The sequence below is a fragment of the Podarcis muralis genome, chromosome 12 (genome assembly GCF_964188315.1).
Source record: "Podarcis muralis chromosome 12, rPodMur119.hap1.1, whole genome shotgun sequence".
In the NCBI taxonomy this organism is placed as follows: Eukaryota; Metazoa; Chordata; class Lepidosauria; order Squamata; family Lacertidae; genus Podarcis; species Podarcis muralis.
The window spans coordinates 625,936-739,300 of record NC_135666.1 but is presented as its reverse complement, the minus strand read 5'-3'; the positions used below and the strand labels follow the sequence as shown (position 1 = coordinate 739,300).

General features: G+C 53.9%; 5 protein-coding genes across 25 annotated transcripts; 3 read left to right on the top strand and 2 right to left on the bottom strand.

Moving 5' to 3' along the window:
- The first annotated feature begins 303 nt into the window (after positions 1 to 303).
- NOS3 (nitric oxide synthase 3) lies at positions 304 to 34,206 on the top strand. 2 transcript variants are annotated; one of them, XM_028751420.2, is made up of 27 exons: positions 304 to 889; positions 1,582 to 1,784; positions 3,305 to 3,419; positions 4,606 to 4,751; positions 9,207 to 9,369; positions 9,714 to 9,805; positions 9,952 to 10,093; positions 11,590 to 11,663; positions 11,886 to 12,060; positions 15,682 to 15,783; positions 16,553 to 16,747; positions 17,800 to 17,873; positions 18,721 to 18,865; positions 20,206 to 20,310; positions 21,656 to 21,723; positions 23,486 to 23,602; positions 24,787 to 24,961; positions 26,402 to 26,528; positions 27,583 to 27,661; positions 27,864 to 28,048; positions 29,152 to 29,321; positions 30,290 to 30,500; positions 30,706 to 30,793; positions 31,919 to 32,040; positions 32,127 to 32,275; positions 33,364 to 33,558; positions 33,855 to 34,206. In XM_028751420.2, the coding sequence occupies exons 1-27, from the start codon at positions 812 to 814 to the stop codon at positions 33,984 to 33,986; spliced, it is 3,627 nt and encodes a 1,208-aa protein (XP_028607253.2). In that variant the 5' UTR covers positions 304 to 811; the 3' UTR covers positions 33,987 to 34,206. The 2 variants fall into 2 exon arrangements, with proteins under 2 accessions (XP_028607253.2, XP_028607252.2); XM_028751419.2 differs by having other exon boundaries at positions 670 to 889; positions 11,524 to 11,663.
- A 583-nt stretch (positions 34,207 to 34,789) lies between these two features.
- On the bottom strand, positions 34,790 to 48,301 carry LOC114607851 (autophagy-related protein 9A). Of its 3 annotated transcripts, none has more exons than XM_028751422.2 (15): positions 48,068 to 48,301; positions 44,844 to 44,995; positions 44,705 to 44,748; positions 44,329 to 44,393; positions 43,541 to 43,714; positions 42,694 to 42,835; positions 40,839 to 41,587; positions 39,866 to 40,019; positions 39,023 to 39,202; positions 37,787 to 38,035; positions 37,508 to 37,704; positions 36,967 to 37,069; positions 36,660 to 36,726; positions 35,960 to 36,125; positions 34,790 to 35,202 (listed from the first exon to the last, which is right to left on the bottom strand). In XM_028751422.2, the coding sequence occupies exons 2-14, from the start codon at positions 44,959 to 44,961 to the stop codon at positions 36,001 to 36,003; spliced, it is 2,367 nt and encodes a 788-aa protein (XP_028607255.2). In that variant the 5' UTR covers positions 44,962 to 44,995; positions 48,068 to 48,301; the 3' UTR covers positions 34,790 to 35,202; positions 35,960 to 36,000. The 3 variants fall into 3 exon arrangements, with proteins under 3 accessions (XP_028607255.2, XP_028607257.2, XP_028607256.2); XM_028751424.2 differs by having other exon boundaries at positions 48,072 to 48,301; XM_028751423.2 differs by lacking the exon at positions 48,068 to 48,301 and adding an exon at positions 47,444 to 47,981.
- Positions 48,302 to 48,390: 89 nt separating this feature from the next.
- ABCB8 (ATP binding cassette subfamily B member 8) lies at positions 48,391 to 59,353 on the top strand. Of its 3 annotated transcripts, XM_028751426.2 has the most exons (16): positions 48,392 to 48,627; positions 49,738 to 50,044; positions 50,334 to 50,483; positions 51,182 to 51,276; positions 51,416 to 51,521; positions 51,706 to 51,867; positions 52,401 to 52,486; positions 52,751 to 52,848; positions 53,163 to 53,268; positions 53,384 to 53,417; positions 53,641 to 53,777; positions 54,519 to 54,613; positions 55,211 to 55,344; positions 56,223 to 56,370; positions 58,101 to 58,351; positions 59,013 to 59,353. In XM_028751426.2, the coding sequence occupies exons 1-16, from the start codon at positions 48,488 to 48,490 to the stop codon at positions 59,091 to 59,093; spliced, it is 2,130 nt and encodes a 709-aa protein (XP_028607259.2). In that variant the 5' UTR covers positions 48,392 to 48,487; the 3' UTR covers positions 59,094 to 59,353. The 3 variants fall into 3 exon arrangements, with proteins under 3 accessions (XP_028607261.2, XP_028607259.2, XP_028607260.2); XM_028751427.2 differs by lacking the exon at positions 50,334 to 50,483; XM_028751428.2 differs by lacking the exons at positions 53,384 to 53,417; positions 53,641 to 53,777 and having other exon boundaries at positions 48,391 to 48,627.
- A 3,030-nt stretch (positions 59,354 to 62,383) lies between these two features.
- On the top strand, positions 62,384 to 85,345 carry LOC114607153 (uncharacterized). Of its 16 annotated transcripts, XM_077916586.1 has the most exons (13): positions 62,623 to 62,732; positions 63,593 to 63,691; positions 64,632 to 64,746; positions 69,217 to 69,363; positions 69,546 to 69,593; positions 74,679 to 74,888; positions 76,293 to 76,441; positions 77,572 to 77,692; positions 78,452 to 78,568; positions 79,662 to 79,817; positions 80,826 to 81,258; positions 82,183 to 83,054; positions 83,533 to 85,345. In XM_077916586.1, the coding sequence occupies exons 3-13, from the start codon at positions 64,680 to 64,682 to the stop codon at positions 84,735 to 84,737; spliced, it is 3,525 nt and encodes a 1,174-aa protein (XP_077772712.1). In that variant the 5' UTR covers positions 62,623 to 62,732; positions 63,593 to 63,691; positions 64,632 to 64,679; the 3' UTR covers positions 84,738 to 85,345. The 16 variants fall into 16 exon arrangements, with proteins under 16 accessions (XP_077772708.1, XP_077772710.1, XP_077772713.1 ...); XM_077916585.1 differs by lacking the exon at positions 63,593 to 63,691 and having other exon boundaries at positions 62,606 to 62,732; XM_077916578.1 differs by lacking the exons at positions 62,623 to 62,732; positions 63,593 to 63,691 and adding an exon at positions 62,748 to 63,366 and having other exon boundaries at positions 79,719 to 79,817.
- A 1,996-nt stretch (positions 85,346 to 87,341) lies between these two features.
- Positions 87,342 to 89,451, bottom strand: MRPS12 (mitochondrial ribosomal protein S12). Its single transcript, XM_028750076.2, has 2 exons — positions 89,117 to 89,451; positions 87,342 to 88,524 (listed from the first exon to the last, which is right to left on the bottom strand). The coding sequence occupies exons 1-2, from the start codon at positions 89,163 to 89,165 to the stop codon at positions 88,124 to 88,126; spliced, it is 450 nt and encodes a 149-aa protein (XP_028605909.2). The 5' UTR covers positions 89,166 to 89,451; the 3' UTR covers positions 87,342 to 88,123.
- Positions 89,452 to 113,365: the final 23,914 nt, after the last annotated feature.

The following is a 113,365-nucleotide window of genomic DNA, read 5'->3' as shown; positions in this document are numbered from 1 at the left end:
CTCCCTCCTTCCTTCCCTGCATGTTGCCTCCAGTGCTCCATATGTGGTTCCTCCCAAGACTGAGGAAGGAAATGGGAGCAGAAAGCAAAGGTGTGGCTTCCTGTCTCCAACACTCTGGGAGAACAACAGGCGGCTTGATCTGGCCAGGCCAAGGGCAGTGGGGCTGGAGAGGGGGCTTCCAAGATGCAGACACCCCCCCCCCACTATCCTGCAAGCCCCACACTCTGGCCCTCAGCTCTGATGGTTCCTTGAGGCAAACACCATCTCTCCCTTGGGCTTTTTTGGATCCGAGAATAGTGGAGCTGGAAGGAACCAAGGGGTCATCTGGCCCAACCCCTGCAATGCAGGGATCGCAGCTGGAGAAAATGAAGCGACTTGTCCAGGAGGACATGATGGATGGGCAAATAATCGTGCCTGGCACAGAGAAAGTGGGCAAGGAGAAGTCTTTCTCCCGTCTCCTGATGGCAGAGCTTGTGAACTTGCCATGAAGCTGAAGGTCAGGTGACTCAGGACAGACAAAAGCCCATAGTTGGAACGGCGGAACTCCCTCCCGCAGGAAGCAGGGACGGCTCTCTTCCTGGAAGCCCCCTCCCTTCTCAGAGGTGCTGGTCCAGGAACTGGGGGCTGACTCAGAGGCACCCGGCTGCAGGATGTGCCCTCCCAGTCCTTGCAGCACCACAATCTTCATCTTGATCATTCAAGATTCCCTCTCGCTGAACCTTTTCAGTAAAAATGCAGAGGAAATAGATGGTGGTGAGGCTGGCCTGGATGGAAGAGGAGTGAGCCTCAGGACTTGCAGGGGCTGGACTGGATGGCCCTTGGGGTCCCCTCCAACCCGACCATCCTACGGTTCCTCCTTGTTGAGGTCCAGAGGCCTCCACTGGGCAAGGTCAGTGCATGGACAGAGGCTGCCTGGCGCCCCCCTGGATGCTTCTCTGGGCTTCAGGAGGAGGAGGAGGACCTGGCCCTTGGCATTGCCAGGATGGGGCTCAGATTTCCCAGTGGGAAACGAAAGGCAGGGCCCCTCTTCAGGGCCCAGGGGTTCCCTTTGCAGGTCACAACCTGCCTTTATTCCTGAACGGCTCTGGGAGCTGTGTTCGGATCAGAGAGTTGTAGGTAACCCAGAGGTCATCTAGCCCAACCCCATAGCCCCTCTTCAGGGCAGCCCTACCACAAAGCAGTCACGTTTGGGGGTGAAACCCAGAGGAGGCCCTTGACCTCCCGTCTTCATCTGCATTTTTTTTACCAAAAATTGCACCTCCAGAATCCCTGACAGGTGGCCATTCTGAGCTCCAGTTTGGGGTGGGGGGCTGAGAGGGTGAGACCCCCTTTGCTCCCGTCCCCCAGTCTGCCACCTGCTTTCTTCTCTCTCCCTCCAACTGGCCTCGCAGCTTGGCATCCTGGCTCTTTGGGGAGCGGGGGTGCTAAATGTGTGTCACTCTCTCCCCACTTTTGGAGGGAGCTCGGCCCCACAGCCAACACCCCAAGGCCCCCCCCCTTGTCCCGGCTTCGTCCGTCTGGGCGGATGGGGAAGGCGAGGCCATAATCCCACTCCCCCCCCCCCGCTGTTCCCTTTCTCAGCAGGCAGGAAGAAAAGGGAGTTCCTGGCACCAGCGACACGTTGCTCCAGAGAGAGCCACTCTCTGCCAGGACCTGGTCCGCAGTGCCATGGGGAACTTGCCGGGGGCCCTTTCCCCCTCCCAGACCCACTTCTGGAGTCTTGACCTCTGCTCCAGGCACCGGGCGTCCATCGCGGAAGAAAGCGTCCCCACCAAGAAGTGCAGGTGATAGCAGAAGGGGCCTCAGCCGAGAGCCCAGAGGGCTGGGGCGGGGGGACTTTGGGAGCCACATTTGCGTGTGGGAGAGGTGAGGACCTGCAGGGAGTCCAGAAGGACTGTTGGGGGTTGAGGAAGTTGGGGACATCCAGCCTGGACAGGAGAAGGTGGGTGGGGGATTGCAGAGCCGTGTTTAAATATCTGGAGACCAAGCCTTGCAAGGAACGGTTGCGGGAGTTGGGTTTGTTTAGCTGGCAGAAGAGAAGATCGAGGGATGACCTAGAATCATAGGCTCATCAGGTGGCTGAGTTGGAAGGGACCCTGAGAGTCACCTCATCCAACCCCCTGAGATGCAGGAATCTCAGCCAATGCCATCAATATCCAGGGTTGTTGGACAGCGGAACAGACTCCCTCCGAAGGTGGTGGCCTCTCCTTCCTGGGAGCTTCTTAAGCAGAGCTTGGCTGGCCATCCATCAGGGATGCTTGAGCTGAGATTCCTGCATTGCAGGGGGTGGACTGGATGACCCCTGGGGTCCCTTCTCTGATTCTATGAACCTCTGCTTAAAAGCCCCACCACCTTCTTACTGTCAGAATGCTCTTCCTGACGTTGAGTCGGAATCTCTTTGCTTGTGACTTGGAGCCATGGGTTTGGGTCCTTCTCTCCAGAAAACGAGCTTGCTCCCTCTTCCATGTCAAGGCCCTTGAGATATTTGAAGACGGCTCTCGGGTCTCCTCTCGGTCTTCAGATATGTGAAGGGCTCTCATGCAGAAGATGCAGCAAGCTTTCTTTCTCCTGCTCCAGAAGAGAGGAGCCGGACGGATGGATTGAAGCAGCAAGGAAGGAAAATCTGAGTCAACGTTCATGTTGCCGGACAATTAGGAAGGGTTTTCTGAGGGTTTGGGTTGTCTGACAGTGACATGGACTCCCTTGAATGATGGTTGGCTCTTCTTTACGGGAGGCTTTTAAAGAGAGGTTGGCTGGCCATCGATCGGCCTGGGATTCTTTCTCTGGGAATCCTCCGTTGCAGGGGGCTGGGTCCCCTTCCAAACACACAATTCCAGGATTCTATGGACTTTGCTGGGGTCAAGCCAGATGGGATCCCTTGGAGGAAGAGGAGGTGTCCTCAGTTCCTCTGCTGGCATCGGAAGGACTCCCTGGGTGGGCACAAGGTTTTCCTCTGGAGGGGGCCTGGCCTAGGTGTCCTTTGTGACCCCCCCTCCTTTCCCTGCCGTTGCTCTGGGCCCCCAAGTCAACCATTCTCCCCACCCCCAGACCGGACTGCCTTGCCCCCTGTCCCAGCATTGGGGTCCCTCCCTGACTCTCCCTTTTTTCTGGGGACCTGGGTTTGGGGGCATCATCTCAGGGTTGGTTTGCAGATTGGCGGGGGGGGGGGGTCATGTCTTCCCCTGCTTTTGAGGTTGACCTGCCTGGAATGCTTTAGTTGGGGTTCCCTCCTTGCAGGGGGTTGGGCTAGATGACCCCTGGGGGTCCCTCCCAGCTCTTCAGTTCTGTGATTCTCTGGTTCCAGCTGCCCAGTTGTCCACCCAGCTGAGCGCCCCGCCGAACCCCCCAAGTACACCCGGCTGAAGAACTGGCAGACGGGCTCCATCCTGTATGACACTCTCAATGCCCAGACCTTGCAGGTGAGGCCTCTGAGGTGGGGGGGCGAGGGGGGGGCTCCCCTCCCTTGGGTATCTCAGTCAGCCAGCCAGAAGGCTGCTTGGGCAGCTGATGCTGCTCACCTCTCTGCCCCTGGGGCAAATCCCCCCCCCCCCAGCCAGAATCCCGAGGAAGTGAGTCAACATGTTGTCACCTTCTGTGTGTTCTCCACCCTCTTCCAAATATAGGTAAGAACAGGGCTGGCCCAAGACATCAGCGGGGGGGGGGGGGGGGGGGAGAGAGAGAGAGAGAGAGAGAGAGAGAGAGAGAGAGAGAGAGAAGGAGGAAACCGATCCGGCCTCCTCAGCCACAGTGGGCGATGCAGTCTGTCCAGGCCGGATCAGCTGCCCCCCAGGATCCTGCCCCTTCACCTTGCCTTGTGGGTGGGCCAGCCCTGCCTCAGAGCAGAAGGAGAGCCTGCCGGATGAGGCCCAAGGGAGCCCCTCTAGCCCAGCTTCCCTTTCACACAGGTGAACCAGAAGCCCCCATGCGGCATCCCAGCCCCAGAGCCACTCTCTCCCCTCTGGGGTTTCCAGCACCAGGGGTGCAGAAGCATGGCCGCCTCCGGCAGAGCTCACCCCTGGGGGCTCCTTGCCATTGGTAGCCCCCCCCCTCCATACATTTCTCTGATCCTCTTTTGAAGTGGGCGGCCATCCTGCCTCCTGGGGAAGGGAGTTCCATAGTTTAACTTAAGGACTTTCTTGGGTCTCTCCTGAACCTTCCAGCCCTGGGCTTCCTTGCATGTCCACAGGTTCCAGTCTTTTGAGAGAGGAGGAAAGCTCTTTTCATCCCACTTTCTCTAGGCCAGGCATAATTTTACAAACTTCTTCCTGGGGGAATCACTCCATCCCCCTGACCATCTGGGCTGCTTTTCCCCCACATTGTTTCCAACTCTTCCGTGTCCTTTTGGCACAGAAGGTGACCAGATGTTCTGGAGCTCCCAGGCCCCATATAATCCCAGACCAACTGGGCTGATGAAAGCCCCCCCCCCCACATTTGGGGCTCCAGGGGTTCCCCTGGCTGGCTTCAGGGGCCAACCAGTCCTGTGTCAGTGGGGAGGGGAGAAGCTGGCCAGGAGATGGATGTTGCGGCTGGGAAGGGGAGCCTCCTGGTGGGGCTGGGGAGTGAAGAGCCTTCGCCGCTGCAGCCCCTACCCCTCTTTCTCTGCAGAATGTGCCGTGCAATGAGAGGCGCTGCCTGGGCTCCGTCATGTTCCCCAAGCAGATGTGTGCTGCTTCGGAGGGCCCCCGCCCCACGGAAGAGCTCCTGCCCCTGGCGCGGGACTTCATTAACCTCTACTACCACTCCATGAAACGGTGAGTCTCTGGGAGCCTTGCTCAGCCCCATCTCTGGCGGGTGGGGGCAGTGGGTGCCATGGCGAAGCTGCACCCAGACCAGGCTCTTGAGGCTCCCTTCAGTCAATGTGGGGCCTGGCCCACATCCTAGCCTCCTCCTGGGGGGCTCCTGCCTCCCCCAAGCCACCTTGCCTGGAATGGCAATCTGCTGGCCCCTTACAGAATCCAGACATTGTTCTCCAAGCCTGGCATTTCTGTGTTCTGTTATCCCTTTTCCCTACTTTGGACCTGACTTGGGGTGAGTTTTGTACGTTCCTGTGAAATACAATTGCAGCATTGCCTGGTTTGGAGCTTGCAGGGTGCGGTTAAAGCTTTTCAGGACTCGTGCCCCATTAGTTAGCAGCTTCCTGTTTTTTTCAGCCACAAAGGAGATTTGTTTTTTTAGTTAGTAGATTCCTGTTTGCAGCTTTCATTGCTTCCCGTTTAGCATGGTAAAAGGGGCAGAAGTTGCAAGGTGGAAGCTTTTAACGAACATTGCCGGAGATTTTTTGCTGAACAGGACTTAGTTCTGCATGTAGGAGGGTCTTGGTCGTGGGCAGGGTGCCGCTGGATTATATCAAGTGCAATATGGCATCGTGGTTGTGATTCCACTTACAGCCAATTGCGGGGAAGAGTCGTAAACAAAATCTGCCCTTTTCCCCTTATGGGGTATCCAAGAGCCCATATAGAGGCCTGAATTGCAACTCATTGCCAAACTTAATTGCAACTCATTACCAAACTTAAAACCATGGAGAGACCTGGTCTGAACAAAGACATTGGATTCTTATCTCATTATACATGACAAAGCCATTTTTCACCTTCTCACCCCTTGCTTTTTCCTGTAAGACCTATTGCAGTCGTTAAGAGTCGTCAACAGGCTCATCACAGCTATCTGCCAATCACCCATTCCCACCACCCCATAGGCGCCGACTCCATGGGGCCTGAGGGGGCCCGAGCCATTTTTCACCTTCTCACCCCTTGCTCTTTCCTGTAAGACCTATTGCAGTCGTTAAGAGTCGTCAACAGGCTCATCACAGCTATCTGCCAATCACCCATTCCCACCACCCTTCTGAGTAATACCCCTCCCCACCTTCTCACTATATAGAAGGATCTGACAACTTCTGTTTCAGTGTATCTGAAGAAGTGTGCATGCACACGAAAGCTCATACCAAGAACTAACTTAGTTGGTCTTTAAGGTGCTACTGGAAGGAATTTTGTTTTGTTTTGACTATGGCAGACCAACACGGCTACCTATCTGTAACCTTAAGACAGGATTTGTGAAGGGAAAGACAATAGGGTGGCTTTTCCATTTTCCTTTGACCTTGCAGAGAAAACATTTGCTCAGTTTGGGACAGTTTGGGAATCAAAATGGTTCCAGGTCGGTCTTCCTGTGCTGATCTATGTACATGTTTGGCTGGTACACTTAGGAACATTTAACATATATCTAAGACCTCAAAATTCCTATCACAGAAGCAATCTAAGGGACGTGATGTGGGAGCAGCCCAGATTCCCTTGCAGAGTCCACTCCTGATGATCCACCCCCAGCCATAAGCCTCCTCTGCCATGGCTTCCCCCAGGTGGTTCAACCCGCCCCCCCCCAGCTCTCACGAAGGCTGATCTGTGGGAACATGGAGTCCCCAATGCCTGCGCCCCACACTCTTCCCCTCCCACCTGCTTCTAAATGTCACAGTCTAGTCAGAGATTTCCACCCGTCCTAAGATAACAACTGTGCATGATGGCTTATCTATGATGAAAGAGGTGTGAGTCAATAGTCCCTGAGCCTGGACGAAGTGCTGCGTCCCAAGGTTGGCACCCCTTGGATTTCTTTGCGGGGGGGGGGGGGATCCCTGCAGCTCCTTCCTCACCAGTTGCAATGTGCAGAAGGCAGGGCTCTCTCGCCATCTCCTAAGAAGGCTTCCTCCCCCCAGCAGCTTTCCTCCCCTTACTCCTGAGTAGCCCCCTTTGTGACGCAGGGAGACAAGCCTGGGAGGGGGCGGGGGCACCCCTTCTGGGCCCCAGGGAGCTGCTCTTTGCCTTCACTCCTTTGTTCTCTGCAGGACTCCTGACTTGGGTGGATGTTATCTGAGGGCTTTTCCTCTCTGAGCTGTTTCTTCCTGTCCCCCCCCCAAGCCTCTGATGTCAGGAGCAAACTTTTCTCTAGCCTGCTGCCCCCCCCCCTTGCAAAAACATTCAGATGACTCCTAAAACCTTTATCTTGCCTGCAGAATGGAAAGCTGTGCGCTTGTCTTTTGCGGCAGAGCAAACCCTGTTCCCATTTGTCTGGCAGCAGAATCTGTCCCACCCCCACCCCGCTTCGACCTTGTCCGCCTGGTTCGGCTGCTTGGGAATTTCCACCCTCAAAAAGAGATCCAGCTTTTGGAGGATGGAAGAAAATGAGCGTCAGGAGAGCCTGGTGCCTAATGGGGGGGGGGGCAGCCCAGATTGTGCTTCAACTGGTTCCTAGCCAGATGCCCCCCCCCGAGGTCAAGAGCGCCATCTCCCCCTTTGGGTCCCCCAGCAATTTGCCTCTCCAGGTGGGGCTGATCCTGGAGGCCATAAATAGCCCCCACGGGGAGGGGCCCTGATGGGCTCAGAGACAGGCATGTTTCTGGGTACCAGCTGCTGGAAAGTGCAGGAGGGGACGAATCCTGGCTGCGAGCTTCCTGGGTGGCCTCGGTGCAAGGAGGATGCTGGACTAGGTGGGCTCTGTTAAGGGGAAATAGAACTCAGGGTTCCCCAAGGGTTCCCCAACTTTGCCAGGACCTGCTCCTGCGGGTTCCAATCGGTCCGCTTCAAGCAAGAGACATCCGCCAGGTTAGCAAAGCCAAAGAGCAGCAATGTAGCCTGATTGTTGCAAGAAGGTTCCAACTCCCCAGCAGGCAAAGAAGGAGAACCCAAAACAAAAGCTTACATCCACTTTCAAAAGTTTCCAGAGTTTCCCATCATACATGTCACAAAGCACCGCAGAAATGTCAGAGGAGGAGGTTTGGGGACAGGCAGAGATCTGTGTCCCAGCCGTGTCCCCTGTCCCTCCGTCTTTCACCTTCCAGAGAAAGTGTTTCCGTTCCCTTTGCTCTCTGGGTTCAGTTGCCCCATCTATTCCTGCTGCAGCTGGTGAACCTCCGCCTGGGATGGAGGTCCCTGCATGTAGTGTGGGGGGGATATTGCCCCGTCTGCTGGTCAGGAGGGGGGTCCTGAGGACGGGCTCTTCTTCCCCAGGTCTTCTTCCCTGTGCAATCTCTTAATCGCCTTTGGAACCAAAGAAAGCCATCTGTTTGGCTATTTTGGTGAATTTCTGTTTTTCAGGTAATGGGGTTTACTTGCCTTATTCTGGTAAGATGGCTGTAGGCATTAGTTCCTGGGGGGTTGAATGGGTGGAGTGTGTGTGTGTGTGTATGCGCACACCCACACCCACACTTTGTTTCAAGTCTCTGTAATGCTTCTGATGTGCTGGTTGGGGACCCCCCCTGTGCCCGTAAGAGGCCCCCTTTGGCCTGATCCAGGATGTTCTCTGGATGTTTTCAGGCTCTAGCACCATGGCAGAGCCCCTGCCCTGCATGCAGAAGGACCCGGGTTCAATTCCTGCTGGCAGAGTCTGCAGGCAGGGCTGAGGGAGACTCCTTGCTTGAAACCCAGGAGAGAGCCATTGTGCCACCCCCTCCATCATTTGGGGGGCCCTTTTCTGAACCTTTTCCAACTCTCCAATAACCTTTTTGAGATGAGGTGACCAGAACCAGACCCAGTGCTCCAGGTGCGGTGGCACCATAGATTTGGATATTTATTTATTTATTTATTTATTTATTTATTTATTTATTTATTTATTTGTGCATTGATGGCATTGGCCTGATGCAGGGAGTTCCAAAGGATATCAGTGATGCTACACTAGAAGGTGGTCCCCAGTCCTGCCACTCACCCCCTGGCCCAGGGCGGGGCCTGGGGGGCTCTATAAAGGGGTCCGTTTTGTTTTGTTTTTGTTTTGTTGTTTAAAGTGCTGCTATTTTTTACCTATGCCATTTTAAACTGTGATATTAATGCTGTGATTTATGTGGAAATTGTTTCCCATTTGGTTGTGTATTTTTTTGATGTGGTTTATTTATTGTTTATGACTTTTGTAATTATGTAAATCTTGTCATGCTGTAAGCCGCCTTGAGCATTGTTTTTACCTGTGGAAAGGTGGCACACAAATAAAAAATGATGAATGGTTGTGTTCTTACAGATGCGGAATGGGCATCACAAACTGCTGGTAGTGGTGCCAGTTCTGCCCCTTGAAGTGGTGGTGGGGGGGTGCATGTGGGGCAGGATGATCTCGGTTCTCACCTGAGTTGGGGTGCCGTGGGAAGAGCGGGCTGTGGGGCAGGTGGGGAGGCAGAAGGAGCCCCTGGAGCTGCCCTGCCTGCTGCCCCACCTGAGCCCCTCCCCCACTCCATTTCTCCGCAGCTCCGAGTCCCAGGCCCACCTGCAGCGCCTCCAGGAGGTGGAGCAGCAGATTGCGGAGACAGGGACCTACCAGCTGCTGCAGGCAGAGCTGATCTTTGGGGCCAAGCACGCCTGGCGCAACGCCTCCCGCTGCCTGGGCCGGATCCAGTGGAACAAGCTGCAGGTGCGTCCGGGGGGGGGGGGCAGCGGAAGCAGCAGGGAGCCCTGAGCTAGGCTGGCCCTTCCCGGGGGGGGGGGAGCTTCTCTTGCATAGCCTTCAAACTTCTGCCCCCCAGCCCTGGTCATTTTGGGTGCTTGGGGAGTCAGGTCCCCTCAGCATCTTCTGTGCTCCTTTCTGGGATCCAGATGTGCTGCTCTTTCGGCCCCATGCAGATGTTTGGGCCTTTGGTATCTTGGCAGGAGGAGGCAAGATTGTAACCCTTGCCCGCCCCCCCCCAGCATCCGGCCTTTGCTGCCCATCTTCCTGGCACCTGACCCTTTGACCTTCCTTGTTCTCTTCCCCTCCAGGTGTTTGATGCCCGAGATTGTGCCAGCGCCCAGGAGATGTTCACCTCCCTCTGCACCCACATCAACTATGCCACCAACCGCGGAAACCTCCGGTGAGGGACCCCTTTTGCTTCCCTCCGCGCTGCCCGGTGCCTAGGGGACTCAGCCTTTGCGGGGGGGGGGGGGGCCTGCTGCCATTTCCCCTCCCTGGCAGGTGATGCTGCCAGTTTGAGCTGAGCGCTCTGCTTTTCTCCTGCAGTTCAGCCATCACCATCTTCCCAAACCGGATAGCCGGCCGGGGCGACTTCCGCGTCTGGAACCAGCAGCTGATCCGCTACGCAGGCTACGCGCAGCCGGACGGCACCATCCTGGGAGACCCTGCCAACGTGGATTTCACGGAGGTGAGAAGTGGCTGTGGCATCTCCTCTTCCACCCCCAACCAGGACCATTCATGGCTCCTACCATTTGAGCCTCCATTCACAATAGTCACCTGTTTGTTTTGTAATAATATATATTGCCTGATCGAGAGGCTGCAGTCAGTGCAGGATGCTGCAGTGCGATTGCTGACGGGAGCGAGGCCTCGGTGCCCCATCGCCCCTTTGCTGCTCAGAGATCTGTGCCAGTTGCCCCTTTGCAGGCTGAGTCCAAGGCATTGCTAAGCATCTATCTAAAGCAGAGCTTTCCAAACTCTGTCGCGACACGTTTGTGCGTTGGCTGCAGTGTGTAGCTGTGCTGCGCAACATGTGTCCTCTTATAGGGGTTAGTTTAACCTCAGGTTTGCTAGTAAAACTGAATTACTGTCGCGAAATGATGCATGTCTCAAAAGTGCGTCACCAACATGAAAAGTTTGGAAAGCTCTGATCTAGAGCCTGTAACAACTTGGAACCAGTTTACCTGTGAGATGCCTGAGCCTGTATGTGCCACTTGATTGGCAAAACTGCCACTGTTACCTGTTCCGCAGTTGTAAGAACTCAGTATTTTATTGTGGCAGCAGCTGCACTTTGGAACTCCCTGCCTCTTGATACCAAGCAGACGCCTTCCCAGTACGCTTTTTGCACCTGCCAAAAACATTTTTGTTTTGACAAGTCTGTGTAATTGTGCAGCAATAAAATTGCTAGCACATCTGCAAAGCTAATCCGGGTCCGGTCTGGTTTCAACTTGCATGGGGGACCACATGCTGAGATTCCTGCCTTGCAGGGGGTGGAGCTAGATGACCCTCAGGGTCCCTTCCAGCTTTATGATTATGTCATTTAGAAAATTGATGTGAATTTTAATCTGCCTTGTGCATTTTCTTTTAACTTTTTGATGGCCTTAAATGATCGTTGCTGATTTTTCTTAGTGACAATTTTAATGTTTAATCTTTTTTGCAAATCGCTTTGAGGTTTTCTCTTTACAATCTTTACAATCAAGCAGTGCATAAATTTTATGCAATAAAGCAACAGAATTATTAAAGTATGTTGCCCAACTGCCCGTCTGGGTGCTTTCTGCACCCCTCCAAAAGCCAATCTGCCCTTCCCTCTGACTCTGAGTGGATGCTGGATATGGGGAGCAGCCCCCCAAGGAGGCTCTGTGACCCCCAACCTTCAGGAAAAACAAAAAGGGGGTCCTGGAGGTGCCTCTGAGGTTTCCCACAGCCTCCCCCTCCTGCTGCTCCAGCTGCGGCCCATTGAGGACCCGGCCACACAAAACCCTTGCTTGGCTTTGCTGCAGCAGTGGCCGAAGGCTGCCCCTCTCCCCTGGGATTTCCTGCCCCCCATGGACGGCTCTCTCTGTCGGTTTCCAGGTGGGCTCAGGGGGTCTCTTGCCTACCAGTCTCTCCCCCCCCCCCCAGGTCTGCGTTCAGTATGGCTGGCGGCCCCCCAGGGGGCGCTTTGACATCCTCCCCCTGCTGCTTCAGGCGCCCGATGAGGACCCCGAAATCTTTCCCCTGCCAGGGGAGCTGGTCCTGGAGGTCCCCATCTGCCACCCCACGTGAGTGCCAGGAAAGGGGGTGGCACTGGGTGTGGGGAGGGGGGGACGTGGGGGGGGAGTGATGGCAGCGCTCTTGCCGATTGCAACGGTTGTCCCCAAAGGCTGCCAAGGACTTTCATGGAATCATGTAGAGTTGGGGGAAAACCCCAGGGGTCATCTAGTCCAACCCCGGCAAGGCAGGAATTGCAGCTCCCCCTTCTGACACCTGCCTTCCTCTTCCAGGCTCAAGTGGTTCAAGGATCTGGGCCTCCGCTGGTACGCCCTCCCTGCGGTGGCGAACATGCTCCTGGAGATCGGGGGCCTGGAGTTCCCGGCGGCCCCCTTCAGCGGCTGGTATGTCGGCTGTGAGATCGGCATGAGGAACTTCTGTGACTCCCAGCGCTACAACCTCCTGCAGGTAGGGGTCGTCTGGGGGGAGGCCCCCCCGCCCTGGCCCCCTTCCTCCCCTCTGCTCCCCCGCCCATGACTGATACAGAACAGAAGAAGAGTCAACTGGCCCATCTGTCCCCCCCCCCCAATTTTTTTTATTGATTTTCACATTTATAAACAAACATAAATCCTAACTATAATTATTCCACTATTATTAACATTGTTAGGTGACTTCCTCGAGACCCCTTGGCTGAGTTATCAGTGTAACAGTTTTCCAAAACTAATTTCTCATAAAATTTACTTAGTCAATTAACATCTTTCTTTCTTACCATATTAACTTTAAACATATTATTCTATAAAATCACATATTTAAATCCTAAGCCAATCTGGTATTTGCAAGTATTTCTATTTAAGTTATCTTAACATATTTAGCTAAACAGTCTTTGAATTTCATCCATTCCTCCTGGTACTCCTCCTCCTTCTGGTCACAGACTCTTCCGGTCAGGTCGGCCAGCTCCCAAAAGTCCATCATCTTCATCTTCATCATTCTCCACTGTTGGCACTTCTTGTGCTTTCCAATTTTTGGCTAACAAAATCCTAGCACCAGCTGTGGCATACAAAAACAATCTAACGTCTTTCTTGGGCAATTCCAAACCTATTATTCCAACAAGAAAGGCCTCTGGATTCTTAATAAATGTATATTTCAACATTTTTTCCAATTCATTATAAATCTTCTCCCAGAAGTCTTTCACCTTGGGGCATGTCCACCACATATGATAAAAGGTACCTTCTTTTTCTTTACATTTCCAACATAAATTATCACTATTGTGATAAATCTTTGCTAATTTTACAGGAGTTAAGTACCATCTGTACATCATTTTCATAATATTTTCCTTTAACACCGTACATCTGGCCCAGCATGCTGTTCTCACAGGGGCCAAATACCCATAGGAACCTAGGAATCTAGATAAAAAGGTAAAGGGACCCCTGACCATTAGGTCCAGTCATGACCAACTCTGGGGTTGCAGTGCTCATCTCGCTTTATTGGCCAAGGGAGCCGGCGTGCAGCTTCCGGGTCATGTGGCTAGCATGACTAAGCCACTTCTGGCAAACCAGAGCAGCGCACGGAAACGCCGTTTACCTTCCCGCCAGAGCGGTACCTATTTATCTACTTGCACTTTGACGTGCTTTTGAACTGCTAGGTTGGCAGGAGCAGGGACTGAGGAACGGGAGCTCACCCCGTTGCGGGGATTCGAACCACTGACCTTCTGATTGGCGAGTCCTAGGCTCTGTGGTTTAACCCACAGTGCCACCTGTGTCCCTCGGAATCTAGATAGACTGCCCCTGGTGCTGGAGGTTTCACTCATAGCAAGAGACCTGCCTGGAGCAGGCCAATGGCTCATCTGTTGCAGCATCCTGTTCTCACAGTAGCCAACCTGATGCCTCAGCGGGAAACGCGCAGGCCGGATCCGAGCCCAATTCTCCCCCCCCCTGCAGTTCCAGAAGCATTGCTGTCTCCGACTGTGGAGGGCAGGGCAGGGCCCCCATTGCCACGAGCCCCTGGTAGGTCTTATTAGGCAGGTGAGGGAATATGCTGACTGTATTTTATCCCTCTGGAGTCCCGCAGGTGTGGGTTGAGACAAGGAGACAACGTGGCTGCAAATACAGAGCTTTTCATAGAATCATAGAATCATAGAATCATAGAATCATAGAGTTGGAAGAGACCACAGGGGCCATCGAGTCCAACCCCCTGCCAAGCAGGAAACACCATCAGAGCACTCCTGACATATGGTTGTCAAGCCTCTGCTTAAAGACCTCCAAAGAAGGAGACTCCACCACACTCCTTGGCAGCAAATTCCACTGTCAAACAGCTCTTACTGTCAGGAAGTTCTTCCTAATGTTTAGGTGGAATCTTCTTTCTTGTAGTTTGGATCCATTGCTCCGTGTCCGCTTCTCTGGAGCAGCAGAAAACAGCCTTTCTCCCTCCTCTATGTGACATCCTTTTATATATTTGTACATGGCTATCACATCACCCCTTAACCTCCTCTTCTCCAGGCTAAACATGCCCAGCTCCCTTAGCCGTTCCTCATAAGGCATCATTTCCACGCCTTTGACCATTTTGGTTGCCCTCCTCTGGACACGTTCCAGTTTGTCAGTGTCCTTCTTGAACTGTGGTGCCCAGAACTGGACACAGTACTCCAGGTGAGGTCTGACCAGAGCAGAATACAGTGGCACTATTACTTCCCTTGATCTAGATGCTATACTCCTATTGATGAGGCCCAGAATTGCATTGGCTTTTTTAGCTGCCGCGTCACATTGTTGGCTCATGTCAAGTTTGTGGTCAACCAAGACTCCTAGATCCTTTTCACATGTACTGCTCTCAAGCCAGGTGTCCCCCATCTTGTATTTGTGCCTCTCATTTTTTTTGCCCAAGTGCAATACTTTACATTTCTCCCTGTTAAAATTCATCTTGTTTGTTTTGGCCCAGTTCTCTAATCTGTCAAGGTCGTTTTGAAGTGTGATCCTGTCCTCTGGGGTGTTAGCCACCCCTCCCAGTTTGGTGTCATCTGCAAATTTGATCAGGATGCCCTTGAGTCCATCATCCAAGTCGTTGATAAAGATGTTGAATAAGACCGGGCCCAAGACAGAACCCTGTGGCACCCCACTAGTCACTCTTCTCCAGGATGAAGAGGAACCATTGATGAGCACCCTTTGGGTTCGGTCAGTCAGCCAGTTACAAATCCACTGAATGGTAGCATAGTCAGACCGCATTTTACCAGCTTCTTTACAAGAATATCATGGGGCACCTTGTCAAATGCCTTGCTGAAATCAAGGTAGACTACATCCACTGTGTTCCCTTCATCTACCAGGCTTGTAATTCTGTCAAAAAACGAGATCAGGTTAGTCTGACATGACTTATTTTTCAGAAATCCATGCTGACTATTGGTGACCACAGCATTCCTTTCTAGGTGCTCACAGACTGTTTGCTTAATGATCTGCTCCAGAATCTTCCCTGGTATTGATGTCAGACTGACTGGGCGGTAATTATTTGGGTCCTCTCTTTTCCCCTTTTTGAAAATAGGGACAACATTTGCCCTCCTCCAGTCTGCGGGGACTTCGCCTGTTCTCCAGGAATTCTCAAAGATGACTGCCAGTGGTTCTGAAATCACATCTGCCAGTTCTTTTGGAGACTCTCCCACGAGAGAAAGGCCTCTCAGCAGAGTGTAAATCTTAAGCACAGGAAATAAGCGTTAGGCTGATCTCCCCCTTTAGTTTTCCTGTTTATCAAAGAAACAGGCTACAGACTGAGAAATAAGTTTAAAACATATAGTTTAATCCAGCATTTGTGCGGCAACAGCAGTAAAAAGTAATGCAGGTAGAATACTTGACTTTGCAGCAAAAAGAAAGCGAGTAGAAGAGGAACTACTTCTTCCCTCCCAGGAGAGGAGGGGAAGTGACATCACACAGAGCCTTCTCTACCAATTATGTTTCTATTGTCTGAGCCAGCCTATCAGCAATTCAGCTCTATGGTCTTAACCCCTTCAGCTGCTAACTAGCAAGAATATGCCTTGTGAGATTGGATGGCGCGTCTTCCACGCAGGCAGCCTAAAGGTCCTGCCCCCCCCCCAACCAAAATGTGTCTTTGCAGGAGGTGGCTGAGCAGATGGGGCTGGACACCCAGACGACCTCCTCCCTCTGGAAGGACAAGGCGGCCGTGGAGATGAATGTGGCCATTTTGCACAGTTTCCAGGTGATGGATTTGGGGGGGAGACAAGGGAGTGAGGCGCAGGTGGGGAGGGGAGGAGTAGGAAGAGAGCTTGCTGGGAATTCACCCCCCACCAGCCCCCTTCCTGGGTAAGAGCATAGGACTAGATGACTCTTGGGGTCTCTTGCAGCTCTATAAATTCTGTGATTTAATGATTCTGCGATGAGCTTCCTGGGATCCCCGCAAGTTCTGGTGCCGGGGGAGAAAACCTTTCCTCTCTCCACTTTCTTCATGACAGGCATCCTTTTACAAGCATCTACTTTGTCGCCTATTTCTTCCTTTTTCTCTATACAAAAATATCCCAAACGCTGCCCCCTTAGAGGATTTTCTCCAGAGACGGAGGATTCCCTGGGCTTTGGGCCTTTTTGGGGGGGAGAGGGCGGACCTTCCTGAGAGTGGCGGCTGCCTCTTGAACTAGTGTGGATTGAGCTCCCCCCTGGGGTGGGTCCCCAGGTCCCCACAGCCAGGAGGTGGAGAAACACGGAGGAAGGAAGCCGCCTTCAGCTACTCTTCCCTCCCGGGCGCCAGGCAGTGGGGGTGCAGAATGGGAGCGTTGGAAGGGGACCCCCAAGGGCCATCTAGTCCAACCCCTGCAATGCAGGAATCGTAACCCGCCCCCCGCAGCCCTACCAGGAGATGCTGGTGCTGCCCCCACCAGGGACTGGACCCGGGACCCTTTCTCGTGAGGCTTCTGGGTGACAGGGGGCTGGGGTAGGGCTTCCCCGCCTTGCCCTGACCTTGCCTCTTCCTGCAGCTGGCCAAGGTGACCATCGTGGACCACCACGCCATCGCCGACTCCTTCATGAAGCACCTGGAGAACGAGCAGCGCCTGCGCGGGGGCTGCCCCTCCGACTGGGTCTGGCTGGTGCCCCCCATCTCTGGCAGCCTCTCCCCCGTCTTCCACCAAGAGCTGGTCAACTACCAGCTCTCTCCTCTCTTCCGGTACCAGGTGAGACCCCCCTCACCCCCCCCGGGGCTCCAGAAGAGGCTGCCCAGTGGGGAGGTGCTGCCTGCCCTCTGCGTGGCAAAGGGGTGCAGAGAGGAGGTGTTTGTGCCCAGGAGCGCCTCCTACAGGCATCTCCATGATGTCATGGGCACAGAAATGCCAGCTCACCTCTCCCCCCCCCCCCACATTTAACCAGGATCCTTGCCCTTTTTAGGGGGGAGATCTGTTGTTGGTAACCATTAATGTCTAACTGAACCATCCGTTTTGCAATATATACATTTTTGCATAAAGTTCTTTAGCATTTCATTTTAGTTTTTATGTAAAATAGAGAGAATATTTATAACAACAGTTAGAAATTGAAAGATGGAAAACAAAATGATAAAGGAGAATAGCAAGGTCCAAGTAAAGGATGTCAGCGTGATCCAAATATCGAGTCGAGTTCCAGATTCGCCAGGCTGGCGACAAGGTTGCCTTTATATGCCCTAAAAGGAATGCCAAATCCTATAAAATCAAGAAAAAAAATCACAATAGATGCTAGGAGAGGATATATTTATTAGATATATCCTTCCTTCCCTTTGCAACTTAAAAGGAACGTTATTGTGGGTTTTCTGTACAGACACACAAATAGATATAGATGCGCTAAGCCCACAACTCATGCACATTTTACTTGTTCACATTCAACTTTGTGCACGTGGCAAAATAAAACAAAACGGGGGCCAGGCTTCCAGGAAAAAATACTTTGGCAATTCTGCCTGCCGTTGCACCCGATGTGTTTTCACCAAATGCAATTTTGGCTTTAGACACAATCCCCAGAACAGAAGCTGCGTAAGTTGCGCGCATACTGTACGTATAGGAAGGCATTATATATAGAAAGAATGCAAGGCTGTTGTCACCCTGCAGTTTGCTTGGCTGCCACTGGGGGCGCTGCTAGCTGCAGTGTTACAATGGACTCCTGAGAGCTGCTTTGCGAAATAACCTTTTTTTCTGGGGTGGGGGGAGGCGTTTCAAGGCTTGTGACCCCGTCCCGCTTCCTCATTCCCATGCTGTTCCCACAGAGCGACCCCTGGAAAACCTACATCCCCAAAGGCACCACTGTCACCCGAAAGAAGACCTTCAAGGAGATTGCCAAGTAGGTCCTTGCGGGGGAAGGAATTGGGTCGCATCTTGGAGAGGGGGGGTACAGGGAGTGGGTCATTCCATCAGCACAAAGGGCTCTCAGCCGTGCCAAGGAATAAGAATGGTAGAGTGGCAAGGGAGCCCCAAGGGTCATCTAGCCCAACCCCCTGCAATGTGGGAAGCACTGTTTCTTGAGAGCTCTGAGGCAGGACTAGGGTGGGGGTGGGCGGCAGCTTGGGGGGGGCACACAATTCCAAGCCCTCCTCTGAAGAAACAGGGGCAGGAACTTGCTTCTAGCACCTCCTCAGAAATCTTCCTGGATGCTTTGAATGCTCAGAGCATGAGCAGAGTGCAGCATGGCTCTGGAAGAGGCCATCCCTGGCCCAGGTGCCTTTGGACATGCTCAGGGGCCAGATACCTCTCAGCAGCAGCGACTGGGCCCTCCGACGAATAGCGCAAATAAGTACAAGCCAGGAGGGCGATGAGCCATTGAGGGCTGTGGCTCAGGGGGCAGGACATCTGCTTGGCATGCAGAAGGTCCCAGGTTTGATCCCTGCTGGCATCTCCAGGTCACTGGGAAATACTCCCCTGCTCAAATCCTGGAGAGCCTCTGCTGTCAGTCACTGCAGGCAGACTGGTCTTGTATTTTCATACCGTGAACCCCCTGAGATCTGGGGATGAAGCCTGGGACACAAATTTAATAGAATACTCCAATCAATTAATAGTGTGTTCTGCTTGGCTCTGCATCCCCAACGGCCTGTCCAGGCTTGGGCAGAGTTGGCCCTGGGGAAGGTGCCCCTGCCTGGGGAAAGTGGGCTGGGCTGAGTCCTCCTGTCCTGCTCTCCCCCCCCCTCCTGCAGAGCGGTCAAGATCTCAGCCAAGTTGATGGGCCACGTGATGGCCAAGCGGGTCAAGGCCACGATCCTGTACGCCTCCGAGACGGGGAAGTCGCAGGCCTACGCCCTGAAGCTGAAGCAGCTCTTCAAGGGCTCCTTTGCCCCCCAGGTGGGCCCAGGTGGGGGTCAGCAGTTGGGGTGGGTGCTCACTGCCCCTTTCCCTCCTGATGCCCACAGAGCACATGAAGCGAGGCGATGCTCCCTCCCCCAAGGTGGCAAGGAGTTCCCCAGGCGAAGTGTGCCAGCAGTGGCGCGTTTCTTGCCCCGTGTTTGGCAAGGCTCATGGTGGAACTGGAGGGTGTGTCTTGTGTTTGTGTGGTGTGAGGCACGTCCGGCTCTCTGCTCTTTCCATTGAAGGCAATAATTCACTTTGGGTGGGGGGGGGTCAAGGTCAACCTTAAGAACCTAAGAAGAGTCTTGCTGGATCAGGCAGTGGCCCCCCTGGTGCAGCCTCCTGGTCTCAGTGGCCAGATACCCCGAGAACCTAGGAATCGAGACAGACTGCCTCTGGTGCTGGAGGTTTCACCCTGGAGGGTCCAGAAGAAGAGAAGAGCCCGGCCAAAGGGTCCCCACCTGGTGCAGCATCCTGTTCTCCCAGGGGCCCCAAAGTGAACCCCCCAAGCAGGATCAAGCCCTGGAGCAGGACTTTGGGAATATGACTCAACATTTGGTGCCCCCAGCTGAAGATTTCTTATTTCCGCAGTAATTCCTCCTGGTACAGTTTCTTTTTATGGAACTTCCCAGTGGGGGCCTGTACAAATATAGATTGATTTATGTTATGTACTGAAGTTCTCACTTCAGCAGGGGGATACTGTAGATAGTTATGCAAATGAAGGATCGAAAGTGACACTCAGTGATTCGGCTCAGAGGGTGGCCGCATCTGGCTGTGCTCTGATGTCCATCGATCCCACCTTCCTCGCCAGTGTTAAGTTGTGGGTGAACATATCAGACGACACAGCGATTCTTCAAACAGCTCTTGTTTATTCACAGGCCAGGGCAGAACTGAACTGAAGAGCTCAGTCAGCCTGCTTATATAGAGCTCCAGAACAACGTAACTGTAGCAACTTTCTAAAACTATCCAATCACTGAACGTCACTTTCGATCCTTCATTTGCAACCAGCTAAAGATTTCTTATTTCCACAGTAATTCCTCCTGGTACAGTTTCTTTTTATGGAACTTCCCAGTGGGTACCTGTACAAATATAGATTGATTTCTTATTTATTCTTATTATTTCATGCCCCTCTGCTCAGTGCTCTGTGTGCAGCAGCCCCCCCCCCCCCCAATCCGGCCCTGTTCCCAGCAATTGGCTCCAGATGCAGCAGGCAGAGCAGAGCCCTCCTGGCTCCAGGTCTCCAGCGAGCTCACAAGCTGCCCCTTGGGGGGCAACAGAGGGTGGAAGCATTTGAGGGCCCCCCTCACCCTCCTGACCCCCCCGGCGCTTCCCGGCAGGTGGTCTGCATGGACGAATACGACGTCGTTTCCCTGGAGCACGAGACCCTCGTCCTGGTGGTGACCAGCACCTTTGGCAACGGAGACCCCCCCGAGAATGGCGAGGTGACGCTGGCTTCTCCCCCTTTCCCCCGAGACTCCCAAGTGGGGCTGAGAGTCCAAAGCTCTTCCCTGGGGGGGGGCACCCTCCCTCCACCTGGCACCCCTGGCATGTACTGGAACCCAAATCCAGATCCGTTGGGTGGTGGGTTGGGCTGTCACCTATCAGGGATTCTCTCACTGCAATTCCTGCATGGGGGGGGGGGGGTGCTGAAAGTGTGAACGATCACCAGACTTCGAAAAGCTGGTGTCTCCGGATAAAATGCCTTTGTTCTGTTGAATAAATAAAACTAAGTGGTTTTAATTGGATTTTGAATAGACGTGCAATTAATTGTGCCTCTTCTGAATTTTATCATGCTGTTCTGCAAAGCGCTGCTCTGATTAAGTCTTTTTTGTAGGGCGGGGGGGGGGGGCGCACTGGGGATTTGCTGAGGACCTGGGATAGCTCCATCTGTGGAGCCGCAGACTCTTCATCTCAGGGTCACGCGTTTGAGTCCCCCATTGAGGCAAAAGACTCCTGCATTGCAGGGGTTGGACTGGATGACCTTCAGGGTCCCTTCCAACTCTAGGGGTGGGTGGTGGCCTCCCAAACATTGGGGTCCCACTCAGTGCTGGGCTGACTTAGGTCTGGTCTGCTCCCCCTGAAGTGATTTGACATTAAAGGCATGTATACAAAAGCAATTTCAAATGCAGAACATACAGGCTGAGATAAAAATCTCCATTTAGAATCATAGATTTGGCCGGGATCCCCAAAGGTCCTCTAGTCCAACGCGCTGTGATGCAGGAAGCAGAGCTTGAAAAATCCCTGATCGATGGGCACTCAGCCTCTGCTGAACCCCCCCCCCCCCCCGTGAGATTTTGAAAAGGCAGTGGAAATGGTGCCTTCATGGCCCTCTTCAGGCCTGGAGCTGATGGACGCCCTTCTCAGTGGGTTGTGGGAGGGGGGAATTGGGTTTGTGGTTGTTTTTACTACACCGTTTGTGGTCATTTATGGTGTGAACTGCCCTGGGAGCTATACAAATGTAGTAGTAGTAGTAGTAGTAGTAGTAGTAGTAGTAGTAGTAGTAGCAGCAGCAACAACAACGACAATAATAGATGAGCTGGCCCTTCTCAGATTGGCTCTCTCATGAGCAGAGACTGGAATTTGTGGCACAATTATTGTACTTCTGAACATCTGCTCAACTGTTCTCCTTTTCACCACCGTCGCACCTCCCCTATCTGAGCAGAATTGAGCCCTGGCCTTGAGACCTTCGAGTTTGGGCGGTATATCAATTCAGTCAATGATAAAGACCATCTGCTTGGATTGGGTCCTCACTTGCTTGCCTCCCTGCCTCTCTCTCTCCCCCCGCAGAGATTTGCCCGCGCCTTGATGGAGATGTCCTGCCCTTACCTTGCAGACTCCGAGCCTGAACTACAAAAGTAAGTCCTACCCAGAGGAAGCTCCGCTTTCCTCCTTTGCCTCTTCCTCTCCTGCGGATCCAGACCCTCCTCCCCACAACCTCGCTCTGCCTGTTTCCTCTCTTGCAGTTTATTTAGAGGAAGCAACTTGGGGGCGGTTGTGACTTTGCAGGCGCACTCCGAGTCTCGGAGGTTACAGTGGCAGGTTGGCAAAGGGTGCCTCTGCCCGTCTTGTGGATCTGCCAGGATTTGGCTGCCCTCTCCGCCCGGCAAGAGAGTCGAAGGGTCTTCCAGACTTTCAGGCTTTGCTCCCAGCCTGTGGGTGTCTCTTTCCTTTAAGCTGAAAGCTGCTGGTTTGACCTCCCTCCTCCCCACCCACGACCTCAACTGGGTCTCTTTCTGCCTGGAGGAAAGGGCACCCCTTCCTTTGATGCCTGCCCTCATTAGTGTCATAATCTACGGAGCTAATTAACTTTGCTGCCCACGGGGGAAGCGGCTCTGATTGGCGCCTGGACCCGGGTACGGGATGAGGCCGGTGCATCAAGCTGCCAGGGAACATCGCAGATGAAAGGCACTTTGGCCTCACCCTGCCCCCCCCCCAAACACAGAGCTGGTCCCAGGTCCTGACTTGCCACCAGCTGAAAGCACCTCTTGGCCCCACGGAAGGGCTGGGACCCCCCAAGCCAGAGTGATCTCTCTCCCTGGATGCATAAGAAGAGCCTGCAGGATCAGGCCAGGGGAGGCCCATCTAGTCCACCATCCTCTTCTCCCGGTGATGAGGAGGCAAGAATGACACCTCTCAGTTTTGACGCCTCCCTGGAAAGAAAAGGAGAGCAGTGCTTAGGGGGCCCATTGTCTTGCCCAATGCAAGGTGGCTCTTTTAAAATTAGATTCAGAAGCAATACAAACACAAGTGAGAAGATTGAAGATTTTATTCTAAACAGCAAGCATTATCTACATTACCAAGCAACACGTTGATCTGCCCCTGGGAAGCCCCTGAGAAGCGGCAAAGTGACCTTCAGGCAGTCTCCAGTTCTCTGCACGACCCTCTGGCCATGAGTTCACGCACAAGCTTCTCAGAACTATGCCCCCAAACCATCTGATTTATAGATAGCTAACTGGTTAGCCTCCGTGCCTTGCCCGACTAGCTGGTGCAGATTATTCTTTAGCTATCCCCCTCTTCCAATACTGCACATTCCTCCAAACAGTGTCTAACACTCTGCATCATCACTTCCTTCCAGCAAATTCAAGGCTGTTCTCAGCCACCAAAGAGCAGAACAAGAGATAGAGAGGGGAAGGAAACAGAGGCAGGAAGAGATGACCGTGCTAGATCACTATTTCCTCAAAGTACAGTGGACCCTCTGGATACGGATTTAATTTGTTCTGGGGGTCCGTGTGCACCCCGAAAAATCCGTAACCAGAGGTGCCACTTATGTGCACGTGAGCTGCGTGCAGAGTGCTTTGCGCATGTACAAGCAGCGAAACCCAGAAAAATACTTCTGGGTTTGCTGCTTTCGCAGCCCAAAAATTATCTCAGAGAGATCCACTGTACAAATATATTCCGGAAAAGATTGCCCATACACCCATCTAGTCAGAGAATCATCGGATGGTCCACTCGATGTCCCCAAAGGAAACCTGCGAGCAGGACCCGAGTGCGAGAGCAGCCCCTCTCCTCCCAGGGTTTCCAGCAACTGGGCTTCAGAATTGGAGGCAGACCAGGTGGGGGCTGGGGGGGGCAGCTGGTGGTGGAGCTTGCTGCCCCTTCTCCTCTCTCTCCCTGCAGGAGCTACAAGATGCGCTTCAACAGCATCTCTCAATCCGACGCGTCAGTAGCTGCGTGGAAGACCAAGAGGAGGGCGTCCAGCAACACAGACAGCGCAGGCGCCCTGGGGACCCTCCGGTAAGGTGCCCAGGAAGGAGGGAGTGTCGGATCCTGCTTCCTCGAAGAGCAGAGCCCTGCAGGCAGGGATCCTGCTTCTGGGGCAGGACGCACAGAGGAAGGGAGCTTCTACGGAGGCCCTTAGGGTGCAGCAGCCATGCCTTGCCCAAGCCCCCACCGGCCATCTCCCTGCACCTTCACCGGGGCAGCAGCCCAGCAATGGCACAAATGCCCAGCTGGGCAACAGAACCTCCTTGTTGGTGGGAGCCATTGCAAAGGCCAGGCTCTTCCTTGGCAAAACCTGCATTTTCCTCCTCCTTGGCAGAAGCCAAGCCATCTTCTCCCCCCCCCCCCCGCCCACCTTGTCCCTCCCCAGCCCTTGAGGTGCAGATGTACCAAATGCCTCTGACCCTCTAGCCAGGCTGGCCAGAAGCCCCCTCCTTCCCTTGCCCTCTGAGCTGAAGCCCAGCCCCACTTCTCAGGGCAGCGCCTGGCCTTGGGCGACATTTTGCGCTGAAATGCCGGGAAGCTGAGTGACAAAAGGACTTCGCAGCCGCAGGAGGGCTGGTGCTGAGCTGAGCACAGGGAAATCGATATTGTCGTGACCGGCTTTTAATGGGCCGAGTTCAGGAGGTCCAGACCAATCTTTAATTCAATACGGGCCATATTAAAATTTAACAGTTGTTTTGTTTTATTGGACTATTCTTTCCCCTAAGCTCTTGGGACAGAGCAAGTTTATTGGCTGTTCCTTAGTGGGAAGAGGAGCCAGATTAATGAAAATTGGAAAGAAAAAGGCCGTGTGGGTTTTGTAACTGAGCGAGATTGGGCCAAAAGGCTGCCAGGGGAGCCCAGCCCATTCGGAAGAACTTTCTTGCAGTAAAAGCTGCTGGGTGGTGGGATGGGCTCCCTTGGAAGGCAGAGGGCTGTCCTTCACTGGAGAAGATTCTTAAGCAGAGATTGATCTTGAACTGTGGTTCCTGCATTGCAGGGGCTGGACTAGATGAGCCTTGGGGGTCCCTTCCACCTCTACCTTCTAGGATTCTGGGACTTGCTTAGCAGAGTCCGGCTGAGCTGCAGACTCCTTCTGGCTGGCCTTGGAGGTGCCCAGCTGGCAAAGGGCCTCTTGACTCCTGAGGGAGGGGGCAGAGCCTGGCCCCCACCCCGCCCCCCTCTCACCCTGCCTGTCTCCTCCCCCTCCTTTCCAGGTTTGCCGTCTTTGGGCTGGGCTCCCGCGCCTACCTGCACTTCTGTGCCTTTGCCCATGCTGTGGACACGCGCCTGGAGGAGCTGGGGGGCGAGCGGATCCTGCCCATGGGCGAGGGGGACGAGCTCTGCGGCCAGGAGGAGTCCTTCCGCACCTGGGCCATGGACGTCTTCAAGGTGGCCGCCCTGCAAGGGGGGTGTTGTGTGTATTGGGGGGGGGCGCTTTGGGAGTCAAGATCAACAATTGATCTGCAAGGTAGAGGGGTGTGTGTGTGTGAGAGAGAGAGAGAGAGAGAGAGAGAGAGAGAGAGAGAGAGAGAGCTTGACATATGAAATAGGAGGTTCCCAAGCAAGACAGGAAGCAGATTTTCCTCCTCTGGAGTAAGCTTCTTGAGGCTCCAAAGGAGTCATTTATTTATTTATTTCAAAACTTTGAAACAAAATATAATTTATTATTTATACCCCACCCATCTGGCTGGGTTTCCCCAGCCACTCTGTGCAGCTTCCAAGAAAATATTAAAAGCACAATAAAACATCAAACATTAAAAGCTTCCCTAAACAGGGCTGCCTTCAGATGTCTTCTAAAAGTCAGATAGTTGTTTGTTTCCTTAACATCTGGAGGGAGGGCGTTCCATAGGCAGGGTGCCACTACCGAGAAGGCCCTCTGCCTGGTTCCCTGTAACCTCACTTCTCACACTAAAATATAAAGCACTAAAAGAGATTAAAATCAGCATCTGGAAAGGTTAGTCTAAACAAGACCATATTTAAATAAATTCCTTGGCTGGTCAGTGCAGCCCAAGAGCAGCAAGATTGTCGTGATCATTTAACAGGCCAGCTTTATTCTTTGGGTCTCCAGCCGGCTGCCCTTCCATGTTGCCCCACAGACAAATCCGGGAGGTGGGGGCTCTGGGGGCTCCTTGCCAAGACGGCTGAGCTCTGTCTCTCCAGTCGGAGGCAGCAGGGCTTCTGAAGGGCAGTTGCTGGAAAGCACAGGAGGGCAGAGTTGCTCTTGGGTTCGAATCCTGCTTGCAGGTTTCCCACCTGTTTGGCCACTGAGGGAAGAGGGGGCTGGACCAGGTGGGCCATGGGCCTGATCCAGCCCCCCCAGGGATGTTCTCATGTCCTGCGCCACAATCCCTTTTTGCTGTGGGTGTGGATGGACAGGGAGGGAGGAGGGTGCCTCTTTGGGGATTGCTGGAAAGCACTGACCTTTTGGATATATTGAGTTGCTAGAGATGCCCCCTCCCCCTTTTGCAAGCCCCTCCCCTCTCAGATCCTCCTTGGAGGGGCTGGTGCAGGTTGAATGGATGCTGAGCTTTGCTGGTCTGGAGTGTGGGGTGCTGGTGCCACCTGGTGGTCAGCTGGGGAATGGCACCGCTTGCTTGCTCAGGGGTCTCCCTTGGCAGGGGGGGGAAGCCCCTGTCCCTCCATGTTGAGCAGAGGGAGAAGGTGCCCCATCCCTGCCAGCCCCACAGCAATGTTCCTCTTCCCCACCTTCCCAAGTGGGCAGCTGTGTCCTGCATCCCTTGGGGTCCCTCCCAGCCCCACATCCTGCACCCACCCAAGAGTCCCCAGAGAGCGAGTCCTCCCTCCCTCCTGACCCTCGTCTCCCCACAGGCCGCCTGTGACACTTTCTGCGTGGACTCCCAGGTGGTTGGCACAGAGGTCTTCAACAGCCCTTGTCACTGGAAGCGCAGTCGCTTCCGCCTGGCGGTTCACCCGGCGGCCCTGGACCTGCTGCCAGGTACGTGTCGGGCGGTGGATCATGGCCTTCTGCTGCGCCCAGCGGATGCCCTCCTGCTGGTGCTCTGCCCAGGGACCAGCCCTGCCCTCGCTTACCCCAAAGATTGTGCATCTTCCCCTCCACTGACCCTTGTGGAAGCAGAATGCTGGGTCTGCAAGGATCTGTGCCTGAGACATATCTGCACCTCGTAGGTCACCCCTTAGTGTAAAAAAAAAAAAAAACTCAGCAGGAAAGTGGCAGAAAAGGGGGCACGAGTGTGGCATGTGGGAGGTTTTTGACCAGCAACGCAGTTTTCCCAGCAGATCTAATTTTGGGGGGCATCTTGCTAACCAGAGTGTGATGAGATGACTTGCACATCCCCATCAAAGCTGTGAAGCCTTGTATGCAAGCAGAACGCCCTGGCGGGGGGCATCAGAAGAGCTTAGCTGGGGAGGGGGCTCTTCTCCAAGGCAATTGCCTTGAAGCAAAGGCCTGGCTTTTCTTCCACACCCCAGAGGAGCCCCCTTACCTTGGGCTCTGCCACCCTCCCCCAATGCCAGGGGGGACATTGATAATATGCCAGCCTAAGTGAGGACAAAGCTTGGCGCCACTTGCGAAATGTTTCTTATTTTCACAATAATTGCTTCTGGTACAGTAGCTTTCTCATGGATCTCCTCATTGGGTACCCATATAAATTAAAGTGGTGGTTGTTGCTATTATTATTATTTTGCACTCCCTTGGCTCAACACCCTGTGGTGCTGCCTGTGCCCCCACCCCAAGAGTCCTGAGGGCCCCTCCAGTCAGTGCTTAATGCCTCCAAGGAGAGGTGTGGGGCTGACAGGAGCCACAAGCCCAGAAACCCCCTGAGGAGGTGGGACAAGTTGTTCCATCACGTGGGGCAGGCTGGCACATCCTCAGAGGCCCCACTTTCAGGTTTCTTTGCATGGGCTCCCACATTTTACTTCCTTGTCCCCCACGGAGACCTTTCTCACTGCTCCACTGCCAAATTTGGAAAAGCAAAGCTTGAAACATCTCCCTGCCTCCACCTCGAACCTTTGGCTTTCTCCCCCTTCAGGCCTGACCCTAGTCCACAAGCGCAATGTCGTTCCGTCCCACATCCTCTCCGTCAAGAACCTGCAGAGCCCAGAATCCAGGTGAGAGTCAAACCAGGACGGTTGGCGCTCATCCCAATTCGGCGGGCGCTTCTCCCTCTTGCAGCCCCCAGCCAAGGGGGCCTGATTTCCGCCAGAATTTGGGGTTGGGGGTTCCTGGCTGCCTTGTGCATAGGCCACTGCCTTCCTGCCGCACACCGCCCCCCCCAGGGGCTGACCGCTCTTCTCCTTTCCCCCATTGCAGCCGCTCCACCATCCTGGTGCAGCTGCAGACAGGGGACCAGCCAGAGCTGTCCTACCAGCCGGGGGACCACGTGGGCATCTTCCCCGCCAACAACGCGGAGCTGGTGGATGCCATCCTGCAGCGAGTGGAGGACCCGCCCCCTGCCAACGAGGCCGTCACCGTGGAAACCTTGGAGGCGGGAGAGAGTGAGTGGCCACCTGTGCCAAGACGGGCCTGGCCGATGCCGAATGGGGAAGCCCTCCAGGCCAGGCCCAGCCGTGGGGTGGGCGTTGTGGGGCAAAGAAGGGCCCAGACCAGGGTGCTGCCTTTCCAGTGGAGGACAGAGGTGCCTGGCGTGCTCTGGTCCATGGGGTCACGAAGAGTCGGACACGACTAAACAACAACAACAACTTTTTATACTGCAGTTGCTCTGCTTTATTTCTGACTATGTTTTCACTGAGTTTACACACACACACACACACACACACACACACACACGGAAGATTGAGAATTAAATCTGTCAATTAAGATTTAAACCTCCTGTTCCACATGTGTGGGAGAAATACGAGAGTAAACAGGCTGTGAAGCCCTTTTGGCAAAGAAAAAACACTTAGGTGCTTTGCAGTTTACTGGAAGCTAGGAATTAGTCAAATACACCTTTTTGTCCCTGTTTATTTGTGGTCTGCTGACCTTTCCCCTCTTTGTCCCCATTGCTAAAAGCGAAGCACACATTTTTGTAAGATAAACGAAAAGGTTTACTTACATTTCAACGCAGGCAGCAAATGCATCCCACGCCTCTGCCCACCTTCCAGCTTGTCAGTGTCCTTCTTAAACTGTGGGGCCCAGAGCTGGACACGGGACCCCAGGCTGGCCACTGTGGACTAGTTGGGCCCTTGGCCTGATCCTGCAGGCTCTCCTTATGGTTTTTAGAAGTGCCTAGATGAGCCACCAGTAAGGACTGATACTTTGTCAATGCTGCAGCTCCTCTTTGCAGACAAATGCTTGGGTGGCTGCAGTGAGCAAAGTGGATCGATCTCCTTGAGGGGTCCTGCGGGAGGATTGCTGGTTCATCCCCCTCCCCCTCCTGGCACAAACCTTTCTCTGCTGTTGGATGCCCACCTGTCCTGGATATTTTCTCTGTGATTCCTGCCTTGCAGGGGGTTTGCCTAGATGACCTTTGGGGGTCCCTTCCAACTCAACCATTCTCCCATCCGGTGGTGGTGAAGCCTGACTAAAAGCCTTTTGAGCTGCTTGGCAGCTGGAAATTCCTGCAGCTGCTGAGTCTCCCCCTCCTGCTTCTCCTCCTCAGGCCCAAAGCGCTTGTGGGTCCCCAGCCCCCGCCTGCCCCCCTGCACGCTGCGCCAGGCGCTCACCTTCTTCCTGGACCTCACGACGCCCCCCAGCGCCCAACTGCTCCAGATCCTGTCCACACTGGCAGAAGACCCAGCCGAGAGGGAGAAGCTGAAGCGGCTGGGAGAGGTAGGGGCTGGGGGAGAGCGGGTAGAAATAGATATTCTTCCCTCCCATCACAGGGCCTTGAAGCTGGGGGGCGGGGGCGAGTTGTGCGTTATGGACCCCTTTATCTCTAACACACACACAGAGCCCCCCCCCTGCTTAGCTCGCCTCCTGTGTCTCAGATGCGCCAGCCTGCGGAACTCCCTCCCACCTGAGATTAGACACCCTCCCCATGACTAAGACTTTCTTGTTCCTGCGGGTGTCTTAATCTACCGTATTTTTCACTCTATAAGACGCACCAGACGACAAGACGCACCTAGTTTTATGAAAGGAGGAAAACAAGAAAAAAAATATTCTGAATCTCAGAAGCCAGAACAGCAAGAGGGACCTGGCTTCTGGGATAGCCGCGCAAAGCCTCTTCAGGGCAGCAGGATGAAGGCTCCCCCTGCCCTCAAGAGGCTTCGCACAGCGAAGGAAGGAAGGCTCCCCCAAGAGCTGCGCTCCCTTTAAAGAGCACGCGGAGTGTGTGTGCTGCTCTAGGGGGCTTTTCCCCGAGGAGAAAAGCCCCCAAGAGCCGCACACATGCTTCACGCGGCTCTTTAAAGGGAGTGCTGAGCAGAGCCTCCCGCCTGCATTCACTCTATAAGATGCAAAAAGTTTCCCCTTACTTTTTAGGAGGGGAAAAGTGTGTCTTATAGAGCGAAAAATACGGTATTTCATTTCCACCCCACCTATTCCTACAAGGAGCTCAAGGGGGCAGACGGGGCTGTTCTCCCCATCCTCACTTCCTCCCCACCGCAACCCTGAGAGGGAGGCAGAGGCTGGCCTAAGGTCACCCAGGGAGCTTCACGGCTGAGCGGGGCGGGGGTGGGATTTGAACCTGGTCTCTCCCAGGCCTGACACTCTAACCACTAAGCGCCACTGCCTCTCCCTGCCCTCCTTGGGCTTGGGGCGGGGCTCCTCCTTTTCCACCTGTTCTCTTGCCCCCGCAGGACTCCCTCCTGTACGAGGAGTGGAAGTGGTTCCGCTGCCCCACCCTGGAGGAGGTGCTGGAGGAGTTCCCCTCGGTGCCGCTGCCGCCCTCGCTGCTCCTCACCCAGCTGCCCCTCCTCAAGCCACGCTACTACTCCCTCAGCTCAGCGCCCAGCGCCCACCCGGGGCAGATGCACCTCACCGTGGCCGTCCTCAACTACCACAGCCAGAGTGAGTTTCTTGGGGGGGGGTTGGGCTAGATGGCCCTTGGGGTCCCTTCCAACTTTACAATCTTGTGATTCTAAGGGGACAGTCGGTCGCAGGGGTGACCTTGGCCGCCTGGGGAGGGGGAAGGCAGTCTCATTGGGGAGGGGGAGAAGAACCTCCCAGGCCGCCTCTCATTTTGCTCCCCGCTCTCCCCCGCTCTGCTCCACAGACGGCAAGGGCCCCCTTCACTTCGGCGTCTGTTCCACGTGGCTGTCAAAGCTGGCGCCTGGCGAGATGGTGCCGGTTTTCGTCCGAGGGTAAGGGGTCTGGGGGGGGGGTTGGGCTTGGACCTTGAAGGAGCAGCTCTAGCCAAAGGTTCCCTCTGGCCTTAGCAAGGCGTCCCAGAGGAAGGGAGCCAAACTCCCCACCTGCTTTCCCAGAGAAAGAGCCACACGCGGTTGAGCCGCCAGAAAAGAATGTCTCTCCTGCTCTCGTGGACGTCCCACAAAGCTCATGTTGGAAGGAAGCACTTCTTCACATGTTACACCCACAACACAGTGTTGGACTGTGGAACTCCCTCCCCCAACCTTTCTCCTCCTCCTCCTCCTCCATGAATTTTTCCAATCCTCTACCTGCCCGCGAACTGTCTCTCCAGAGTGGTGCATGCTCTGGTTATCTCCCGCTTGGACTACTGCAATGCACTCTACGTGGGGCTACCTTTGAAGGTGACCCGGAAACTACAACTAATCCAGAATGCGGCAGCCAGACTGGTGACTGGGAGCGGCTGCTGAGACCACATAACACATAACACTGGTCTTGAAAGGCCTACACTGGCTCCCAGTACGTTTCCGAGCACAAGTCAGTGTTGGTGCTGACCTGGAAAGCCCTAAATGGCCTCCGTCCAGTATATCTGAAGGAGCGTCTCCACCTCCATCATTCTGCCTGGACACTGAGGTCCAGCGTCGAGGGCCTTCTGGCGGTTCCCTTGCTGCGAGAAGCCAAGTTACAGGCAGAGGGTCTTCTCGGTAGTGGCACCCGCCCCATGGAATGCCCTCCCACCAGATGTCAAAGAGAAAAATAACCACCAAACTTTTAGAAGACATCTGAAAGCAGCCCTGTTTAGGGAAGCTTTTAATGTTTAATAGGTTATTGTATTTTAGTGTTAGGTTGGAAGCCGCCGAGTGGCTGGGGAAACCCAGCCAGATGGGTGGGGTATAAATAATAAATTATTATTATTATTATTATTATTATTATTATTATTATTATTATTGCCACCCAGGTGGGTGGTTGTTGCTGCCTCCTGTGGCAGGGAGTTCCGCAGTCTGTGTTGCATGAAAAAGCCCTTCCTTTTTGCCTGGGCTGAATCTTGCAGTGTTCAGCTTCCGGGCTCCCCTCCTGTCACCCGCCAGGCAAGTGACTCTTGGTGTCTCTGCCCCACACAGCGCCCCCAACTTCCAGCTGCCCCAGGACCCCGCAGCCCCCTGCATCCTGGTGGGGCCTGGCACTGGCATCGCCCCCTTCCGGAGCTTCTGGCAGCAGCGGCTGCACGGCCTGGAGGCCGAAGGTGGGTCAGGCGGGCCGGGGAGGCTTTGGGCTGGGGGCGGCCGGCCTTTGCCTCTCCCAGCCCTGACCCCCTCCTGCCCCACACAGGGCTCCCCCCGGGCGAGATGACGCTGGTCTTTGGCTGCCGCAGCTCCCGCTACGACCACATCTACAAGGAGGAGGTGCAGGAGGCGCAGCAGAAAGGGGTCCTCAGCCGCGTCCTCACCTGCTTCTCCCGCGACCCAGATTACCCCAAGGTAAGAATATGGGAATTGGGGGGGGGGGAGCCTCCTGGTCCAGCAGCCTCTTCTCACACTGCAAGAGCAGCCCTGTCCTCCTGGGAGAGGCCTCCTCAACCTCAGCCCTCCAGATGTTTCTGGCCTACAACTCCCATGATCCCTAGCTAGCAGGACCAGCGGTCAGGGATGATGGGAACTGTAGTCTCAAAACATCTGTCCTGGGGCTTCAGAAACATGGCTGCCTCTCCTCTTTCAGAGGCATCCCTGCTTCCTGTGGAGGGAAGGACTTCCCTTTACCTGCCCTGAATCTTCCAACCTGCAGCTTCACTGGAGGTCTACTAGTTTTAGCATAAGAGATGGAGAAAAAACCCCTTCTGCTTTCTCCAGGCTCTGCATAATTTTATAGCCTCTCTCCTGTGGGAGGGAGTTCCACAGTTCAACTCCTCCTCCTCCGCCCTCCAGTCTGTTCTGGGCCAGGAGGGCCAAGGAGGCCTCCACAAAACAAGGCTGGCGGCCAACGGGGACCCCTTCCGATCTGCTTTAAGGGCAAGAAAGGAGATTCCTGCAAAACACGAGGAAGACCTTTCTGGCAGTCAGAGCTGTTGGACAGAGGAACGGTTTCCCTCGGGAGATTTTTAAGCAGAGGTTGGAGGGCCACCTGTTGGGGATTCTTGAGCTGTGATCCCTGCCTTGCCAGGGGCGGGACCGCTAGATGATCCCTTGGGATCCCTTCCAACTCTACAGTTCTATCATTCTCAGGCTGTTCTGTGTCAGGAAGGCTCAGGGCAGCCTTTGTAAAACCAGGCTGGCCAAGGAGGCCACTGCAGTTCCAGCGCTGCCCCCCCCCCCCCCGTGAGCAGAGGAAATAATAAAATGGGGGGCTCCGGGTGGGCAGATGGCAGCCACCCCTATCCAGCCTTTCCAGGCAGACATGGGGGTGGGGGTGGGGGGGGGGACAGAAGGTGATTCATGCCTGTGCTTTGGCAGCCCTGATCCCAATCCCCAAGGAGCAGCCGCAATTCCTCAGCAAAGAGGGAGTGGCGCTCTGCTTATGCTCAGAGGAGCACTATTACGAGGGACGGGCCTGGTTTTCGCTCTTCCTGCAGACATACGTTCAGGACCTGCTGCGCCTGGAGCTGGCCAGCTACGTCCACGAGGTCCTTTGCCAGAGGGGGGGCCACATGTACGTCTGTGGGGACGTCACCATGGCAACGGGGGTCCTGCAGACCGTCCAACAGATCCTGGCCAAGGAGGGCGGCATGACGCTGGCAGAGGCCGGGGACAAGATCAGCGAACTTCAGGTGAGGGAGGAAGGGAAGCAGCCCCCCAGTCAGACCCCAGTGCTGGAGGCAAAGCGCAGGCCGGCAGCCCTCAGATGCCCAGGGCAGGGTCTTACGGGGGGTGGCCCCCTTGGGTCACAGCAAATGCATCAGCACCACCAAATTGTGGGGCACCTTGAAACAGTCGGCAGCTGCCCTCCTTCCCTGCAGCGCTGGGGGCTGGACCAATGACCATTGGGGGTCCCGTCCAATGAAGTGCCCGGGGGGGGGTGTGCGTCTGCATGTGTAGCATCTGACGCTGCCTCTTTCTCTCCCAGGACCAGAACCGCTACCACGAGGACATCTTTGGCCTGACCTTCCGCACGCAAGAGGTGGCCTCGCTCATCCGCAGCCAGTCCATCTCCCAGCAGAAGCGCCAGTCCTTGCTCAGCCTCAGCCCGTCCCTCTGAGACCCTCCCAGCGCCAGATCTTGCCATTAGAAGCCTTTCCCCCCTGCGCACTCCTTTCTCCAAAGAGGGGAGGGTCTTAGAAGAGCAGCTCTCCCCTCTGATGGGGAATGCAGAGCCCAGCCAGCCTGGCCAGGAGCCCCCCAACAGCCTCTCCTCCTCCTCCTCCTCCTCCTCCAGGAATTGGTCCTTTTCCAAGGGCATCCCTGCCTCCAGGGAGTTCCGCCGTCAAGTCCTTCCATTTATCGCTCCTGAATCTTCTGCCTTTCGGCCAGTTTTTAAAACAGAGCGCCAAGAGCATTTTTTGAACTGCGAGGGATGTAGGATGGCAGAAGCAGACAAGGTATCCAAACTCCTGTGCCCAGGACAGCCTGAAAGCCAGGCTCTTTCTTCCTAAAATAATTGTACCCAACTGTGGAAAATAAAGGCACCACCTGGCAGCGTCCGCAGAATGTAAGAATAGAAAAGCTTCTTAGCAAGAGAAGCCTTAGGCCAGAGGGGAAAGGGCATCGCAGGGTTGGACTAGATGACACTTAGGGGTCCCTTTCAACTCAACAGTTCTATGAAAGGGGACTCAGCCCTTATTTCCCTTGCCCTATACGCCAGGAACGTGCCCTGACATCACAGCTTGACACAGCCAATCGGAGCCAGCTATCTGCCACCTTCCCTGAAGAGCCTCTTGGGGCTTTCAAGGGGGAGGGAAGCAGCCCCCCCAATCCCACGGCCCCTCCTTCAAATCCCCCCCGTTGCCCCAGAGGAGGAGAAAGGATTCTGCCACCTACAGGAAGGGAATCTCTCTTGTTAGCCACATCTGTAAACATTTATTTGTCCCCAAAGGGTCCTGAGCTGGAGCCCCCTGCCCCCGGGGGCGGCTTTGCAAGGGTGGGGGGCACAGCACAGGTCATATAGCAGCAGAAGAAGGCAGGGAGGGGGGGGCATTTGGCTCCAGCCATCCTCTCATCGACCTCAGGAACCCTATAGCTCTATGAGTAGCACCGGGCAGGGCCTGATCCGGCCCATAGCTTATTCACCCCCGCGGAGGGCACACACCCAAAGCCAGGAAAGGGGGGGGGTCCCCTCCTCCCGTCAGAGTCCACGGCCAGCCAAGGGGGGGCACCAGGCGCGTTCCCACTCCTGCGCTGCTCCTCTTCTGGCTGGCCACGCTCCGGGAGGTGGGGGGAGAGGAGGAGTCCAGCAAGTCACCGCCGGCAGCCATCACCTGGAGGGGCAAAACAGGCAGGGTTAGGAGGTTGGGGGGCTGGACCCCAGGTACCAAACCCTCATGCAAGGCACGTAGGATGGGCCATGGGGTCAGGCCCATCTCGTCCAGGCTCCTGCAGCCACAGGGGCCAGCCAGAGCCATCCTGGCTCCTCCTCTCTCCTCAGCTGTGAGAGCTCCACTGGCCGAGCACAAAAGAGACTCTGAACCTCAGGGTCACGGGCAAAAGAGTCCAGGCCCTGCAGGGGGTTGGGCTAGATGACCCTCGCGGCCCCTTCCAGCTCTGCCACTCTAGGATTCTATGCTGATTCCTCCAGGATTTATCTGATTCCTCTTTAACGCCACCCAAGTCGGTGGCCATGACTCCCCAGGGAAGGAAATGTGTCTGAACAAAGCCAGCCTCCCGGAGCTGCTGACCCTCTCTGCAGACACACAGAAAAAATGAAAAAAAAGCAAGGCGACTCCCCCCCACCATTTACTGTCCCCACCCCAGGCCTTCGCATCTCTAGCCCATCTCTCCATCCAAAATTGCTCAGAGCAGGACCCCGGGAAGGAAGCAGCCTTGATTCCAGGAATCCTTGCCTGGTGCTGCCACCCTCCCCTAACCCTGACCCCGAGGGAATGTTGGGGGGGGGTGCAGGGAAAGGCAAGGAGGCCTTGGGGCGTGGGGCTGAGCTCTGCAAGTCCCCCTTGAGGTCAGGTGAAGCCCCACGGAGGGAGGCTGTGGGTCAGAGAGCAGGAGGGGAAGGAGACTCACGTCAAGAGGAGGGTGGGCGATGGGAAGGGCGATGGCGGCTGCTAGCTCTTCTCCCTCTGCTGCTGCTGTGCCTGAGACGACGCTTCCTCCTCCTCCTCTTCTTCCTCTTTCCAGCCCCCAAGGGTTAGATCCTGGCTGCGCACATGCGAAGAGGGCCTGGGGGAAGCTGCAGGGCAGAGAAGGAAGTGAGCGGGGAACCCACATGAGATTGTATTAAATCAGGGCAGTTCACAACATAAGACTACAATATAGGAAAAGCAACGTCTTTCTGCCTCTTCCTCGAATGAATATTGCACTCCAGGAGCCCCAGAGACAGTTTTGTACTGGCAGGCAAGCGACCCCCCTAACCCCCGCCTGGGGCAGGGAAAGGCAAGCAGAGGCCAGACAGCCCTTCAAGTGGGGTGGGCCATTGGGAGCCAGCCCCCAGACCTGCTTCAGCCCCCAGGGGCTCTCAAATCGGCCATGGCTGCTTTGCCAAGGAAACAGCTCTCGCCCTGGAGCAGACCAAGCCTCCTCCACGCTGGGCAACCTGTTCTTTCCAGCCCCCACTAAGGGCCCCCCCAGAGGCATCGCCTGGCTCTGCAGCCAGGAGCATCATCAGGGAGGAATCCTGGGGGAAGCGCCCCCAGGGAAGACACCCCCAGAAGGGAAGGAAGCCCCGGCAGAGTTGCGCTTCCAGTGCCCCAGAGGGGAGGCTCACCTGCCTGCGCCAAGGGCTGCGAGGGCGAGCGTGGCGACGTCTGGTGCTGCTGCTGCTGCTGGTGAAGCTGGAGGAGAGAGGGAAGTCAGGAGGGCGCCACAGCCTGTGAGGGTAGGTGTACTGGATCCCTGGGGGATCTCACCCAGGACCAAGCCCCCTCCGCCAGGGAGACCCCGGAATGCTCTGGCCCCGCCCCACCACCCAGGAGACAGAGGAAGCACAGCGCTGGAAGGGATCTCCAGGGGCCATCTAGTCCAACCCCTGCCGTGTAGGAAGAGAGTGCTGCTCCCCCCCCCCAACCACTCACCTCATGCATGTAAATGGCGTGCAGACTCATCTCGGCCGAGGCAAACTCAGAGAGCAGCACTGAGCGGCTGAGGGGCCCTGGGCGCGTCTCCGGTGGGGCAACACTGGAGGGCACAGAAAGGCAGGGAGCCATTGGCACACTGGCTGCAAGAAGCCGGGATTGGGCAGGGGGCAGCCCCCCACCCTCCTCCACCAGCCCCTCTGCAGCCCAGGCCACAGGGCCCTCCCCACCAAGACCAGGCGGCTCCTTTCCGGACGGCAGAAGGAACTGCTTTGGAGAGAAAACAGAAAAGGACAGGGAGAGGAAAAGAAGCAGGAGAAAAGGAAAAGAGAAATGGGAAACTCAGCGGGCCCCCCAAGGATGAAATCAAGAGACAGGTGGACAGAGAATGGGGTGGGGAACAGCAGGGGCCCAATGGAGCCCCCCACCGGCTCCCTCCTTCCCTATCTGGGAGTCAAAGCACCGGGGCCAAGCAGTCCTGGGCCTGACCTGCCATCCTTGCGCCCGGGCCCCAGACCAGCCAGGTCTCCCCTCTGCCTACCTGTCTCCGGGGAGGGTGCTGTCGCTCTGGTAGACGGCGTTCTCGCCCCGCCGGGGCAGCTGCGAGCAGGAGAGGGAGGCCAGGATGCTGGCGGCTGCACCGGCTGCGCTGCCCAGCTGCCCAAAGCGCCGCCTCTCTGCCTGGGACGCCAGGCCCCCACTTCCCGCTGCCAGGACACTGGCCAGGAGGGCCTCCGGCTGCAGGGAGGGAGAGGCGGTTAGAGGGGAAAGGGGGCTCAGGACCCCAGAGATGGCTCCCTCCCCCGTCCCCAGGACTCACCACGGTGGAGGGTCCCTCGTCCGACAGGAAGGAGGCGCCCAGGGGGGCCTCAGCCAGGAGGCGCTGGGCAGGGGGCGCGAGGGCCGCATCCTGCTGCACCTTCTCCTTGAGGTGCCCGATGAAGAGGGAGCTCTCGGGGGGAGGCTGCCAGCGCGGGTTGGTGATGGCGAAGTGGACCAGGGAGAGCTCCGTCTTGCCGTTCTCTGCCTGCTGGTAGACGGAGGCCTCTGTCCGGCCCTGGGACAGCCACTGGGGGGTTGGGGGGGGGGAGAAAGCAAGTCAGGGAGGCCGTGGGCGCAGGGAAGACTCAGGGGGGGCACGCAGGGAAGGGGGCGGCTGGGGGATTCAGGAGCAAGAAAAGGAAGGACCTTCTCCCACAGGAGGCAGGGGGGCACCAACCTGTGTAGACCAAAGGCTACCAGCCACTTTGGCCAGGCTCTGCCCTCCACGGCTGGAGGCAGCAAATATTTCCGGATCCCAGTTGCTGGAAACGGCAAGAATGGGAGGGGGCTCGTGGGCCTCCAGCTCAGTATGGTCTGACTCTGAGTGGCAGCAGGGTGAGTGTGCCCCAGGGGAGGGGGCATCTGCTCTAACCACTGAGCCATGCACCCTCCAAGGGGAAGAAGAATGGGCCCAAGAGAGGGGAATGGGAGTCCTGCAGAACTGGGGGCTTGGCTGCAGCAGAGAAGCCCGGGAGTCCTCTGCTTGGCCCTGGGCATGTCACACTCCCAGCCTCAGTCTTTCTGCCTGTAAAATGGGGCTGCTGTGTGAGACAAGGATTGCCAGGGGGTATCTTGTTATTTATTGCATTTACCTCCCCCCTTTTTCTCCAAGGAGCCTGAGGGGGCACACATGGTCCCCCCTCCCCCGGCTTAAACAACCCTGCGAAGGAGGTGAGGCTGAGAGGCAGGGACTGGCCCAAGGTCACCCAGTGAGCTCCATGGCCAAGTGGGGATTGGAACCCTGGGCTCTCTCAGGTGCTAGCTTGGTGCTCTAACCACTATGCCACACTGCCTCTCATTGGGGGGGGGGGGGGCTCCATCCAACCCCCTGCAGCACTTCAGAATAATTCCACCCAGAAACAAGAAACTGAAATGCCTGTGCCCAAATTGGCCACACTGCCTGGATGCAGGGAAGGCACAGGGTCACACGGCTGCTGGCAAACAGGCCTTAGTGCTTGAAATCTCTCCCCCCCCCCCCGTGAGGATTGCCACCTCCAGCTCCCCCCCCCCATACCTGTGGGTTGCCATGGTTGCGGATGTCTAGCTGGGCGAAGGAGCAGATGTCCCCGACCCCCACCACCTCCACCGAGAAGTTGCGGAAGAAGTCGATGATGTCCAGGGCTTTGGCGCGAAGGGCAAAGATGAGCAGGAAGGGGGTCACAATGGGGCTCAGCAGCTCCTCCAGGATGAAGACCTGGGGGCACGGGGGGGGGGTCAGCACCAGAGGTCTCCCCTCCCCAAAACCCACCCTGCCATGCGGGATGAGAGGGAGCAGAGGAGCTGCGCTAGGGGGCTCCATCCCAGGAGAGCTAAGAAGCTGCCCCGTCCCTCTTCCTAATTGCGCAATGCCTTCTTCCCACTGTAAGCCTGCGGGCAGCACAGCCTCTCACCCTTGCTGGGCACCCAGAGAGGCTCCCAGGCAACTCTGGAACTCCCTGCCGGGGGACGCCAGACAGACTCCCTCCTCTCTGGCCGTCCTCTGACAGCTGAGACCTCCTGGTTCCAACGGGACTTTGGGAAAGGAGTGGCGCTGGCATCTCTCTATTGCTGAGGCCTGTGCTCTTAGCACACCTTTTAAATCTTAGTTTTCATTATATTAAATTATATTTTAACAACTGCCTTTGGCTTTATGCTTCTCTCTAACGTTTTTGCCTTTATCTAATGTCTTTCGCTTTCGCTATCTGTGTAAGTCGCCTTGAGTCCTTGACTATGAAAAAGACACAATATAAAGAAATATTAAGAGCAGCTACTGATTGACTGCATGTCAGCTGCTCTGAGCGCCTTTCTGGGTGAACAGCAGGCTACAAATCCTCCAGAATTTAAAGACCTCCTGCCCCCCCCCCCCCGGCCCACTCACCGCCTTGTACTGGAAGAGCTGGGCCAGCTCCTCCCGCGTCTCCGCCTTGTGGGCATTGCCCTGCCAGTGGTCAGGCATGTAGTGAATGTGCGCCAGGACGCACTGGAGCAGCTGCTCTGGGCACCACACCAGGTGCTCGTCCGGGATGAAGGACCTGCGGGAGGGGGAGGGGGTCTCGTCAGCACCCAGGAAGACCGGCCCAAACATTGGGGACATCAAGAGGGGGGTGCCCCACAGGGGAAGATGTCCAGCACCTGGCGAAAGGAGCCTTCCCGCACCCCTCCATGACTTAATCCAACACTTCGCCACCAGGATTTGCTGTCTGGGTGGATGTGTGGTGGAAGGTGGAGGTTTGAAGGCAATCTGCCAGGAGGCTGAGCCGGATGACACTTGAGGGTCCCTTCTGACTCAACCATTCCACAAAATCCTGTTACCCACTGAAAATATGGGGTTGCGCTCACCTAAACAGACCCACTGAAGTGAACAGATGTCACTGTGGCCCATCCATTTCAATGGGTCTATTCTGAATAAAACTTAGCCAACTACAACCCCTGAAATACCACCCATGTGCTCAACGCAAGAAGAACCTGGGATCTGGCGAGGGATCAGTGCCAGGCGCCCCATTCCGCAGGGCAGAGGAGGCCAAACTGGAGAGAGGCCTGTCTGCTGGAGACCTCCAGCCCAGCAATTTCACGCTGGAGATCCTCCCTGGAGCTGGCCTTGGTTAGGACTCCCCAGGGGTAGCAGGCCTATTACGGGGCTGGGCTTTAATCTCAGGGCAGAAATCACAGCTGAAGCCTCGCTGGGGTTTCCCTTTGAAGCCCAGCCCACACCCGAGAACTCGAGGGGCTCAAACCCCCAGCCTGGCCAAAGGCCACAGGGAGCAGGGGAACGGGAGGTGGAGGGCCGCATCAGGTGGGTCTTCTGGCCCTGGCTCTCTGGAGGGCCACATGCGCCCGCCCTCCTGACCCACCTGGCGATGGTGACGATGACCCCCAGGAGGGTGATGGCGGTGAGGATGTGCTGCACGGTGAGGACGTCCTCGTCGTAGACGGTGAGGGCGATGAGGACGGCCAGGAGGGAGCCGGCGAAGAAGCAGACGTTCCTGGCCAGCAGGGCCAGCAGGGGGCTGGCAAAGGAGTTCATGTACTTGGAGGCGGGCTTGTAGCCGCGGCTCAGGCGCGCCTGCAGCTCGTGGTCCAGCTCGTTGAAGTGGCGCAGGTAGAGGCGGCCGAAGAGGGACCAGCGGCGGGCGCCCAGGCTGCCCGGCTCCCTCTTGAGCACCTCCGTGTAGCTGAAGAAGGCGTACAGCACCTGCCACACCAGGATGAAGGGGCAGAGCAGCAGGTTGGCCAGGCCCAGCAGCACCATGCCTCGCCCCAGGCGCCGCGCCAGCTCCAGCCGGGCCCCCGCCCGCTTGTACTGGGGCTGCAGGCTCCACTTGCCCTGGAAGAGGGAGCCCGGCCCCCAGAAGAAGAGCAGCTCCAGGTTGTACTTGAGGCCCTGCGTCAGGAAGACGGCCTCGCCCAGCAGGGGCAGGCGGAAGCGCACGGGCAGCAGCGCCTTGTTCACCATGGCCACCAGGTAGTTCTTGAAGCGCAGGACGCGGTGGTGGATGTCCAGCTCGCTCAGCTCCCGCTTGTGGACGCACATCGGCTGCTCCCGCTGCAGAGAGATCAGCCGCGCCTGCACCTCCTGCCAGCTGCAGTTGCACAGCTCGTCCTGCGGGGAGCGCAAGAGAGGGGGTGAGGGACACGCTTTGGGGGGGGGGGGAGGAAGAGGACCCCCAGCCCCCAGGCTCTCTGTCCCTGGAGACATATATGCTTTCATATATTCTTTTCAGGACCCAGCAGGACACAAATATTTTTATAAGCAGACATGAATGGATGGATGACTAGACCTCCCTACAGGCACTCCAGCTTGCTAAAGTGGGGCTTAGGAAGTCATCGCTCCTGCTCAGCTCAGAATTAAACAGGCAGCCGCCACAGGATCAGGCCCCCCTGCTTCACATCTGATTCACAAAGGATCTCTGCTTAAGGCCACAGAGGCCACTTAGTCCAACCTCCCTCCCTCAAGGGAGAGCCAAAAATGACATTCACCGCCCCCCCCCCCCCCAAGATCAGCCTACAGAATGAAATCCAGAAGCTGGGAGCCAAAGTTTTGCAGCTCCTGAGGACCCTCCCCAAAGTCAGGCCACTGTCCCTGGGGGAGGCGAACCCCAACCTGCTCACTGGGTCTCTGACCATCAGGACCCAAAGAGGGAGAGAGGGGGGGAACCCTCCTTCACCCCTCAAGTCCTGCCTCCGACTCCTTATTCCACCGACAACATTGCCCCTACGGCAGCAAAGAAACACAGACAGACACTCAAGCACCAGGTGCTTAGGAGCTGTGCCCCTCACAGGAACGGCCCTGCTCAGTCAGGCAGGAGGGCAGACACCCCCCCCACACACACACACCTTAAGGATTCGGCTATTATTTGGAAGACAGGGACTGTCCCCTTTTGCTATTGGCAGAAATGCAGGCATCCCTTGTTGCAATGAAATTCTCCTTAAGCCGCGGGGCCCAGACATGCAGGAGCGATCTGGGGGGTGGGATGTCAGCAGCCTCTGGGAGCAGCCCAAGGAGGCGTCAGAGGAGAGGTAAAGGAGAGGGGGGCTCAGCAGACCACCGGCTGCCTCCTGAGGAACAAGGGGGGTCCTTGCTGCACCCAACGCCCCCTCTGTGCTGGGAGGTTTTTAATGTTAGAGGCTGCTTGCTGGCTGAGGGTGGCCTATAAATAACAAAGTTCTTATTTTTCTTCTTGCTCACTCACTCACTCACTCACTCACCGAGGGGATCTTGAGGGCCTTGGTGTAGAAGGTGCGGATCTCCCAGTAGCCCAAGAGGCTGCAGAGGACTTTCACCAGGCGGTAGACCCAGAAGGTGGCAGCCATCACCAGCAGGAAGATGATCCAGCCGCTGGAACGGATCCTGAGGGAGGGGAGGGGGGGACACCAGGGCCCAATCAGCCTGGCCAGGGCAGAGTCAGCCGAGGACAATGGGAGGGAGACCCCAAGCAGGACCCGGGTGCGAGACCAACACTCTCTCCTGCAGGCACTGGCAGCAGCATCCTCTGAGGTCCAGGCTGGGGAAAGTCTTAAGGCTGTTGGGGAGGGACTCCTCCCTCCGAGGGACCTTGGCTGGGTTGCACTAGGTCGCTCCAGATTCATCAACCTGGATTAACTCTGACCCTTTCCTAAGGGGTGTGTGTGTGTGTGTGTGTACATATGTACATACAGGTACATAGAACCATAAAGTTGGAAGGGACCCCCAAGGGCCATCTAGTCCAACCCCCTAGAACGCAAGGGCAGCTGTGTATCTAACTACATATCATAAAAACAAAAAACCCTCAAAGCAGCTGACAAAAAGATAAAATAATAAAACCCAGGAAAGCACACAACATGCAAGAGTTAAATCATTAAAACTCACACCACCTTGTCTAAACAGGAACGTTTTCAGCAGGTGCCAAAAGGAACACTGCGAAGGCGTTTGCCTGGAGTCAAGAGGCAGGGAGTTCCACAGCATCTATCTAACTGGACCTCTCCCCCCCCCCCCCGGCTGCGAAGGAGGTTTGTGGCTCCCGAGGGCCGACCCCTTCCCCGCAGGAGGGTCTCTTCTCTCCCCCCCCCCACTCACCTCTGGGCGCACTGCTGCGTGGGCAGGATGGCATCAGGCAGCGTCACCTTGTTCCTCTCGGGGAGGGCGCCCCCTCCGGGGTGAGTGTGATTGACAGGCCGGTTGGCAAAGAGCACGTCGTACTCCACGCAGCAGAACAGGAAGGTGGTGAAGGTGACCACAAACAGGAACTGCCTGGGGGGAGAGGAGCCAAGTGGGGTCAGGAGAGCCCCCTCTGCCCAGGCCCACCCTCAGCCTGCAGGACTCTCAGGGCGCATCTGGCCCAACCTGCCTGCAAAGCAATGTGTTCCCTGGTGGGACCCTTTGCAGCCGCCGTGGGGGCTCCCTCCCACCCCCTGCCCTGCCCAACAGGGAAGGAAGATCCGGAGGAGACCCCTGGGCCTCCCCAGTGTGGACGGAGAAAGGCACCTCCATGCTCCCTGCAGCCTGGAGACCAGAAGACCGAGAGGGAATATGGGGGCTCCCTCCAAATAGCTGAAGGCCGCTGTGGGGAAGATGATCAGGCCTCTTTCCTGGTGGGCTCTCCTTCCGGGGAGGTTTTCAAGCAGAGCTTGGATGGGAATCTTAAGCCACAAGTCCTGCATTGCAGGGGGCTGGACCAGATGACCCTGGGGGACCCCTCCCCACTCTATGAAGACCGGTCCCAGAGCGAAGAGAGAGGAGGGGGGCAGGTGCTCCCCACTCAGGAGCAGCCCTGCCCCAAATGCCCACCAGCTCCCTCCTCCTCCTCCCCCCAGGGCCCAGCAATGAAGGGGGTGCAGAAGGAGGGGGGAGTTTTGGGCACTCACACCAGCTCAAAGACGTCCGAGAGCATCATGCAGGCAAAGCCGTTCTTTTGGTGGAAATGGTAGATGTGCAGGGTCTGTTAAGGAAAACCACTCTGCTACGCCTTGCCTTGAAGACCCCCCCCCCCGCAGCCACCTGGAAAAGAGGGCGGCCAGCACATAGCACCCCCTTCCCCTGGGATTCCAGATGCCTTCTGGGGCCGCTGAGCCCCACATGCTCCTCCAGCCCCACACGGGGAGGGAAATGCGCTTTGCTCATGCTCAGAGGTGCTCCCTAGCTGCTGGGAAGTCCTTGTAGCATATTCATGCCAACTCTGGCCCAGCAGCTCTGCGGAGCGGCCTTCCTGAGCGAAAGATGCCCAAGAAGCAGGAAGGATATTTTGGTGAAGAAGTTGTCCAAGTTCTTGATGTGATGCCAGGAATCTGCAAAGGAGGAAAGAGTGAGAAGGGGGCTTGGCTGAAAGGACCCCCCCCCCCGCCGGCTGCCCTCTGCCCTCCCAGGGCCTGGGGAGGGGTACCTTTCAGCCCCTCTGTGACGTGCACCAGCAGCTCCTTCTCATCCTCGGGGGGAGAGTCTTCCTCTTCGTAGTCCGGGAGGCGATGATAATCGCCATAGTGGCTCCCACTGACCTCCATGGGGTTTGCTGAGCTGCCCGGCTCCCGTCAGACCCTGATTGGGACACAGGGAGAAGGGGGCAGATTATCACTACTGTTGCACTTCTATCCCACTTTTCCCCCTCCAAGGAGCTCCGGGTCACGTGCAGAGTTCTCTGCCTCCCCATTTCATCCAGGAGGTTAGGCTGAGAGGCAGCGACCGGCCTCCTGAGTCACAAGCGCAGGCTCTCTGATACAAGGCCATCTCCAGGACACTTGGGGAGGGGCAGCCCCCCATTCCAGCCGGGGGTCGCCAGGGACCACTCTCCACTAGCCAGGATTGGGGCTGTGGTCAGGGAGAGTGGGGAGACTTGGCTGAAGGGGGCAGGGGGTCCCAGGAGGGGAAACTGGGTGCTGACCAGTTGGTGGATTTTGGGAAGAGGAACAAGGAAGTTTTTAGGTAACCATCAGTAGAAGGCAGGGGGGAGACTTTTGGGCCCGTTTCTCCTCCTCTCCCTCATTTTGTTTGTATGCCACTTTTCCATAGTTAAAGCAACGTGCCAAGATTTACAGAATCACAAACATTACAAAAGTTATAAATGAGTAAAACACATCAAAAAGTACACAACCAAATTGAAACAATTTCCACATAAATCAAAATAAGATCTAAAAATGCAGATACAAAACTTCAAAGAACCATCGAGCAGTAGAGGTGGAAGGGACCCTAGTTGGACCAGGGTCATCTAGTCCAACCCCCTACAATGCAGGAATCTCCACCAAAGCAGCCATGCCAAGGAAGGAGAATGCAGTGCCTTCCTCTGCCTAGCAGCTCCTACTGTGGCTCTGGATGGTAAGGAAAGGGGGGAAACCTGAGAAGTGGGGGTGAAACAGCCAAGAGGGAGAAAGGAGCAGATCCAGCGGAAACAAGGGAGCAGGTCTCCCCAAGAACGAGGCCCCCGGCTGCCTGGGCTTCAGAAAAAAGAGTCCCGGGGAAGGAGGGTTTTTCCAGCTGACAGGCTGGCCGGGAAAGAGAGAGAAGGGTTTCTTTACTTCCCGTCCTTCAGCCCAAGGTCCCAGGGTTGCAACGTTAATAGACAATATTGAAAACAGTTCAACAACTTGCCACCAGAGAGATACGGTGGATCCTAAATCTATACACTTCAAGTGTCCAAGGTCAGGGTGAAAGAGGTGCGTCTCAGCATCCTCCAGAAGCTGTAGAGTGGGAAGGAGTCCTGCAGCTCAGGGGCTGCCACAGAGAAGACCCTTTCCTGGGGCACCTGCTACCCTGAGGCTCTTAAGGCAGAAGAACAACCAACCAGGCCCCCTCTTCTGATCTCAGTGCTCAAGAGGGTCCGTAGGGCGTTGGGGCCTGGGCTGGCTGAATCGCTGTCCTTGTTCGGCCAGGCTGGGAGTTTGGCAAGGGACAGGGATGAGCAAGCCGGGCAGAGAGGCGGTCTCTTGGGCAGCCTGCTAAGGGGAGAAGCATCTCTCCTATTCTCACACGGGGCTTGAACATTAACAAAGAAAACAAGGACAGTAAACCATGTCTGCTGAGGGTTTGAGAAACAGGTCCTGGCTGTAACTTGATCTCTTGGGCTCCGCTGGGCCTGGCATTCCCTTGTTTACTTTTTGCAAAAGACAAGAGAAAGGAGGCAAGGAATTTCCCTGGGTCTGCCCTGTGCTGTGATGGGAGTCCTTCTTCACAACTCCAGGCCAATATCTAGCTTTCCTTCTCAGGCAGAGGCTTCCCTGGGCAAAACCTGGCTCTCTCCTTTTATGGCATTTCCAAACAAGCACTGCTGAGTGCGCTCCGCTTGCCAGGGCCTGGATCCAGCCCTCCCTGAGGAAGACCCGTTCCCTCTCACACACTACACACCCGGTCACCTGCAGAGGCCAGGAATGCCCTGGATCCTGTCCACCTGCCTTGCTCCATTTCCTGCCACTCGCTGAGTCACTTCCCAGCCATCCCAAGGCCGCCCTCTGACAACCTGGCGCCTTCCAGCTGCTTTGTGCTACAACTCCCACCAGCCCCAGTCGGCACACCTGGGCTGCTCCAGGTGAAGCTCCAGCAGGGCAGGTGCCCCCCTGCCCCCCCCCCCCCGGACAAAGGAGGGAGAAGAGAGAGCTCAGCTTCATGCTTAGGACAGAGCAAGCAGCTCAAGCAGAGATAAACACAAGTGTGTGTCCCCCACGCCGCACCCCCAAGAGACTCTGCTGGCCCCCTCCTCCAGGAGCACCCCTCCCACCCCTCAGGAAGCCCCCTTGGGCCAGGACAGACTCTTGGGCCCCAGGCCCAGCCCTGCCTGCTCCAAGCTGCCACAAGATTGTACTGGCTGGGTCAGAGTTGCCACCCAAAGCATCTCGGGGGCATCAGATTGAAGAATGCCGAGTTCTGGCTCCTGTCCCCCCCTCTGCCCCCCCCAGCCAAGAGAGCTCCACCTCACCCTCACCCCCCGTTACTGGCACGAAAGTGACAGCCGTCCCCCCCTCTCCGGGCTCCCTGCTTCCCCCCCCCTGCCTTTACCGCTGCCCAAGAGAGATCTGCTGGGGGGATCCGCCAGTGTTGATGTCCGGCAGGCAAACCAGCCCTTTTCCTGCTGGCCTCGCAAGAGCCCTGAGTCACCCAGGAGACACTCCGGGCAGAGGGAGGACCGGATCCCGGGAAGGCGGAGAGGCTCGGGACCAGGGAGGAGAAGAGCAGGCGGGACCAGGATTCGGCCCAAAGGGGGCAGAGAGGGTGGTGGGCTCTCCTCTGGACTGGGGATGGGCTTCTCCCCTATCCCCCCATATGGAGGCAGGCAGGGCGGGGGGGGGGGGGAGTCACCAGGCGAGCTAAAAATACCCAGGGCAGCAAATTCATAAACAACCCAGGACGGTGTAAACATGCTGTGCAGCTGGCAGGAGGCCACCCGGGTGAGTCTGAAGGAAGCGGGGGGGGGGGGAGTGAGTCCCTGGCAGGCCCTCTGCAGCCCCACCCACTAGGCCTCACAGCCCCTCCATGGCAAGGTGCCCTCCTGGGGAAGGCAGGACCAGAGGCTCTCTTGGCCCAGGAGCCCCCCCCCCAGGCCACGCTCCGCTCCCAGGACCCCCTGGAGGCCCCGGCCGGCCTGCTCGCCTGCCTCCCCTCCGGGCTGGAGAGGGGCCTGACCTGCCTTCCTGGGGCCTTCTCCGCCCTAGGGCTCCGCGGCGGCGGCGGGGGCTCCTCCCGGGCCGGGCTGCTCCGCTGCTGGTGCTGCTGCCATCTCTGCCTGGGGCCCCAGGCGGCTCTTCCGGGGGCTCCGCGGGAGGGGAGCCGGGGCCGCGCCAGACTGGCCAAGGCGGCGGGGGGCGGGCATGGCTCTCTCGCCCTCGCTTCTCGGGCAGGAGGCGGGGACTGCTCCTGGCTCCGCCCCCCCCGGCGCCAGCCCCGCCCACGGCCTCTCTCTCTCTCTCTCTCTCTCTCTCTCTCTCGCTCTCTCTCTCGCGCGCGGGGCATTGTGGGCCGGCGTCGTTGGCGGCGGTTCCAAGATGGCGGCCGCAGTGGGGCTCCTGTGAGGAGAGGGCGGACAGGGACGCGCCGGCTCCCGCCATGTTGGCGCGGCTGCTGCTGCTGCAGCTCCCGCGGCCGGGGCGGCTCCCCGGGGCCCGCGGCGGCGCGTCCTTCTGCTGCTGGCGGGCCCCGGGGCGGGCGGCCCAGAGAGGGCTCTGCCGGGCCTTGCTCGTTGCCAGGTAACCGTCGCCCGCGCGGGGCAGGCCGGGAGCGCTGAGCCGGAGCCGCCTGGGGGGGGGGCTGGGTGCCTTCCTCCGGCGCCGGCGAGTGAAGTACGCTGCCTGCCCGGGGAGCCCGGCTGCCCCCCCCCCCGGGGACCGAGGGCGTCCGGCCCGTGGGGGGGGGGCGGGGAGACAGCAAGCGGCCCCCCTCCGCCAAGCAGCCCCGCAGTCCCCGGCCAAGCGCCCTGGCAGAGCCCTCCCCCTTCCCCACTAGCTCCTCCCAGAGGCCCTGGGCAGGTGCAAGAGCTATTCACAGTTTCAGACGTGCAAAAACATTGAAAAGAGAATTGCAATGAATAACACGAAGCTAAAGAGATCAAAACACACCAACACTCCTCTTCTTTCAGATAGGCTTCCTGAAAAAGCCTGGCGGAATAGAAAGATACTTGTCCCCTGGTTGAATATTTAGCCTTTGCTTCCATCTAAGACCTCAGGGTGGCAAATGGAGGAGGGCTTCCCATCTGGCGTCTTCCTGGCCAGGGCCCGTCTAGGCCTAACGAAGCCATCCTGGTCCAGGTGCAGGCTCCCAAAGCAGAGAAAAGGACATGCCACAGACAGGCTTCGGCAGAGAAACTTGTTTCCTGAGCAAAGACAATCTGGTTCAGCAGGAGGCTTTTTCTGTGAGATTGGCTTCCTGCTGAATGGACCTGCAGCTGCTGTCACTTCCAGTTAACAAATGAGAGGCAGAAAGAAGCTGCACTGAGGCTGAATAAGGGGGTTGCATCCGGGGTTCCTACATCCAGCCCAAAGGCCTTTGTGAACCAGTCTGACTTTCCCTGCCCTTGTAGTCCCCGGTTTGGGATGGAGAGCAATGGTCTTGCCAGGGATTCCCTAAGTGTCCTGGGGTGAGTTGTGCCAATGACCCCTCAGCTTCATTTTCTCAATTAATAACAATAACTTGTGGAGTGATTAGGATTACATTTTTTCTGATCTGTATGGCATTCAGGGGATCGTACGGTCTTTGGAAGCAAACTGCTCTTGTCAGTCAAAAGCCCTACCTAGCAGTGTCTTCTTCATCCACTGACCTGAACTGAGATGATTGGCTTTCTTTTCTTCCTCTCCTCGCAGGTACTCGGGCAGCCATGCCAGGTTCTCATTCTGCCTGCGGGCTCCCAACCGCTTGGCCAAGCCATTCCCAGCCATGCTGCTGCTCTTGCCCCGCAGCCTCCTCCCACTGGGCCGGGTGGCTGCCTTCTTGGCAGGGCCAGCCTTGTTGGGCCTGGGGGCGGGCTTCAGGCGGGCCTTCTGCCAGGAGGTCCAAAGGATTGAGGTGGTGTGTGTCCCCCCACCTGTGGAGAAGGAGCCAGACTTTAACTGGGCCATATTCTGGAAGTTCCTGCGCCCACAGCTGCTGGCACTGATCGCAGCAGTCTTGGTGAGAGCCCCTTCCTCTTCTCCCATTGATGGGGGGGGGCAGTTGTGTCCTGTGCAAATGATGGGGAAGGTGTGCACACGTGCCCAGACCAACAAGCACACCTGTGCAAAGGCTGACAAAGTCAGAAGGAAACGAAGCCCAAAGAAAGGTGTGTCATGTGGGAAGGAGCAGAAAACCCCAGCCTGACAGTTTGGACTAGAGGGTGAAATAACCACAGGCACAAATTGTGTAGTGTGACATTTCTGAGTCCAGCTGCCTTTCCTCACCTTGCTTACCCCCCTGCCTTCAGTTTGCCTTGGGAGCTGCAATGCTCAACATCCAGATCCCACTGCTGTTGGGCAAGATGGTGAATGTGGTAGCACAGCACATGCGTGTGGCCGATTATCTCCGTGTGGCGCGTCGACCTGCCTTGCGCCTGTTGAGCGTCTATGGCCTCCAGGTGGGTGCTAGAGAGGATCTTTCTGGGAAGCGGCTGTTTGGCCCCAAGCTCAAGTGCAGTTGGGGTCCTCAGGGTGGATTTGTGTGGGGAGGAGATGAGGGGACTGATGTGCATATAAACAACCAGGAGTCTTGTGGCACCTTAGAGACTAGCACATTGTGCATAGGTTTTCATGGACTCAAGCCCTCTTCTTCACATGCATGAAGCAAAATCCTAGCAGGTATTTAAGGGATAAATTATAAGGTAAGAGCTGAGTGACAGTGAGATGCAAAAGGTGCAGGTAGTGATAATTAGAACTTAGATGTATGTTAATTTTGACTTGGCAAGTCAAAGGGCAGAGAACCATCCAGGGTAAAGAGGTGTGTCTTCCGCATTTGCCAGAAGCTGTATGATGAAGGTACCAGACACACCTCTGTGGGAACGTAGTTTCACAGTTTAGGGGCTGTCACAAAGAAGGCCTTCTCCCCCTTGCCAGCCCCCTCAATCCTTGTGAGGGTGGGGGATCCCTCTCTGGATCTCTGCACCCAGAAGGGTCAGTAGGGAAGTCGGCTGTCTTTCAGATAATTGGGGCCTGAGTCGTTTAGCTCTTTAAACACTAACAGCTAATTAACAGCTATAGTGTGTTAAAATCATTTGTCTTGGTTTTGCACTCCAGTGATGTTGTGCATCTCATCCCACCCCCTTCTTCAATTTTTCAGGGGTTGATGACCTTTGGGTATATCCTGCTTCTCTCCTGGATTGGGGAGAAGGTGGCCAATAGGATGCGCAAGCAGCTTTTTTCTTCCTTCCTCAGGTAACTGGCCTGGGGGTGGGGGAAGGGTTGCTGGGGGTGCTGAAAGAGAGAGAGAGAAGGGTGGAACTTGAGATGCATCCAGGGGCTTGTGCTCTTCAAAATAAGAGAAGTGGAGTGACTTGCCGCCCTCTTCCCTAAGGCAGGAGGTGGCCTTCTTTGATGCCAACCAGACGGGGCAGCTGGTGAATCGCCTGACCACGGACATCCAGGAGTTCAAGTCCTCCTTCAAGCTTGTCATCTCTCAGGTGTGGAGACTGGGCTGGTTCAAAGCTGGGCCTGGATTTCCCGGGGCGGGGTTGGGGGGGGGACTTGAACAGTGCATGAGATGTTCTCCGTGGGGAGGTGAGTGTGATGTGGGTCCGAGAGCTCTTTCCTTAATGGCATGTTTCTCTCTTCTTCTCCCCCCCGCCCCCCCCCCCCACTCCTTAGGGCTTGCGCAGCCTCACCCAGACTGTGGGCTGCTTTGTGACTCTCTACTTGATCTCGCCCAAGCTGACGGGAATGCTGGTGGTGGTGATGCCCATTTTGGTGGGGGCCGGAGCCTACATTGGTGGCTCTCTGCGCAGGCTTTCACGCAAAGCCCAAGAACAGGTAAGAGAGGCTCTGCCAGTGTGCAGTGTGGGTACTGAAGCCCCACCCAGGCCATTGAAAACCCCCGCAAGTCCCCCCCCCCCAATACTTTCTGGTCTGTGACTGAGCTCCTTTATTCTCCATCACGACTTTCTAGAATTCTGCTTTATGTCGTTGCTTCTTTTTTGCTGGATTCAGCCAATTATTCTAGGTGAATGAGCTGCTTTTGTGTGCTGTCCGCCCCCACCCTTCTACCAACCTCAGAGTGGCAGACTGGAGCTATGGCGGTTATTTGCAAACGAGAGAGTTCTGATGTCCCCATGTCAGCAAATCACCCTGCCTGCCCCACATTGTCACGGGTTCTTTTCTGGAGTAGCTTCTGCCTTTCCCTCCCTCCCTCCCATTTTTAAAATACATTCCTTTGTAAAGTGTCTTTTCCTTACAGTGCATCTGACTGGAACTGATCCCCGGAGTTAGCCAAGCCAGGAGCCTCCAGGGTTGCTCCTGGAGCTTGCTGACCCCCACAGTGACTTCTGCTTCTTTCTTGACTGCAGGTGGCCAAGGCCACAGCAGTGGCCAATGAGGCTTTGGGCAACGTCCGGACGGTGCGGGCCTTCGCCATGGAACCCAAAGAGCTCCAGTGAGTCCCTCCTCTCCTGGACTGGAAGGGGCCGGCTTCCTCAAAATCCCTGAGGGGAACCCAATATGTTGGTGGTCCTCCCTACTCCCACCCCAAGGTGGGGAATGCAGATCAGCTAGTTGCTCCCTTTCCTTCTGTGTGAGAGCCCTGAGTGGGGCATATAGCCATCCCATAACTTGGAGGTCCTCTTCTGCTGGCACTCTGCAGGTCTTCCGGTCTTCTCCCGAAACTGCTGGCCTGAGCTGCTTTCTCTGTCCCTTGCAGGCAGTATGGAGCAGAAGTGGACCAAGCTAGTCACCTCAACATGAAGCTGGGGCTGGGCATTGCCTTCTTCCAGGGGCTCTCCAACGTGGCCCTGAACTGTGAGTGGTGCTTGGGGGGGGCACTGATGAATCTTTGGGCTGTGACTTCATTGTGACACTGCGGTTCTCTCCGTTGCTCTGCCCTTTCTGGGACAGCATGGTGGTTGCTGGAGCAAATGCACTTTAAACCTCATATGTTCTGAGCAGTTGCCCACTCGATAAAAATGCACTCTCTCCCCCCTTTTTATAAGTTTCCCTAACACAGCTTTTGCTAACCTGGTGCCCTCCAAAATATCTGGAGAGCACCAAGTGGGCAAAGGCTGCCTGAACCGCCCCACCACCTCCACCTGCTGCCATCTTGTTTTCTACCCCAGGTATTGTGCTAGGTACCATCTTCGTAGGCGGCACCCTCCTGGCTGGGGAAGAGATGACACCGGGCGACCTCATGTCCTTCTTGGTGTCCTCGCAGACTGTGCAAAGGTAAGGCCCTAGCAGGCCTCCCATGTGCCCCAGTGGCTGGTCAGAGACTCCCCATCCCCCCCTGCCATGTGTTCCGTCCTTTGCCCTGACAAATTCCCTAATTATGTTCCTCTAGGTCCCTGGCCAGCATGTCCATCCTGTTTGGGCAGGTACGTGGGGGGAGGCTGCAGGGTGTGGAGGGCATACGGGGGCCTCCCCCTTCCCCACAATAACTGGACACAAGCTAAAATGCACCCAAGCTTTGTGAAAGGTGGTGGAGTAGTTCATGTGGATGTGGCCAAAGCCGCCATGCTCCTGGCAGCTGAGCATGGAGGGGACTGGGTTCCCCAAGAAACCTTCTCCTCACAACCTGTGGCTGTTGTTCTCCTCCAGGTGGTGCGGGGGATGAGCGCTGGGGCCCGCGTGTTTGAATACATGACTTTTCCACCAGAGACCGCAGTCTGTGAGAAAGAGCAGCTTGCCTGCAGCATGCTGAGCGGGCGCATTGAGTTCCATGATGTCTCCTTCAGGTGAGACCCGGCTGTAGGAGGTGGGTCAGCAGACCTCTCAGGAACGGATGTGCTCTTGTGCACAGGGCTGGAAAAAGACAGCACCAAATCTATAGTACACAGACAGACTTGTTTTTCACTTGTCATTCCAGGCATTTTGTTTATTTTGTAAAAGCTCAGTGGTTGGAGGCAGATGCTTCTGAATCCCAGGTGCTGGAAGCCACAGGAGGGGAGAGGTCTTGCTTGAGTGTTCCTCACACGCCTCTGGTTGGCCACTGAGAGAACAGCATGCTGGAATAGATGGGCCCCCTTTGGCCTGATTCCTCAGACTCCTCCTAGTCACTCAGAAAATCCCTTCTGAAGCTTAGCAGGCATTCTTCAGATGTTATCAGGCTTACCTCTGCAGCCACACAAGCAAGCAACTTGCTAATATTTTTCATTGAGCAAAAGATTCTCAGGGAGCAAACTCCTTTGCCAGATATGAGGCACTGCAGTGGGGAGATGTGATCATCTGCTCCTGCCATATGCTCAGCCCTTCCTGTGCACAGCCCCCCCCCCCTTCTGCTCTCCTTTCTCCTGGCTCCACCACCTCAAGGGTCCTGCTCGCTTGCCCTGGTGAAGCCTCCCTACTCTGGGATTGGCTCCTGCGCCAACCCTTCCCTCATCTCTTGGTGTCCTTGAATGCCAGTGGGATCAGCCAGTCTCTGGGCTAGCCATAGGGCTGGTCCACCTCAAGGCCTGATCTCTTTCTTCTGTTCCCAGCTATCCCACCCGGCTAGGCGCCAAGGTCCTGCAAAACTTTTCCCTCACCATCCCTGCTAACAAGACAGTGGCTATTGTGGGGCCGTCTGGAGGAGGTAAGAGTCTCTCTCTTTTCCCTCAGCAGGACCAGGTCAGCAAAGGCTTGACCACGTTTTGACTTCCCCGCCTGCTGGAGTGGTAGAGTGTGTCTGTGTCTCTTGGTCTCCTCCCGAGATCTCGATCAGTGAGCTCTTAATATCGTTTAAGATGGAACTAGCCATTTGGTCACACAATCATCACGCCTCCTTTCCGAAGTGCCTCTAAGGCTCCTTTCCGGTTGTCAATCCTTTTGTGAGATGCTTCCTCCTCCCACATTACCCACCTTTGATTTGCTCATTGGATTGTTCCTTTGCTAAACTCCACACTTGGTTGAATTTCACATTCCCAGATGGGTCCATCTCTGCCCTGTGTTTTATGAAAACTTGACAAGTCGTTCACCATGTGCTGTTTCATTTGAGTAATGGCCAAACACCTCGCTAACCTCTTCTGCTAATCCTGACTGAATAGTGCCAGATCCTGGTCTCATAGCAGCCTTCCTATTCCTGCCCTCAAGTGCCATCTGGCAACCAAAGTGCCAGCAAAGCTGTGTGTGTGGCGACGCTCTGCATGGCCTGGGGAAGGAGCATTTGGTGACTTCTCTCTCTTCTGCCCAGGGAAGTCTACTGTGGCAGCCCTTTTGGAGCGGTTCTATGAGCCCACGGAGGGCGCAATCTTTCTGGATGGCCGTGATATCTGCACTCTTGATCCCACCTGGCTCCGTGGGGAAATCATTGGCTTCATTAACCAGGTGAGAAATGTGGGTGGAGTGGAGGTGCTGGTGGCTGAAGAGTGGAGTGGAGTAGGGAAATCGCCTGCAGAAGACTGAAAGCAGTGGAGTATTTTCCTAAGATGAAAAAAGAGGGCAAACAGAAGGGGATGCTGCATGCCGTCACAGATCACGGGGAGAGAGGAAGTAGCTTTCTTTTTCCCAAACCACTAGAACAGTGAACCTGATTACCAGAGAACCATAAGAAAGAGATTCTTTCTTCAAGTGGCATGCAATTAACGTATGGAATACAGTGTCACTAGCTGGTGTGATGGCCATCAACCTAGATTTTTTTTTTTTAAGGGTTGGTTTCTTTTTCAGAGGATAGGTTTTTATTTGACTGTTGATTGTGATAGCTGAAGATTTATTTATTCATTGCATTTCAGAATTTATAGGCATTCAGAGAATACCAGGATGCAGAAACTGAATATAAAACATAGTATAGATAATAAAAGCAGTATTAACAACAAGGACTGAAAGCTGTGGGGCTGCTGTGGGAATGGGACCTCCCTGCTCAGCAGCAGCTACCAGCATGTGGTGGGGCTGGCTGCCTCTGCTGCTCAGTCTGCTTAGGGGCTCTCTGGACCAACTGGTGGTCATGGGAGACATGGGAGTAGCTGGCCACATCCACCACCAGCCCCCTGCAGCAAGGCAGTACTGGTGGTCTTAAAGAAGATGTCTTGGGCTGGAGTAAGAACATGAATGATCTCACTGGAAGAACTTCTAGGGAGAGGTAGGAGGTGCTGGTGTTTTTGCTGAGGTGACAGCAGCAGCAGTTGTGGGAGACGTTTTCCTTGGGCTCAAGCTTCTCCCTGCGTCTTGAGGCCTCACTCCTCCTCCTTCTCCTCTTGCTGCCCCAGGAGCCTGTGCTGTTCAGCACAAGCATAATGGAGAACATCCGCTTCGGCAAGCCTTGCGCATCGGATGCCGAGATCTACGCTGCTGCTCGCCTCGCCAATGCGGATGAATTCATCCGCAGCTTCCCAGACGGCTACAACACTGTTGTGGGTGAGTCAGAGCAAGGGGTGGGGTGGGCGGCAGGCTGGGTAACATGGCTGCGACTAGAGGTGGGGTGTTAGACAAATCTCTCCCTGCCTTCCCACAGCAGAGGTGTTAAGCTAACGGTTTTCTCAGGCCTGGTCGTTGTCCTCTTCAGATCACCACACAAACGCTTCTTGTTCTTTTATAACTTTTTATTGCGTATTAACAAAACAAGCTTATAAACGGTTCTTAACTCTTCTTCCTCAGCGTCACTTCTTTCAGATACCTTCTGAGCTCTGCTTCTCCGTGACCAGCCACCCTCAAAATGGCGAAGGTGCCCTTCCCTTCGCTTTCCCGCTCTTATTCCTACCCTCCTGGCTAGAGCTGGCTTGTATCTCCCCTCCTCCGAATCTGAGCTAGAACTGAACCCTGGCCTTTCCTGGGAACAGCCGGTCCCTCCCTGTTATTCCTCTTGTTCTCTTCTGTTAGATTCACTGCTCTCCTTCCCCCCTTGGGGAATGCTTTCTCCCTCTGGGAAACTGGAACCTTCTAACTCTTCCCTGACAGGTTTGTGGTAGGAACCTACTATAATTAGGAAAAGGGGAGTCTGTGACCACTTAATCCGCACTCAAAGGAGCTAAGTAAGGATTAGACACTCTCAGAACAAAACTAGAACTTTTATTGGTTTACACTCAGTAAGGTTCTAGCTTTGTGGCTACTTTTCTGAAAGGCACAACACTTGGTTTCAAACAAACGCTCTTTACAAATATATTTAAGATCTTCCATAATTTCATGCTGCAAATCTGTCACTGGACAGTTAAATTATTTGTAGGATGGCCATTGTCTTACATTACCTGGAAAAGACTCCTTGCCCCTTCTGGAATCCTAACCTTCCCCTTGGTAGAGGGAACCTTCTCTGCCCACAGACAATCCCTATCTGTATCTGAGAGCCCATTCACTCTGACAGACAGACCTTTCTGAGTCTATTCAAATAGCCAGAGACACCTTTCCACCCAGACAGACAGAAAGTCCCTCTCTCTAATCCCAGGTCCCTGTCTAACCCACAGGCAGTTCCTGTCTGGCTCTTAAACTGATGGCATTTTTAAAAAATTCTACTCTCCCTGATTGACGGATCTACTTGCCAGCTTCCGCCATAGGGTGGGCATCAAGGTTTTGAGAAAATGTTTGTGGAGTGGGGCAAGAGTCCTGATTTGGATCTTCTTAAACCTGGCAACCTCTCCTGGTTGTTCCACAGACTCCGACTCCTCCTCTTCCTTCTTGCATCTTTTTTTCTGAATTCAGGCTGCAGTTCCCCTCCAGCCTCGGCACAAGGCAGATTTTTGTGTTCTTTATTCCTTTAAAAAAAAAAAAAAGTTCAGCTAAATGACTGGTTCCTGCTCTAACTGGGTTCACGAACACCTCTAGAAGACGAGGTAGAGGTATTGGAAGTGGCATCCTCGGGGCAACACATTCTGGGGCTATTTTGTGGCAATTATTTTCATCTCCGTAGACTTCTGGCTGCCAGATTTGCTGTCACTTGGTGCCAGATTCAGGCCTTGGCCACGAGGTTTTCCCATGATGCTGCAACCTCCTGTGGGATGGAAAGGGGCACCTCTGCATGCCCCATCCCTGTCCTGTGCCGTGCCAACTCCAGGGGAGTGGGCTGTGGAGAGGGAAACAGGGGGGCCACGTCAAGAGGACACGCTTGGTTGGCTTCCCCTTCATCTCTCCCCTCTGCGTTCTCTCTCCCTTCCCAGGTGAGCGTGGGGTGACCTTGTCTGGCGGGCAGAAGCAGCGAGTGGCCATTGCCCGGGCCCTCATCAAGAACCCCAAAGTGCTGATCTTGGATGAGGCCACGAGCGCCCTGGATGCGGAGTCGGAGCACGTGGTGCAAGAAGCCCTGGACCGGGCAGTGGCCGGCCGCACCGTGCTGGTCATTGCCCATCGTCTCAGCACGGTGAAGGATGCAGACCTCATTGTGGTGCTGTCAAAGGGTCACGTGGCTGAGGTGAGGCGGCAGGGGAGGAAGGCGGCAGGCAGCCTTGGCTTGGGGCCTCTCCCAGCTTGGGAAAGAACAAAGGGACAAAGCGGGCAGGCTGCTAGTGAGGACTGGATTTGGGGGCACTTTGTGGATTTCCGCATCCTTGGGCCCCAGACCAATGCAGCTGGGCATTCCTAAACCCAGACCTGCAGATCTTTCTGAAGTTTGCTGTACCAAGGCAGCACCTATTGGGAGTGGAAACTGATTGAGCCCTAAAGAAATAGAATAAAATTTGCTAATAAATTATAGAACAGCAATTTCATGCTGTTCATCCCGGTTCATTTATAGAAACATTTATAGACCACTTTTCTGCCTGAAGGCATTTTACAGCAATTTAAATATTACTACAATTAAATAGGTGAGGATTAAAACAAGTCATAATGTAACAGAGGCAGAACAGGCAAGATTAAAATGCACTAAATGCTTGGTGTAACAAAACTCTCTTGACTTCCATGCTAGAGGCCTTGATAGAAGGGGCCAATCTAAGCTCCTCTTATTCTTTGTGGGAGAATGGTGCTTGTGTCGTATTGACTGGTAGGCTCTATGCAGCTCTTGGCACTTCTGTTGCCTTTGGGGGACTGGAAAGTGCTGCTCTTTTTTCCTGATCTCCCTGTTTCTCTCCTTCCAGTCCGGGACACACACGGATCTACTACGGAAGGGTGGCATCTATGCAGAGTTGATCCGGCGCCAAACCAAAGATGGAGTCTGAAGCGGGAAAGCTTGTTTTGTTGCCCTCGAGGAAGTATTACTGCCTGATCTGCCCCCATTTCACTCAGGAGCTTATTGGGATTCTGATGCAGTCCCAGAATTGGTTTGCAGGGGTGCAGAGGGCCAAGCCAGGAGCCTGTTGCCCTGGAATCTGCCTAGTGTTATAAAATACCCTCCCCCAACTCTGCCTGAGTTCCAGCACTGAACAGAGCTTTATGTAATTTAAACTTGTTTTTCAAATACAGTATTTTTGCATTTGGATAGTGTGTCTGAAGTGTTTTTAACTGCCTCAAAACTTTGGCTTTATGAGGCCTCGTCCTGCCTCCAAGCGCTGATTCAGGACGAGGAGGCATCCAGGCCCCTGGTCAGCCGCTCTTCATGCTTTCCTGCAGCTGCTGGGTTGCAGCATTTGGGACTTTTTAGCTTAGAGAACAAGCGAGTGAGAAGGGACGTGGTAGAAGTTGATAAAATTTTGCACGGCATGGAGAATGGATCAATGTTCCCCCCTCTCTCATTGCACTAGAACCTGTGGGCATGCCGTGGAGCTGAATTTTGGGAAATTCAGGAAATATAAGAAAGTCCTTCTTCACACAGCACATACTTAAACTATGGAACTCGTTCCTCCAGGAGGCAGTGGTGGCCTCCAACTTGGGTGGCTTTGGGCAAATTCATGCCCATTTGAAGGCTCCTGGCCAGGATGGCTCTGCTCTGCCTCCACAGTCAGGCAGCTATGGAAACCCCAGGAGGGGAGAGGGTCTGGGGCTCCTGTTCAGCTCGCTGGTTTCCCACAGGCACCCAGTTGGCCACTGGGAGAAGAGGCTATTGGACAAGAGGGGCCATTGCCCTGATCTGGCAGGCTATTCTCCCGTTCTTGTGTCAACGAGCACACGAGATCACAAGAGAAGGATGGCAGCTGTGGGAAGACCCCCATTCCTGGTGCGGGTTGAAGAAACTCCTAACAATGGCTCCTCTTGGTGGTGTCCATCCAGGAAGGCGGCAAGCGCTTGGGAGGCAGATGTCCTGCTCCGGAGGGAGACTTTCCCTGAGACCGGCTCGGAAGCCTTTCTGGCCTCTGTCTTCTTGTGGGAAGGGGCTCCAGAGGCCTCTGTGTCCAGCCGGGACGGGCGGTGTTCTAAACAAAAATTGCCCTTTTCTCTTATGGGGTATCCAAGAGCCCATATAGAGTCCTTACATTAGGTTCCCTATTGGTAGGAGAAAATAACAGAGGCCAAGCAGAGAATATTGAGAAGCAAAGCAGCTCGTAAGCCTGATCTTTATTAAAGCTGTTGCAACAGGGTGCTCCTCTCACACACAGGAAAGGAGGAGGAACCCAGAACAATGGTGCGCAAGGCCTTATATGGACTTTTGAAATTGCCACCCTGTAGATCAAGACCACCCCCAGAAGCATCATACATACATCACAGAAAAGGCGGGTCTAAAACAGAAATTTGAATGTTTTTCTTCTGTCATTGTTTATCTCCTGTCTGGCAGGTTACTTGGTGGGATTGCCTGGGAAGCCTGGCCAGTCTTTTGTAATGATAAATACTTATTTTCTGGGCCAGGACACAGGCTCACACCCTATTCATATCTTAAATGTGCTCTTCAGACAGGATTTGTGAGGAAAGAGACAATGGGGAGGTTTCCCACTTTGACCTTGCAGGGAAAACATTTGCTCAGCTTGGGAATCAAAATGGTTCCAGGTTGGTCTTCCTGTGCTGATCTATGTACGTGCTTGGTTGGTACACTTATGAACATTATTATTGTTGTTGTTTAGTCGTGTCTGCCTCTTCGTGACCCCCTGGACCAGAGCACGCCAGGCCCTCCTGTCTTCCACTGCCTCCCGCAGGTTGGTCAAACTCATGCTGGTAGCTTCGAGAACACTGTCCAACTATCTCGTCCTCTGTCGTCCCCTTCTCCTTGTGCCCTCCTTCTTTCCCAACATCAGGGTCTTTTCCAGGGAGTCTTCTCTTCTCATGAGGTGGCCAAAGTCTTGGAGCCTCAGCTTCAGGATCTGTCCTTCCAGTGAGCACTCAGGGCTGATTTCCTTCAGAATGGAGAGGTTGGATCTTCTTGCAGTCCATGGGGCTCTCAAGAGTCTCCTCCAGCACCATAATTCAAAAGCATCCATTCTTCGGCGATCAGCCTTCTTGATGGTCCAGCTCTCACTTCCATACATCACTACTGGGAAAACCATGGCTTTAACTATACGGGCCTTTGTTGCCAAGGCGATGTCTCTGCTTTTTAAGATGCTGTCTAGGTTTGTCATTGCTTTTCTCCCAAGAAGCAGGCATCTTTTAATTTCATGGCTGCTGTCACCATCTGCAGTGATCATGGAGCCCAAGAAAGTAAAATCTCTCACTGCCTCCGTTTCTTCCCCTTCTATTTGCCAGGAGGTGATGGGACCAGTGGCCATGATCTTCGTTTTTTTGATGTTGAGCTTCAGACCATATTTTGCGCTCTCCTCTTTCACCCTCATTAAAAGATTCTTTAATTCCTCCTCACTTTCTGCCATCAAGGTTGTGTCATCTGCATATCTGAGGTTGTTGGTATTTCTTCCGGCAATCTTAATTCCAGCTTGGGATTCATCCAGCCCAGCCTTTCGCATGATGAATTCTGCATATAAGTTAAATAAGCAGGGAGACAAAATGCAGCCTTGTCGTACTCCTTTCCCAATTTTGAACCAATCAGTTGTTCCATATCCAGTTCTAACTGTAGCTTCTTGTCCTACATAGAGATTTCTCAGGAGACAGATGAGGTGATCAGGCACTCCCATTTCTTTAAGAACTTGCCATAATTTGCTGTTGTCGACACAGTCAAAGGCTTTTGCATAGTCAATGAAGCAGAAGTAGATGTCTTTCTGGAACTCTCTAGCTTTCTCCATAATCCAGCGCATGTTTGCAATTTGGTCTCTGGTTCCTCTGCCTCTTCTAAATCCAGCTTGCACTTCTGGGAGTTCTCGATCCACATACTGCTTAAGCCTGCCTTGTAGAATTTTAAGCATAACCTTGCTAGCGTGTGAAATGAGTGCAATTGTGCGGTAGTTGGAGCATTCTTTGGCACTGCCCTTCTTGGGGATTGGGATGTAGACTGATCTTCTCCAATCTTCTGGCCACTGCTGAGTTTTCCAAACTTGCTGGCATATTGAGTGTAGCACCTTAACAGCATCATCTTTTAAAATTTTAAATAATTCAGCTGGAATATCATCACTTCCACTGGCCTTGTTATTAGCAGTGCTTTCTAAGGCCCATTTGACTTCGCTCTCCAGGATGTCTGGCTCAAGGTCAGCAACCACACTACCTGGGGTGTATGAGACATCCCAACGACTCAACCACAACAAAGACCTCCAGCCCTCCAAATTCCTCTCCCAGCGGCGAGCAGCCAGCGGAAGATCCCTGCTCCCTGGCCGGCCTCGGCCTCTGCAGGCCGGGCTCCGGGTCAGCCGCCTCCGGGCGCCGCGCTCCCTCCTTGCTCCGGGTCTCCCGGGGCAGGACTCCAAGTCCCGTCGTGCACCGCGGCGGGGGCGGGGCCTGCGCGGCCAAGGAGCGTGACTGCGACCTCCCCGGGAAGCCGAGACGGGAGACGCCGCCGCCGGAGCCCCCGCCGCCCGGGCCAGGGAGGGGGCTGGCCGATCCCTCCCCAGGTGGGTCCCCTCCGCCCCCTGCGCGGCCAGCAGCCCCTCCGCCCCCCCCGGGATGGCGCAAGGGGGGCGCCCCCTCCCCACCCACCCCGGGGGGGCGGCAGGCGGGGCCGATCGGAGGCTGACCCCCCCCCCCACCCTGGGGCTTGACCCCCCGCCCCTGCCCCCCCGCCACGACCCCTCCCCTCCCTCCCCCCGGGGGTGTCGCGGGCGGGGGCGGCCTCGGAACAAAGGCGGCCCCGATCCCGGCAGGGTCGCCGCCGACCGAGAGCCGGGCGGGGGGGGGGCGCAGGAGAAGGGCAGCAGCCCCCCCCATGCCATGCCCCCACCCCAAGGGCGCCGGGCGCCGCGAGCCCGTGACAGCCGCCGCCGGGGGGAGGGAGGAGGGGGCGGGGTCCGCGATTGCCGGGCAAACCCCCCCCCCCAACCCTCCGGGGCGGCTGGGCACCTGCCTGCTGCTCCTCCTGCATCCCGGGCTGAAGAAGCGGAGCTCATCTCTTGCACAGCCTCCTCAGAGTGCGGGGGGGGGGAGAGATGTGGCCGAGCCCCCCCCCCCCCCAATCTGGCCGGGCTTCTCTTCCTGCCCTGCAGACACTTCCAAATCCATCTCAGGCCAGTCGTGGATCTCAGCCTGCAAGTGGGTTTTGACATTCTTCCAGGCAGGCGGGTCAAGGGCACAAGGGGCGGGCAGAGTTCGCACCCAGGTCCCGGGAGGAGAGCGCGGCCAGGAGATGGGGTGCAGGACTTAATTGATTTGGAATAAAAAGGGGTGTGCGAGCGTGGCACAACCTAGCCGAGGCCTCTGCGTGGCAAGCGGGTCCGTTTTGCCCACCTGAAGATAATAAATCTCTCTCCTGGCACAGGCGCCCCTCGGCCTGCAGGGCCACATTTGACAGCTTACATGGGACAAATCTGAGTTTGCAACTGGAAGATGCCTTCAGTCGGGATGCTTGCATTTTCAGGTTCACACCAAAGACTTCAGTTTGCAAATTGCCCCTTAAAAGTAGAGGAGAGGGTTGTGATCTGGGGTGTCCCCCTGTGTCAGAGGCCCTTTTGCTGGCCCATCCACCCCTCGCAAGTCATGCCGCCCCCCCCCCGGCCTTTGCCAGCAGCGGTGACCTTGAAAGCTGCGAGTTCAGGTGCCATTTTGGGGGCACCCCCGAGATCATGACTCCTGGGAGCTGGATTGTTTGTGCCTGTTAAATCTGTATTGTTGCATTTATAAGAAGAGGTTGTTGGCTATTTTGAAATCAATCTGGAATAGAAGGGCAGGCTTTTTGTGTGCATTTTCCCTTTGTCTTCTATCAGGATGCTGCTTGACCTTAAGTTGAGAGAGGAAGAAAGGGGTGGGGGAGAGGATAAACCTCACATGAAGGAGTGGGTGCCTTAGGGTGGCCGCTGCTCAGTTTCTTTATTCATTTTATTTATTTCATAAAATTTATACAGCGCTTCATTGTTAAAAGTAAAGAAAAGAAAACTCTCAAAGTGGTTTACAAAAAGATAAAGCAAAATTATCCATAAGGAAAAATAACAATGGAAAACTTTCAAAAAGTTAAAATGGCAATAATTGGAAGCAGATTCAAGCTCGCATCACCTTCCTAAGCATCTAGGGACGCTTGTCTAAACAGTGATGTTTTAAGCAGGCGCCTGCCTGGCGTCAAGAGGCAGGGAGTTCCACAGTGTGGGCGCTGCCACACTACGAGATTGAATTCTTACAAATGCAGAGCAGGGATTATGTGGCCCCCGGTAACCGGTCCAGTTCAGCTGATTAGAGCAGGATGTCTTTTGCAGCCCAGTTCTTCCAAATGTGGGGGGTGCTGATCGCTGTGCCTGCTTGAGGTTCCTGGACTGGATGACCCCGGGACCCCGCCGACTCTGCAGTTCTGTGATTCTACCTTGCAGGTGCCTCAAGGACACTCAGACCTGTTTTCCCGCGGGAGGCGCAAAAGGATGGCAGAAGGGGTCCAAGTGCAGAGGGAGGCGATGCTGGAAAATCGCAAGCCAGTGGCCCCACTGGGTGAGGACACCCCTCTTTTATCTCTTTATCAAAGATAGCTTTTTGGGGGGGAAGAGAGCTGGGGGTGTCTTCTGCGTGAAGAGCTCAGGGTCCGAGGCCCCCCCCCCCCCCCGCTCTGCACAGACACACAGACTAGCAAAGTGTCAGTAAAGTTTCCTGACAGGCAGTCTGGCCACTAAAATGCGTCCAGGAAGAGCAGGGAGTGGATCAGAAAGGGAGGGTAAATTGGACGCCCATTTGAATAAATCTCTCCTTAGTGGGGAAGTTGAGGTGTGGGGGTTGGGGGGGGGACACGAATGGGAAGGAGGAGGAATGGCCTCTTTGACAGTCCCTCTTTATCCAACTCTAAGATCCCCACACACATCCCAACCCCCCCCCCACTATATTTAAAATCAAAAGAATATTGTATTTAATTTATAGTGAAATGGGGGGGGGGGCATTATGTGTGAATGTAACCAAAAAAGGAGGAACCAAATAAGCCACTGTGACTTGTTTTCATAGACCCATTCTGGCTCTTCTGATATACACTTCCCTTAGTTTTAAGGGGGATTTTACTATTTCTACATATTTCCAAGGGTGGGGAGTTGCAATGTCATCCTCCCCCCCTTCTTGAGTTGGACAAAGTCCTTCAACGTGGGTGATTTATTTATAAAATTTATAAAATATATACACCACTTGATAGTTTAAAAACAAAACAAATTCAAAGCAGTTTACAAGAAAGAGAAAAAAATAAAATTATCAGTAGGAAAAAATAACAATAATTTAAGATGTTCTAAAAGCTGGATGGTGGGGTCTGAACTTGGGCTGAGTGCAGACCAGGGCTGGCTACCATTTGGGGCCCATCAGCCCCGTCCACAAAATGCTCAACCCGAGTTTAGTGGCTCCCTTCACACGCTCACGGTGTGTCAGGGTGTACACCTTGTTGGCCTGAGTTTGGGTGAAGGTGTGCAGGAGGCACCCCCCCTTCACCTTACACAAAGGTACGCTTGCAATGTGCTTGTTTGGTACACTTGGGTCGTCTTTACGAGGCACAGAGCCTGTATCTCGTTGGCGGAGGGTGACCAGTTGCCGACGTGCGTCACTCAATACTTAGATTTGTGGGTTCCTTTATTTGGTGGCTTTTGCGCACCCCTTTATTTGAGTACTGACTGACCGAACCTTCCGGCTCTGCTATTTCGCTTTTAAATTCTGACTCTCTTTAGGTTTGAAACGTGAGCTGTTTTGTGCAGTCCAGGTGTCTTAGGATACCTCGGTGGGAAAATCTGCATTCAGAGTCACAAGGGAGCAGCTGCCTTGGAGAGACTTTTGGTGCTCTGGAGGTGGAGCAAGAAAGGAGGTTCCTCTTCTCCCCTTCTTCCTCCCTCTGTCCTGCATTGGAGGGTCGTCGTCGTCTTCTTTTAGCCCCTCTAAACCCGGTTGCTAAAGAGAAATGAAAGACCTTGGCCTCTCCTTTTGGCACTCCCTTTGGGCCTGGAAGGAGTCAAATCCATGTTTTGGTTCCGCAAGGTGAATGTGGATTGAATCTGCTTTGCGGACGTGGCCCAGATCTTCCGCCAGGTGCCCAAGGGAGGCTGGACTCTGCACGGATTTGGCTTCCAGGCCTGACAAGGGACTGAAGCCAGCCTAGCGCTGGGCTCCCGCCGTGGTCCAGGCCGGGACCCAGGCCGGTTGCCATGGAGACGGCCTTCTCTTCCTTGCGGAGGGAATGGAGGGGGCCTGGCTTCCTCCCTTGCAGGAACTGCCCTCACCCTGGAAGGCAGGGGGTTCTTTGCCCCCTCCTGGGTGCCCAGACCCGGCGAGGGGGGAGCTTGGCCTGCCTGCTCGTTTGTGGCCCCTTGGGAGACACCATGGCCCAAAGCAAGGAAGTCTCAAGGGGCAGGAGGCCCAGCTGCACTCCTGCTTCCACATGGAAGGAGCCCAGGGCATCTTGGGGCTTTTGCGTCCTGTTTTCAGGCCAGGAGGCTGGGCTTGAATGTCTGCTGAGGACAGCCTGGCCTCCGTGGGCGTCTTAAGGACAGAGGAAAGCATCACACGCCATGCCAGGTGTTTGATCCACCTTCCCTACGAAGGAAGGTCACAGCATTTGGGACTTTTCCGTTTAGAGAATAGGAAACAGAGAGGCGACATGATAGCGGTTTATAAAATGATGTGTGTCCTGGGGAAAGTGGAGAGAGGAAAGTTTTTCTGTCTCTCATCACATAAGTAATCGTGGACATCCAAGGAAGCTGAACATTGGGAGATCCAGGACAGATGAAGAAAGTCCTTTACGCTGTCCAGTGAATCTGTGGAACTCTCCGCCTCAGGAGGCAGGGATGGCCACCAACCTGGATGGCTTTCGAAGAGCACTGGACCAATCCACAGAGGACAGGGCTCTCAATGGCCACTAGCCATGATGGCTCTTCTCTGTCTGCATGCTCAGGCACATTTGAAAACCCGCAAATAAACGGCTTGGCACTTTGGGGACGTTTGCCTGGCGTGGCTGGAGGCAGAGATTTCTGGTGACTCACTGCCTGGTGACTGATGCTGGCAGGTTCACACATCCTGGTGGTTGCTCAAGGATGTGGGGTGAATAAGGGCAGGTGTGACCTTGCTCCCCAGGTGGGAAAGCTATAAGGGAGAGGGAGAGGCACCCGGACAGGCAGATGGAAGCAGAGCTCTGAAGGCTGCTAGGGGTGGAAGGGGCAGCTAGCCCCTCAGAAAGGAAAGGGGTGAGTGGGTCGGCCGGCGGGGGGTGGGCACGGTGGATGGTGAAGGGAGAGGGGACGTGTGTGGGAAAGAGGGTGGGAAGGGAAGGGGCCGGGGTGGGGCTTCACCTGCCCTGGGCATCTCTGTACAGCCCCCCGTCCCGTCCAGTGGGATGCAGAATCCTTGTGTGGCCCCACAGCCAAAGTCTGGTATTTCCCTTTGTGGAGTGCTTCCCTGTCAGCCGGTCAGAGCTGTTTGGCACTGGGACGGACTCCCTCCTTCCTCGGAGGTTCGCCCAACAGGTTGGGTCGCCGTCGGTGAGGGATTCTTGAGCTGAGATTCCTGCATCGCAGGGGGTTGGACTAGATGACCCTCAGGGTCCCTTCCAACTCTACAGTTCTATGAAAAAGCAGCCCAGGGCCCCCCATGCAAGAGGAGCAGAGCAGAAGAACTGCCAGAAGCAGCTGCCACCCCCCCCCCAAACACAGCCTCTTCCGCCCGCAGGAGGAGCAGCCTCTGGGCTGACCCTCCTCTCCCAAGCTGAACTCTGCAAAGAGAATCCCCCACCCCCTGAGCGATGGCTTCTCCTTGCTCTTTGGGACCCAGGCAGCCCCCTTCATCCTTGGAGGAAAGGCCTCTCTGTCAAGAACAAACCGGGGCAGGTTGGTTTCCACCTTTGGGGCGCTTCCTCCAGGCAGACTCTTTCGGTGCTGCAGCTGAGCTTTGTGACATTAAACGCCCAGCATGGAAGTCATCCTGGGGAATTTGCAGGCTGGGGAAGAGGCCCTTCCCTGCTTCAGGCTGATGCGCGGCCCTCGCTGTGTGTGCATGAACATGCTCATCAGGCACCTGGGCATGCACGCAAAGTGATGCATCCCATCAGGATTTGGAAGTGCTGTGGAAACCCCCCCCCCCTTTCTAGAGCCCCTTTCTGGAATCCCTTGCAGGAGGAGGACTGAAAACGCCCCATGACTTCTCTTGCAGGATTTACCTGCACTGAGAAATGCCTTGTGGTGGGCTGCATAAAGAGAGAGGTGCAGAAGCTGCGCCCCGAGAAAGAGGGCCAACTGCGGGTGTGTTCACACCTTCTGAGTGGCTTCCGCTGGCGCTGCCGAAGGAGCGCATGAGTCACTGGGGATGGAGCCTCTGAGCCCCTCCTCGCTTGAGGCACTTGCCTGAAGGCGCCCGGGTGACTCCTCCAGAGGCTTCCCTTGTCCCAGGGAAGGAGTGCCGCTGCTTTGACTCCAGAAGGTGCGTCACCTCCAGCCAAAGCAGAGAAAAGTGCGCAGCCCACAAGGGATTCCTGCACTGCAAGGGGCTGGGCTAGATGGCCCTTGGGGTCCCTTCCAAGTCTATGATTTTGCGAAGCCCAAAAGGTATGGAAGGTGCCGGCGTAGCAAAGGCCTGGCCTACAGCAGCAACATTTGCCCCATGTACAGTCAGCCTCCGGAGTGGAGTCCCTAAGACAGTTGGGTGGCGCCTGGCATGCCTCCTTCCAGCAACTCCTGCAGCCCAGCTGGTGCCCCACATCTTGCTCTGCTTTCTTTGGACAGCCAGGCCGACTCGGGGGTTTGGGCAGCCCAGGACTCCCATGCACAATGCCCCAGGGAGGTCACTTCAGTGCTGCTTGCTTGACTTCTTATAGGACTCCATTCTGTCTCGAGACAGACAGATGCCCACAGCAACACATTATTCACATTTATTAAATCTATATGCTACGCTCCCCCTTAAGATTACAGGGCAGTTCACAGCGTAAGTTAAATGCCCAGCCTCCCCTTCTCACAGGCGCCAGCCACATGTCTCAGTGGGAAGAAGCCCACAGGAGGGCAGGAAGGTCGCAGCAGCAGCAGCAGCAGCCGTGTGAGGTCCCTACAGACTGGAGGCAGGAAAACGTTGTCCCCATCTTCAGAAACGGGGGAAAGGAAGACCCAGGTAACTACCGACCGGTGAGCTTGACATCAATACCAGGGAAGGTCCTAGAATAGATAATTCAACATTTGGCCTGTGAGCATTTAGAAAAGGATGCTGTGATTACTAAGACCCAGCATCGGTTTCTCAGAAATAAGTCATGCCAGACCAATCTGATTTCTTTTTTTCTTTTGATGGAATTACAGACTTGGTGGATCAGGGGAATGCTGTGGACAGAGTGTATCTTGATTTCAGTAAGGCTTTTGACAAAGTCCCCCAGGATATTCTTGCAAAGAAGCTGGTAAAATGGGTTGAATGAGGTGACTGTTAGGTGGATTTGTAGCAGGTTGACTGATTGAACCCAAAGAGGACTCATGAATGGTTCCTCGTCATCCTGGGGAAAAGTGGCAAGTGGGGTGCCGCAGGGTTCTGTCCTGGGCAAGTTGTTGTTTAACATTTTTATAAACGACATGGATGAAGGAATTGAGGGGATGCTCAACAAATTTGCAGATGACACCAAACTGGTAGAGGTGGGTAATGCTGCAGAAGACAGAATCAGAATTCAAAATGACCTTAACAGATTGGAGAAATGAATTTCAATAGGGACAAATGCAAGGTTCTGCACTTAGGCATGAAGAACCAGATGCACAAATATAGGATGGGGGACACCTGGCTTACCAGCAGTACAGTTGAAAAGGATCTAGGGGTCTTGGTGGACCACAAGCTTCACATGAGTCCACGGTGTGATGCAGCAGCAAAAAAGGCGAATGCTATTCTAGGCTGCCTCAACAGAAGTCTAGTCTCCAGAGCAAGGGAAGTAATAGTCCCGCTCTCTTCTGCCTTGGTCAGACAAACACCTGGAGTCCCGTGTCCAGTTCTGGGCGCCACAGTTTAAGAAGGACCAGCTGGAATGTGGGCAGAGGAGGGTGACTGAGATGGTCAAGGGTCTGGAAACTAAGCCTTATGAGGAACAGTTGAAGGAGTTGGGTATGTTAAGCCTGGAAAAGAGGAGACTGAGAGGAGATATGAGAGCCATCTTTAAATATTTTAAGGGCTGTAACAGGGAAGAGGGAGCCTGCTTGTTTTCTCCTGCTCTGGAGGGCAGGACTCAAACCATTGGCTTCAAGTTACAAGAAAGGAGATTCCAACTAAACCTACAGGAAAAATTTCTGACAGTAAGAGCTGTTTGGCAGTAGAACTGACTCCCACGAGAGGCGGTGGACTCTCCTTCCTTGAGGTGTTTCAGCAGAGGTAAGCTGGCCATCTTCCCTGGATGCTTTAGCTGAGATTCCTGCATTTCAGGGGGTTGGACTAGATGACCCCAAGGGTCCCTTCCTAGTCTAAGATTCTATGATTCTTCCCCCTGCCCAACTCCCAATGATTCTCAGCAACTGGCCTTTGTGGGCATCCTGCTGCCTCTGCCCTCATGCCTAGCCTTGTCGCCATGAATTTGTCCAGTCCTTTTTCAATCCTGTCTAGTTTGGTAGCCACCAGTACTTCTGGTGGCAGTGAGTTCCACAGTTTATCTGTGTGCTGTGTGAAGAATTGCCCTCTTTGATCTGTCCTGACTCTTCCAATGTTCAGTTTTGCTGGAAGGCCCCATCGGGCTCTAGGATTTTAAGAGTGGGGCGAGAGAGCCTTCTGCCTGCCTTCTGTAATCTTTCACCCTCCCCTGCAGCATAAATCTGCCTCCCTTTGGCTTCCCGTTGGCCGGCCATTCTTGATCAGGCGCCAGCGTGGCCCAGTGATTAGAATGCCAGGCCAGGACCTGGGAGAGACCTGGGTTCGAATCCCCGCTTGGCCGTGAAGCTCCCTGGGGGTTCCTTTAGAAGCCAGTCATTGCCTCTCAGCCCAGCCTGCCTTGCAGGGTTGCTGTGGGGATCTAGTGGGAGGAAGGAGAACTCTGCACGCGGCCTTGAGCTCCTTGGAGACACAGGTAGGATATAAGTGCAATGAATCAATGGGGACAGCTGCTCCCGGCCTTCTCTTTCGGAAAGGGAACGCAAGCACCGCCAACATGGGACCCGCCTGGATGGGAGTCAGGCTCCCAGAGGCCAAGGGACACCTTTGGGAGCCAAGTCGGGAGGGGTTTTACCTGCTGCGCCCTCCGGGCACCGGGCTTCCTCCAGGCGCGTTTGAGGAGCAGAGCTTGCCAGGCCAGACACCTTTGGGATAAAGCAGCCCAGAACAAGCAGAAGTTTGTTGGGGGGGGGCTGCCTCCTCTTCCTCCTCCTCCTCCTCCTCCTCCTCCTCCCAGGGGCTTTTGCTGCCCAGGTGAGAGCTGCTGAAGTCGGCACTTAGGGGGCAGATGTGCTGGGACAGTCTGTGGGTCTGGATAGTGGTTGTGGGGGAGGCAGAGGGCCAAGTCCAAGCCCTGGCACTGCCAGGAGCCAGGCAGAGACGCCTCCCTCTGCGCCGCAGTCACTTATCCACCCCAGTTTTACGCAGCAGCTGCACAATCCTCCTTGGCATGGCGCCCAGCTAAACTGTGGAACTCCCTCCTGCAGGAGCCGCTGAGGACCTCTGACCTGGTGGCTTAAAAGCAGGTTAAGCCAATCCCTGGAGGAGAAGAGGGCTCTGGGCGACTCTTCCCCAGGATGTCTCTGCCTCCCAGCCAGGGGCAGCCATGGCTTCTGAATCCCAGGAGGGGAGAGTGGGTCTTGTGCTGCTCAGGTCCTCCTTGTGGGTTTCCCATCTGGTTGGCCCCGGAGGGAAGAGGAGGCTGGAGCAGACGGGCCCCTGGCCTCATCCAGCAGGCTTCCCTTACGTTCTCATGGAACTCCAGGGCCAGAGGCAGGGAGGGATATTTGGCCGCGCAACTTGATGGTCCCCCTTTGGGGGCTCTTTGGGGGTTCTTGGGCTCCCCCCGCCTCTCCCTCATGAGGCTGACTTTGCAGGAGGTGCGGGAAGGAGCCTCTCCTCATCTCTGGAGGCATCAGCGGAGGAGGAGTCGCACCTCGGGTTCAAACTCAGGCTGTGGAGCAGAGAGGGGAATGAGACTCAGCCCTGAGTCAGGAGTGAGTCAGGAGAGCCCGACACCCCAGTAGGACAGAAGACACACACACACACACACACACACACACACACACACACACACCTTGCAGCACTGCGCTTACTGCAACCCTCGAAGGGGAGGCTGTTGGCTTCCTTGCGGTGCAATCCGGTGACAGTCACATGGCTTTTATAACGAAGCGCGCGGGGGGGGGGTTGCAGGCGGCTCAGATGCCCCTTTGTCCATCTCTGGCATCAGGACAAACGCTCTGGGCCTGGGCTGTCAGTCTGGGAGAGCTGTGAGGGGGTGGGGGTGCTCTTTGAGGGGCACCTGGGCATCTCCGGTTGCCCTGCATGGACCACTCTGGGCGGGGGGGGGGGGGGCTCTTGGGTGCCAATGTCAGCTCAGCTGCAGGTGTTCCTTTCCTCAGGGGCCCAGAGCCATAGGCTTGTAGGGCTGCAAGGGACCCTGAGGGTCATCCAGTCCAGCCCCCTGCAATGCAGGAACTGTGGCCCCAGTGCTTCCCAGAGTGCCGTGCCAACTCTTGCGCACCCTTCTCCAGACTCCGCTGGCCTTTCCAGAGACCTTCCTGTGCAGAGACAGAGGTGACAGCGGCAGAATAATGGCCTCTGCAAGCTTGTGTCTTAGGAAAAAACCCTGTGGAGTCGGCCTGCACACACTCAAGTGTTGAGTTGAGTCCTTGCACCCCAAAGGGGGACTAGGGAGCAGCTAGGGATGTCAGCTTCAAAATGCCCCCATTTTCCATGGGAAGAACCTCTTGGGGGCAGGTTATGCTATGCAAAGTGCCTGGTTGGGGGGCAGGCAGGAACCTCCCTTCTCTGCGGAGTAACTGGGAAGAGTCCCCCCCCCCCCACACCACATGGGACTTCTCATTTATTTTCTTTCTTTTTATGTATAAATCATTTCTTAATAAACCAAAGACAAAGAGCACCAAGAGATGCGGTGACAGCAGACGGAAAGCCGCCTTAGTTTGGACGTGATCCTTGAGCTTGTTTCCCCAAACTGTTCCTCCCCCCATACCATCCCCCTCCCCCCATGAACCTGTTAGGCTGGTTTGCACACTTTCTTTTGTAATAAGCTAGCTAAATCATAAGGCCCAGGACCTTGTTCTTTCAATGTGTTTGGATATAGCAGGAGATGTGCTCCCCGAATTTATAACTGTTGTAATCTTAGCAGCAGTTAGAAGGTTGGACTCTTATTTATTGATCACTTTCTGAAATAAAATCTTTTGGATGTTATATTTTAGAAGCCCCAAGGCTTCTAAGTCAAGGCAAAGCGTGTGGCTTGCGGATAAGCTTCTGCCCCAGCACCTCTCTCTTTGGAAACATACTGCTGGTTGGAGCCCCCCATTTGTTTGGTGGTTTATTCTATTTGCCCCCCACTCTTCCTCAGGGAGGTCAAGGTGGTGTATAGAGGTCTCCTCCTCCCCATTGTCTCCTCACAATGACCCTGCGAGGGGTTTGGCTGAGAGGCAGGGACTGGACTCAAGGTCACCCCCAGCCTGGTCTCTCCCAGCCTGGCCTGCTAACCACTGTGCCACGCTGCTTACAGAGAAGTCTCGCCTGGCGGATCTCTCAGCTGCCACACCTGCAGGAAAAGGAGACGCCATGTGGTGGAGGGAGAGCCAGGATCCGGATCGAGTGGGTGGGTGGGGGTTGCAGAGACCCAGAAGGCTGCTAGCTGGCCACTATTTGGTTCTGGCCGCAGACGTTGACCCCCAGGGTTAGAAACTCAGATATGTAAGCTAATCGCCAAATGGTACCTTAAACCTCAGTTGTGGGGACCACAATGGAATGTCTAGGCATCATTTTTTCATCTGTGAATCCCTCCAATTTCTGTAGCATTTTATATTTTAAAGAAAAAAATCTCAAAGTGCTTTACAACACATTGAAACATCAAATAAAACCATCCAGAACAAAATAAAGCCAAAAACTCAAGCTTCAAGGAGAATATTTCAGATCCTTCTCTAAGTGACATTTTGCTTTCCCCGTATTTATTTGGCGACTTCATTTATAGTGCTGCCCACGGCAGAAGGACTCCAGGAAGGCAGTGTGGGGCAGTGGTGAGAGGGTCGTATGAGGACCTGGGAGATCAGGGTTCGAATCCCCACTCCATCCCAAGTCTAACCAGGTGACCTTGGAGTCAGTCGCATCCTCTTAGCCTACCTCACAGGATTGTTGTAGGGGTTAACTCAGGAGGGGCATGAACCCATGTGCTCCTTGGGAGATAAATGCAGTAAAGAAACTCTTCTGCTCACCTGATTAAGAAAGGTGGAGGTGGCTGGGGAATTTTGAGCGCTGCTGACCCGGCTTCTTCCTCCTGGCAGACTCTGCATCCACCAAAGAGGCAGCCGCCTGTGACCTTGAGGAGGAGGAGGAAGAGGAGGACGAGCAGGAACAAGGGGAGGCCCACTGGGTGATGGAGGGAGACATGTACGTCGGGGAGCCCCCTGGCGAGAGAGAGGCAGCCGTCGCTGACCCCCCTGCGCAGGACGAACCGGGCAAAGGAGCCTCCTCCTCCGCCAGCAGCAGCCCAGGTACCACTTCGGGGCGCCCTTGGAGCCTGGGCTGCATGTAAGGGGCAAAGGGGAAAGCCGTCCCTCAGATCAGAGCCGCCCACACTTTGGGGACCACACCCCCCCCCCCCCCGTCCCATAAACTCATCCCAGTACCCCCCCCCCCCGGCCCTATTAAACGCATTATTCAGAACAGGGCTTTACACCAAGGAAAATTACAACAATGAATTTCACAACAGGAACAATTAATTGCTCGTTATTGATTTTGTTTTGTTTTGACTATGGCAGACCAACATGGCTACCTATCTGTAACTCGTTATTGATGTTATTCATTTCATTTCTCTGTATCTGTAAGCCACCTTGAGTCCCTGTCACGGTCTCAATAAATATAAAACAATAAAGTCATACCTTGGAAATCAAACGGAATCCATTCCGGAAGTCCGTTCAACTTCCAAAACGTTTGGAAACCAAAGCGCGGCTTCAGATTGGCTGCAGAAGCCCCATCGGTCATCCAGCTTCCAAAAATAGTTCCCAAACCGGAACAGACACTTCCAGGTTTGCGGCGTTTGGGAGCCAAAACGTTCAAGAACTGAGCTGTTAGAAAACCAAGGTACGGCTGTATAAGCACTTTTTATTTGTAACAAAAAACCTTCAAAACGGTTTACAACCTACATTAAAATGTTCTGAAATAAAACATCAAATATAAAATATACATTCTGAGGGTTTTGGGGGTTTATTACAATAAAGCGTTGTATAATTTTTATGAAATAAATGAATGAATGAAATGGAAGCGTCTTGGAGCAATCCTGGACCCAAGTGCACGCCTGCTTCCCTGCCTGAGCCCCTCATTGGCAGCACTGGCTCCACTGCAGAGCCCCATCCTGCCTGCTCCGCCGTTGTCAGAACTCGATCTTGTACACTTTGGAACTCCCTGCCTGTTGACTTCCAGCAAGCGCTTTCGCTGCACTCCTTTCGGCACCTGCTAAAAAACATCCCTGTTTAGATAAGCCTGCCCAGATGTTCAGGAAGCCAATGGGAAATTTAATCTGCTTTGCGTCTGTTGTTTTAGCTTTTCCAGTGTCTCTGATGGTTGTTATGAGTTCCTTTTACTGGTAAAGTATTGTTTTATCTCTTTTTTTTGGTCAAACACTTTGAGCTTCTTCCTTTCTAACTGTGAAAATCTTATGGAAGAAATGACTCATCAGAGCAGTCCTCTCTCTCCACTTGGGGTTGCTATACATCCGGAATTTCCTGGACAAATCCAGAATACTGAAGTCACAAGCTTTGTCTGGGCAAAAATCAGCGAAATGTCCAGGAAAATCCAATGTTGGCAGTGTTGGTTTTGCACACAAAAAGCTCAACAACTGTTTTGTCCAGATTTTCACTTTTTGAAATATGGCAACCCTATCTCTGCTTGCTCTCTAGGCTGCAAAGGTCCCCCCTGGATGTCCCCCCGCCCTCCAGAGCCGCCTGGCGCCTGGCGGGGCCTCTGCACCTGGGAGTGCTGGCACCAACGAGTCCTGGAGCTCCTGGAGCAGGAGCAGGCTGCCCAGAGCCCCCCGCGGGCCGCTCAGGTGAGCAGAGGGAGTGGGCAGTGGGGTCCCGGGCAGGAGGGAGGGGGAATAAGCAAGAGATATCCTTTGTATGGAAGGGAGAGCTGGACCATCAAGAAGGCTGATCGCCAAAGAATGGATGCTTTTGAATTGTGGTGCTGGAGGAGACTCTGGAGAGTCCCATGGACTGCAAGAAGATCAAACCTCTCCATTCTGAAGGAAATCAGCCCTGAGTGCTCACTGGAAGGACAGATCCTGAAGCTGAGGCTCCAAGACTTTGGCCACCTCATGAGAAGAGAAGACTCCCTGGAAAAGACCCTGATGCTGGGAAAGATGGAGGGCACAAGGAGAAGGGGACGATGGAGGACGAGATGGTTGGACAATGTTCTCGAAGCTACCAGCATGAGGGAGGCAGTGGAAGACAGGAGGGCCTGGCGTGCTCTGGTCATGAAGAGTTGGACACGACTGAAGGACTAAACAACAACAACACTCCCTTGCCAGTTGCTGGAAGCCACCGGAGGGGAGAAAGAGGCTCTTGTGGGTTTCCCATAATGGGCCCCGGTCGGCCCCTGTGAGAACACGATGCTGAACTAGACCTGCCGCTGGCCTGACTCAGCAGAACTCTTCCTCTCTTCTTAGGGAGCCTCCAGGTCCAGAGGCAGTCTATCTGGACTCCTAGGTTCTTTGGGGAGTTTTTCCTGCTGAGAACAGGAGGCTGGCTAGAGGGGCTCCCTTTGGCCTGATCCTGCAGCCCCGTCTCTTGCTCTTCCGTCCAGGGCAGGGCAGAGCGGGAGGCACTGCTAGGGACGCAGGGAGCAGGATTGGGGCTGCTGGCCTCTCCCACGGCCGGCACCTGGGCGGGTGGGACTTCTCTGTGCCATTCTCTTTTTGTGCACGGCGCCCTCCCCTGTTGGCGTGGGGTCTTTGCAGGAGAGCTGCCTTGGCTGTCCTGCTGCTGCGCTTCCTCCCCTGGGGGGGGGGACCCCTCTCTCAGTGCGTTCTGCCTCGCTCCGGATGTTTGGGGACGCTCAGCCCAAGCTCTGAGCTGCCACGTTCTCCCCCCTCCTCTGGAAGAGGCTGATTTTCAGGGGGTGGGCAAAGGGTGCTGGCTCCCTTGACACCGAGCAGAATGCGGCCTGCTTTCCTTCCAGGTGACGTTTGAGGACGTGGCTGTCTACTTCTCGCCTGAAGAGTGGGCCCAGCTGACGGCCTGGCAGAAGGCCCTCTACTGGGACGTGATGAAGGAGAACCACTACCTGGTGGCCTCGCTGGGTGAGGGTCCCCCTCGGACAGCCCCCTGGGGGGGAGGGTCGCAGCCGCTGTCCCCAGGACACCCCGGAAGGTGGGGTGGGGGTGATGGCGGACCTTTCAAATCAAATCAGACAAGTTTCACCATTGTGATCCACTGGATCCCTTGAAGTGCTGTGATCCCTTGAAGTGCTGGCTTGCCCCATCATCACCAGCTGAAGGCTCTGTGTCCTCCCTTCCCCTTCCAGCCTCCCCCTGAGGCCTCTCCTAGCTAAGCCTGGCCTGACTTGGGCAGCGTCTCTCAGGGCTGCTACGCGATGTGGCGGCTTCAAAGGGGGATGAGTCACATGGCCTCCCCAGCCGTGACCATTAGGTGGAGCCTCCATGTCCCACGGCAGTCTTCCTGGGAGTGCTGGGTGCTGGGAGATGCGAGGACGGCTGTTGCCTTCACACTTTGCTGGCTGGGCCCTGCTCTCTGAGACCCCGGGGGCTGGGCTGGATGGGGCCCTGCTCTGATCCAGCCACCAGGCTCCTCGACTAGATGTCCCTTGGCGATCCCTTCCGACTCTGCTTCTACGTCCAAACTCTTTCTCCGTGGCCAGGAAGGCCTGAGGCAGATTTCCTCTGGGGAGACCAGTGAGGGGCCCTCCCCCTGCTTTCTTGCTCCTCCAGACATGCCAAATCCGCCCCACATCTGCCCCCTTCAGGCCCTTGGCTCCCCCTTGTGGCGCCCAAGTCTTTCCCGCAGGTGGTGACTGTTCCACTTTCTCTTCTCGCATGCAGCTCCTGCCCGTGACCCTGAGCCAGAGGTCTTTGGCCGGATGGCGCAAGGGGAGGCCCCTCCTTCTGAGGCCCCCATGGAGGAAAAGCCGGAAGAGGCTCCCCGAGTGCCCAGCCCAGGTGAGTGAGGCCCCTCGAGGGGTGAAGTTCCTGACTGAGTCCTGCCTTTAAGGGGGTTGGGCTGGATGACCCTTGGGGGTCCCTTCAAACTCTGTGACTTCATGAGCAGCAAATGCGGCCACTGTTGAACCCGATGCCTCTCAGTTGGCGTCAGTTGGCGACCTGAAGGGGACAGATCCTGGTGCGCATGTGGGTTGGGCTGCTCTGGGCTGGCTATGGAGAGCAGCGAGTGCGAATCCTTTTCTGGAGCTCCTGTCTGCTTTGTGCATCCGCAGGAGAAGCCCATTGACAGGCAGGCAAGTCAGGGGGTGGCATGGAGTCTGGGGGGGTCTTACCCCCAGGGTTACACCACCCCTGAGGCGTGTCTTCTTATCCAAGACCAGCAGGGAGCAGAGAAAGCTGCTTTACGTTGGCCTTTGGAGCTCAGGGTTGCCTACACTGGCTGGCAGCAATCCCTGGCAGTGTGTTGCTGTCATGTCCATCATGCTGTGACCATCAGTGACGTCCTGGACTTGTGACGTCCAGCCCCCTGCAGTGTCAAAGGCACTCCCTCCCCTCGCAGACCTTGGGGTTCACTCCTCCAGCATTCAATTTAGACACAGCTTGATTGTAAGCAAGCAAGCAAACTTCAAAGCAGTTTACAAAAAAGATAAGCCCATAAAATGACCGTGAAGAAAAATTAACAATAATTTAAGACGTTTGAAAAGGGAAAATAACACTAGACTAAAAGCAGAATTAAAACTCACGCCAGCATTCTAAGCACCTGGTTGGCTTGTCCAAACAGGAATGTTTTTTAGCAGGTTCTGAAAGGGAAAAAGGCAAGCAGCTGCCCAGTGTCAATTGGCAGGGAGTTCCAAAGGGCAGCTGCTGCCGCCGCACTAGACAATCAAGTTCTGACAGATGCCGAACAGGTCTTTGGTGGCAGCTGGAACTGTGCCAGTTCCTCTCATCCAAGTGGCACCTGTGGGGTCAGGCGATCTCCTAGGGAGACAGGTCCCAAGTTGTTAAGGGACACTAATAGTAGCTCTAGGAATCCTCTTTCCATCCCTAGTCCTTAAAAACAGGTAGCTGCAATTTGACTCTACCTTCCAAGGTTCCCTTGAGCTCCTGACATTCTCCTTCGCTCTCCCACTCTCTCCTCTGGGTGCAGCTTCTGGGACTAAGCGGCAGCTGGAGGTCAGGAGAGGACCAGGCGCGGAGCATCCCTGCAGCAAGACTCAGCCCGAAAAAGCCAAGAGGGACGCTCTGGGTGAGTGGCACCAGAAGGCTTTCCAAGGCAGCATGCAGTGATGGTGCCAGGAGGCCTGTTGCAGCTCTGGGGCCCCGCTGGGACTTGGTGGCCCCCCGTGGGAAGGCCCTGCCTTGCAGGAAGAAGGTCCCGAGTTCAAGTCCCGCTGGCATCTCCAGGAAGGGCTGGGAGAGAGGCCCTGCTGAAACCCTGGAGAGCCATTGCTGCTGGTCAGTGCAGGCCATCCTGGCTAGATGGGCCAAGCACCTGACTCGGTACAAGGTGTGCCGCTGGATGGTATGGGGTGTGTGCCCCCTCTCCACCCTGGGGGGTGTCTCCCTGCCCTCCTGGGAGGGGGTGGTGCTGGGTGAATCAGGCTGGCCAGAAAGGGAACCTGAGGGGTAGGGAAGGGGCACAGGAGCCCAAGGGGGAGCTCTCTACAAATGGGGGGGGGGGCTACTTGGGTTGCAGGTGAGTTTCTCCAGGGACACAGAGTGTCTCTGCCTCCCTCCGGAGCAAGGCTGCTTGTGCCCCTTTGTGACTTGAAACGGGGTGGTCCGAAATGGGCAGAGTAGATTTTCACAGTCACTGGGTGACTTGCAAAAGCCAACACTTATAGAGGAAGGTTGCCTTGGTCACCTTTTATTTCTTCCCCCAGCCCCCCCCCCCGCACCTGTCTGTTTTTTTGCTGGGGACCCTTGAGCTTCCCAGCCTGGGGTCCACCCTCTTTCCTAGCCCTGGCTTATAGACGTCGTGCCATGTCACTATTCATCTGTTGGCCTAAAACGACACCCTGGGGCAAAGCAGACAATGCAAGCACAACTACAAACATACTGATGCAAACACAACAGAAATCACGCTAACTCTTGTTTCAAAAGTATTAAAATGCATCTGTTTTCCTTCCCCAAAGGCCACAGATCATTCAGCTCCTGGCTTGAAGGGTCCCGGGCAGGTGGGGGCAAGGTGGGGGCATGGCTGGCACTCCTGTCTCTCACCTGTCTTGACCTGCCCTTTCTCCTCCTTCCCCAGCTGAGGCCAAGCCCCACATCAAGCGTGAGGAGCAGCGGGGGGGCCCCCAGGGGCCGGCCACCCACCGCTGCAAGGACTGCGGCCGCACTTTCCCCCAGCGGGACGCCCTGATTTCCCACGTCCTGCGCACCCACTTTGGCGAGCGAGCGCTGCCCTGCCCGCAGTGCGGAAAGTTCTTTGGCAGCGACAGCAGCCTGGCCGCCCACCAGAGCACCCACTGCCTGGAGCGGGTCTTCACCTGCATCGACTGCAAGAGCAACTTCGTCTATGAGGAGCAGGAGGCGGCCCGGATCCACGCCCAGCTGGCCCTTGGGAAGCTCTTCAAGTGCTTTGGCTGCAGCTGCAAGATCGCCGCCCTCCTGGCCAGAGACCAGAAGCCAGACGCGCAGGAGGGCTGCCCCCCCTTTGGGCAGCTGGATGCCACCTTCTACAGGTGAGGAGTCTGGGATCCATAGTCACGGAGTCAGGGATAACCTCCAGGCGTCTCTGGCCTGAGAAATTCATCTTTTGGGTTTTAAAAATAAAAAGATCCTGCACGTGGAGGTTGGTCATTCTCTTCCCAGCCCTCCTCCATCCAAGGGCCAAAACTAACAAGATTGAATTTCATAAGCGACAAATGCAAGGTTCTGCACTTAGGCATGAAGAACCAGATGCGCAAATATAGGATGGGGGACACCTGGCTTACTAGCAGTACATGTGGAAAGGACTTAGGGGTTTTGGTGGACCACAAGCTTCACATGAGTCCACTGTGTGATGCAGCAGCAAAAAGAAACCCTAATGATATTCTAGGCTGCATCCACAGATCTAATGTCCAGATCAAGGGAAGTCATAGTCCGGCTCTCTTCTGCCTTGGTCAGACCACACCTGGAATACTGTGTCCAGTTCTGGGTGCCACAATTTAAAAAGGATGTTGACAAGCTGGAATGTGGGTAGAGGAGGGCAACCAAGACGATCAGGGGTCTAGAAGCCAAGCCTTATGAGGAGCAGTTGAAGGAGCTGGGGAGGTTTAGCCTGGAAAAGAGGAGTGAGCTGGAAGGGACCCAAGGGTTATCTAGCCCCCCAGGGAGAGCCATATTCAAATATCTCCATGGCTAGCACAATTACAAGAAAGGATATTCTGACTAAATATCAGGAATAAGCTCTCGGACGGTAAGATCTGTGCCACAGTGGAAGGGTCTCCCTTATGAGAGGGTGGAGCCTCCTTCCTTGGAGGTCTTTCAACAGAGGTTGGCTGTCCGCCTGTCAGGGATGCTTGAGCTGAGATTCCCGCATTGCCGGGGGTTGGCCTGGATGACCCCGGGGTCCCTTCCAGCCCCTTCATTCTGCCTCACTGCCCCCTCTCCTTTCCATCCCTCAGCCGCCAGCGCGCGATGGAGCAGGTCCGCCAGCGGGCCGCCCACTGGACCACCTCGGAGACCAAGGCCTTTGTGGAGCTGTGGGGGGACGACCGCGTCCAGACGGCGCTCTTTGACAACTATCGCAACGAGGTGCAGTACAAGCGGCTGTCGGACAAGATGCGGAAGATGGGCTTCCACCGCAACCTGGAGCAGTGCCGCCAGCGGGCCAAGGACCTGCGCAGGGGGTTCAAGGAGATCCAGGACGGGAACCTGCACTCCAACCGGGCGCGCCAGACCATGCCCTTCTTTGCCCTCCTGGACCGCTTCCTGCTGATGAGCCGGGGGCTGGTGGTGCCCAAGGTGTGCGTCAACAGGACCAAGCAGAGGGGGCGCAAGGGCCGGGGGCGCAGGGAGGAGCCCCAGGGGGGAGAAGCCCCCTTCCTGCTTGCCCTGCCCGCCCAGCACCCCAACTTGCGGGACCTGACGCTGCAGGAGCAGGATCCGTACCTCCATGCCCTGGCGCTCCCCGACTTCCACCTGCAGAGCCGCTTCACAAGCCAGTATCGCCAGGGGGCCGGCCTCCCTGGCTACCAGCTGCCGCCCCCCGACCAGGACCCCCCGGCCAACGCTGTGGGGCTGCCCGGCTGCCCGCTGGAGGGGCAAGATGAGGACTCGCCCGCCCTGCGACTGGCGGACTTCTCCCTGCGGCCGCAGGACCCAGACGCCTCCCTTGCCGTGGAATCCTGCCGGGCAGCCGCTCGCAGCCAGAGCCAGGACCTGGTGCTGAGCCCCATCAATGGGCTTTCAGCCACCAGCAGCCTCTGGTCAGAGATCGCCAACATGACTACTACGGAGAACCCCGCTGGCGTGGCAGCCCCAGGAAGCGCCCAGCGTGAGTATTTGCTTATTGGCATATTTATTCCTTCACAGTATTTACAGCCTGCCCTTCATTGAGCGTTTTCCACCCCAGAGCAAAGGGGTAAAAATAAACACAGAAGCACAATATACAAAAACTGCAAAATCGTATAAACAGGACCAGTAAACAACCAGAAAACCTCTAAACACTAAACCAACAAAATTAGAGCAGAGGGGGAAATCATTATATTAAGATCCACAAGGGGGGGGGGGAGTCAAAGGGGATTATATGTTTATGTTTTTATTTCACTTCTTAACCTGAAGCACCACTTTAGCTAATGGGGCCTCCTGCTGTCGCTGTGCGATTTCTGTTCTCATCCTGAAGCAAAGTTCTTAGCCCAAGGTACTATTTCTGGGCTAGCGGAGTCTGGAACCTGAAGCGTCTGTAACGCGAGGTACCACTGTATTTAGAAAGCAACTCACGCCTCTCTTTTTCTTCCTTCCACCCCCGTCAGCCTGGCACCCTGGGAAGGCCCCCAGCTCCTCTGCCAAGCGGATGCGTGACCTCCGCTCGCGGCGCAGGAGGCAGCGGGCCGCCCTGGCACGGGTGCTGCTGGGGGCCAGCTACCGCCCCAACGACCGGACGGTGTGGAGCAAGACGCAGAAGACGGACTGGTGGGACAACCTGGTGGCCGGGCCGGCCGACGACGGCGAGTGGGTGCGCTACTTCCGCATGTCGCGGGAGGCGGTGCTGGAGCTGGTGGAGAGGCTGCGGCCAGTGCTGCAGCGCGAGGACACCAACATGCGGGCCGCCATCCCCGTCGACAAGCGCGTGGCCCTCACGCTCTGGAAGCTGGCCACCTCGGACAGCTACCGCTCGGTGGCCAACCAGTTTGGCGTGGGGGTCTCGACCGCCTCGGTCATTGTCATGGAGGTGTGCGAGGCCATCCACGACGTCCTGCTGCAGCACGTGGTCCACCTGGGGGACGCCCAGGCCGTCATGGAGGGCTTTGAGCAGCTGGGCTTCCCCAACTGCATTGGTGCCGTGGACGAGACCCACATCCCCATCCTGTGCTCGCCCCACGGCGCCTCGGCCTACATCAACGGCAAGGGGCTGGTCTCCATGGTGCTGCAGGCCCTGGTCGACAGCGCAGGGCGCTTCATGGACGTCTACGCCGGCTGGTCGGGCGGCCTGCAGGACTCGGGCCTGCCGTGGGGCTCCCCGCTCTTCGAGCGCATGGAGAAGGGCACCTTTGGCCCCCAGACCACCACGGAGATCGAGGGTGTGGCCGTGGGCCCCGTCCTGCTGGGGGGTCCAGCCTGCCCCCTGCGGCCGTGGCTGATGAAGCCCTACCCAGAGGCCCCGGAGGGCCCCCGCCAGCGCTTCAACCTCTTGCTGGGCAAGTGCCGCATGGCCGTCAGCTACGCCTTTGAGCGGCTCAAGGGCCGCTGGCGCTGCCTCCTCAAGCGCCTGGACGTGGCCGAGAAGAACGTCCCGCTGGTCATCGTCGCCTGCTGCATCCTGCACAACATCTGCGAGAGCCGCAACGAGGCCATGCAGGAGGGTTGGGAGGAAGGCATGGACTACGCCGACCTGCCCTCGGCTGAGGGTCACGCGGACGCCTTCTCGGACGCGGAAGAAGGGGCCGGGGAGGCCCACGGTGTCCGCGAGGCCTACTGCGCATTCTTCGAGAAGAGGCGGCAGGCGGAGGAGCTCTGAGGGGTGTTGTGCGTTGTGTGTGTTGTGCGAAGACACCCCCTTCCCCACCCCACCCTGTGGGTGCTGCCAAGAAGGGGGGATAGGAACTCAGGCTAACTCAGGTTACAATTCTCTTCCGTGGCTTCCCGGGGGGGCAGCGTCCAGGGGTCCCCCTCGGTGAAGTCCCCCTGCTTACCGGTTGCACTGTTTTGACCTTTTATAAACCTTTTATAAAAATTGGCTTAGTAGGAAGTTTTCACCCTGGACCTCAATAAATCCTTGTTCTTCTTGAAAGGACTTTGGTGGGCGTGTCTTAAATGTGAAATTTCTCAGGTTTCCCCAGTCATGAATGAGGCTGGCAGGATGCGAGGGGGAGCAGGGAGCCCCCAGTTCCCTTTGCAAAACAGAGCTTGGTGCAGGATGTGAATGAGCACAAGAAACACAAGGGCGGGGGGGGGGCGCAGTGAAGGGACAAGTACAGTAGGGGGTGCTGATTTTTACAACAAAGTTGTAATGACTTGGGAATTCAAAAGATTTCTTGGTTAAATTAATATAACTTAGTTTTGCTTGGTAAGTAAACTGTGTAAGATGGCATGGACATCATTAAAAATGACTGCAGTTATATTTTACATTAATATTTTTACTTTTATTTATTAATACTTTTCATTTTTAGCATTACCTGACACTTTCAAAAGGTAAAATTAAAATTAATTGGTTTTCCGAAAACAGTTGATGTGCTTTTTCATCAAATGTAGATTTGCCCAGCTAAACGTTATCTAGTCACAAACTTAAGAAATTTGAATTCTTCACGCGCAGAAAGCCGCTCCCTGAAGAAATGTGCAAAAATTAAGTCCCGCCCCATGAAAGGACTCGCCCTCCTAGCTGAGGCTGGGAACTCTTCCCGAGTGCTGTATGTCCTCTTCTGCCCCTGAGCCCTAGGGGGAGCCCCTCTCCACCCAGGAAGACCCTTGTTGCCCCCTCCTCCCCAAAGCCCAGGCCTGTGGTTGTCCTCAGCGACGAGGGGTTCTGCTGCTTCAGTTCCATGGTGCACCCATGCCAGAGTTTGCCAAGCTCTCTTGCCCAGAGGTCTGCCCCCCCAAAGCCCACTGCACATTTTCTAGAGCAGGGGTGGAGGACCAGTGGATCGCCAGACGACAATTCCCATCATCCTTGACCATCAGCCACAGTGTCTGAACTGAGGAGAGCCACTGGTCAGGCACCTTGATTCTCACATTTGAGGGAACCTGGAGCACCATAGTTAGGAGGGCTCATCTCCCTGTTGCCCATCAGTGCAGCCAACTTGTCCTCCTGTTAATTTCTGTGATTTCTGCCCATTCTTTATACTCAAGAGTGCCTCTGAGCATGTGAGGGGTGTCCTCCCCTCAGCAATTACAATTATTCCTTACACCTCCAGGAGTGTTTTTCAACCTGTCTCAGAGAAGTCCTGCAATGGGCACTGGAGGAGGCGCTTGCTGCAGCGGCAGCAGATGCTCCAGGAAGGGAGAGTTGCAAGTCAGGTAGAAGAGACCAATTCCTGCCTCCTCAGCCGGACTTGGGGAAAAGAGACCTTGCTCTATCATTCTGGCTTTGGCCAAACAAGTGACTGGTCTTTGGGTGGTCTGGTTGGGCAGAGAGCAGCTGGGTAATGATCCAACGCTCGTCTAACCAGCAAAGAGGATTCAGGCACATCCTGTTGCATCAGCGAGCATCCCCACTCTGCGTGCATCTTGCCCCTGAATGTGGCAAGACCTCAAGACCTTTGTTGCAGCAAGAAAACCTCTCACTGGTGTATCGTTAATGTTCAGGGGATGCTGCGCTTGGGTAGCTATAACCATTGAGGTGGGTGCAATTTCTCTACTGCTGAACATTGAGGCAAAGCACCTTCTCAGCAGCTAAGCACAGAGGGGCTTGCATCCATGCTGCCATTAACACCCAGCTGTCCCTAGTAGAATGCCACCGTAACAGCAGTTGCCAGCCCTCCACGCACACCCAGTGAGGCAAAATCATAGCTAGCCAGGTCAAGGTTTTGAGGGGAACTACAGTATCTAGGTATAAAATCTAATAAATAAGAGAACAAGCAAGCAAATATTTGAGATCAGTATTACCGGGCTGCTTCAAGAAGGGCAAGAGTCGCTGCTGTATCTGTGGCCATTCTGTCCAAAGAGATTTGCCTTTTCTTGCAAGGAATCCTATTCGGAATAAGGGAATTTATTTCCCTTTAAAAAAGGGAAATGTTGACAGCTATGTGTGGGTACAGTGAAAGGGCCACCGCAGACTCTGCAGGGACATCTAGCAACACCTTTATGTGAGCGAGGGATACCTAAGACTAAAGCAAAAGTGGATGGGATTCTGCCACAAAATTGCCTCCTGTTTTTGAAGATAGTGCACAATCCTTAAACCTGACAACGGGTGATCTCTAAGCATCAGAAACAGCTTCTCTTAGGAGCACCCGTATCAAATGAGAAGTATGGACAGTCTGGAATCCAGCAAGACTAGTGTTGAGAGAATAAAGGATTTTACTAACATTGTCCAGTTTTCAATCCCTATTCTGTGTTTTGCCTCATAATTGTATGGTGTTGACAGCAAAGAAGGGAGAAAGGAAAGGAAATGAAGGAAGACTAATGGTTTGGTGTGTTTCCCTTTATTGACACACACAGTCACAGAATATGAAGGCAGCTTGCATCTGCTGTGGTGGTGGAGAGAGACATCTAGCTGTGACCTGAAAGAAAGGAAACCAAGGTAGACTTCATGCCACCCCAGGAAGCCTCTGGCCTTGCCCAGAGTTGCCACTGCAAAGGAGCAAAAGGTCAATGGGAAGCTATGCTGATCTAGTTTCCTTATCCCAAGAAATAATTCCAAGCAAATTAAGCTATCTGGGAATGTCCCCGACAGTCATGAGTTCAAAGAATATTTGGGGAAACTACAGGAGAGACTGAGTATGAAACAGGCCAGGGCAAGCGTGAGTGTAGAATTGCAGAGTTGGAAGGAACCCAAGGCAGCATCTAGTCCAACCCCCCGCATGTCGCACTCTAAGAGGAGCACGCGGCTTGGAATCCATCTCTCCAAAAGACCGAGGCAGGGAAGTTATCATGGCACTCTTTATTTAGGAACACAAAACCTTCCCTCCTCCCCCCCCCCACCATGCCCTGGTATCCTCCTCATTCTCTTGGCATGCTGCATCTGCCATCTATACATATAAGAAGGAAGAGGCAGCCAATTGCCTTGAAAAATTCCAGCTGGAAGAGTTCCAGGCACCCTCCAAGCCAAGTCTCCAGGAATGGAAGTTTTCTCCCAGAGCGAGATCCTTTGCTCTGCCTCCTTCACTGCAATCCACAGCCCTGCAGGCTTCTGGAAGCTGCGTGTGAAAGCACAGGCCCAGTTGGCTCCGTGCCTGGCCCAGTCTGGGCTCACTTCTTCTTCTGTACATGGGCACAGTCATACTTTCCCCGCACGACCTTGAGCTTGACCCCTGGCAGGTCCTGCGTCCTCCCGCCCTCCACCAGGACGATGCTGTGCTCCTGCAGGTTGTGCCCTTCGCCCGGGATGAAGCAGATGGCCTCCTTGCCGTTGCTGAGCCGCACACGGGCGCACTTGCGGTTGGCCGAGTTGGGCTTCTTGGGCTTTCGAATCATGGTCTTCAGCACCACCCCTTTGAGCTGGGGGCAGCCACTGGTGGGGCCGGGCCTTGGCGGAGGCAGCTTGGGGCGGCCTTTGCGGTGCATCTGGTTGAGGGTGGCCATAGGGCAGCTCGGGGGTGGCAGCACCGGCCAGGGTGGTGGAATGAAGCTGCGAGGGAGGGCAGCTGCTCCTGGCAAAAGAAGAATACAAGGGTCAGGAAAGGGCCACCCAAATGATCAAGGGGATGGAGAGACCCTCCTAGAAAGAAAGGCTGTGGCAATTGGGGCCTCTTGGCTTAGGTGAGTAAGAGGCAACATGGCTCAAGTTGATAAAGTTCCGTCTGGCATGGAGAGAGTGGAAGGAGAAAAGCGTCTCTCTTTCTCCTTAGGAACATGCAATGAAGCTACACATTAGAAGATTCAGGACAGATAAAAGGGAGACCTTTTTGACGCAGGGCAGTTAAACTCCAGGAAGCAGTGATGGCCACCAACTGAAGACCAATTTGCAGGGGAGGAGAGGAAGGCTCTTGACGAGGGCTGTGCTCTGCCTCCAGGCTCAGAAGCAGCAAGGCTTCCGAAGACCAGGTTCTTGCCCTGGTGCTCCGATCCCGCACCCTGTGGGTGACCGCGGGGACAGGGTGCCGGCCTGGCAACTCTCCTCGGCTTCCTCCCCTTCTCTGAGAGGGCGCCCAGGGCAGGCGGGGGGGGCGCACTGAGGTCCACTCGCCCACGCCTCTCCCCCCCCCCTTCCCAGCGGCCCTCCGAGACGCCGCCGCCACCTACCCCAGCGCAGAGGAGCCGCCAGCGCCCGCAGCAGCCCCGCCGGAGCCATCCTGCGCCGACGCCCCGCTCTCTCCTGCTCACAGGGATCCCGCCCAACTCTATGATCCGGGGTCACGTGGCATTGGTGGGCGGGGCGGCGGGGCCGGACTTCCGGGGGCGTGGCCTGGCGGCAGCCCTGAGGGGTTTCGAGGGCCGCTTTCGTGCCTGAGCGGGGAGAGGGGGCAGCCTCCGAGGGAGGGGAAGGAAGCGCCCAGGCCGCGTCCTCCGACTGGCCAAGGGCGCCGCCCCTCAAGCGGCTCCTCTTCCGATTGGGCGACGGGGCGAGAGGGCCACGCCTCTCTCCTCATTGGGCGACGGAGGCGGCGCCCTCCCGGTGACGCGCCGGGGAGGAGTCGAGCTGCTCTACGTTGATTGGCCGCAAGGGCGGGACGAAGCCTGAAAAGGAAGGAAAAGATTGCCGGAGGGAGAAGTTCCGGGTCAACGACAGAGGCCCCGCCCCCCCCATTGCACGGACTGGGACGCCTCTTTGGGCGGAGGTTGGCAGCAAAGCGCCTCCGGCTCAGCAGTGCCGGAAGTGACCCTGGAGTCCAAGGCGGGATCTTTCTGCGCTGCAGAGCGGTTCCCTCATAGAGCTTGCCTAGCCTTGGGCGCATGCGCAGGGCGCTCTCCAGCGGAGAATTGGCGCTCATTTTGCTGACCTCACGGGTGGCGCTGGGGGTTAAACCACAGAGCCCAGGACTTGCCGATCAGAAGGTCGGCGGTTCGAATCCCCGTGACCAATCCCCCCCCCCCCCCCGTTGCTCAGTCCCAGCTCCTGCCAACCTAGCACTTCGAAAGCACATCAAAGTGCAAGTAGATAAATAGGTACCGCTCCGGCAGGAAGGTACATGGTGTTTCCGTGCGCTGCTCTGGTTTGCCAGAAGCGGCTTAGTCCTGCTGGCCACATGACCTGGAAGCTGTACGCTGGTTCCCTCGGCCAATAAAGCGAGATGAGCGCCACAACCCCTTAGTCGGCCACGACTGGACCTAATCGGCAGGGGTCCCTTTACCTTTCCTTTACCTTGCTGACATCCAAAATGAGCAAAGCCGTTTTCTTTGCTTTTTAGTGTTGTAAGAGAGTCAGGGGCAGAGAGGGGAATAAAGGAAAATGACCCTACTAATATCCGAATTTTTGCCAACAAAGGTCCGTATAGTTCAAGCCATGGTTTTCCCAGTAGTGATGTATGGAAGTGAGAGCTGGACCATCAAGAAGGCTGATGGCCGAAGAATGGATGCTTTTGAATTCTGGTGCTGGAGGAGACTCTGGAGAGTCCCATGGACTGCAAGAAGATCAAACCTCTCCATTCTTAAGGAAATCAGCCCTGAGTGCTCACTGGAAGGACAGATCCTGAAGCTGAGGCTCCAAGACTTTGGCCGCCTCGTGGGAAGAGAAGACTGTTACGAAAAAGACCCTGATGTTGGGAAAGATGGAGGGCGCAAGGAGAAGGGGACGACAGAGGACGAGATGGTGGGATAGTGTTCTCGAAGCTACCAGCATGAGTTTGACCAAACTGCGGGAGGCGGTGGAAGACAGGAGTGCCTGGCGTGCTCTGGTCCAGGGGGTCACGAAGAGGCAGACACGACTAAACGACTAAACAACAACAAAATATCCGAATTATATCATTCTACCAAAAAAGCCCCACAAGAAAAATAAACTGTGCCTTGATGAATGCATCGTATTTTCATGTATCGTTGAATGTGATTTAATATGCCTTTTGATATATCCGTCTTACTGAAAGGAGTCTGGATATATTCTTGCTGAGGTGCCCTTACTGAGATGTATCTCGTTCTCCACAAAGTGTATCTCTTTTCAAATGTATTTTCCTTACAAAATGTAATCGTGAATGTGTCTTTATTGAAATGTTGTATTATGCTGTACTTTTCTGAATGTATCCAAAATGTAGTTTTGAAGAATGTATCAACCAAAGTATTTAAAAATGTATGTACCGGTACTTGACTCAATTTGTATCCAAAAGGCTGCCAAAAACACTCTCCACCACACTGCCATCTACTAAGTCTGCAAATAATGCCAAGAATACCCACAAATGCCGGCTCAAAATAAAGTGGTTTTATTTTCCAGTAAGTATGCAAACATCGGACTATCACACCCGAATTGATAGCAATGCAGAATAGGATTTCACATTTACATTGAAGCCATTTCCTGAGCATCTGCATGCTGGTTATCAGCAGTTGCGGAGGTATTTTCCTGTAGATAAAGGAGAAGCCAATAAGTAGATCCAGAATTAAATGAGACAAAAGGTGTCGGCAAGACTGACACTTCCCAAAAGTCTTTCAACATCCTACTTACCTTACGTTAATCCACTCCTCATGCCATTCATGTCTCTTCCCGCCACCTCCACTGTTATTGATTTCTATGGAAACCAAAAGGTTTAAGAGTCAAGGAAGTCCTTTTGTTCGGGGTCTCACTCTGTTTCATTACGTGAACAGGGACCCTGTTGGAACAGTTTTTTTTTTCTTTTCTGTTTTTCCCCCAATAAAAGATCAGGCTTTGCTTTTTCCAAATCCTGCTGTGGTCTCTGTCATTTCCCGACTGGTATGGAGCCTCCAATCGCGCTCCTTCCGAGGTCCCGGTCCTCCTTCTGAGACAAGGACACCTGGGGGGGGGGGCAATTAATTATTATTTCATCAGGCTGCAGACACGTGAGCTGGAAGGGAAGCTGCAGAAATTGGTAAATCTTTATTTGCTTTTCAATTGTTTTTAGTTTTGATTTTTTGAAATGATTTTGTTGTAGGTTTTTTTTTAAAATCTTTTAAATGTAAACTGCTTTGAGAGATTTTGTGCTTTAGCAGTACATAAATACTTTTACAAACAAATAAATAAAACAAGTGAAGCTGAGGGTGGCCCACCATGGAGCACAGGGGGCTCTGCCCTTCTTTATTTATTCCTAAAGAATTTTATTGAATTGTTAACACACAAAACAAAGTGAAAAAGTAACAAAAAGAAGGAAAGTGAAGAATCAAAGATTTATACCACAAAGCACCACGGACTGGAAGGACAAAGCACAAAGATACAGTGCAGCTCCAAAGGGATAAAAAAGTGTTAACTTTATTAAATCTTCCCTGTGGCAGCTAGCTGTTCAGATATTTCACAGAATCATCAAATTGTAGAGCTGAAAGAGTTGGATGTTGCAGCCTTGACAGCGCACTCTGAGAAAGCCCCACAGAGACTCACTCACTGTTTTGCTCAAGTCTGCAGAGAGTTTGGCCTCACCACCAGAGCAGCGAAGGCCATCATTCTGGGTCAGGATATGTCCAGCACTTGACGCATCATTCCTGCATCACTGGACTAGGTGACCCTTGGAATGCCTTCCAACACAACAGTTCTATGCATGAGGTGGAAGATGATGTTGTCTACCTGGGCTCCACCATTAGAAGCAACCACTCCATTGACGCTGAGCCAAACAAGCATATTGGCAAGGAAGCTACGGCAATGGCTCATCTCTCCAGTGTCCAATACTTGGTCCTGTTACGGAAAAACCTAGGTGTGAGGCTGCTCAGTCACCCAGCTCGTCGGGCAGAGCCCGTGGGTCCCTGCGAAATAAAGGAAAGAGTCCAGCCACCAACCAGAGCAAATAGCTGTAGACCGTCCTGTATTATGGCCATCCTGTATCAAACCATCCCCCTTTGATAGTCCTTCCTTCATGGAGCAAAATAAATGTGGACTGGTGTAAATCCAATGTACGGTTGATTTACTATGAATTTATAACAGAAACGTTGCGTATGTCGTGTGTGAGTGTGTGTACAAACTGAATGATGGGGGGGTGTTCCTGCAACAGTTTCCCTCTTCGGAGATAAGATTGCAAAGGTGGCTACTGGATACAGGATGGTCATAATCCCTTAAGCGTACCAACACGTACTCAGGCGCCCTACCCAGTCGGCATGACAACCTTGATGGTCCCAGACAGAAGACCATCAAAGTCACAAAGGACTTGCATATGGGAGTGGATTCAACATGGACTGGAACAAAGGACAATAATCAGATCTTTCCTCTGGGGGCAGGAAACTGCCAACTCCCCTTTGTCCTCTGGAAATAACTTAGTGGGGGGGGGGGGGGAGGAACCAGCCAGGGGACAAGATACTCAGACACAAGATACTTACCACCACAACTCCTCCCTCAACCCCTCCTATTTGTGATGTGTCAATGATGTAGTCATGATGTAGTTGTGATGTAGTTCTAGGGGTGTAGCTTGGGGGATTAGTAACTAATAAAAGTTGGGGTCTTCTTTTGTTCTGGGCTTCCATTTCGTTTCACCTGGTGGCAGGTGGGAGTCCTGTCGTGACAGTCTTCAATCAAGACCAAGCCTACTGGCTGCTGTTTTGCTCTGGTATTCCTGGCTGGTGTCCTTGTTTTTTTGTCCAAGGGAGCCCTCAGATTTCTCCGTTAACAAAACAAAGAGATGTGCACCACCCCAACCGAATAAATCCATACCACCAGAACAAGGTTCAATTCAGTTGAGCAGTTGGGGAAATAAGGAATATTTCCAAAAACTGTTTGCAAAGCTGGAACTTCCCCATTTTTAAAGCTCAAGCAGAAAGACATGGGGTCAGAAGGGCCCTGGGCTCCTACTTACATCCAGTTTTAGGTTTCATGTCCGATGTGTCATTCTCTGTCCAAGCACAGCAATTCTGTTCGTAGCCAGACTACTATTTTGCTGCAGTACGTGGGCAGACATTTATCACTGCAGTGGGAAATTTATGGCCTCACCCATCATGCCCCTGATCCCCATTGACCAACCCTGCTTAAATCCAGCATTTCCCCTGCACTTAAGAGGAGAGACGTGTGTTGGTTGATATAGCTATCATGTGGTGCCACACCTGACGTTTGAGTTTCCCCCTCAGCTGACATCTTCAGGAAGGCAGTTGCACCTGATGTGTGGAGAAAGGGTTAGGCCTCTTCCTCAGCACTGCAGACCCCGTCCAAATCAAGGCAGGCCTGGTCATTTGAAGGGATAATAGAATGCCTGGAAAACTTCATATTAGGATGTACCAGAAGTAATAAGCTGGAGAAAGTCAGTCAGAAAATAATGGGAATATTATAGGATGTGTTCCAATTTTAAACTGACTGCAAACCTGAGGCCCATTTTCCAATCCATCTGACATTTGTAAGTCACCCCAGAAATCTGTCACTAGTTATCTGTATAAGGTCATGAGTTTAGACAAGAGCTGGGAGCTGAGTGGTGGGAGAGATGGCAAGGAAGCATGAAGGTTGACTGCGGGAGATTATGATGTGTATGTGTGTGGCAGTGCGTTGCTGCTGTCGCAGCAAGATCACATGTGCGAGAAGTGATTTTTCTGGTGTGTGTGTGTGCCCATACAGCTCCTTGCCAGGGGTGCAAGGGACCTAGATATGCCTCTGCACCTCCCTGCAAATTATGATGAGACGATGATGCTTAACCTAATTCTGTTATTTCTATATACCAATCAAGCAAGAAAAGAGTTTTGTTTATGTTCCGTTTATTGAAGATTTTCAAGCAGAGAAGCTCTCAATCCAAAGCAAGATGACTCACCACCCCAGACACACTTAAAAATAATAATCACTTTCCCTCATCTAGAAAGAGGGCCATTTCCCTCCACCATGGGGTGGGGCACAACATGCCAATGCTAGCCCAGAAAGAAGCAGCTGGGTCTTGATTATATGGCAGCAGGTAGACGTTTCATCAAAGGGGATCTCAAGAGAAATGCTGGAATTCATTCAGGACCATGGAACTCAGAGTCTGCAACCTTTTGTCCACGCTGAGAGATCTTTTCCTTGGCAATGATTCCTCCAAGCAACCCTAAAAGTCAGAATAAGAGCAAAAAATGAAGCAAGGGAAGCCACATGACTGTTGCTTGGATAACTAACTACAAGTGAGGTGGAACTTCTTTAAAAGCTCCACAACATTTCCAAGTGAGGCATTTGTGTCAGCTGCAGGGTCATTCTCTGCTGATGATCAGTTTAAGCGGTCAACGGGGAGTCTACCTATTAACAGCCCATGGTGCCCTTCTAGCAAAATTTTGCTTCCCATCCCATCCCATGGAACTTTACTGCTCAGTCATGGATACAGCTGTCGAGCTGCTCAACTGCCTCATTCCTTGAGTCTGAGCAACTGAATCTGTATCCACCTCCCATGTGCCGGTTCATGACTAGGGGCTTCCAGATTTCACGGTCCTGCCACTGAGGACTTCTTGGATCATTCTTTGTCTAGCTCCTCCCCTTTGACCCTACCGCCTTGGGGGACCCTGCTGGGAGTACGAGACTCCCGATTGCCTCGCTCCCAAGGGTCATAGGAACGTGCAAGCCCATACACCACGACAAGGTGATGATCCAGTGAGTGAAAAGCACATTCAGAGGCACATTGTGCCTAACAATGGAGGTGGAACAGAGTCATTGTGGCTGCTAAGCATTGATAGCCTTCTGTGAAAGACCTCCAAGCAAACTTGGGAAGTGAACCATCTGCCCCAGGACTTGGCTCCAGCCCATGACAGAACTCAGACTGTCTCCTCCTTTCCTGCATTCCAATTTATTTATTACTACATTTATACCCCACCTTTTCTCCAAGGAGCTCAAGGTGGCATACATGCTTCTTCCCCTTAGAAAAACACTGGTGTAGGCTGGGTTGGGAGACAGTGACTGACTCAATGTCAAGCTGTGAACTTCCTGGCTGAGTCAGGATTTGATCTCTGGTCTCCCAGGTCCTCTCTTGCCACTACTCCACATTGGCTCAGTTGCCAAATCATTTCCTTAAATCCCCACCAAGACAGCTCCCAAGTGTTTGCTGCACACAGTGGTGGCTGGCTTTGTGATGCGGGTGGGGCTGCGGTCTTTTCCTGGCTTCCCAGCACTGTGTGATGCTGCCAGTTACTCAGGGGAAGTGGAGAAGGGCAGCAGGGTCCCAGAGCAGTGAGGGCACTACTGGCTGTACATTTAAGGAAGCATCTTTAGCCCTTGTCAGTGCCTATTGGGGAAGGATCTTTAGCTGCCAGCTGTACAACAGTCAAGTGAAACCACCTTCCTCTTCACAGTTATGTGAACTGAAAACTTGGCAGGTATTGAATGTTCCAAGCACTGAGATATTAGCACTTACCAGGCGTTCATCCCTTGAGGGTCACGGACAATCCTCTTGGCACATTTGATATCATCTGTGATGTCATCATTTAAGAACGCTGGCAAAGATTTGTCAGAAAGCAAAGGAGGTTACTGGGGATTCCTAAAATGCAAACCCCAGAATACAAACACCCCCAAGGTTGCAGAGGCTGCCTCTGAACTGTGGAATGCCTTTTCTTAGAGGTCCACCCAACTCCAAGCCTGAATTATGTTGGATTATTTTGATTGTTGTTAGCCGCCCTGAGCCCAGCTTCGGCTGGGGAGGGCGGGATATAAATACAAATTTATTATTATTATTATTATTATTATTGGGTTAGAGCTCAAATGTCAGAGGTCAAGGACATAGCAGTTCCATTTTTTGGACGTGATTGGTCAGTTAGTTCAGTCTTTCTTTCTGCCTCCCTGCCCCCCATGGCTATGCCCATGGCTGCCTCCTCTTCTGCCCTGCATCAACACCCTCCTTGTCCCTCGAACCCTGGGTAAGGAGCTGTATTGCCCAGTGGTCTGGGGAACACGCTGATGGCCTGGTGGGATGCGAGCCACTCTGAACCAGAGTGGAGAGGCACAATTTTGCACCCCACCCCCCAGCCTGCATCCTTGGAGGGGGCCAACTTGACTAATATTATATGGTTTACTTACACATATCTACAACCTGGGCCTGCCATGAAGGGGCTCACAGCGTCAACACCCCAAAGGGGGTCTGCCTTCTCCCAGAGCCAGAGCCTTAGATTCAAGCAGGCATCAAACATCAAGGTCATGGCCTAGGGCCATGTTTCCCAGCCTGTGGGTCCCGACCTGCAAGTGGGCAGCCAAACCAGCTGAAGTGGGTCAAGTTCTTCAGTGCTCCCCCCCCCCCCCGTTGGAATACTTTGGTAAGGAGTGCTAGGGCCTTTCTTCACACAGCTGCCTGCCTCCAGATTACTTGAAATAAAATGAAAGAAAGAAAGGAAGATGTACAGTGATCCCTGCATGCTCAGGCTGCTGCTGCTGCTGCCTGCCAGCAAGCAGTGAGTGCCTTGTTTGTCCCGTGATCAGTAAGACTAAATGGAAGGGGTGGGATGGGGAGGAGCAGCAGGGCTGCCCCGGCACATTCAGGATTCTGCTATCCATCAGCCACAAGCAGGTGCCTCCTTTGCCTTGTGCTGGGATGTTTTGTTTTAAAAGGGTTGGAGAATTAAAGGAGAGGCAGAGGTCTCCTCGGATGGTAAGGGGTGTTGCTGCCCACTAGGTGACGCTGCTGGCAGGTGGTTCTTTAGCCCTATGAAGATGCTTTTTAGAATTGGGATATTAGCGCTCAAGTAATGTGTGTGTGAATCATAGAATCCTAGAGTTGGAAGAGACCACAAGGGCCATCGAGTCCAACCCCCTGCCAAGCAGGAAACACCATCAGAGCACTCCTGACATATGGTTGTCAAGCCTCTGCTTAAAGACCTCCAAAGAAGGAGACTCCACCACACTCCTTGGCAGCAAATTCCACTGTCGGACAGCTCTTACTGTCAGGAAGTTCTTCCTAATGTTTAGGTGGAATCTTCTTTCTTGTAGTTTGGATCCATTGCTCCGTGTCCGCTTCTCTGGAGCAGCAGAAAACAACCTTTCTCCCTCCTCTATGTGGCATCCTTTTATATATTTGAACATGGCTATCATATCACCCCTTAACCTCCTCTTCTCCAGGCTAAACATGCCCAGCTCCCTTAGCCGTTCCTCATAAGGCATCGTTTCCAGGCCTTTGACCATTTTGGTTGCCCTCCTCTGGACACGTTCCAATTTGTCAGTGTCCTTCTTGAACTGTGGTGCCCAGAACTGGACACAGTACTCCAGGTGAGGTCTGTGACTCGGAGTGAGATGTGCAAGTTGTGTGAGGAGGTGGGAGAGATGTATTTGTGGTGTGTGTGTGTGTGTGTGTGTGTGTGTGTGTGTGTGTGTGTGATGGAAGAAGGGAGGGACAGATTTACATGTTGTTTCGTGCAAGTGAGAAAAAGGGGTTACATGTATGTGTGGTCAGAAGGGAAGAGGGCAGTGTGTGTCTGTGTGTGAGAGGGACTAAGGTGTAGCGTGGAGGAGCCAGAGGGGTCATCGCCCCAGCACACATTTTTGAGGGGTGGAATCAGGTATCCCCATGACAGGCACCGAGCCCTGGCAGCCGAGGCACAGCGGCAGGCAGGTTGGTCTGGTGGGCAGGTGGATGGAGGCAGCAGTCAAAGAGTCTGTTGGGGGCAGGCTCCATCCACCCTCTGGGGGCTCTGCGTGCCACCCCCTGGCCCCTGCCCCAACCAGGGAGGGGCGGCAACCCACACTACGCTGCTGGTGAGGGCAGAGGGATGCACGCTTGCACGTGTGGTGCATGAGAGAGAGGAAGACAAGCGCCTGAGCAGAGAGAGAGAGAGGCATATCTGAGTGATTGTATATCTGTGCAGTATAAGGTGGAGCAAGAGACACAAAACTTGCCTGTATGTCTGTGGTCTGTATGTGTCAGTATGTTTCCAAGCACAATTCAAAGTGTTGGTGCTGGCCTTTAAAGCCCTAAACGGCCTCAGTCCAGTATATTTGAAGGAGCGTCTCCACCCCCATTGTTCTGCCTGGACACTGAGGTCCAGCTCTGAGGACCTTCTGGCGGTTCCCTCACTGCGAGAAGCAAAGCTACAGGGAACCAGGCAGAGGGCCTTCTCGGTGGTGGCCCCTGCCCTGTGGAATGCCCTCCCACCAGATGTCAAAGAGAACAACAACTACCAGGCTTTTAGAAGACATCTGAAGGCAGCCCTGTTTAGGGAAGCTTTTAATGTTTTAATGTATTTTAACTCTTTTGTTTGAAGCTGCCCAGAGTGGCTGAGGAAACCCAGCCAGATGGGTGGGGTATAAATAAATAAATGATGATGATGATGATGATGATGATGATGATTAGGTGTGTGCTCTGTGTGTATGCAATAGTATTGTCTGGCTACCTTGTATAGATTTTCCTGGTACAAGGAGTACTCCCTGGTGTTATTCAACAACAGCAGTACCAGTGTGTATGTTTGCATGTAAAAACAATATTTAGTGGCACAGTCAGGACAAACAGGGCACAGCTGGTTTCCCATGGTAAACATGAAGTGGGGGGGGGGGGTGAGGAAAGCAGCAATGACTGTACTTTCTACAATTTTTCCTGTGCTCACTCCAACGGCTTTAACTCAAACGAATAAATGGAACCTATACTATGTGAAACATTTTGAATTTCATTATGTAGTTTTTATTTTTATTATTAACTCTGTCATTAGAAGTTCATCACAAATTCAACAAAGATGGGGGCACAGGAAGAGAGAAGTGTGGGAGACACATTTTAAAATTTATTAAGATAATGGTACCAGCATTTATGGAAGTCCTAAGGTCCAAAATTCATTTGACAATAAATCTGTAGTCACCATGTCTTGCAAATTTGGATTTGTGGGTCACCATACCAAAAACATTGGGGACCACTGACTAAGGACAGTCCTGAGAGCTGGACAGAGACATCTGGGGGTGGAGGGAGGGAGGTTGAGGATTTCTTTCTTTAAAAAGTCTTCATGTAAATTCAGCAGTTTTTAAGTGTGAAATTCTCCTGAATGACAGCTTTGTATGCAATTTTTTGTAATCTAATGTACTTTTGTATGTAACTTTTGCAAATATATCTATTTGTAGGCATACTGTGCCCAATGCAGTTGGCTTGAGAAGGGCATTGCAAGATTAGAAGTGAGAGTTTTGAAGAATGTGCAGTGTGTTTGTCTGTGTATTATTTCAGAAAGTGCAAATTAGGTAGATTCACCTTCAAATGTGAACTGAATTAAAGAAGTGGGAGCTAGCAATCCCTGCAGTATCAAGTTGCTTACCATTGCAGGAGGTTTCACACATGTTGGCTGTTGGGCGATGTCCATTGTTGCACCACCAGCGGCTGCTTATCTGAAAGATTCCATAGTCACGATTCCCATCGGAGTCTGGTGGCCCCACGGCACTGGTGTCAAATCTGCTTTCATAAAAAGCAGTACAGACCCCTGGAACAAAGTGGACAAGAAAAGGGCTACAATTTGGGTATACGCTCGGTGTGCACTTTTTTTTTGTCAAAGTTGCAGCATTTTGAAACAAAGAATAATTCAAAAACTTTCTTTCAATGTTCACTACGGAAGCTGCCTGTAATGTCTACCCCCCCCCCCATGGCCTTAAATAGAAATTTGCACAAACAACAAATGAAAGTTGGGACATTTTGATGGGCAGCAGGGTGTGTGAACCTTTTCCCGAAAAGAAGTCCCCATTTCAGCTTTGCCCTTAAAACACCAGAAATTGCAAAGTTGAAGCAAAAGGAAGAGCAAACTCACAGTCAGCCAGGCTGATGCCATGATAGCCATCCAACCCCTCCTGTTTCATACGCTTAGCCAGTTCACATTTATCAAACCTTTTGGCTTCATTCTCTGCAAGGAGGAGGCAGAAGAGGGTGAGGACCAGAACCTTCATCTCTGCGATTCCCTGGAGAGGGATGCTTGGATTCTCTGGGATCCTCAGTGGCTTTTGTAGACCAAAGTTTTGGGCGGAGCCCAGATGGTGAGCAGAACGCCCATCCCTTGCGAGAATTGCCAGTGCCTTCCGACAAGAGTTTGGGTGTAATCTTCAATGCCTCCCTTTCTGTGTAGGTGCAGGTTACAACTATAATAATAATAATAATTTATTATTTTTACCCCACCCATCTGGCTGGGTTTCCCCAGCCACTCTGGGCAGCTTCCAGCTGAATATTAAAAACAATACAGCATCAGACATTAAAAACTTCCCTAAACAGGGCCACCTTCAGTTGTCTTTTAAAAGTAAAATAGTTGTTTATTGCCTTGACATCTGCTGGGAGGGCGTTCCACAGGGCAGGCGCTACTACCGAGAAGGCCCTCTGCCTGGTTCCCTGGAACCTCACTTCTCGCAGGGAGGGAACCGCCAGAAGGCCCTCGGTGCTGGATCTCAGTGTCTGGGCAGAACGATGGAGGTGGAGATGCTCCTTCAGGTCTACCGGGCCTTTGAGGCCGTTTAGGGCTTTAAAGGTCAGCAGCAACACTTTGAATTGTGCTCAGAAACGTACTGGGAGCCAATGTAGGTCTTTCAGGACCGGTGTTATATGGTCTCGGCGGCCGCTCCCAGTCACCAGTCTAGCTGCCGCATTCTGGATTACTGTATTTTTTGCTCTATAAGACGGACCAGACGACACGATACACCTAGTTTTAGGAAAGGAGGAAAACAAGAAAAAATATATTCTGAATCTCAGAAACCAGAACAGCAAGAGGGATCGCTGCGCAGTTAAAGCAGCAATCCCTCTTGCTGTTCTGGCTTCTGGGATAGCTGCGCAGCCGGCATTCGCTCCATAAGATGCACACACATTTCCCCTTACTTTTTAGGAGGGAAAAAGTGAGTCTTATAGAGCAGAAAATACGGTGATTGCAATTTCTGAGCCACCTTCAAAGGTAGCCCCCACGTAGAGTGCATTGCAGTAGTCCAAATGGGAGATAACCAGAGCATGCACCACTCTGGCGAGACAGTCTGCGGGCAGGTAGGATCTCAGCCTGCGTACCAGGTGGAGCTGGTATAACAGTGCCCCCAGCTCCCAGCCCCTCAAGATGTTCCAGAAGGATGCTATGGTCGATGGTATCAAAAGCCACTGAGAGATCCAGCAGAACTAGGAAACAGAACTAGAACTGTTGTCCCTAGCCCGCCGGAGATCTTCAACCAGCGCGACCAAGGCAGTTTCAGTCCCATGGTGAGGCCTGAATCCCAACTGGAAGGGATCCAAATGGTCCGCATCCTCCAGGCGTGCTTGGAGTTGTTCAGCAACCACCTGCTCAGTCACCTTGCCCAAGAATGGAAGATTTGAGACTGGGTGATAGTTGGCAATATTAGCCAGGTCTAAAGATTTTTTTTAAAAAAGTGGTTTAATGACAGCCTCTTTCAGCAGGTCTTGGAAGGCTACCTCACAGAGAGAAGCATTCACCAGCCCACAGAGCCCATCGCCCAGCCCTTCCCAGCTTGCTTTTATTAGCCAGGATGGACAAGGATCAAGAAGACAACAAAGACGGCATTTTTTCATTTCCGCCAAACTAAGCAGTTGGTCCCTTACCTCTCTTGCCCTGACCTCGCCACTGTGATCCACGCGACGCTCACCTCCAGACTGGATTATTGTAACTCACTCTATGTGGGGCTGCCCTTGAAGCTGACCCAGAAACTCCAGCGGGTGCAGAATGTCACAGTGAGACTCCTTGCGGGGTCCTCGCTGCGAGATCACATTCACCCAGTGCACTGGCCCCTGGTGGAGTACAGGATCAGGTTTAAGGTGCTGGTTATAACCTTTAAAGCCCTTCACGGCCTAGGACCCTCGTACCTAAGGGACCGCCTCTCCTGTTCTACCCCACGGAGGACCTTAAGGTCTGCAAATAATAACACCCTGAAGATTCTGGGCCCCAGGGAGATCAGACTGGCCTCGACCAGAGCCAGGGCCTTTTTGGTGGAACGCTCTTCCCCAAGAGACCAGGGCCCTGCGAGATTTGACATCTTTCCGCAGGGCCTGCAAGACACAGCTGTTCCGCCAGGCCTTTGGTCAGGGTTCAGCCTGACTCATTTTCTCTTTGTATAAGAACAAGCGCGAAGGAGGTTCCCAGCCCACTCATAGGTCCTTATAATATCAGTGGAAACAGTTGGTCTTGGCAAATGTTAACCGCTTCCAGTTTTAACCTGAAGATTGCCACTTCTCCAGTTTTAGTTTTAGTTTTAATTGTTTGAATTAATTGTGGGATGTATCTTAATTTTGATTGATTAATTGTATTGTGCATATGGTCTTATTTATATGATGTTAGCAGCTCTGAGCTTGGCTTTGGCTGGGGAGGGTGGGATACGAATAAAATTTATTATTATAACGCTAGGGGAGGGGGAAAGTATTGACAGGAACCCCACCCCCTGCAAAAAAAAGACACATGGTGCAATTTTGGTTTGATATATGATAACAGTGTGCAACTTAGGAAATATCTCAACATTCACGCATCATTTTCAATTGAAGAGAGCAAAACAGGCAGCATGTGTACACTTAAAGATATAGAATCTATGTAATTGTTGTTGTTGTTTAGTCGTTTAGTCATGTCTGACTCTTTGTGACCCCCTGGACCAGAGCACGCCAGGCACTCCTGTCTTCCACCGCCTCCCGCAGTTTGGTCAAACTCATGCTGGTAGCTTCGAGAACACTGTCCCGCCATCTCGTCCTCTGTCGTCCCCTTCTCCTTGCGCCCTCAATCTTTCCCAACACCAGGGTCTTTTCCAGGGAGGCTTCTCTTCTCATGAGGGGGCCAAAGTATTGGAATCTCAGCTTCACGATCTGTCCTTCCAGTGAGCACTCAGGGCTGATTTCCTTAAGAATGGATGCGTTTGATCTTCTTGCAGTCCACGGGACTCTCAAGAGTCTCTTCCAGCACCATAATTCAAAAGCATCAATTCTCCGGCAATCAGCCTTCTTTATGGTCCAGCTCTCACTTCCATACATCACTTCTGGGAAAACCATAGCTTTAACTATACGGACCTTTGTTGGCAAGGTGATGTCTCTGCTTTTTAAGATGCTGTCTAGGTTTGTCATTGCTTTTCTCCCAAGAAGCAGGTGTCTTTTAATTTCGTGACTGCTGTCACCATCTGCAGTGATCATGGAACCCAAGAAAGTAAAATCTCTCACTGCCTCCATTTCTTCCCCTTCTATTTGCCAGGAGGTGATGGGACCAGTGGCCATGATCTTCCTTTTTTTGATGTTGAGCTTCAGACCATATTTTGCGCTCTCCTCTTTCACCCTCATGAAAAGGCTCTTTAATTCCTCCTCACTTTCTGCCTTCAAGGTTGTGTCATCTGCATATCTGAGGTTGTTGATATTTCTTCCGGCAATCTTAATTCCGGCTTGGGATTCATCCAGCCCAGCCTTTCGCATGATGAATTCTGCATATAAGTTAAATAAGCAGGGAGACAATGTGGTACCTTAAAGACTAATAAATGAATAGTTTATTATTGTTATTGTTATTATATTCTATTTATATACCACCCTTTATCAAAAGATAAGTCTGGTGCTGGGAGGTCAGCAGTCAATCCTGCCAAACGGCAAGGAAAGCATTTGTTGAGTAACAAAATATGTAGCAGTGGAGAAAAAGAAAAAGAAGTGTAGCAAGACTGGAATGAGAAAAGAAGGAAGGAAGGAAACAGGAATTCACATTTTCTGGGACTTTTGGGGAGGTAATGGCTCACTAGGCATAATTATGCAGTGATTGAAGATAACCGGGATATATATCTTGGTTACCAAAACTCCCCTTTGAAATAAGGAAGTTCTAGGGTTAGACCAGAGCTTTCCAAACTTTCCAAGTTGGTGACACCCTTTTTAGACGTGCATCATTTCACAACACAGTAATTCAGTTTTACTAGCAAACCGGAGGTTAAACTAACCCCTTTCCAGCCCTGGGAGGAGCATGGGGAGCATTTGTGTGACACACCTTCACACTGCAAGCGACACACTAATGAGCAGCCACACACAGTTTGGAAAGCTCTGGGTTAGACTCTCCTGCTCGGAAGAAGGTATTTGTCACACCAAGAACAAATAGGTTTTTTGAGGGAAAGTTCCAATTAACAGGCTAAAACTGTGGCTATTGGGGAGTTGAGGTTATATGGGTGGCTGTGACCCCAAAGTGGTGAACGCTAAAGGGATTTACCTCTTTGTGGGGAGTCTGTTTCAGTGGGGGAGGAAGGACAAGGGCTGCCCTGTTAATATCTGGAGACTAATGGTATAGATTTCTCCCCTCATTCCCCTTCAACTTCAGGTAGAGAGGCCTGGAGGGCTGCATGTGCAAACTGGTACCCTCTTTTTGGCAATGCATAACCAGTCACATTACTTACATGGTTTGGTTATGTAAATATGAAACTATTGTTATGAGTTGGTGGGTGCAAGACACCCTAAATTCTGGATCCAGCTAGTGTTAGAATTTAATTAAGGCTTGTGTTTTAAAACTGAATGCTAGACCCATGTGTGAATTTGAGCTGTGTACTAGATGCTTCTAACCCACTGGAATCAACATGTGTCAAAAGCTAATTAAGCCCAGCTGGTGCTTCCTGTGATGTGTCAAAAGCTAATTAAGCCTGGGGGTAATGGGGGATTATTCAGAAGGGTGGTGGGAATGGGTGAACTCTCCCCACCCTCTCCCTATATATAAGGGTCTGGTGACTTCTGTTTCAGTGTATCTGAAGAAGTGTGCATGCACACCAAAGCTCATACCAAGAACAAACTTAGTTGGTTTCTAAGGTGCTACTGGAAGGAATGTTTTATTATGTTTTTCTATATTTTGGAAGCTGCCCAAAGTGGCAATCCAGTCAGTTGGGAGTGGTATAAATAGTAAACGTCTTCTTCTTCTTGAATAGGACATCCCTATTGTCATCAGAGAAATTCTGAAGGGTGTGCAACATTTCCGCGAAGAAAGCTGAAGGCATTTCCAAAGAGAAACCATTACTTGTAATATGCAAAATCCCCGCCCACATCCAGTTCCACCCGCTTGTGCAGTTTCTTTTGCATTGTTTCAAAACCTGCAAAACTTGAATGAACACTCTATTTCCCGTAAGTCACTTTTGCATGTGTTCGTTCCTAAGTCCTTTCTGCCCTGTTGCCTCATTTGACTTAAAAAAATCCCCCAAGTATTCATATTTAAATATATTTCTGAACATTTTTTTAAATAAAATTTTATTAGGAATTGCAACATAACATTTTATCAATAAAACATATCAACCTTAATTCCCCCCTTATTTTCCCCCTCCCCCCTCTCCAGAGAAGAACCCATCCTCCCTGCCCCCCCAGACTTCCCTCAGCTCCTCTCTCTGGTTTTTCCATACTTAGAATTCTCTGCATATTGTAAAATTGTAAAGATTTCAGCCGCCTTCCTGCCATGATGGCTTGGCCTCCGCAGGGCAGCCTCTCTCCTCGCCATGTTGGCCCCGCGGAGGAGGCCTCTCCATTGGGAGAGGCCAGGCATGCGGCCTCAGAAGAGGAAGCCATTGCAGAGACGAACCAGACTTGGCTGTTCTCTGCTGAGGGTCTCCTGCCTTTCTCCCAAGGCTTCCTGGGGGCTGCAATGGCCAGAGGAAGAGACAGCCCCCCCCCAGCCTGAGCAACCAGAGCCTACCTTGGAGGAACCTTGGGGTGCAGAAGGGGGAACCCCAAATGGAGCTTAGGCTCCTGGCAAGTGGGGAAAGGAACATTATAAGGCACTTTCCAGACGAGTCTAGGAATTGCTCCCCAGGGACCGATCCGCCCTGGCTTCCTCCTTGGAGGTCCCTTCAGGAGAAGGGGTCCCAGGTCTCCGTGGGGGATTAAGGATCCTTTGAAAAAGATGGGCTCTGCTTTGGAATACACTCCCCCCCCAACCATCTGTAAACTGAACTTCATGGTAAGAAAAAAACCTGTTTTTAAATGTATTAGCGATTCATTTTTTGAATGTTTTAAAGAGTTGTTTCTACCAGTAATTTTAAATCACTTTCAGATTTATTTTTAAACCCAGTCATGTATATGTAGGAGAAATTCAAAAAAAGGTTGCTAGCCTGGAGGTTACCCACAAGGAAACCCAAAAGAAAAGGAGGAAGTCTCCAAGTGGAAAGATAGGCTTTTATTGAAATACAAAGGTCACACTGAGGTAGAAAGATAAATCTGAGAGCTCAGTGGGATGGTTTCTCTTTCTTTCACGTCTGCTAAGTTTCCTGAAGTTTTTTCAGTAACAAAGCTGAAAAACCTTTAGTTGAAAGTTCTTCTTTTACCAATTAACTTTGCCCCTGTGTGATTTACAGGGGAACCAGATGCATCTTAGGAGCTTATCAGAGCTAGCAGGGCAGCAGCTGAAGAAGGAACAAAAAGGGTTTTCTTGTGTGAGTTTCTTGTGGCTGTTTAGCTGCTCTCTCTGGGCAAAGGTCAGAGGGGGCAGGGCTTCTGTTGAGGTAGGTGATTAGCTGTGGGAGGAGCTTATCAGAGCTTTAGGCAGTTTGATCCATATTTTAGATTTAGGGGAGCTAGTCTCAAACATTTGTTGGGGGAGACCTAGGTTTTTTGGGAGGGATTTATTTGTCCTGTCTCCACACTTTTTATGATAGAGGACCACTGTAGTCACCCCCAACGACACGTTCCCAAGATGGAGGGGGAGGGAACAGCTGCAGTCGCCTGTGGTTCCTGCGCAATGTTTGCCATCTTGCCAAAGGTTGCAGGCAGCTTTACCTGCAGCAATTGCATGTTGATTGCCCTCTTAAAAGACAAAGTCCAGCAACTGGAGGAACATGTAGCTACGCTCCAAAGAATTAGAGAGCTGGAGCTCTTCTTGGAAGCAACAGAGCACACCGTCCCCACCAAGGAGGAGACAGGGGACTCCCCTGAGAAGGAGGCTAGTTCACCAACACAGGAGCCAGATATATGGAGAAACGTGACTCAAAGAAGTAGGAGGCCCAGGGTTCGCTCTGATTGTTTAGAAATACACAATCGCTTTGAGGTCCTCTCCCCTAGCATGGAAGACGAAGAGCAGACTCCATTTGAGGATCTCTCCCTCATTTCAGTTGATCAGGTATATGAAGACGAGCAGCAAAGTCAGTCCTCAGGGAATGTGCAGGCGACCTTGGAACGGACAGCTCACGGAAGAACCCCGACCAAACCTAAGAGGAGGCGTGTAGTGGTGATAGGGGATTCCCTATTGAGGGGAACAGAAGCAGAGATCTGTGGGCCTGACAAGATGTCTCGGGAAGTGTGCTGTCTCCCCGGGGCTAAGATCCAAGATGTAACTGAATGACTGCAAGGAATCATAAAACCCACTGACAAATACCCCTTCCTCTTGGTTCATGTGGGAACCAATGACACTGCAAGCAATAGCCTCCAGAAGATCAAAAGAGACTACGAGGCTCTCGGCAGGAAATTGAAGCAACTAAATGCACAAATTGTCATCTCATCTGTCCTCCCAGTTGAACGACGTGGCCCAGGGAGAGAGGGAAAAATAGTGGAAGTGAACAGCTGGCTTCGCAAATGGTGTAAACAGGAACTTACTGTCAGGAAGTTCTTCCTAATGTTTAGGTGGAATCTTCTTTCTTGTAGTTTGGATCCATTGCTCCGTGTCCGCTTCTCTGGAGCAGCAGAAAACAACCTTTCTCCCTCCTCTATGTGACATCCTTTTGTATATTTGAACATGGCTATCATATCACCCCTTAACCTCCTCTTCTCCAGGCTAAACATGCCCAGCTCCCTTAGCCGTTCCTCATAAGGCATCGTTTCCAGGCCTTTGACCATTTTGGTTGCCCTCCTCTGGACACGTTCCAGTTTGTCAGTGTCCTTCTTGAACTGTGGTGCCCAGAACTGGACACAGTACTCCAGGTGAGGTCTGACCAGAGCAGAATACAGTGGCACTATTACTTCCCTTGATCTAGATGCTATACTCCTATTGATGCAGCCCAGAATTGCATTGGCTTTTTTAGCTGCCGCGTCACACTGTTGGCTCATGTCAAGTTTGTGGTGAACCAAGACTCCTAGATCCTTTTCACATGTACTGCTCTCAAGCCAGGTGTCACCCATCTTGTATTTGTGCCTCTCATTTTTTTTTGCCCAAGTGCAATACTTTACATTTCTCCCTGTTAAAGTTCATCTTGTTTGTTTTGGCCCAGTTCTCTAATCTGTCAAGGTCGTTTTGAAGTGTGATCCTGTCCTCTGGGGTGTTAGCCACCCCTCCCAGTTTGGTGTCATCTGCAAATTTGATCAGGATGCCCTTGAGTCCATCATCCAAGTCGTTGATAAAGATGTTGAATAAGACCGGGCCCAAGACAGAACCCTGTGGCACCCCACTAGTCACTCTTCTCCAGGATGAAGAGGAACCATTGATGAGCACCCTTTGGGTTCGGTCAGTCAGCCAGTTACAAATCCACTGAGTGGTAGCATAGTCAAGACCGCATTTTACCAGCTTCTTTACAAGAATATCATGGGGCACCTTGTCAAATGCCTTGCTGAAATCAAGGTAGGCTACATCCACTGCGTTCCCTTCATCTACCAGGCTTGTAATTCTGTCAAAAAACGAAATCAGGTTAGTCTGACATGACTTATTTTTCAGAAATCCATGCTGACTATTGGTGATCACAACATTCCTTTCTAGGTGCTCACAGACTGTTTGCTTAATGATCTGCTCCAGAATCTTCCCTGCTATTGATGTCAGACTGACTGGGCGGTAATTATTTGGGTCCTCTCTTTCCCCCTTTTTGAAAATAGGGACAACATTTGCCCTCCTCCAGTCTGCCGGGACTTCGCCTGTTCTCCAGGAATTCTCAAAGATGACTGCCAGTGGTTCTGAGATCACATCTGCCAGTTCTTTTAATACTCTTGGATGCAGTTCATCTGGCCCTGGAGACTTGAATACATCTAAACTAGCCAAGTATTCTTGTACTATCTCCTTAGTTATTCTGGGCTGTGTTTCCTTTGCTGAATCATTTGCTCCAAATTCTTCAGGTCGGGCATTGTTTTCTTTATCGGAGAAGACTGAGGCAAAGAAGGCATTGAGGAGTTCAGCCCTTTCTGTGTCCCCTGAGAGGGTCCTGAGAGGTCCAGAGAGGGACCTGCAAGGAACACAGGGAAGGAAGGATCTCTCAGGATGGGAGATGGGGAGAAGAGGGGGACACCCAGGGGAGAGCTGGGGAGCCTGCCTTCCTATGTGTTGATGAATCATATGATACAAATATGATAAAGGGTATTTTTAGTTATTCTCCCCCCTTCTCTTTTCTATACAATTGTGTTTTGTGAGGGTTGTTTAATAATTTTTGCTATAATTTTTTTTGCTGCCCCAGGAAGACTCCCTGAGTGAGTGCTTGAGGGCCCTGCTCCTTCCTGCCACTTACCACCTGGCCTGGGGCGGGGCCTGGGGCCTCATAAGGACTGCGTGCGGCTTGCGGCCTGCTGCCCAGGAAGACTCCCTGAGTGAGTGCTTGAGGGCCCTGCTCCTTCCTGCCACTTACCATCTGGCCTGGGGCGGGGCCTGACAGGCCTCACCAGGACAGTTGTTACTGCCGGAGAGGCACAGAGTGTTTTTAAAATGTGTTTTTTTTGTTTGTTTTTTAATTCTTTGGATTTTTTGTATGTGCGGGGTGGGGGTGGGATGGATGTTGGTTGGGCTTGGGGAATTATTTTTTTATTATTATTTTGATGTTTTTGTAATTTTTTACATTTTTCGCTTGTATTGTTTTATTGGTTTTGGTTGTTTGTTTAAGGTGTTATTTTGTTTTTGTTTTTAGGGGGAGGGTTCAGGGCTGCCGGGGAGTGGGCCCCAGCCCATAAAATGGCTGGGGCATGTTCCACAGGGCGGGATGCACTGGGACAACCGATCTCAGTGATCACGGGTAGGAGGAGGAGTTACGCTAAGACCAGACCCTATCATTACAGAGGAGGCAGGTTTAGTCGTTGTCTGAGGACTATCCCTGCCTCCGGGTCTGGTCCTGACCGGATGGATACTAGAATCAGCAAGGGATACCCACATGACCTGAAGGTGCTGCTGTGCAATGCCAGGTCAATGATTCATAAGACCACTGCCATCCATGACTTGATCATGGATGGAGGATTTGACCTGGCTTGTATAACAGAGACCTGGTTGGATGAAGCAGATGGGCCTGTCCTTGCCGCTGCTTGTCCACCAGGTTTCTCTTACGCACAGCAACCCAGGTCATGTGGGCGGGGAGGGGGGGTTGCAGTGATTTTTAGGAAGTCATTAGTTTGCACCAGGCGTCCTGTTGGGAAGACCCAGTTTTCTGAGTGCATGTTCTGGAAGTTGGGCAATAGGGGCAGTACAGGATTCCTTTTGGTGTACCGACCTCCCCGCTGCACCAAGGATTCCCTGCCCGAGCTGCTTCAGGTCGTGGCGGATGTTCTCCTGGAGACACCTAGCTTGGTCGTCCTAGGGGATTTTAACATCCATGCCGACACGACCTTACAAGGGGCCGCTCGGGACTTCGTGGAAAGCATGGCCTCCATGGGGCTGTCCCTGAATAAGTCTGGCCCAACCCATAGCCGTGGACATGCCTTGGACCTGGTGTTTACCTCTATGGATGTTGGTGATCTGACACTAAGTAAAAGCGAAACGAAAGAAGTGCCATGGTCAGATCACTTCCTGGTGCAACTGGACTTCTCTGCGACCCATCCCCTCTGCAGGGAGGTGGGACCAATTCGGATGGTCCGCCCCCGCCACTTAATGGATCCAAATGGTTTCCAGAGAGTGGTAGGGGATGCTTTATCCCATGTTGATGGCCTTTCAGCCATCAGGCCATCACCAGCGGGCTGGTGGCCCGCTGGAATGTGGAGTTAACCAGGGCTATTGACTGTTTGGCTCCGAAGCGCCCTCTCCGATTGCATGGAGCCCGGACAGCCCCGTGGTTTTCCACGGATCTGAGGGCAATGAAACAATCGTTGAGACGGCTAGAGCGCCGGTGGCGGAGAACTCATTCCGAATCTGACCAGACACAGGTTAGAGCTCAAAGTCGAGCCTACCAAGTGGCGATAGCGACGGCGAAGAAGAATTTCTTCACCGCCTCTATTGCATCTGCAGAAAACAGCAGCAGGAGACTTTTTCAGGTGGTTCACAATTTAGCGGAACCACCTGCAACATCGGGGCCCAGTACGGGCCACATGTTCTCCTGCAATGATTTTGCAAAGTTTTTTGCAGATAAAATCGCTCAGATTCGGGAAGAAGTAGACTCCACCGTGGGAGCAGGGCCGGGGCGGGAGAGTGCTAGAGTTCTGTCTAGTCAAGTTGAGTGGGATCAATTCCAATCTGTTACCTCCGAGGATGTGGACAGGCTGCTTGGACGAGTGAAACCAACCACCTGTCTCCTGGATCCTTGCCCATCCTGGCTTATAAAAGCTAGCCGGGAAGGACTGGGCAATGGGCTTCGTGGGGTGGTGAATGCTTCCCTCCGTGAGGGAGCCTTCCCAGACCCGCTGAAAGAGGCGGTTATTAAACCGCTTCTTAAAAAACCATCTTTAGATGCGGCCACGATGGCCAACTATCGCCCAGTCTCAAATCTTCCATTCCTGGGCAAGGTGATTGAGCGAGCGGTTGCCGAACAACTCCAGGCACGCCTGGAAGAAGCGGACCATTTGGATCCCTTCCAGTCGGGATTCAGGCCTCATCATGGGACTGAAACTGCCTTGGTCGCACTGGTTGATGATCTCCGGCGGGCTAGGGACAAAGGTGAGAGCTGTTTCCTAGTTCTGCTGGATTTCTCAGCGGCGTTTGATACCATCGACCATAGCATCCTTCTGGACCGTCTTGAGGGGCTGGGAGCTGGGGGCACTGTTATACAGTGGTTCCGCTCCTTCCTCCTGGGCCGTGTTCAGAAAGTGGTGGTGGGGGATGAGTGTTCAGACCCCTGGGCTCTCACTTGTGGGGTGCCTCAGGGTTCTGTCCTCTCCCCCATGCTTTTCAACATTTACATGCAGCCGCTGGGAGAGATCATCAGGAGGTTTGGGCTGGGTGTTCATCAGTATGCGGATGATACCCAGCTCTACCTCTCCTTTAAATCAGAACCAGTGAAGGCGGTGAAGGTCCTGTGTGAGTGTCTGGAGGCGGTTGGAGGATGGATGGCGGCTAACAGATTGAGGTTGAATCCTGACAAGACAGAAGTACTGTTTTTGGGGGACAGGAGGCGGGCAGGTGTGGAGGATTCCCTGGTCCTGAATGGGGTAACTGTGCCCCTGAAGGACCAGGTGCGCAGCCTGGGAGTCATTTTGGACTCACAGCTGTCCATGGAGGCACAGGTCAAATCCGTGTCCAGGGCAGCTGTTTACCAGCTCCATCTGGTACGTAGGCTGAGACCCTATCTGCCTGCGGACTGTCTCGCCAGAGTGGTACATGCTCTGGTTATCTCCCGCTTGGACTACTGCAATGCACTCTACGTGGGGCTACCTTTGAAGGTGACTCGGAAACTACAACTAATCCAGAATGCGGCAGCTAGACTGGTGACTGGGAGCGGCCGCCGAGACCATATAACACCGGTCTTGAAAGACTTGCATTGGCTCCCAGTACGTTTCCGAGCACAATTCAAAGTGTTGGTGCTGACCTTTAAAGCCCTAA

Bases quoted from the DNA above. Each gene is read 5' to 3' on its own strand.
- NOS3 (XM_028751419.2), top strand. From the start codon at position 812: ATGGCCCTTGGGGTCCCCTCCAACCCGACCATCCTACGGTTCCTCCTT. The intron at 10,094-11,523 runs GTGAGAAGTGGC...CCCCCCCCCCAG, and splicing joins CCAACGTGGATTTCACGGAG to GTCTGCGTTCAGTATGGCTG. The intron at 15,784-16,552 runs GTGATGGATTTG...CTCTTCCTGCAG, and splicing joins CCATTTTGCACAGTTTCCAG to CTGGCCAAGGTGACCATCGT.
- LOC114607851 (XM_028751422.2), bottom strand. From the start codon at position 44,961: ATGGAGGTCAGTGGGAGCCACTATGGCGATTATCATCGCCTCCCGGAC. The intron at 44,394-44,704 runs ATATCCTTCCTG...CAGACCCTGCAC, and splicing joins TGGACAACTTCTTCACCAAA to ATCTACCATTTCCACCAAAA. The intron at 38,036-39,022 runs GTATGGGGGGGG...CCAACCCCCCAG, and splicing joins GCAACCATGGCAACCCACAG to TGGCTGTCCCAGGGCCGGAC.
- LOC114607153 (XM_077916576.1), top strand. From the start codon at position 62,785: ATGGCGCAAGGGGGGCGCCCCCTCCCCACCCACCCCGGGGGGGCGGCA. The intron at 76,442-77,571 runs GTGAGCAGAGGG...CTTTCCTTCCAG, and splicing joins GCCCCCCGCGGGCCGCTCAG to GTGACGTTTGAGGACGTGGC. The intron at 83,055-83,532 runs GTGAGTATTTGC...CACCCCCGTCAG, and splicing joins AGCCCCAGGAAGCGCCCAGC to CCTGGCACCCTGGGAAGGCC.
- MRPS12 (XM_028750076.2), bottom strand. From the start codon at position 89,165: ATGGCTCCGGCGGGGCTGCTGCGGGCGCTGGCGGCTCCTCTGCGCTGG. The intron at 88,525-89,116 runs GTAGGTGGCGGC...TTCTTTTGCCAG, and splicing joins GGCGGCTCCTCTGCGCTGGG to GAGCAGCTGCCCTCCCTCGC.
- ABCB8 (XM_028751426.2), top strand. From the start codon at position 48,488: ATGTTGGCGCGGCTGCTGCTGCTGCAGCTCCCGCGGCCGGGGCGGCTC. The intron at 54,614-55,210 runs GTAAGAGTCTCT...TCTTCTGCCCAG, and splicing joins TGTGGGGCCGTCTGGAGGAG to GGAAGTCTACTGTGGCAGCC. The intron at 56,371-58,100 runs GTGAGTCAGAGC...CTCCCTTCCCAG, and splicing joins CGGCTACAACACTGTTGTGG to GTGAGCGTGGGGTGACCTTG.